Source organism: Erithacus rubecula, assembly GCF_903797595.1.
Source record: "Erithacus rubecula genome assembly, chromosome: 4".
Classification (NCBI taxonomy): domain Eukaryota; kingdom Metazoa; phylum Chordata; class Aves; order Passeriformes; family Muscicapidae; genus Erithacus; species Erithacus rubecula.
Genome location: NC_136686.1, coordinates 65734722 through 65865817, shown reverse-complemented (window position 1 = coordinate 65865817; position 131096 = coordinate 65734722). Strand labels below are relative to the sequence as shown.

Below are 131096 nucleotides of genomic sequence, written 5' to 3'. Positions count from 1 at the left end.
AAACCTTCCTATGTGGCAGTTCATGGGGAGGAAGATGTAAATCAGCAGGGAACACTTCTCAGTCATCACCATCAACACCGGGGAATGATGTCTGGGAGGAGAGATGAGGACTGCGTTGGTGGTCCTTCATTTTCCCCTTCCTCCAGGCTTCATGCTGGCGATGTAACTAGTGACTAATATTTTTTCTTTTCACTTTTAATTTCACGATGAATATGAGCAAGGCGAGTCCTGATGCAAATAGGAGCCGAGGCCCTTCTGCAGGGACCCCAGGGGATGCTCTGGCCACCCCACACTGAGTCACCACAGCCCCCGGGAACCCCCTGCCGGAGCCGGGGGACGGAGGGGTGACAAGGCTGAGCTGCCTACTGAAAAAAAAAAAAATAAATTTAAAAAAAAAAAAAGTCTCCACTTGGTTGGTTTAGTGAGGAGAGGAAAATAGAAGTTAATGCTGCGACCTAGTGGAGAAAAAGCAGACGTGCAGAGTCACGGCAGAGCTGATGCAGGAGAGGGGAAAGCAGAAGTTTGTGGGATTTGTGCCTGGTGGAGGCTGGACCACAGAAAGCTGTGACAGTGCAGCTTATTTATATAGGATTTCACACCTGAGAACATGGTTTGTATCCTGTTCAGGTTTCCAGAAGGTGCTCAGCTTAGCCCTAAGTTACCTAGAGGCTGGAACTAGGTGATCTTTAAGATCCCTTCCATCCCAAACCGTTCTGTGATTCTGTGTTTTTATATTCTCATGAAAAGGCTGTGAACATCCCTGTGGCCCACGTTAAACCCAGCAGAGCACCAACGTGATGCAAACGGGGTGGATAAATCTGCTCCCAGCAGTGCCCACTTGGGCTTGGATCTGTGCTCCCAGCTATTTCATCCAGCCCCAAAAGCAACTGGAATTGGAGAAGAAACTGTTTGCTGGACAACAATGGGGAGAAACAAACATCACTGTTGAGATGAATTGCCTGGTGCCTGCAGCTGTGTAAACCTGAGCTTGGCACAATCTGGGATGAGATCCAGTGCCAGAGCACCTGGTCTCAGGAAGTGGAAAATCCCTAAAACACAGGTTTTGGGTCAATAATCACCCAAATGGGAGACACAAACACCACCATAACTGAGGGCTACAGTGAGTGAATGCCAAACCAGGGCAGGGAGAATGTGGGGAAATGCACAGGAATTCTGTGCCCAGGCTCAGGGTCCGTGCTCAAAAAGGGAAATTGGGAAGGATTTCAAAGGAGAGCTCCAGGAGTGAGGAAAAACTCTCAGAGGGGTGAAGCTGAGCTCAGAGTGTTACCCAAAAGAGGAGGGTGGGTTTCAGCCCAACACCACTGTGTCCTGTGCCAAGGGACTCCAGTCCTTGGTTCCTGTGGTGGGTGGCCTGGAGAGCACCCCGGGACTAAACCCCTCTGCTGAGAGGTTTTGGATGTACAAACCCACAGGAGCTTGTACATCCAGGAGGGTTTGGCACAAGGGAAGGGTCAGGGGAAGCTCCCTGGGACACAGCCTCTGCCTGGCCAGGATCTCCTTTGTGCCAAGGGCATTGCAGAACTGAGACGCCTCCAGGATTAAATAACAGCTGAGCTGGGGGATTTACAGACCCAGAGCTTGGCTTTGGGCTCTGCAGCTGGCATCAAGCTACCCAAATCCCCCCTCTCCATGTCCTTCATTGACTCAAACACAGCAGCTCCTCTGGATCTGGTGGGGACCAGTGGCTAAAGCCACCCTGGACAACTTGTGCTTGTGCTCACCTCAGGTAAATCACAGCTACTGAATTTTATTCCTTCTGAACTGGAAGAATGAAGGGATAGCTTGATCCTGCTGTCCTGTGTGCTCAGCCTGGACCAGGGAATGGGTGGCAACCCTTAACCTGGTGCCCAGAGGCTGGTGGCACCTTACCCTGAAGCCCTGCTCATGCCACTTGTCCTGCCTCCAGATCTGTGCTGTGCAAAACACCCCCCGCACTCCTGCTGACCTCCAGCTTCTGGTTGTCACTCAGACCATTAAAAATAACCAAACATTGCATGGAGGAGGCAGCAGGGGAATTAGATGGAGGAATATAGCCAGGAGTAGCAGCAGGAGGAAAGTGAGGAGGAGGAGGAGGAGAGACTCTGGGGGAGCAGGGAGGAACACAGCAGCTCGAGGCAGCTGTGAGGAGTCCAACAGCTGGGAGCCAAAAATAAACCTCACCAGTGAATCAATTTGCTCTGGGGAATGGGTGAACTGGGGGGAAGCAGCAGCAAGGGGGAGAGGATGGGGCAGCTGATGAACTGATTATGCAGGAAAATCCACAGAGCCATGAATCACCTCCCCAAAAAGCCCCTTTTCCTGAAACAAGGCAGTGATGGAGCAGAAAACAGCAGAGACAGAAACAATTATGAGGCAAAGGGAAGTTTTTCCCCAGTGAATAAACAGAACTGGCTGGCCAGAAGTCAGGGAGTCAATCAGTGAGTGGATAAATCAGAGTGAACAAGGCATGGTGGTGCCAGAGGCACCTGGAGTGATGATTGCCCACCCAGCAGAGGGGCTGCAGGGCTGCCATGGGGACATGGGGGTCCTGGAGATGCTCCTCCAGAGCTGGGTGCCAACCCCCAAGTGATGGGAGGACAAGGAGTCTCAGGCATGGGAAAATGGGCTGGAAATGTTGAGCTGGGCAGAGGAGGGGCTGTTGGACATCCTGGTCCCAAGGACCAGCAGGCAAAGCCCACTAAGCTCCAAAAACACATTTTTGGGACATGGAATGAGGCACTTGGAACAGCATAGACAACAGACATTGGGATCATGCTTTGGGTCACAGAACAACCTTTGAGGGTGTCTAAAATCGAATACAAAGTACATTAAAAGCTCCTCGAGGAGCAGTCTAGCTGTTAAGTAGTGATGAGGAGAGCCTAGAAAAAGTAGACAGAAACAGAAGAAAATGCTTCGTGTACAGAAGCTTTGGAATTTAAAAAAAAAAAAAAAAAAAAAAAAAAAAAAAAAAAAAAAAAATCTCAGGTGAGATATCACACACATTGCATTTTGCAGAAGGCACCAATTTTTTTATCAGGATATGGCTGCTTTTGGCCACCATAGGAGAGACCCTGTGTAGAGCAAAGAACCATGACTTGTAAATGAGTTTTGGGTATTTTATCAGAAAAAAAGGAATTTGGGGCTGCTTTTTTCTGAGCTGAGTGCCCCAGACACTAGACTGGAGTCCTGCTCTGTCCTTGCTCCATCCTCATCCATCCCCTCATCTCTGCTCCTTGAGTCTGTTTTAGGAAAAGGGTGGTGGGCGTGGATGCTGGAAGAGCTTTGGAGCTGGGAAGGGGTCATGCCTCACACCGTGTGCTCTCCAAATCAGCTTTTCCCAATAACCATCCCAAGGGTCTCGAGCATCCCAGCACTGTGCTGGGGCAGGGAATGCCCATGAAGAGGAGCAGGCAGAGGGAGCGGACAGAGAAATGAAGATTATTCCCATGGACACAAGCCAAGCTGTACCCAGCTCGGTGGGCTGGAGGTGCTCCAGCCCCAGGTGGGGTTTGCAGCGGGGGCTGCAGGGGGCGGCAGGCGCTGCTGGTGTGCGGCGCTGCTGTCACCAGAGCGGAGCAGAACCGAGCTGTCCCCGCCGCAGCTGGGACAGGGACAGGGACAGGGACAGGGACAGGGACAGACACACCCAGAGCAGCTCTGAGCTGCAGAAAGCGACTCCCTCGTCCCCTTGGGCTGGGCAGGGCGGCAGCGAGGGGCGGTGGGTGGGAGCGGCAGGGAAAGGAGAGGCTGAAGGGATGCTGAGCTCTTTTTTGGGTGCTGTGTCCCCTCTGCAGTGCCTCTCGCTGCTGGGGAGATGAAAGGGGATTCAGAGACACCCCATAGGGCAGGGTGGGGACTGGGAGCACGGTTGGCTCTGTCGAGGAGGTGGCACTAATCCTGGGGACAGTGGGGACAGCTCCTGGGGCAGGGCATCCCTCTGCCACCACCCTGCTGGGAGCCCTGACCCTGCTGGGATGGGTTGGCAGGAGGGACTGGGGGTCTGGGGGCAAAGGTGGAGGAGGAACGAGGTGGCAGGAAGGGGGCAGGGCCCCAGACTGCCCGTGGAGGGATGGCCATGGGGGGATGAACAGGTAAGGGTGACCCTGGAGGGCTGACCATGAAGGGATGACTATGGAAGGCTGATCATGGGGGTTGAGCATGGAAGGATGACCACAGGGGATGACCATTGAAAGATGATTGTGGGGGATGACCATGGAAGGATGATCCTGGGGGATGACCATAGAAAGATGACCATGGAAGGATGATCCTGGGGGATGACCATGGAAGGATGACCATGGGGTGACCATGGAAGGATGATCATGGGGTGACCATGGAAGGATGATCATGGGGTGACCACGCTGTGTTGGCTGTTCTGATGGTCTGTGGACCCCAGGGAATGTTCAGCACACACTCATGGAAGCCACACCACCCACAGACAAGGCTGATCTCCAAACCAGCTGCTCTGGGACCTAGAGATTTTCTCTTTTATGAAGATGAGCAGCCAAAATAGTCATTTCCCCCTTTGCCCCTGGAGATTTGGAGGATTCCCCTTCTCTCCTTGCATTCTGGGCTTGGCTCCATTTAAACCCTGAGCTCTCCCATGGGGCTGCCTTGGCCTAATCCACCTTCAGCCCATCCACATCTCCAGGGAGAACTTCCCCCAAGCATTTGTCAGCTGCAGATCAGGATAATTTCCTGGAATTTTTGGAAACAAATACATCTGTACATTTCTTCCATTTTCTACTGTTCCTAAGAGATTTTTGACCACAGTTGACCTATTCACCAGCAGCTGCCAGGAGTTTAGTTCAATAACAGCTCTTGATGACAGAGCTCTGCCCATGTCAGTACAAGCCTCAATAATTGTGGTTCTCCCAGTGCAGGACAAGGAGCCTGGGAATGCCAGGACTTGCTGCTTTGGCCAGCAGAGGGCTGTATCTCTCTTCCAACCTCGCACAATTACAGGTTAACTTGCTGTTTCTCCCAGTGCCACTTCTCCTGCAGAGCAATTTCTGGGTATTTTGGTAGCTCAGCTATGCCAGTCATGGAAAACTGCATTGATCCCTTGTCAGGAGAAGGGCAGGAGGATCTGTGTGGTGCCTCTGGGTTTCTGGAGGAAGGCAAAATATCATAAGACAAGCTGACAGTGTCGGCATGGAAGATGAGAAGTTTCTCAGGTAATAGATGAGGGCACTTCCTCTGCACAGCAGCTTTTGTGTAGGACAGGGGGCAGGTGCAGCTATGGATGCAATCTGGAGAATTTCCATGGGGACCCACCAGCAAGTCATTCCTGTGCACCATTCTGTGCTGCCAGGTTAAATACTTCATGTAAAAACCTTAATTCTGCCCTGCTGTGAAATCACAGAGCCATAGAATGGTCTGTGTTGAAAGGACCTTAAAGATCCTCTAGCTCCAGCTCCCCCTGCCATAGGAAGAAACACCTTCCACAAAAACAGGTTGCCAATAAATAACTGTGGTTTGGAGTTTTATACCTCCAGAACTTTCTCTTACAGGTCACTGTCAGAGCTGGTGTTTGCTCTGCTCTTTATTTGCTGCAAATTATGTTCAGTGCTGGATGTTTGTTATTCTTGAGCTAACAGTGGTGATGCCACAGGTGGGAAGAGCTGGAAAACAGCCCAGACATTTTAGCCAAAGGTGATAAATTTGCATCAGAGACAATCTGATCCTTTCTGGTGGAACTTCCAAATGTGTGGCCAAAGTAGAGGTAGGTAAGAGCTCAGCCAAACTTGAGGGTGGGAAGGAATATCCTCAGCAAAGGTGAGGTGAAAGCAGGTTTATGATACATAAAAAATCATTGCAATGAAGAAATAGGTTTGTTTGTCTGCTATGAAGTGCTGGTTTGGAAACAGGAGATAAAATATTAACTGGTATTAGATCTTGAGCTCAACAGCTGAAAATTATTGTCAGCAGGAGTGATTTGGGTCAAGAGGGAGAGATACAGAGACAAAATGGTTCACCTGGAAAGGCCAGAGGCAAAAAAAAAAAAACCAAACAAAAAACAAAGAAAAACAAAAAAAAACCCCCACCAAAAAAAAAAAAAAAAAAAAAAAAATAGAAATAGTGTTATATTTTTTGCATTTTTTTCCTCCTCAGTAGAGGCCACTGAAACTCCTGGGGGGATTATTGTCCACTGGAGCAACAGCAGGCTGGATGGTGGGTGCAAAAAAGGCTGTGAAATTGCAATGACCTGAAGGCACCTGCAAAGCAAAGAACAAGAAGTGCTAACGAATGCCTTGTTTTTATAAGGAAGTTTTTCTCCCCATCAGAGAACTTCCTGCAGCAAAAACAAGTGCAGCTGCTCCTTTTTTTATTTTCCTTCCCCCCCGTCCTTCTTTTTTCTTTTTTTAAATTTAAGTTTCTTTCAGATTTGCTGTTTGAGAAGGAGCTGGTTGAAAGCTGGTTCTGTGGAGCTCCATGAGCTGCCAAACTCCTGGAGACATGGGCCTGGCTAAGTGGCCCCAGTAACGAGCCAAACCAAACACTTGAAGTCTAAATAAAGACCTAGAAAGAGCAAATCAGTGCTTAAGGTTCCTACCAAATCTCAAAGTCTCACACAGTGGAAATCAATGCCATGGAATGCCATGACTGTGGCTACAAGGGTCAGGGAGGGAAATTAAATCTCTGCCTTCACATGTTCAGCTCCACTGTTTTGTTTTGTTGCTGGGACCCCAACCTGCAGCAACAGCTCTGAATTGAAGTGAACTTATTTTAATCCAAGCAGTGAAATGTAAATTACATCAGTTTCGTAGACAGCTGTAAGAGCTGGATTCAGAAATGTTTATTTTTTTTTAATCCTCTGGTCCTTGTCAGATATCTGGGTTCTCCTCCTGTCCTTGTCTCCTGTTACCCAGAGTGGATCAGGAGGACCTTGCAAGCCTAAGATATCATCAGTACATAAAAATATAAAGGTGGGTGTCAAGGGGATGGTGCCAGACTCTTCTCAGTGGTGCCCAGTGACAAGACAAGGAGCAATGGCCATGAACTAAAACAGAAGAAGTTCCTCAACACAAGGAAAAACTTCTTTACAGTGAGGGTGGCACTGGAAAAGGCTGCCCAGGGAGGGTGTGGAGTCTCCCTCTCTAGAGACATTCCAGCCTGGATGTGCTCCTGTGTATCTGCTCTAGGCAGGCAGGGGGGTTGATCTCAAGACCTCCCTTTCATCATTAAAGATTATGTGATTCTGTAAGAAAATGTGAAAATTCAGCCAGGACTGTGCTGATGGACATAGGCAAAGTAGTTCCACTGGGACAGCAAGTCTGCTCCAACATCATTTTCACATGGGGAAAAAAAAATCACATGGAGCAAGAAAAATGAGTGCAGTGGGTCATTTTCCAGGTGCAGAGCTGCAGTTGCTGTTCTTCCTTGCACAAGTGCTGATTTGTGTTGGTAGCTGCAGTTATGGTCCTTTAGATTTAAACGTACACTGTGTAGCCAGACAAAAAACCTATAGACTCTGGATATAGACATGGATGATCATGGACAACCAGCCCCAGACCCTGCCCTGGCCCCAGGACCCCCAGTCACCCCCTGGTACCTCTGGACACCACTCTGGGGTCCAGAGGATGCAGTGCTGAGCACACTCAAGGGTGAGCATCCAGCCAGCCTCTCTTCTCTGCCAGGTCTCATAAAAGGAAGAGGATTTGGAGGGGAGATGTCTCTTTGGGGCTGGCCAGTGGGCCAGCTGGGGGCTGTTGTAGGTGTTGCATGGATTTGCCATTCACTGGCACTGCTGCAGGAGAAACCTGACAGCAGGGAATGATGGCAAACAGCACTCAGCATGCCAAGGGGCTGCAGGGATAATGCTTGCCTGCCAGTGAATCTCCAATCTCCAGGAATTATGGCTTTTATCTGGTCCCACAGGGCTTTATCCACCCCACAGTGCCCACATAAAATTGCTGCTCTCTCCCTTTGGTGGCATCCCCTCAAAGGGACAGGGTCACTCTGAGATTGCTCCCAAGAGGGATTGGGGATTTGGAACAGCCTGGCAAAGCCCCCTCCTGACCTCACCCCACACCAAGCAGGGCTCTGTCTTCTGGGAAGCAGCTGGAAAGAATGCCAGTGAGCTGCTGGAGAACACTTGACTGAGGCATGATCCTGCTCCTGGCCCCTGGCTGCACCCAGCATCTTTTTAAAAAGAAAAGTTCCTGCTCTTTTGAACTCAAGTGTAAGAAATCTGACCTCAACTTCTGCTTTTGACTTTTGCCTGATAAGCATCCCTGCTGGTGACCCCACATGCTGCCAGTCACCAAGTTTCCCTTTCATGACCAAAGCTCCAGAAAGCACAGCAAGGAAACCTCACTCCCCATCCTTGGCCAGTATTTGCTCTGGGCAGTTGAGCTGCCATTGATCATCATCAGGAGTTCAGGTTTCAGAGTCAGAACCCTCCTGAGGTGAGGCAGCAGGGAGAGTGTGTTTGATAAATATTGTCAAAGTCCCCCTCTTCCCCTGTACACAAATAGCAACGTGGTGTCCTCTCAGTTGGTCAGAGGCTCCTCTGTCTTGCTGCTGTGATACCTGGAGGGGGTCAGCTTTGGGAATCAAAGGGGTGTGAGACATTTAGGGGATAGAATTGCAAACCCTTTCTCCTTGTTAGTGAGGGCTCCCACTGTGGAATGGCATTTGGTGCTGCTGCTGGTGCTTTTGAGGACAGTTTCTAGGAGTGTCTGCAGAAAATGGATGGCTGTGATGCTGTTATCATCATCATCATCACCATCATCATCCTTCTCCTCCTCCTCCCTGGGCAACATGGGAGAGGAGCCCTTTACAAGAGCAAGGAAAAGGGGGAAAATGGCAGAGGACAGAGTTAGATTAGGTATTAGGAAAAAATTCTTTACTGTGAAGGTAGTGAGGCACAGGTTGCCCAGAGAAGCTGTGGCTTCCCCATCCCTGGAATGTTCAAGGCCAGGTTGGACAGGGCTTGGAGCAGCTTGGGATAGTGTGAGGTGTCCCTGCCCATGTCAGAGGAGTTGTAACCAGGTGTTCTTTAAGGTCCCTTCCAACCCAAACCATTCTCTGATTCTATTGTTCCTCAAAAAGACATGAGCAGTGTCTCTCTCCTGAAAGAAAACCGCCCTTCCATGCCCCTCACCCTTTCAGGAACAAAAAAAAAAAAAAGAAAACAAAAAAAAAAAAAGAAAAAAAAGTTTTTATTCAACCCCTATCATAGGATAGGTGGGATCAGCAGATGCAATCCCCTTTATTAGGGCAGCTGAGAAAATCCTCCCAGCAGCAGCAGATCAGCCCTACTCACACCAGTAACACACCAGTAACTCTGAGCTACCTCTATAAAGATCATTGAATCATAAATTGGGTTAGAAGACACCTTAAAAATCATCTCATTTCAACCCCCTGCCAGGGGCAGGGACACCTTCCACTATCCCAGGGTGCTCCAAGCCCCATCCAACCTGGCCTTGGACACTTCAGCACAGTCACATCACCACCAGACACCCACAGCTTCAGGCACTGTGACTTCCAGATTAGTTCTGCCATCTCCAATACTGGTTTTGCTCTGCCCTCCAGTGCACCCCAGGCTGGTCTGACCCACAGTACCTCTGTCTCAATACAATCCATTCCATGTCTCAGATCTTTGTTAACCCTCATGGTGGAAGTGCAGTGAGGATGAAGTGGAAAAATCGTATCTTGAAAGCTCTTGTACCATGGTTATGAATTTCAAGGTGGCATTTTCCACCTAGAGTATCTCTCTAACTTGCTTTGATCCTGTTAAATATTAATCCCACTCCCCCATGTACTTGAACTCCTTTCCTGCTTGGAAGAGAATGTGAATTTAACAAGGATATGGTCTCCTCCATCACCTGAGCTACCAATGAAGGATTGAACTTTGGAGAGACTGTGTGGAAACCCAGGTTCTTCCACTGATGTGGACAATTAAAGGCAATACTCTGGGAGCACTTCCCATCATTTCCCACAGGTATTCCTGAGCATTTGTAAGCCTCTGATCTCTCAAATACTGCCACAGGAGACAAGATCCAAAGTCTTTGTAAAAAGAAGCAATATGAAATCATCTGTCTCTCCCTTACCCACAAGGTCTGCTGCCAGCTCACAAGAGAAAATCAGACTGGTCTGAGAAAATTTAGTCTTTACAAACTCTTTTTCTCATGATACTTTACAGGTGCTTGCAGAGAGGTGGCTGCAGCAGTTGTTTTGGAATTCAATGAAACTCCTCCTCCCAGGTTTATAGGTTCCAGGGTCCATCTTTTCCTTCCAGCCCCCTTATTTCTAAAGATAAGCATAACTTCCCCTCTCTCTTGATGTGCAAGCATTTTCTTGCCCCCAAGTTCCTCAAGTCAATTTCTGTCAGCTTTTTTAAAGTATTGCAGAGGAGTCCCTGAGGCAGGAGAGGTGAAGGCATCTCCTGCTCCTGGCTGTTCTCCTCTTTGTAGATGTCTCCATCAATAACCACCCTGTGCACTGAGCAGCACATTCAGAGTTCCTCTTGGTCATATGATGATGGTCAGAGCACCTAAAAAATGATTTTCCATTGCCCCAGATCAGGTGTGAGCTGTGTTTGGCCTTTCTCATTTAGTCCCAGTAAGCTCAACACAAGGAGGTTCATCTCTTTCAAGCTGACCTGGTTTCTAATTTATGCCACCTCCTGAGATGAGGTCAGTGAAGAGCTTGAGATTTATCTGACCTGTAGTGATGCTTCTTTCCTTCACTTCAGAGAACTTTGACCTTGAGATCTTATCATTTATTTTATGTTAGGAACCAGTCAAGGCATTTGTGTGTTCAGCTATAAGCATTTGCAAATCTAAATCTCAAAACTCTTCCAAAATACCTTTAAAAAACAAAAAATGATGGTTCATTCCAGAATTATTGACTAAGGGAAAGAGCAGATTTTAGGACCTAAAATAAAGGGTGAATTTGTGGGTTATTTCCCCTTTGGCCAGACTCATGGAAATAATCTTTTATTGAAAGCTGTCCTGAATCACCAACTGCAGTACAGGAAACAGCTTCAAATTGTGCCTGGGGAGGTTTAGATTGGATATTATCAAAAATTTATTCACTGACAGGGTTGTCAAGTGTTGGAACAGGATGTCCAGGGGAGTGGTGGAGTCACCATTCCTGAAAGGATTTGAAAGATGTGTAAATGGGGCATTTGGGAATGTGGTTTAGTGGTGGCCTTGGTAGTGCTGGTTTGGACTTGGTGATCTTAGAAGTCTTTTCCAATCTGAATAATTTTATAATAATGTTGACCTCCTCCTCCTTGATGTGCTGATGGACAGAATGTTAAATCAACCTTTCAGCAATGTCAGTAACAAACACATTTAGGATTTACAATAGGAATAAAATAATAATCCAGCAATAAGGGCAGCCAATGCAGTTAGGTAATGCAGGTAAAGATGTGCTGCCCAGGCATGTGGTGGAGTCTACAATAAATAATTTTTTATGAGTAGAAGGGGCAGGAGCTGCCAGCATTGGTGTATTCTGGATTGAACTTTTCTGGAGGTTGGTGGTGGACCAAATGCCCTTTCCAGGATAATCTGCTGTGCCATTTGGGACACTCACAAGCTCCCAAGTGTTTCATGTTGGTCATATTGAGGTAGTGAGGCTGAGGCAGAGGATTTAGGAGTTTGCAATGGTCCTTTGGCAAGCACCTGTGAAAGTTGAGGTCAGAGCTCAGGAAACCCTGGCTCCCATCCTGCAGCTGGCAGGGTGTTGTTCACAACAGCAGAGACAAGCCAGAGGAACACCAAGCCTGACATTTCTCATGAAGAATTTTTCCTGTGTTCACAAGTTGAGCGCACACCATCGTGCTTTGCCAGCTAAGCCCTTGCTGGCTGGAGTGGCTCACAACAAAAATAAAGATCTTTTTCTGCTTCAAGGGAAGGATCCCATGCAGCTGCCTCATGGGGCTGATGTCAATCCCCAGCCAAAACCAGGGTGCTGTGGCCTCTGCAGCTGCTGTGCACAGGGAACAGTTGCACCACTTCCCGCCTGCAATCGCCGAGCACCATCCAGCACAGGCAACCTCCTTCCTGTGCCAGAGCACTCTTCTGCTTCTCCTTAAAATAAAAAAAAAAAAAAGCCCAAAAAGCATCCCTGGTTCCAGGGAAGTCTCTTCCCCAGCCTCTTCCCAGTCTCAGCACGGTGCTGAACATGATGGGGCTCTTTTCCCTCTCCGTGTGGCATCTTTGCAGTGCTCTGGGTAGGATGGAGTGAAATGTATGAGTGAAATGTATGTACTAAAAATAGTTGGGGTTTTTTAAAAATAAAACTTGATTGCCTTGTGTTTTACTGCTGGTTTAGGCTCCTGAGAGCCTGGCAGCTTTGGGGTTGGGAAGAAAGGACTTTCATGATGGGGTTTCTTCAAAGAACATAGACAACAAAAAGTCTGAAGTTTTTATACTTTGTGTTTTGCCCTTGAACATCACCAGGCAGAAGGTAGACAAAGAAATTCTCCATACTGGCATATTATTTTTTCTCAAAGCTTATCAATAAAATCATCTAACTTTATTACAAATAATCACAAAATTGAAAGTGAAAAATATTAATTGCAATGTTTGCAACACATTCAAGTTTTCTTCTATAGCAAAGTCAGTCTCTGCCAGACTGACTAATAAAAGATGTGAATTTTTACCTGACCTTAGTAAATATTATTTACTTACCTTTGGGATGGGTTGTTTCTGCAGGTTGATTTGTTTGGATGACTGAGGATAAAAAACATGCAGCCTTTTAAAGATGAGCTGCCTGAATGGATGCTAAATGAAAATACTTTGGGAAATGAAAGAGTAGTTTGAGAGTAAATAATACCTTCAAGTCTGTTCCTCTGTTTTCTGAATGTTTGAGTGATTTCCAAGAGTAAAAAACCAAAGTTCAATACACAATGTAATGCACAGAGAAAGAATCTCAGATAAACAGAAGACTTCATCGTAAAAGCACTCACAGATAATCCCAAATTGCTTCAGGGCACCTGTGATCTTTAGGACAGAAGAGCTCTGTAATGGAATAATCTGGATGAGCAGTTGCCCTAGGTTACAATAAGGAAGGGTGTTTCTTGTTTTAATCCTGCAGAAAAACAATGTTTTGAAAGGTTGATATTAAATAATTTCATGGATTTTAATGGCAAGTTTGTGCCACTAACCCCAACATGCCTTCCAAACAATGCATCCACATGGAATGGATGGAGGGCTGGAACACCTCTGCTCTGGAGACTGTCTGAGAGACTTAGGAGTGTTCAGTCTGGAGAAGAGAAGGCTCCAGGAAGACCTTAGAGCTCCTGCCAGTGCCTAAAGGAGCTCCAAGAGAGCTAGAAAAGGACATTGGACAAGGACCTGGAGGGATAAGACAAGAGGGAATGTGTTCCCACTGCCAGAGGGCAGGCTTAGGTGGGATATTGGGAAGAAATTCTTCCCTGTGAGGGTGGCAGGGCTCTGGCACAGGCAGTCCAGAGAAGCTGTGGATGCCCCTGGAACCCTGGAAGTGTCCAAGGCCAGGTTTGAGGAACCTCATCTTGTCAAAGGTGTCCCTGCCCCATGGCAGAGGTTTGGAATGAGATGATCTTGAAGGTCCCTTTTAATCAAAACCCTTCTGTGATTCTCTGATTATAGTACTCAGGAACAAGTGTGAGAGGGGTATGCAAAGAAAGGGTCATGTTCTCAGCACTGTGTTTCCTGTAGTACAGACTCTCAGTATAGCCTGTTGGGCTGATGATAACAGCTCTGTATTTAGAAGAAACAGTTGTTACCACAAAAAAAAAAAAAAAAAAAACCCCATGAAAGTATCAACCATTGCATTTTGTGCTGATTTCTGTGATTTTGATCTGCAGCTTACTGAAAAACAAGAACCAGAACATAGAAACTGAGTGCTAAACTTTGTACTTTCAATCTTCTTATTGCTCCAGCTTTGCCCACATTTTGACCTGTATTTTGGTATTTTGAATAACTGCACAGTTTTTTCACAATGCCCATGGTTGCATAAAGATTTGCCTTTTGACATTTGAGGTTCGACTTAACTCACACTGACTCCTTCTCCCCACCATTCTCAGAGGTGAAACCTCTGCACCAACTTCTCTAACCAAAAAGGTATTTTTTTTAAGATCATAGAATCATTTAGGTAAAGACCTCTAAGATCATTGAGATCCTTGCATCCATGCTGGATCAGGCTGCTGAAGATTGGCTTCATCTCAATCTTCATGGGGTCTCCAAGGCTTCCCACAGGACAGTTGGATTAAATCCATCTCTTTGCATTCAGTACCTCCACCTCAAGGTTGATGTGCTTCTGGTTTAGGGTTCCCCACACCCAAATTGTGATGGTGGCATTTGCTCTTGCTTTGCTCAGACACAAGAGCCTGTAACAGAACTGGTGAATTTGACTATTTCTACCAAGGCAACCAAGAGTTCCAGTGAGGACAACCACGTGTGGTCTAACCCCAGAGGTTAAACCACCACAAACACCTCAAAAGCCTTCCAAAATTTCATTGTTATGAGATCTGTGCCTCATCAGCCAGTCAGAATTTCAAATTCATCTCCTGTAAACCAGGTTTGCTGAGCTGGTTTCCTCACTTGTGACAGCAGATGCTTTTGCTTTTGTTTCTCAAGAAGGAAACAGCCCCTTCTCAGACTCATAGCTGGGCTCTGGGTACTGCTGCCCAGCACTTCCCTAACCTCATCAGCTGCCTTCTCTGCCCAGAAAACATCCCTCACTGAGAGTTGGGTCCTGGCAGTTGGTCCCTGGTGGAAAGATGGTGTTTTAGGAAAGTGCCTTTGTTGTCCAAGAGCCAGCTGAGGTGAGGTCTGAGCTGGCTACGTGCAGGTTTCTGCTTTTCTCTGTCTGGTTTAGTTTGAGGAAAGTCTTAGCTCATCACTGAAACATTTGCCTATTCTTATGGCTGATTTTCTCATACTGTTCAGAGTTACCCCTGCAAACCCATTCAGTCTCCATGTTCCCTTTCCTCTCTCTCCTACTTGGGAAATGAGATGCTGCCAGTGTACGACACTTTCAGAACCACATCAGTGCAGAATCCCACAAAACAAAGGAAATGCTGAATTTGCTTACCACATTTTGTGACTCATCACATCTCGTTGACCTAGTGCTGGAAATACCCATCTAAAATTTCCACTGATGCTTGTTATGGACAGAGGTATATTTTTACCATAATCTTGTCTCTGGGTCTTTCTGAGTAAAAAGGAGCATTGAACTGGGCATCCATAGCACCCACACTTGGGATTTTTTCACACATCCCATTGGCAATAGTTATGTGCCATGAAATGGTACTTGCAGCAGAAAACCAAGTCACAAAGGAGGCATCACAGGTCCCCTCTGAGGTCACCTGTTTGAAATGGAAGAGGAGTGTTGCAGACTAAGGCTGGATCACAAGGTGAGCCCAGAGAAGGCCTAAGGTGACTTTTGACCTGCTTTGTTGCATGCATGAGCTGGCTCTTAGTCCAGCAGGAGGTCTGACTCAGAGCAAGTCACCTGCACAAAAAACTTTTGACTTCACTTCTCAAGAATCCAAATTTGCATCTAGTCCATGGCCAGTTTAGCATGAGCTCATCTTCAAACCAGGTGATCTCATAGTGCTATCAGCTCTTTTGGGCTTGAGTTAGACCTAAACCACACAGCTAACCCTGCCAGGAAGTAAGAAAAATAACCTCTGTTCCTTACCCTCTGTTGTCTTCTGCAATCATATCAATCATCTTGGTCTGAGAGCACTCAGACTGAATTGCATGAAGTGCATCCTTCTCCCCTGTTCCTTGCTACTGTGTTTATTTGTTTGCTGTGCTCTCAAGAAAACATCCATCCACAAAGGTTTCAAAACTCCCCTGAAATTCTGGCTGGATTGACACATCAAGCCCATGAAAATGAATGAGAAGATGCTGTTTGCTTTGAAGGTCTGTCCAGAAGGAGAGGGCTTTGGAAATGGATGGCTTCTGTATTTTTCTGTTGTGCTTTGGCTAAGCAATGTGATCATGGTTTTAGAAATGTCAACACAAAGTGGGACTCAGCTCATGTAATGTTGGAGGTGTAAGTCAGAGTGTGTCCCTTTATGAATCCTCATGGTCATCAGAGAGGAAGAAATACTTTTATAGTGTAATTCCTTTCATCTACCAGATGTGAGCTGTGCCCTGGAAATGTGGATATTCCTCTTGTATTGACTCTACAGGGAGTTCTGAGAACCAGCCCTTGAACAGGGCAAATCCTGCTTAGCCAAAACCAGAGCTCCTGGGACTACATACATGTCATTTAGATGAGACAGGAGCAAGTTCCTACAGCTGTTTGTTTGTGTTAGTCTGTCCTCAAGGGCCAGTTTCTTGTGAAAGTGTAATGAGGACATGTCCTTAATTAGGCCAGGATTTGAGTCCTACAACACAGCAGCATTATCACATCTTTTCTGGCTGGAGTGACACCTTCAGAGGTGAAGGGAAGATCAGCATTGCCCCTTCACACAGCTGGCCCTGCCTCCCATGCCACATCCAGGGGATGCCAAGCCCAGCAGAGATGACCCTGAGCACAAGGGCTCTTCCTCTGGAGCCTGGTCTGACATATTTCCTCTTGCAATCAACAACCTCATTTGCACATGAAGTCAGCCAGCAGTCAAACTGGAAATCATGTTGACGTAACTGCTAATTACCCTTGGCATAACTAATGTGCAGTAGCAAAGCTTGTATTTATTGAAGAGTAGCAATGGCTAGCAGAGGAACCAAATTGGTCCAGATATATGGGAAAAAATCAGTCTTTCCTTAGGGAAAGAGGAGTAGCTGGGGTCTCATCTAGTTGCTGCCTTTTGTCCAGAGGAGCCTGAACCAAGATTCTGGACGTGTGTCCTCCTCCTGGCCTTCTGAGGTATGTGGTGTGTTTTCTATGACTTTGGGCTATAGAAAGACTTAAAAGGACAACTCTTAGACCAGAGGTTTTGGCCATTTACTGTGTTGACATAATTTTCCAGGCAATATCTGAGTGTGGCCAGCCAGGGTGCGGTGGGGTGGGATGGGGAGAAGATGGCAGATGATCTACCTACCCCAGGATCAAAGAAATGCTGTTTGGCAACATCATTAGAGCCACAGGACTCTAATTCAGCTGTGTTTTCATCCAGCTAAGCCTTGAGTCACGTCTGCAATTCATCATTTGTCATTTCCCAACCACCTGTCCCAGTGCTGCAGAACCTGCCTAGAGGCAATTTTTATCCTGCTGTGCAACCTGCACCTCCCAAGTCTGTGGGTGCTGCCCTTTGTTACAGCACCTGGCTCTGCCACAAAGAGCTCAGCTTTGTTGCTCTTGGCCTTTTGAGTAGCTGTAGGCAGCTGGTGGGCTGCCCTTCAGCCTCCCTTTGGCCAGACTCAACCAGTCTGAATCCCTGTTTTCCAAAGGTAGGTGCTCCATGCCTCAGACCAACTTGGTAGCATATCTGAGAGCAACTTCAAACAGCCAAATTTGGGAGTACACATACATGGTGAAATCCTGGCCCTAACACACAAACACCTTCCAGGAAAAAAAATCAAAGAGGCTTATTAAACTGGTCATATTAATAAGTAAAGATATTTCATCCTCTTAAAAATGTATCTGTAACCACAGCATAGATTAATTTCTATATAGACTAAAATGTCAATGAAATTGATGTGCAGTTATGAGTGTTGTTATAACTTACAGGGAAATATGTTGCTATCACTGCACAGTGGAAAGAAAATTCCACAAATTCAGACTCCAGATTTGCTTTAATACGCTGGGAGTTCCAGTTTATCTGAGGAGCAACTGCAGAGTGTGGGAGACCAGAAGGGAAGGGTAACCCAGGTTCCTGTTAATAGATCCCTTGGGGTGAATTAGAATGAAACAACACTGAATGACCAGTGTTTTTAAGAATATATATGTATATGGGCTTTTTGTTTTAAGTATTTGGGTGCAATGGAAAGGAGGTATGTAGTAATTTTGGTTACTATTATCTTTATTAATATCCATACTATATATATCCATATAAATAATCTCCATATAAATCTCTCCATATTTTTATTTATATATAGATATCAATTAAATATAGATATACATAGATAATGTATATATCCATAAAATTATCCCTTAAGAATATATATATAAAGGAAAAAAAGAAAGAGAAAGAAAGGATAAGAGTAGAAAGACCTCACCACCCATGGATGCAGGGACATGATTTTATTGTTGCTATTTTGATATCTGCTGGTTGAAATGATGGTCATAGTCTTGATCCATCATGTGGGGGGGGGGGAAAGCCCCCAAACAAAAAGTCCAATGAATTAAAATATGCTCAGGCTGTGGCACCTGATCTGGTGGAATCAATATAACCAACGATATCCAAATCCCACACCAACTTTTTCAGCTGAACTGTACTATATTTAAAAAGCCATTGGTTGATCCTTGTGAGGAAAGAATGGATTGAATATATTTATCTCCAAAATTCAAGGTTTGACATGAGCCAGGCTTTGGAGTGTTGTATAGAAAGGCTTGAGGAAAATTGTTTAAAATGGATAATGTACATCTGCTGCCCTTGGGGGGATTTAGTAACATAGTCAATCTTTTATATCTTTACTTTTTCCTTGTACTTTTCTCTGTAAAATTGGTCTTTTTCCTGTGGCTCTGGACAAGGGTTCTACTTTTCACACAGAAAATGTTCCTTGGGGGAGAGCTGCACAGCAAAGGTGCTTTAGGATCACTTCTGGGACACAGAAGTAGAACAGAAGAAGCAGCTGTTGCCCTTTCTGTGAACCTCCAACCTTTGGTCTGATTGGGTCAGTGTTTTACCCATCACTTGAAGCTCATTCTCATTTGTACACCTGGCAGAGGTGAACATATGAATGCCCCATCCCTGGAAGTGTTCAAGGTTGGATTGGACTTTGAGCAACCTGGTCTAGTGGAAGATGTCATTGCTTCCAATCCCAACCATTCCATGATTCTTTCTGTGATTCTTGAACATATTTGGCATGTAAGGTGAGACCTGCATGCATCACCATCCTGGCTGATGTAAAGTGTGCTGGCCTAGAGGTGTCTACACTCCCTCTCTGTTCTGACTCACAGATCCTGCCTGTGGCTGTGGGATCTTTGCTGCCCCAGAAGAGCACAAATCTCCTCAATCCACCTGTCCAAGAAACATTTCTCTTTCTTGCATTTTGTTTTCTCATGTGCATTTGGCTTTTGCTGCTGTGATTTACTTTGCCCTAAAGACCTGCAGCCCTCCATTTATTGAGCTTCTCTTTGGCTATTCACCTATTCACTTCCTTTTTCCATGGGGACTGAAAACTCAGAAGGCTTTGATGACACCTCATCTTTTTTCAGTGGAATCACTACCATTTAGGTTGGAAAAGATGTCCAAGATCATCAAGTCACAGCTTTGATCAATCACCACCTTGTCAACCAGACCATGGCACTCAGTGCACATCCAGTCATTAAAGTAGAAACAGTACTTCCTCTGGTTCAAAATCCCCCTTTTCCACTAATGCAGTCATAGGAGCTGTTTCCATTTCCCTGCATTTGATCAGCTACTTCACAGCTTGCCCTGCTTCAAGCATGAGGTTGGACTGCTGCCTTTAACATCTGATAGGAAGAAAACTGAGGGAGAAATCAGGAGAATATCCACTGGGAGAAGCCAGATCTGAACTTCAAAAGAATTTCCCTTTAAAAGTGCTCTAAATCCTAGGTTTCTCTACCATGATATTGTAAATGTACCAAAAGTACTTCATGTAGGAATCTCTGATGTCCCAACTGTAAAAAGACTGGAGGATCCAACAGAATTTTATGCAAGTTGAAGAAATGGAGGTTTGTCTTATGGAAAAGACCACAGGGGAGTTGGATCACTGGGCAGCAGAGCTCACTGAACATCCAGAAAGTGAACAGCTGAGAGCAACATGTAGGCAGTGCCTCCACTAACTTGAAAGGCAGAGAAGATACACATTTTTATAAAAAACAGTGAAATGCAAAACAACCTAGTTGAGAGGTTCACTACTTCTTATGCTTGTATCTGGTTATAACAACCAACAGATTGTTACAGTATTCCTGGGCTTTTGGAAATGGAGGAAAATGAGTCCAGTTTCATTGTCAATGAATGAGCAGTGGGAATAGACTGCTCCTCTGCCAGCTGTGTCCCACCTGCATGTGCCATGCCCAGCTCTGTCCAAGCTGAGTGTCCCCCTTCATTTCCTTCCAGGGAAGCAAGAGCCCTTCACTGAAATCCTCTCTTGCTGCTGCTGCAGGTGTTGGCGAGCTGCTTCTGCCTGGGGCACAGAGAGATGGGGATATCCTGTGCGAGTTGTGCTCAGATTTTCTACAGGAATATTACCTGAGATAATGCCCTGGAACCACAGTACCCAGGCTGGACCTGTCAGTGCTACAGAAACCACTTTGCCACCCTGTATGACAGAGATTTCCATATTCCACTGTACTCTGCTTACATCTACAAGCCTGGATCTGGCAACAGATCTAATCTGTGGTTTATTGAGCCCCAGGTGAGTGTCTCTCTTTCAGAACATCACTCTCCAGCCACTCAGAGATGAGCTGTAGCATTTAAATTGCCACTTCCACTTCCTACCACCCCACCACTCACATGAAAATGGACACACTGGATGGGAATTTCCTCCTTTAATTTCAAAAACCTGCACCATGTGGTTCCTCTGATGCATCTGAGACTTCAGCAGGAGGATGAGATGAATCATATGCCAAAGGTGACCAGTTTTCTGCCTTGACCTGACAGCAACAGTAAATCCAATTAATTTGCATTACATTACAAAGTCAAATCATTCCCCTCCCTGTGCTTTGCTGTGGTGGGGGACCAAGTAATTGGGAAAAGGCACCCAGGAGAGGCTGAACTTGAGGTACCACCAGTCCTGCTGGCATCTGCTCCCCAATTTGCCCTGAGTTGTTCTGCATCCCTGACAGAGCTCATCTGCTCCCAGGGAAGAGTCAAACAGGCTTTGTGAGGGTATGAGAGAAGTGAGGAGAAACTCAGGAGGGGGTGAGTTGGCCCAGGGACAAAGCCTTGGGGGAAAAGGCACTGGAGATGGGAGGGTCAGCTTAACTGTGGAGGGATTCTGGAGTGATGTTTGAGGCAGTGAAAAGTGAGGAGCATCAGTGTCAGTCCAGTCAGAAGGGTGTGATCTCCATGCATGGGCAGTGACCCCTGAGCACCTTTGGCTCAGGCATGGTCCAGAAGGATCCAGCAGACAGACAGAACTCCAAGCTATGGAGAACTCCCAAATGTCCTTCAGACCTCCAGGAAGACAGGCAAGGCCAATTAAGGAATAGAAGAACAGCAAATTCAGGACCTTTTCCATGGGCAAAGAGGAAGAATTTTTATGAAAATGTGGAAGATCAAAATATCCAGTTTCAGAGGAAGGCTAAATATGCTTCCCTACAGATGAACAACCACCTGTTAGAGTTATGAAAAAAATAATCATTTGCACTTTTTACTCACATGAACATGATCAATTAATCTGCTCTTGCATCACTGCAGTCTCCACATTGGTGAGGCATAAATACTTCTGTCATTTTGTAGAATCATCGAGTGGTTTATGTTGGAAGCAGCTTAAAGATCATCTCAATCCAAACCCCCATTGTGGGCCTGGTCACTTGCCACCAGGCCAGAATGCTCCAAACCCATCACTGGCCTTCTCTTCCTAAACTGTAGGCACAGGACACCTGGAAAATCTTTGATACTGTTAATTTTCTTCAGAGACCTGTTTGGAGAATTTAATTTCCCCATGACTCTTTTGAGATTACAGGCTCCTCTCAGAAGCTGATAATTTCTAATTTCATATCAATGATGCTGCAGAAAATTCTCCCTGGCCCAGATCAGTTCTCAGACACATTGTTAACACTGCTTTATCAGATTCCATTTACATTGAGATCCTTTTGCTTCCTGAGCAAAAATGTTCATTCTTGAACAAACTGCAGCCCTTCCAAGGAAACCTCAGCACCAGGACTGATTTCCTGTCTCATCTCCATGGGTTTGGGCTTAGAGGAGGCAACATCTGGTGTTCCAGGTCTGGGGTACACCTTCAGTACCCACACATAAAATCACAGAACAAGAGAATCACAGTGTGGCATGAGGGGATCCAGGGAGAGCCCTGAGCAGATTTGGGCTGTGGAGACAGAAGGAAAGGGAGGCACATTTGGCAGGGAAAGTGTCTGACCAAAGTTACCTTTCAATCCTAGGAGTGGGAAATGCTCCTTGTCCCATGCATCCAGCCATGCTCCCAGCACAGGATTCAGGCTGGATCACAAAGGTCACAAGTCAAAATGAGAGCAGTCCCATTCTGAGCTGCTTTCTCTATAAAGACTTTGTTTTCATGCAGGAGGGGCATGTCTATGATTTCTCTCTGATTCATCCATTTTCCTACATTCATATGACAAAAAATGTGATTTTGACAATCAGAGATATCTGCTCCAGGGTAATCTGTTTCATTACATGCATCCTCAGTACTGACACTTTTTCCTCTTCTTCCCCTGTCAAGCTGGTCGACAAAAATTATGACAAGTATATGGATACAGAATAATCCATAAAAAAAATATAAGAACACTCCACAGCAAATTGGCCAGAATCAGGCTATCAGACAAGACTATAACAACCTCAGTCTGCACGGTGGTCACTTGTGTCCCAGTGGCCACCAAAGTGGCAACAACAGCACATGGGCTACCTTCACCCTCACCAACACACTGCCCCAGAACAGCACACTCAACAAAGGAGCCTGGAAAGAGTACAAGGACAAAATGATGCCCCAGAAAACCCAGGGCTGTGACACCACCTCTGTCATCATGGGGGCTGTACCTGGAACTCCTACCCCTCCAATGGCAGTGTTAATGTACCCAGCCACATCTGCTCTGCTGCCTGCTGCCAGACCAAGACCAACAGGAAACCTTGGGTGGTCATGGCTGAAAACAACCAGAACCAGCTCCAGAACCTCACACTGGCACAGCTGGAGGCCAGCTTGTCCCAGCTCTATGGGAGGGGAGAGGTTTCTCTGTTCCACAGTGCCTGTCTCTGCTAACAAACCTCATATAATGTCACTTATATAACGTTCCCAGAACATCAGTTCTGTTTTGGGCTAAGGTACTTCTGCAGACACCTCTGCTGTTCCTCAGGGGGCTCCTGACTTGCTCAGCCACCTCTGCACACTGGCTGGGGCTTGAGACCACACTCATCCTCTCCATTGCTCATCTCATGCCCACTGCCACTTCTTTCCAGGCTCTGGAACCACTGCCTGCTTGATCATCTCCATCAGTCCTTCCTCTATTAACTTCCCAGGCTCTTCCCAGGAACTTTACCCCTGGCAGTTCCCAGAAATGCCCAGCCCTCCACAGCAAGCTTGTGAAATACTTGAGGAGCCAGAAAGAGAAAGGAATCAGTTTCATAGAATCACTGAATGACTGAATCCAAGGTTGGAATAGACCTCCAAGGGCACCCTGCCACACCATCCTCCCAGCACTGCCACTGTAAACCTTAAACCACTAAATCCATCTTACCCAGTTCTAAATCCAGATGCCTCTGAAACACCTCCAGGGATGATGACTCCAGCACCTCTCTGGCCAACCTTTTCCATTCCCTGACCCACATGAGAGTTAAAGGTGTTTTTTTCTAATATCTAATATGAATTTCCCCTGTCTCATCCTAAAGCCTTTTCCTCTAGTCCTCTCACTACTGACATGGTAGAAGAGACCAACCTCAACCTCATTACAACCTTGTGTCTGCTCTTCTCAAGACTAAAATCTAATGTTAACATCTACTCTAGCCCTGCCTTCTGTGAGTTTGAAGCTGCTCCCTGTTGTCCTGTCACTCCAAACCCTTCTCAAAAGTTCCTCTCCGTGTGAACCCCTCTCAGGTACTGAAAGGAGCTCTAAGGTCTCCCAGAGCCTTCTCAGCAGCAGCTTTGCATGAATAAGGGCTCTTACAAAACCTTTGTAATCAGGCAAGGGGAAATATGCAGGCTGACCTTCCTAATTGTGTTCTGAGAGGCTGCAAAAGAGCAGACTGTGAATATCAGAGACAGGCCAGTCAGACTATTGCCACAAGAGATGTTCTGCCAGGAACAGAAACACATGTAGGTCCCCCTTTGTGGGGAATAAGGAAATGAACAGATAAGTCACCAGACCCAGTTATTTTCTCCTGACACGTGATGCTGCAAGAACCTGGGAGAAATCCTGAGGAAATTGCAAATAGCAACTGTCACCTCAGTTCAGGCTGGGCGTGAACAAATCTGCTTGAACAATAGTAGAAAACCTTTCTTTTCATTGAAATTCCCTGTTTATCACATCAGGCAGATTTATGACCAAGTACATATTGCACTGGGACTCCTGAGGGATCAGCCAAGTGTTTCTCCAGGGAGAAGAAGGAAGGAACTCTTTGGCTGCCTATTCTGAGACTCTGCTTCAAGGTAAGCTCTTACTCCTTTCTCACTGTTTACTCCAATATTTCAAGTCTTTCCTGAGCTTTGGAATAAATATATATAGAAAAAGCCTGGGCTGGAGTTGCTGAGCTCCAATATCTGCTCTCCAAGAAGTGAGGAGAGTTTATGCATGCCCTGAATTTTGCAGATCTTTAACACTTTTCTGTAAACGAGAGCAAGGACAGAAGGAATGATTTGAGAAAGAATTTCAAGCCAAGTCACCAGGAAAGTTAACATCAAAGTGTTGAATAAGAAGGAGGGGTGAGTTTATCAAGCACCAAAACTCCACCCATGACCTTGCAAGAGGTCTCTGGACAAACAGGTGGCTGAACTCCCGGAAAATCCACTTGAAACCCTGCTTGGGAAATCAAACAACTGTCTACTTGGGGATCATATAAAAACAGCCAATCTGAGACTGCAGCTGAGGCATTTGGGAGTCCTCTGCCACTTTGGGGCTGTGAACAGAGTCCTGTGACGCTCCTTCTCACGGTAGGCTAGTTTCTATGTATCTAATACTAAGTTACATATTAAGTTAGGTTTTTTTTGTTTGTTTGTTTTTTGGGTTTTTTTTAAGTTCGTGGAGGGGGGTCATGCAAAAGGCCTTTTCAGGAACTTATCTGCTTGATTTGGGGCAGCTATGGGCGTATTCTGCAGAGCACTGCAAAACATCCCTGCTTGTTCCTGTTCTCAGTTTCCAGCTTACTGGTCACAGTGTTCCTGATCTGGAGTTGCTAAACAGAAAACAGACCAGATGTCTTGTGTCAGAGCCAAGAGTATATGTAGCTTAACATCCCAATGTCAGCTGAGAGGCAGCAGCCCAAGTGCATCATTTGGGTTGAGGATTGGGTGTGAGTGGAGGAGCTGCGTGTCTGTGTGAAGCTGGATGGGGCCAGAGCCATGCAGCAAGTGCAGCCCTGCTGTTCTTTCCCTGCCCAATGCCCCATGAGATGAAAGCCCAGCTCAGCATTGCAGGGGGCTGAGCAGAGTCCGTGCCCAGCTGCAGGTGTCTGCTCTGCCCAGAGCAGGAGGGAATGTGAATGGCCTGAAATTGAGTTAGGGAAGATTTAAGCTGGATATCAAGAAGAGGTTTTTCACCCAGAGGGTGGCTGAGCCCTGAAATAGGTTCCCCAGGGAAGTGGTCACAGCACCACACCTGCCTGAGTACAAGATGTTTTTGTATAATACTGTCAGGCATGTGCTGGGATTTCTTGGGCTCCTGGGCAGAATCCAGAAGTTGGACTCCATGATCCTGATGGGACCATTCCAACTCAGCATCCTCTGTGATTCTGTGAGATCATGTTTGGAAATAGGGGCTTCCAGGCCCTGTTTCGTAGCAGGATTTTTTCTCCAGTGCCAGTGCAAAAGCTGAGTATACTTGACCAACTGAGGCAGGTTGGAAAAGATGACCTTGTCCCACTGCTATACCTCAGTTCTATGATAATTTTGCTGTGAGAGCTGTTTAGGCATTGAGTGGGTTTGGAATCCCTCAGACTGACTATGTCCCCAGCATTGCCTCCCCTGGGCACCTAAAACCTTTTTCAGATTTCATCCTCTCATGTGAAAAAGGGAGATTTTCTCAAACCTTTAGTGTGTGTTCAGTCTGTCAGTGCCACATGAAAGCCAAAACCCTTATCAGTCTGTTGGTGTCCTGTTGTGGGGACCCTTCACTGAGCATTTCTCTGGGTTGGAGTGTTTGACTGACTTGTTTAGGGTCACACAGTAAGCAGAGAAATCCCTCCTGAGTCTCCACACCTTTATCCACTGCCAGAAACTCCAGCCACCTTGGAGGACTCCCTTTATCTGTTTACAGAATAACACTATTAATAATACTGTGACAGGTCAAGGTTTGAGGCTTGCCAGTGTAAGTATCTGACTGCAAAAAGACATTTAAAGCAAAATTTTAATACAGAGAAACATACTAATAAGATTTAATCCCAACAAAACTGGCTTAGGGTAATCATTCAGCATGCATAAAGTAGGATTCTTACCCAACAGGCATCCCTAAGGGAGAGAAGGTAGGTTCAGCCCATCAACTGATCCCAGAAGTTACAAGGGAGTCTTCCATCATTTCTCTCCATTTTAAATTCCCTTTTATACTATTTCTTTACATTTAGGTAGCATTTGCATATGGTCATACATCTTTCTCAGTGAGGGGTTCTCATGCCATGGAGGTGGATATCTCAATAAAGTACCTGCAGTAACCTTGGGATGGGGATGTGCCTCAGTCCAATGAGAGGAATTTTACCATGACTACTGATGCAGCAGCAGCACATCTTCATTTATCTCCCATGGCTTTTAGCTGTTATTCAGATTATGAGCTTGAAAATGCCAACGAGGTGTCTCCTCTCCAAGAGTTTTTTGACAGAGCCTGGCCATGGTGTCTGCCCTCCACTCCATCTGCATTTAGGCCCACCTTAGATTTAGTCTTCCTTCTGTGTGGGAGCAGACCTCCAGGTGTGCTGACTGTGTTTCATCCAGGGAGGAGCAAGTGTATTTTCTCCTGTAACTTCTTTGTTATCCTGTTATCCTTTTATCCCCAGTCATCTCCCTGCATAACCTCATAGTGCTGGTGATTTTTCCATACCCAGGAGGACAGAAGTTATCCCCTCCTTAGTATCTCATAGTCTCCTCTTCTGCATTTGCCTTGCAGGGGAGCAAGAGCCCTTCACTCAAATCCTCCCACCATGCTGGGGCTGCTGCTGCTGCAGGTGTTGGCGAGCTGCTTCTGCCTGGGACACAGCGAGCTGGTGAAGTCCTTTGAAACTTCATGTCCTCAGTTTTTTTTCCGGGAGATCCCCCCAAATGAAGCCCTGGAGCCGCAGAAACCAGCCTGGATCTGCCAGCGCTACAAGAACCAGTATTACTTTGCCACCCTGTATGACAGGAAGATGCGTATTCCTGTCTACTCTGCTTACATCTACCAGCCTGGACCTGGCAAAAGACCTAAGACATGGCTGGTCGAGCCCCAGGTGAGTGTCTCTCTTGCAGCACATCACCAGTATTAAAGTAGTATTAAAAGCAGTATTAAAATGACCATTTCTACTTGGTCCCATCCCTCTACACACATGCAAATAGACACACTGGATGGGATTCTCCAAGTATAACTTCAAATACTTTCATCACGTGATTTCCCTGATGCATCTGAGACATCAGCAGGAGGATGAGGTAAATCATATGCCAAAGGTGCCCAGTTTTCTGCCTTGACCTGACAGCAACAACAAATCCAATTAATTTGTGTAATATTACAAAGTCAAATCATTCCCCTCCCTGTGCCCTGCTCTGGGTGGGGGACCAAGTGATGGGGAAAAGGCACCCAAGAGAGGCTAATCTCAGACCACCAGTCCTGCTGGCATCTGCTCCCCAATTTGCCCTGAGTTGTTCTGCATCCCTGACAGAGCTCATCTGCTCCCAGGGAAGAGTCAAACAGGCTTTGTGAGTGTGTGAGAGAAGTGAGGAGAAACTCAGAAGAGGGTGAGATAGCCCAGGGACAAAGCCTTGGGGGAAAAGACACTGGAGATGGGAGGGTCAGCTTAACTGTGGAGGGATTCTGGAGTGATGTTTGAGGCAGTGAAAAGTGAGGAGCATCAGTGTCAGTCCAGTCAGAAGGGTGTGATCTCCATGCATGGGCAGTGACCCCTGAGCACCTTTGGCTCAGGCATGGTCCAGAAGGATCCAGCAGACAGACAGAACTCTAAAATTACAGAACTCTACCAGACATCTTTCAGACAAATTTCAGGACTTTAGGAAAACAGGCCAAGGAAATAATGGACACAGAAAGAGGAAATTAATATCATTGCTAAGGACAGAGTGGCAGGATTGATTTAGGTGAAAATGAACCACAGACAAAACCCATATGCAGTGTTCCAAAGGAAAGCTAAATATAATGCATTAAATGTGAAATGAATTTCTGAAATAAATAAAAAATATTTGCACTTGTTCCTCATAGGAACTCAAGCAATTAATCTGACATTGCACCACATCAGGACCAGACAAAAAACAGAATCTTGACACTCAGAGACTTTTGCTCTTGGCAAATCTGTTCTATTATCCCCATCTCCCAATACTAACACCTTTTCCTCTCTTTTCCTATCAAGCTGATTGGCCCAACTTATCCCAAAACTATGGAAAAAGAGTGGACGCTCTTAAATCGATACAATGTCAGCTTAGAGAAACTCAGCCAGAGCCAGGCTATCCTTCAAGACTACAAGAATCTGACGGGTTTGAACCGGGGCCATTTGAACCCCAATGGCCACCACGACGACTACAGCAGCAGGATGGCTACCTTCACCCTCACCAACATAGTGCCCCAGGATGAGAAACTCAACGGCGGCGCCTGGAACAACTACGAGCAGCAAACCATGATCAGGAGGACCCAGGGCTGTGCAACCACCTATGTCGTCGTGGGTACTGTGCCTGGGAACAACTACATTGCCAAGGGGAGGGTTAATAAACCCAGCCACCTCTGGTCAGCTGCCTGCTGCGTGGTGGACAACAACTACATAAAGGCTTGGGCAGTCATTGCTGAGAATGACAAGAACGAGGTCCAGCTCCTCGCGCTGGGGGAGCTGGAGGACACGTTAACTGAGCTCTATGGGAGGGGACAGGTTTCCCTGTTTGACAGTGACTGTCCCCGGGACTAAGCCTCACATCCTGGGTGGAACAGGCTCAGGAGCTTTTGCTACATGTCACAGAATCACAGAATGGTTTGGGTTGGAGGGAATTTCAAAGGCCATCCATGTAGTCTCAGCTCACGTGCCACAGGCAGGGACATCTTTCATTATCCTCGGTGGCTCCAAGCCCTGCCCAACATGGCTTTGAACAGTTCCAGGGATGAAGCAGCCACAACTTCTCTGGACAAGCTGTGACAGGGCCTCACCACCATTACAGGAAAGAATTTCTTCTTTACATCTAATCTAACCCCACCTGCTTTCAGTTTAATGCCATTCCCTCTTGTCCTGGTGCTCCATGTCCTTGTCCAAATTCCCTTACTCTTTTAAAATCCTTTAGACACTGGAAGGGGTCCAAGTTCTGCCAAGAGCCTTCTTTCCTCCAGGCTCTCTCACCCTCAGCTGTCTCACCCTCAATCCAGAGCAGATGTGCTCCAGCTCTTGGAGCATCTTTGTGGCCTGCACTGGACTCCACTCCAGCAGCTTTGTATCCTCATTGTGCTCTGGGCCCCAGGGCTGGAGGCAGCACTGCAGCTGGGCTCTCAGCAGAGCAGAGGGGGACAAATGCACTGTAAAGGACAACAAGACAACCCAAGACTCCCAAAGGCCTCTTCATTTCCAGGAGGGTCTGAGAGAACAGACTTCAGATGATATCTAACTTCCATTAGGAAGTGAGAAACCTGTCTTCAGCAGGGAAATTGATTCATAAAAGGGCACCCACAGCCACATACTTACAGAGTAGTTTAGGGACTAACATAACAATTTTCATGTCAAGTGTGCAATTTACTAATAAAACCATGTAAAATTTTACATGTCTTCTGATTTTTGTTGTTCCTTTTGACCATTAACATTTAGGCATCTTGGGGGGTCCTTTCTGTTGAGAGTGGTTTTGTGGGCAGAACGGCAGAGTCAGGCAAAGGTTAATAGAGAAACCTTCCTGTTGAGTCATGAGCTGCAAAAAGGATCCCCCCTTGCTTGGTAAACTCCTTCTCAGGGAGCTCTCTGGGTTCAGCTGGCTCCAATATTAGCCCCAGATTTTGTCATTTGCTTACATCTAAAGAATTAAATGGATGTAATTGCAACTTTATACAACTTGTCCCACAAGGATTGCAAAACATACTTATTTACATAATTATATATGACTTATGAAGGCAAAATTATGTTAATCAGAATTATTTCATTCACAGTGTGGAAGCTATAACTACTAGTACAGCATTGTGCACTATGAAGCAGTATTGAAGCAGATATATTAAAGCAGTTCTAATAAAACCAGCAAAAACAATTAGAGATTGATGTTACTCACCCATACCAATGACCATGGTCAAATCTCTTTGGCTCAGCCTCAAGAAGCAACCTTGAGAGGTATCTTCACTCCAGGCAGGAATCTACACACCCAGTCTGTCCAGGAAGGTGTGTGTCTGTGCATGCAAGAGCTAAGGAGAGGAAAAGTCAGTCTTCACATCAGCTGTGATGTTCAGACTCCTCCTGGGAAGCAGGGCTTCATCACAACGATTCCTCTGGAAGGAGTGAAAACTCACAAATGCCTCTCCTTCCTCCTCTCTGCCTTAGCTTTTATATCTGAGCTGAAGTGGTATGGTATGGAACATCCCTTTGGCTAATTTGGGGCAGCAGGCCTGGCTATGTCCCTTCCCAGAACCTTGCCCACTCCCATCCCCTTTGGTGGGGGAAAGAATGTCAGAGGGACAGCACTGCTCAGTAGAAGCCAAAACATTGGTCTGTTATCAACACCCATCCAGCTATGAATGCAAAGCACAGCAGTGAAGGGGCTGTGACCTCTACCTCAGTTAGACCCAATAAAGGTATTCACAATTAAGTTTACTTGCTGCACTGCTGGATTCCAGGGTCATGTCTTACATAAACCACAAGTTGTGCACCACTGAAATTTCCAGCAGCCACCAGTAATGTCTCAGAGCCAGGAACATCCATGTAGGACATTGTGGGTCCAAGTGCAATCTGAGGATGCCATAACACCCATACAAATGTCAGCAACAGACACCAGTTATTCTCCTGTCAGTGGAAATGAACAAAGTGGGCCAGGGTTCCAACAGCTCATACAAGATACCCCCATGGCTCCAGTGACGAATCCTGTAACTTTGAGTTCCTCATTCTTGACCCTTCAGGGGTGGGGGCCTGTGCAACAAAGAGTTCAAAGGGTTCTGTGCCTTCAGGCTTATGTGGGATTGCCCCATTTTCCCCTGGGAGGGGTTCACCCTGTGTCATGCAGCACTGTGGAGTTGGGGGACACTCTGGGAGTCTCTGATGCTTTATGGCTCCTTCTAATGATGGGACCACAGTTGGGCCCTGCTTTGTTATGTCAGTTGGGCCCCACCAGAAAGGAGAAATTTGCCCCAGCTCTAAAACAACAGCTACTGCTTGGCCTTCTCCCTCATTCTGGTTAACTTCACTTTGTTTAAGACACCAGTCCCAAGTTAACAGAAACAAAAGAAACTAAATAACTCTTTAAAAAAACCTAGGTCTAACACACTTTCTGGATGGTTCTGGTTGTAACAACCAACTCATCATTCTCTTATTCCTGGACTTTGAAGGAAATGAGTCCAGTTTAGTTTGAATGAATGACTGATCATTGAATCACAGAACATTCTGGGTTGGAAAGGGCCTTAAAAACCAGCTAGTTCCATGTCCTCTCATGGACAGGGACATCTTCCACTATCCCAAGTTGCCCCAAACCCCAGCCAAAGTGACCATGGACATTTCCAGGGATGGGGCAGTTTCAGTTTCTGTGGGCAGCTTGTGCTGGGGCTTCACCACCCCCACAGAATCAAATATCATCCTAATATCCAATCTCTACCTACATCAGTCCAGTTCAAGCCATTCCACCTCATCCTAATGTCTTGGATTTTCCCCAGCCAGCACACACACCCCCCACAGCTGCTCCCTCACTCCCCAGACACCGGGATCAGGGAGAGAACTGCAAGGGTAAAAGATGGAAAACTCGTGGGTGGAGATAAAGACAGTGTGACAGGGAAAGCAACAGCTGTGCACACAAGAAAAGCACATTCAAGGAATTCTTTGCCCATTTACCATGGACAGAAAGGTGTTCAGCCATCTCCAGGAGAGCAGGGCCCCATCCCATCTGTTACCTGGGAGGACAAAACCCACCACTGCAAATGTCGCCTCCTTCTTCCTTCTTCCCCTCACTTGATATACTCAGCATGATGTCACCTGGTCTGGATGATCCCTCAGGTCAGTTCGGGTCACCTGTTCTGGCTCTGTCTCCTCCCATCCTCTCAAGTCCCCCCAACCTCCTGGTCAGCCTGGCAGAACAAAGAGCAGAAAAGGCCTTGGTTCTATAAAAGATCTGCTCAGCAATAACCAAAAATATCTCTGTGTTATCAACTCTGTGTGCAGCAGAACTCCAAAAACACACCCCATACCTGCCACTATGAAGAAAATTAACTCTGAATCCAGCACATCTCCCAACTGCACTCCCTTGTCCACAGTCTGTCTCCAGCTCTCCTGTAGACTCCTAAAGTCCTGGCAGGAGCTCTGAGCTATCCCCAGAGCCTTCTCCTTCCCAGGCTGCTGGCATGAGGCTGTTACAAAGCCATGGCCATCAGGCAAGAGAATATTTGTTGCCTGGCCATAGGAATGATGTCATGTGAGGCTGCACAAGAGCAGCCTGTGAGTGTCTGAGTGTCCTCAGAGACAGGCCAGGCCAGCTCCTGTCACCAGAGATGTTCTGTTGGCAACAGAAACACATGGAGGTGCTGGAGCAGCAGCAGCTGCAGCTGGTGGGATTGATGAAATGGTCAAGGAAGTCACCAGACCCTGTTAACTGATCCTGACATACCATGCTGCAAGTCAGCAAATTTCACAGAAATTCTGAGGAAACTATTACAAACAACTGTCAGCACATTTCAGGGAGCATATGAAGAAAGTTCCCTAAATAAAAATAGAAAACCTCTCTTTTCTGTGGAATTCCCTTTTTATAAGAAAGTGCAAATTCAGGACTGCGTATATATTTAACCGATCCTAATATACCATGCTACAAGTCAGTAAATGCCAGAGAAAGTCTGGGGATATTATTACAAACAACTGTCAACACATTTCAGGCTGGGTATGAACAAACTCTCTCAATAAAAATAGGAAACTTCTCTTTTCTGCAGACTTCCCTGTTTATAAGAAGGGTATAAATTGCATTTTTGTAACTGGATATATATTGTAGTGGTACTGCTGAGGATTCAAACAATCCTTTGTCCAGGGAGAAGACTGAAGGAACACTTCTGCTGCCTCTTCTGAGATTCTGCTTCAAGGTAAGCTCCTGCTCATTCACTCCAACATTCAGAGCATTTCCTGAGCTTTGCAATAAAAATATATCTAGACAAAGCCCAGACTGGAGTTGCTGAGCTCCAAGGAGCAATCAGAGCTTATCCATGCACTGAATTTTACAGCACTTCAGTATCCTCTGTCAATCAGGAGGCCAGGGAGAGAAGGAAGGATTTGAGAAAGAAACTCAAGCCAGCTCACCTGAAAATTGACATCAAACTCTTGAATAAGTAAGAGGGGTGATTTTATTGAGCATCAAAACTCCACCTTTCAAGTGAGCTCTAGAAAAACACATGGCTGAATTCTCAGAAAATTCACCCTAAACCATGTTCAGAAAACCTAACTTCTGTGCCTAGGTGAACATATAAAAACAGCCAGTCTTAGACTGCAGGAGAAGCATTTGAGAGTCCTCTGCTACTTTGGAGCTGTGAGAAGAGTCCTGTGCTGCTCCTTTTTATAGTAGGATTTTTCTATATATCTATTAGTTAGTTATAAGATTAGTTAGATAAATTTGAATCTCATGGAGTGGGTAAACCTAAACAACTTTTCAGACATTTCTCAGCTTGATTTGGGGCAGATAGGGCTGTGCTCTGCAGAGAACTGTAGGAAGTCACCACCTGTGGTTCATGTTCTCAGTTTCCAGCTCATTGGTCACAAATAAACTTTGTGCTTTAGAGGCTGTGGCAGCTTTCTCTCCCAGGAACCCTTTGAACTGCCTGTCCTACCTGCCTTATTCCAAATGCTGCTGATAATAAATCACTGCGCTGAGTGTCTGGCCATGCAAATGGGAGCATCCCTGCTCTGCCAAACCTGTGCTGCCTGTGAAAGGACACAAAGCCCCTTGCTTGGTTGTCAGCATCCCAGGGAGCTTTTCAGCAGTTCTCTCATAAAGGAATGATCTGACTGACTGCTGAAAATCATGTCAGCACTGTGAAAAAAACAATGAGACATCTCGCTGTTCAAGAAATTCCTGCAATGCTGCATTTGACAGTACAGGAAAATCCATCATCCAAGCTGAATATGGGCAGCACCAGGAATCCCCGGCACCCACGGGAAGAGCTGCCCCCCTCAGTGCTTGCATTGCAGCAGCCATTGTGCTGATATGATAGAGGTGTTATCCCCCTGCTTCCTGGTACCATCTGCTTGGGCCCTTCATTTTCCTCTCTCCATGTGTCTGCAAGTTCAGAGTCTGGGGTGGGATAATGTGGAAATGCAAGGTGAGCAGCAGGACAGCCATTGGCCAATGTCAGCTGAGAGGCAGCAGCCCAAGTGCATCATTTGGGTTGAGGATTGGGTGTGAGTGGAGGAGCTGCGTGTCTGTGTGAAGCTGGATGGGGCCAGAGCCATGCAGCAAGTGCAGCACTGCTGTTCTTTCCCTGCCCAATGCCCCATGAGATGAAAGCCCAGCTCAGCATTGCAGGGGGCTGAGCAGAGTCCGTGCCCAGCTGCAGGTGTCTGCTGTGGGGAGGTGCCCAGAGCAGGAGGGAGGTGGGGAAAGGTGACCTTGTGCCAGGGCTGTGCCTCAGTTGCAAGATAACTCTGCTGTGAGAGGTGATTACACTGCTGGTGCCTTTGGCTCCTTCCTCACCCAGGCTGACTTCTCCCATTGCTGCCTCCTACTCTGGGTACCTAAACCCTGGTTTAGGTTTCACCCTTATTGCCCTTGTGAATTTTCCCTATCCAGGAGGACAGAAATTACTCCTTTCCTGGTGTCTCATAATCCTTTCCTCTGCCAGCACTGTCCCCCTGCACAAAGAGCCTCCAGGCCATGCCCAGCTCTGTCCAAGCTGAGTGTCCCTCTGCATTTGCCTTGCAGGGGAGCAAGAGCCCTTCACTGAAATCCTCCCACCATGCTGGGGCTGCTGCTGCTGCTGCTGCAGGTGCTGGCGAGCTGCCCCTGGCTGGGACACAGCGAGGTGGTGACAACCTTTAAAACTGCATGTACTCAGTTTTTCTATGAGAAAACCCCTCCAGGTGATAGCCTGCGTCCAACAAATGCAGCCAGGATCTGCCAGGTCTATGATAACCAGTATCGCTTTGCCACCATGTATGACAAAACGAGGAGAATTCCAGTGTACTCTGCTTACATCTACAAGCCTGGATCTGGAGACAGATTTGACTCATGGTTTGTTGAGCCTCAGGTGAGTGTCTCTCTCTTACAGTCACCCTCCACTCACTCAGACATGAGCTGCACCATTTAAATTACCACTTCCACTTCCTACCACCCCACCACTCACATGAAAATGGACACACTGGATGGGAATTTCCTCCTTTAATTTCAAAAATCTGGACCATGTGGTTCCTCTGATGCATCTGAGACATCAGCAGGAGGATGAGGTGAATCATATGCCAAAGGTGACCAGTTTTCTGCCTTGACCTGACAGCAACAGCAAATCCAATTAATTTGCATTGCATTACAAAGTCAAATCATTCCCCTCCCGGTGCCCTGCTCTGGGTGGGGGACCAAGCGATGGGAAAAGGCACCAGGAGAGGCTGAACTTGAGAGACCAACAGTCCTGCTGGCATCTGCTCCCCAATTTGCCCTGGACTGTTCTGCATCCCTGACAGAGCTCATCTGCTCCCAGGGAAGAGTCAAACAGGCTTTGTGAGGGTATGAGAGAAGTGAGGAGAAACTCAGGAGGGGGTGAGTTGGCCCAGGGACAAAGCCTTGGGGGAAAAGGCACTGGAGATGGGAGGGTCAGCTTAACTGTGGAGGGATTCTGGAGTGATGTTTGAGGCAGTGAAAAGTGAGGAGCATCAGCGTCAGTCCAGTCAGAAGGGTGTGATCTCCATGCATGGGCAGTGACCCCTGAGCACCTTTGGCTCAGGCATGGTCCAGAAGATTCCAGCAGACAGACAGAACTCCAAGCTATGGAGAACTCCCAAATGTCCTTCAGACCTCCAGGAAGACAGGCAAGGTCAATTAAGGAATAGAAGAACAGCAAATTCAAGACCTTTTCAATGGGCAGATTTGGGGGAGAATTTTGGGTGAAAATGTGGAAGATCATAATGTCCACTTCCAGAGGAAGGCGAAATATGCTTCCCTACAGATGAACACAACCTGTTGAAGTTATGAAAAATAGAATCCTTTGCACCTGTTACTCACATGAACATGATCAATTAATCTGCTCTTGCATCACTGCAGTCTCCACATTAGTGAGACATAAAAACTTTTGTCACTTTCTAGAATCATAGAGTAGTTCGTGGTAGAAGGAACCTGAAAGATCATCTCAATCTCAACCCACTGCATGGGCCAGGCCACTTGCCACCAGGCCAGAATGCTCCAAATCCATCACTGGCCTTCTCTTCCCAAATCCTGGAAAATGCTTGATTTTGTTAACTTTCTCCAGAGGCCTTTTTGGAGTACTGCCAAAGTTTTTAAAGGCTCCTCTCAGAGACTGATCATTTGTAATTTATTTTGAGTGATGCTGCAGAAAATGCCCCCTGGTCCAGAACAGCTCTCAGACACACTCTTAGCACTACTGTCACAGTTTCAATTTACACTGAGATCTTTTTGCTTCCTGAGCAAAAATGTTCATCCTTGAACAAACTGCAGCCCTTCCAAGGAAACCTCAGCACCAGGACTGATTTCCTGTCACATCTCCATGGGTTTGGGGTTAGAAGAGGCAACATCTGGTGTTCCAAGACTGTGGTACGTCTGTAGCAACCACACATAAAATCACAGAATCCCAGAATCACAGTGTGGCATGAGGGGATCCAGGGAGAGCCCTGAGCAGATTTGGGCTGTGGAGACAGAAGGAAAGGGAAGCACATTGGGCAGGGAAAGTGTTTGACCAAAGTCACCTTTCAATCCTAGGAGTGGGAAATGCTCCTTGTCCCATGCATCCAGCCATGCTCCCTGCACAGGATTCAGGCTGGATCACAAAGGTCACAAGTCAAAATGAGAGCAGTCCCATTCTGAGCTGCTTTCTCTATAAAGCTTTTGTGTTCATGCAGGAGGGGCATGTCTATGATTCCTCTCTGACTCATCCATTTTCCTGCACTGAGATGACAAAAATGTGATTTTGACAAGCAGAGATGTCTTCTCCAGGGTAATCTGTTTCATTACATGCATCCTCAGTACTGACACCTTTTCTTGTTTTTTCTTCCCCTGTCAAGCTGATCGACAAAAGTTATTACAAGTATATGGATACAGAGCAATCCATCAAAGATACATACAGAATCACTTCAAAGGAAATTGGCAAGAGTCAGGCTATTGACCAAGATTACATTGATGCCCAGGGCCTGGACCGTGGTCACTTGAGTCCCAGTGGCCACCAAAGTGGCAATGACAAGTTGGCTACCTTCACCCTCACCAACATAGTGCCCCAGTACACGACACTCAACCAGGGTGCCTGGAAAGAGTATGAGGACAAAACAATGCCCCAGAAAACCCAGGGCTGTGATATCACCTATGTCATCACAGGTGCTGTACCTGGGAACAACAAGGTCCCCAGTGGGAGGGTTACTATACCCAGCCACATCTGGTCAGCTGCCTGCTGCATGAAGAATAAAAAACCTCTGCGTGCTTGGGGAGCCATTGCTGAGAACGAGAGAAACAAGAACAAAGTGAACATCTTTAATCTGAAGGAGCTGGAGAAAAAGTTGGCCAAGCACTATGGGAAGCCAGAGGTAACTCTGTTCAAAAATTCCTGTTCCCAGCAATAATCCTCACAACCTTGATGGAAAAAGCTCAGCTGATTTTCCCACGTCATAAAATCATAGAATGGGTGGGTTTTGATGAGACCTTAAAGCCTTCAAGATCGTCTCATTTTGACCTGCCTGCCACGGGCAGGGACACCTTCCACTACCCCAGGTTGTTCCAAGCTCTCCCCAGTCTGGCCTGGAACACTTCCAGGGATGGGCACTCAAAACAGCTGAAGGTAACTTTGGCTCACACCACAGCCTGCTCCCAGGAATTGACTTCTTTAGAATATCCCATCTCAGCCTGCCCTCCATCATTGGGAAACCATTCCCTCTTGTGCTCTCACTCCATCCCCTTGTCCAAAGACCCTCTCCAGCCCTCTCACACATCCTGTAGGTACTGCACTGTCTGCAGTCTTCTCCAGGCTGAACATGCCCAGCTCTCTCAGCCTCTCTCCAGAGCATCGTGCTCCAGCCCTCAGAGCACCTTCATGGCCTGCACTGGACTCCACTGCAACAGCTTTGTATCCTCATTGTGCTCTGGGCCCCAGAGCTGGAGGCAGCACTGCAGCTGGGCTCTCAGCAGAGCAGAGCAGAGCAGAGGGGGACAAATGTCCTGTGCAGCTTCTGTGCTGCTTCCTTCTCTGCTGTCCTTCCAGCTCTGTCCCTCAGGGCACCTCCTGCTCTGCCCAAAGGCACAAAGCTGTGGGCAGAGCCTCCAGCTGCTTTGCTTTGCTGCCCATCTCAGGAGAGAGCTCTCAGGGACAACTCCTCTCCTCCTTAGCTGAGAGTCCCTGACAGTGTGCAGCTGACTTGTCCCTCAGCTCCTTAGCAAGGCCAAGGCACCAGGGCACCTCAGGCTGCCCAGACATCTTGTCTGGACATCTCCATGTCTGCACACACACAAAGCCCAACAATGATCCTGGACAACCTGCTCGAACTCATCCTGCTTGAGCCTGGAGTGTGGACGAGAAGATCTCGACAAGTCCCTCCAAACCCCAACAATTCAGTGATTATGTGATCCTGGGACATGCTTTTGTTTGCTTGCTTTTGAAAGTGCAGCTTGAGAGCAGCACCTGTTGTATCAGGCATGTAGGCTTTGGCATCAGATCACCCTTATGGGAAAGTGATTTGGGGAAATGTATTCAGTGGTTGTAAAAGATCATTGTCTGCCACATCTTTAGTGTGCAAGAGCTTACAATAAAAGTTAATTGCTGCAGTGCTGCATTGCAGGGTCATGTATTTTATAAACTACTGCTTCTCACTGAAATTTCTACAATCACCAGTTATTTCACAGTGCCCAGAGCATCCTTGCAGGACATAGGGGTCCAAGTGTAATCTGAGGATGCCATAATACCCACACAAGTGTCAGCATCAGACACCAATTACTTCTTATTTGCAGACATCTCTGCTGTACATCAGGGGGCTCCTGACTTGCTCACTCACCTCTACACACTGGCTGGAGCTTGACGCCACACTCATCCTCACCATTGCTCACTGTCTCCAATTTCCAGGCACTGGAACTTTGGCTGCTTGACCATCTGTCGTGGTTTGACAATGGCCAAACACCAGGCACCCACAAAAGCTGCCCACTCAACCTTCCCTGCCACAGCTGGACACAGGAGGGGAAAAAATAATAATGAAGTGCTCAGGAACTGAGATTCGGACAGCCTCCGAGTGAAAACAGGCTCAACTTACATGTAGAAAGTGAGTTTATTACTAACCAAAGTAGAAGAGGACAGCAAAAAGTAAAATAGCCCTTAAAAAACCCTCTGCTTCCCCCAAACCTTCTCTCTGTTACACCAACAGAATAGTGAGACAGAGTGTGGCAGATTTGGTCCATTCATCACCCAAGGCGATCACCCAATGCTCAGGGAGAGGAGTCCCTCCCATGATGAATCACGGTGTCCCTCCCACAAAAAACAGTTCTCCTTGAAATTCTCCAGCCTGGCTCAACTCTCATGAGCAGCAGTCCAACCAAAACTGCTGCAACGTGGGTACCTCCAAAGGCACAGAGTCCTCCCAAAAGTGCTGTGGCAGGGGTCATTCTTCCGTAGGGTGCAGTCTTCCAAATATAGGCTGTTCCAACCTGGGAGCAGGGGACTCCTCTCTCTGCTACACCTCCTACTGGATCACAGCCTCCTCCAGGCATCCACCTGCAATTGTGTGTGAGCACCAAGCCATGGGCTCTGGGTAGATCTCTGCATTACCGTGGATCCTTGGCCTGCAGGGGCACAGCTGCTTCATCATGTGTTGTAATCCGATACCAGAGGTATAAGGAAGGTCTTACCTGTCCCTCCTGTCCCTATCCTATTGGCAGACAGCCAGAAATCCCCTCCCTGACCCTTTCCTAGAAAAAGCCAAGACCTGAGATGCTCTCCCTCTTTTGCCCTGCCACCACCATGCAATAAAGAAAGGCAAGGAGCCTCTTCTGAACTTCGTGCTTGTCTCACATGCTAGACCCAGCTCCTTCTTATGGATACAATTGGAAGAAGTTACAGTTTGTAGCAGTTGGTGCCAAACGTTTGGGCTTATATTAAGAACCCACAGGTAGCTGGAATCCCAGTTCCAGGATTTTACGCTCATTCGTTCGATCGACTACTTCTGTGCTTGGTAGCTGTGATACAGCCCCAGGCAGGGAGGAGAGAGCCGGTAGCCTTACTTTAGAGCCAAAGTAAGTCGGCTCGAAGATAAACAGCTTTCACAAACCACACGACAGCCAGGTCTGCAGGACAGGTAAAGTCCTTTGTGGGAGGTTTGAACCCCGGGAAGTGCCCCTAGGAGAGGGGAGGGGGTTTCCCCACGCGGGCTGGTGGCGGTGCGCCGGCAGGGCAGGCTGCGATTTCAGCGGGACGGCCCCTCCGCTGTCTCCGCTGAAACCGCAAAAATAAACCAGTTTGGAATGCAGCTGCTCACGGCTCGGGCATTGTGCAGTGACTGGGAAACACCCCGAAAGCAGTGCAAGGCTGCAGGGTTCTCCCAGGCTCGGCACAGCTGGCGGGACGCGGGACACATGACAAAAAACCCCAGTGTTCATTTTCTCCCAGTTTTTTTTTTTTTTTTTTTTTTTTGCATTTCAGGTCAGGAAAGAGTTGTTTGTTTGTGTGGAGTGTGCGTGGAAGTGAGAGGCAGTGTGCAGCCCAATGGGCATTGGGTTAACTGCACATCAAAAGAGTGTGTTTCCTCAAATTCAAGAAATTTTACATGCTGAAAAAATTACAGTTTCTAAAAAACGATTAAAGCATTTTGTCTCTTGGCTGTTTTCTGAAATTCCAGACTGCGAATTACAAAATATAAATTCAGTTTTATTTTGGGATAATGTGGGAAATTTATTAACATCTAAAGCAGAAAAATTTGACTCTAATGATGCTGTGTTTCTTCCAATATTTTTACAAGTACGCAAATGCTTATTAGAAACTGAGAACAAAAGACAGCCACAGACAAATTCTTTAAACTACCCCCCATCCCCTCCAAACTCCCCTGTCCCTGAAAATAATGAAAACTGAGAAATATCTCAGGAAAATACTAAGCTTCCCCCCCCCCCCCCCATATACCCAAGTTCTCAAAATTTTGAATAGCCTGCTACGAAATTCTCTATATACCCGTCTTTTTCCCACAGTTTACCTCAGGAACACTGTAATAAGAGTTTGACAGGAAACTTTCCTTTGTCTCACAGGGGGGACCGCATGGCTCATAGCAGCAGCCATGCTTCGGCTTCTTCATCTCTTAACCCTTTCTTCTCCTCAATCCCCTTCCCTGCCCCCTTCCCTTCCCCCTCTCATAACCCGTTTCTGCTCCCGTGTATCTCTACACCCACAGGTTTGCCTAGTCACTTCTTCCCGGCTCAGGTTACTGCTTCTAATCCTCCTAATGACAGCAAGTGCCAGACAGACAGTGATAGCCCAGGGACTGCAGGCAATGGGGGAGGAAAAAGTTCAGTTAACAGCAGTGACTCTGTCCCTGCAGAGGGAGAAACTGTACTATCTCCCAGGCTGATAGATAAAGACACACCTAGCCCTAAAGCTCAAAACTTGGAAAACTATGTACCTTCAACCGCTCCTGTAGTTTATGTGGGTAGAAAAAATGGCGAGAGAATTTATCAACCATTGTTTTACCAGGATAAAAAGAAAATTTGCAAAGTACAAAGAGAATTTGGCCGCAGGAGTGAAATTTTTAAAGGCATGATGAGAGCAACTTTTACTTCAAATTAATTAGTTCCCCATGAATTGGAAGACCTTTTCAGGTGTCTGCTAACTCCCTCAGAATATGATTTATGGTTTAATATTTGGAAGCATTCTTTAATGATTCTCTTAACAGAACTTCACCAAAGCCCTGACAATTCCAAAGATTCTGAGGGTAATAATATTACACTGGATCATTCATGTGGTGAAGGGAGTTTCCATTGCCCTGAAAAACAAATTCGAGTGTTATCTAAATTTGTTTTAGATAAAATTTGCAATATAGCTGAAAAAGCTTTTAATCAAATACAAACTCTTGAAATAACTGGTAGTTATATTAATGTTAAACAATATGATTCTGAGAATTTTTTGAGGTTCGTGGATTGTCTGCATGCACAGGTGGAAAGACAGGTACATGATCCAGCAACCCAGACAGAATTGATTAAAGAAATGGCACAGTGAAATGCCAATGAAGCGTGTCGCAGAGTTATTCTAAGTCTTCCTCTGTATCCAGAACCAACTTTAGCACAAATCATAGAAGCATGCACCAGTAAAGCAGAACTGTTCAGTGCACCAGAAAGGAATCCAAGGCCAGCACCATCCAAGCCTGCAGCAGCTGAAGAACCACAAGTGAGGAAGCACCCAATGCCACCTGAACAGCTGCAGCACATCACCTGCTTCCAGTGTAAAAAGCAAGGACATTTTGCTAGGGAATGCCCTCTTAACCAGAAACAAAAAATTCAAAGAAACAAAAAAACTGAGTGGAAAGCGCGAGCTTGCTATTAACATACCACGCAAAGATATAAATACTGCGGGCACTACTTTGGCAAAAGCCTCTCTCTTAAAAAAATAGGGGGAGGACAGGATAGAAGGTGTGGGTATACAAAACAAATTAAATGTCAAATGTTCTATTAACCAGGTCCAGCAGCCTTGTGGCCGTGTTAGGCTGGAGACTACCAATGGTTTTCATTTCAGGTCTACTGATTGGACAATTATTACAGTGGACCTGTCAAGCAGCTTATTAGACGTGACTGTATTTCACATGGAAATGGAGAGTGAGTATTTTGTTGTTGGAGACACAGCACACACACCCTTAGAAATTGAAATAGCTCCTATGATTATGAAAGGAAAAATATCCTGCCTCATAATATTAGCACGCTGTTCTCAGCCACCATTCTACCTGGGAGAAAGGCAGATTTTAGCCCAGGCCATTCCCATTCCAGCAGAGGTCACAGCAGATGGAAAATCACCTGAGGCTTACTGGGTAGAAACGGTGAGTGAGGAAAAATTTTCTTTAGCATGTAACCTTACACATAAATCAGATCATCTCCATCTGGAAGGTGTCCTTGATACAGGTGCAGATGTAACAATTATCCCGGAAAGAATATGGCCTTCACACTGAGAACGGCAACCCGTGGCTAGAAAAATTCAGGGTATAGGAGGAATTAAATTGGCAAAAACCTCAAAAAGCATCGTGCAAATTGAGGGGGCAGATGGAAAATTAGCGTCTGTCCATTTGTTATAGCTTACAAGTGTCCCTTATGGGGCAGAGACTCCATGTCACAGTGGGGTATTAAAATGATTATCCCTAAAACTTCTCGGGATTTTTAGAACTGGCCACTGTGGAGCGCCCTACCCAGAAATTAACATGGCTAAGTGACACCCCAATTTGGATAACACAGTGGTCAATGAAAAAGGAAAAGCTTAAGGCGCTTGAGCAGCTTGTAGAGGAACAATTGGCAAAAAAAACACATTGAAGAGACAACAAGCCCGTGGAATTCTCTGGTCTTTGTAATAAAAAAAAAATAGGGAAAGACAAGTGGAGGTTATTACATGACCTCAGAGAAATAAATAAAGTAATTCAAGACATGGGGTCTCCTCAACCTGGGATGCCATCTCCAACAATGTTTCCCCGAGATTGGCAATTGGCTTTAATAGATATTAAAGATTGTTTTTTCCAAATCCCCCTAGACCCTGAAGATGCCTCAAGATTTGCATTCTCAGTTCCCTCGATGAATCGAGAAGCCCCAATGAAGCGCTACCACTGGAAAGTGCTTCCAAAAGGTATGAAGTGCAGTCCTTCCATCTGCCAGTGGTATGTTGCCTCATTACTGTCCCTGGTGCATGCACAGAGAAGGGAAGTGATAATCTTACAGTATTTAGATGATGTTCTTGTGTGTGCTCCCAATAACTTAATACTCCAACACACACTTGACCTAGTGGTTAAAGTTTTAACCTCTGCTGGATTTCAATTGCAGTAAGACAAAGTTCAAAGGATGCCACCTTGGAAGTATCTGGGCTTGGAAATTATTGTGTGGACTATTGTCCCACAGAAATTGGAAATCAATTGTAATCCCCAAACCCTAGAAGATGTCCACTCCCTGTGTGTGTCTTTGAATTGGGTAAGGCCCTGGCTTGGTCTCACAAATGAGGACTTACAACCCCTTTTTAATTTATTAAAGGGGCAGAGGGAGTTGGTTTCTCCAAGGGAACTGACCCCAGAGGCAAAAACTGCAATTGTAAAGGTACAGAAAGCCTTGGCAGAGAGGCAGGCTCACCGCTATCAGCCTGAGTTGCCTTTCAAATTCATTGTTTTGGGGAAACTTCCACACCTGCATGGTCTAATATTCCAGTGGATTGAGGGGCAGAAAGATTCACTCTTAATCATAGAATGGGTCTTCCTCTCCCACCAAAGATCCAAAACCATCACTCAGCCACAGGAGCTGATGGCTCAGCTGATTCAGAAAGTAAGGATGAGACTGCGTAAGCTGGCTGGTTGTGACTTTGCATGCATTCACCTCCCAGTCAAACTTTCTAAGGAGGGAAGGAACTCTCCTGAAAGGTTGACCGAAGAGATGTTTGAGCACTTGCTCCAGAGCAATGCCAGCCTCCAAATATCTCTAGACAGCTACAGTGGACAAATATCAGTCCACGGCCCAGCTCATAAGTTGTTCAATGAGGAATTCCACCTCATTCCTCGTGAAAAGAGGAGTTGGAGACCACTCGAAGCTCTCACAGTGTTCACAGATGCATCAGGGGCCTCTCACAAGTCGGTGATGACTTGGAGAAACCCACAGACTCAGCATTGGGAAGCTGATGTTGAATTTGTGAAGGGTTCGCCCCAAATAGCCGAGCTGGCTGCAGTACTGAGAGCCTTTGAGAAGTTTTCAGAACCATTTAACTTGGTAACTGACTCAGCTTATGTTGCTGGAGTAGTGTCTAGAGCGGAGCAGGCAGTTCTCAAAGATATTGATAAAGAGCATCTCTTCAGGCTGCTCTCAAAACTAATCTATTTGGTTTCACACAGAGAGCATCCCTTCTATGTGATGCATGTAAGGTTACATACAGAGCTGCCAGGAGAAATCGCAGAGGGGATTCCAGTGGCAGACTCCCTTGCAGCCCCAGCTGAGAAAGCACACCTCCCTGACATCTTCCAACAGGCAAAGCTGAGCCACCAGCAATACCACCAGAATGCTCCAGGTTTGGTCCATCAGTTCCAGCTAACACGGAGTCAGGCTCGAGCTATTGTGACCACCTGTCCCAGCTGCCAGCTCCAGGCCATGCCATCACTGGGCATGGGGGTTAATCCCTGAGGCCTTGGCAGCTGTGAAGTGTGGCAAACAGACATTACACACATTCCCAGTTTTGGTCGCCTCAAATATGTCCATGTGAGTATTGACACATATTCAGGTGCAATATATGCTTCCGCTCATGCAGGAGAAAGGGCTGTTCATGCTAAACAACACCTAGTGCAAGCCTTTTCAGTGCTGGGGATCCCTAGGGAAATCAAAACAGATAATAGCCCAGCATACGTATCCAAGGATTTCCTGGAGTTTATCCAGCAGTGGGGAGTGGAACATAAAACTGGCATTCCCCACTCCTCCACAGGCCAAGCTGTGATTGAACGTGCCCACCAGATGCTCAAACAGGTCCTGGTTAGACAGAGCAGTTCCACTGTGTGGATGTCTCCCCAGCAAAAGCTCTGTAAAGCCCTGTTCACTGTCAATTTCTTAAATTGTTAGTTTGAAAATATGAGTCCTCCTGTGGTACGTCACTTTAACAGCAGTAAACAGCTCAAATTGTCTCAGCATCCACCAGTTTTGATTAGGGACCCAGAAACATGGAAAAACCAAAGGTCCCTATGAGCTTGTTACCTGGGGACTTGGTTCTGCGTGCGTATCCACTCCCTCAGGCCCTCGGTGGATTCCCCAAAAGTGGGTGAAACCCTTAGTTCCAAAAAATCCAACTCCAGCAGAAGGAGATGAGAAGCAAGTTGCCATTGTTTCAAAAAGAAGACGCCGCTGGAAAGAAGAGGAAAAATCTTCATAAACAACGACCTTCCGGCAGACAGAGATTTTTAATGTGTTTTAAAATGTTTTGTTTTTCCTTTTAGAGAAAATCTATCCTTCACTCAACCCTGGGAAGAACCCCTTCCAAGTTGTCTTCTTGTTAACACTGAACAGTTTGGCAGCAGCATGGATCGTCCCTCAGCCACGTCAAAACGTTTGGGTGACCCTGGCACAGACGCTCCAACAGGAAAACATATGTCTGTCCACTGCAGCAGCAAAGGATCCTATGTCCACCTGCCTGGTAGGAGTCCATTGAAGGCTGGAGAATATTCAGCCAGCTTTGAAATACAAAAGCCCAATAATAAAAATCCTAGGCAGCAAGCTGCAATGCGTAAAAACCCCATAGAGGAGTTGCTGTCAAAGCTGCTCAAAGCAGCTCAGGAACCCCAAGAATTGGAGTTATTGGGTTCCTACCCAGCACAATACTGCAATCATTTTAATATTGTCCCAAAACCTACTAACACTAATGAGTTCCATCTCATACGACAATTTCATAAAGAATTTATGGCCAAATATTGGTGTAATATTTTAAACCATATTGCAATGGACACTCCAATGTATTCAAGTCCCAAAGTCTCCCTAAGGGATTGTTTTTGATTTGTGGAGACTGGGCATGGGCAGGGATTCCTTCTCGGCTTCTAGGAGGACTATGTACCTTTGGGCGGTTGTCCCTGTTAGCACCCAACAAAACCATAATTAGTGAATGGACTCACAAGAACAAATTGGCTGGAAAAATACAAAAGAGAAGTGCGGACAATTTGGATCCAAAGTGTAATGCTGATATTTTCCATTGGGCCAAATCAAAAAGAATTGCTGTGTCTGTGTTTCTTCCATGGGTTGCAGCAGCCAAAGGTCTAGGTGAATTAGGCCACCTAGAGTGTTGGGTGGTTAAACAGGCAAACTTAACATCAACTGCCATCAGTTCCCTCCTAGAAGATGAGGAAATTGCCAGGCAGGCCACACTCGAAAATCGTGCTGCTATAGATTTTCTTCTGCTATTGCATGGACATGAATGCCAGGAATTTGAAGGACTCTGCCGTATGAATCTGACCTCAAAAGCTCCTAATGTCCACGCTGCCCTCCGAAACACGGACAGATTGATCGGATAAGTGAAGCAAGAAACAGAAGATTGGTTCACTGAACTGTTCAAAGGCTGGGGGTTCTCAGGGTGGTGGACCTCTGTTATGGGCTGATGTTTGGACTGGCTCCTCTCCTTGCTTCCCCCGTGCAGCTGCCGGTCCCTCCCTCGGATGGTTTTATCTAGGCTGGTGTTTTCCGGCTCTCTCTCTCTTGCTGCGCTTCGGTTGTGGGCTGTGTCTTGCTCTCTGCCGTCTGCTCAGCTGTGACCCCCTCCCCTGGCTGCTTTGGCCATTTTTTTTTTTTTCCCCTTTTCCCCCAGCTGTTTTGTCTGTGCCCCTGTGTTGGCTTGTCTCAGGTTTGCTTTAGCTTGTCTTGGGCTTGCTTTGGCCTGCTCCCGGCTGCCCCTCCCCCTCTCTCCCTTCTCCCTGCTCCAGGGTTTTTGGCACCGACTCCGGAGGACAAGGATCTGGACTTCGGGGGCCGCTGCTGGAGGTCGGCTTGGGAGGCTCTGCCGCTCTCCCCGGCGAGGACCGGCTGGGTTCGTCTTATCTGGGTTTGGGTTGGGGAGTGTTTCTTTTGAATTTTTGTTAATAAAAAAGTTTTTTCCATTTTCACCTGAAGAACAATTCTTTCTGAGCTCAGTGAAGGAAGGAATTGTGAGAAAGAAAAGGGGGGGGGGTGGCCCTTTGGAGCTCTTTTTCCCCAAATTTGTCCTAAACTTGGACAACCTCTCTAGTTAAAACAATTTTGTTATTCTTTGTTATTATTTCCCTTGTAATAATGGCATTCGGAATCCTACGTCACTTAGTTTTCAAAGCTATTAATAGTATCATTCCTTCTACCTCTGAAGTCAATCACATAGAAATGAAAAGCATAGAACAATCTAATTCTCCCACCAATTACAAAAGGAGGGCAAAATCATAACCCAAATAAAAAAAAATTTAATATCTTGCCCTTGCTTAATTAAACAGAAAACGGTGAGATGTTGTAATCCGATACCAGAGGTATAAGGTTTTTACCTTTTCCCTACTGTCCCTATCCTATTGGCAGAGAGCCAAATATCCCCTCCCTGACCCTTTCCTAGAAAAAGCCAAGACCTGAGATCCTCTTTTGCCCTGGGACCACCATGAAATAAAGAAAGGCAAGGAGTCTCTTTTGAACCTTGTGTTTATCTCCATGCCAAGCCTAGCTCCTTCTTATGGATATACAGGAAGAAGTTGCAGTTTATAGCAATGTGAGGCTGCACAAGAGCAGCCTGTGAGTGTCTGAGCGTCCTCAGAGACAGGCCAGGCCAGCTCCTGTCACCAGAGATGTTCTGTTGGCAACAGAAACACATGCTGGAGCAGCAGCAGCTGCAGCTGGTGGGATTGATGAAATGGTCAAGGAAGTCACCAGACCCTGTTAACTGATCCTGACATACCATGCTGCAAGTCAGCAAATTTCACAGAAATTCTGAGGAAACTATTAGAAAAAAACTGTCAGCACATTTCAGGGTGGGTATGAAGAAAGTTTCCTAAATAAAAATAGAAAACCTCTCTTTTCTGTGAAATTCCTAGTTTATAACAAAGGGCAAATTCAGGACTGCGTATATATTTAACTGATCCTGATATACCACGCTGCAAGTCAGTAAATGCCAGAGAAAGTCTGGGGATATTATTACAAACACCTGTCAACACATTTCAGGCTGGGTATGAACAAACTCTCTCAATAAAAATAGGAAACTTTTCTGCAGACTTCCTTGTTTATAAGAAGGGTATAAATTGCATTTTTGTAACTGGATATATATTGTAGTGGCACTCCTGAGGATTCAAACAATCCTTTGTCCAGGGAGAAGACTGAAGGAACACTTCTGCTGCCTCTTCTGAGATTCTGCTTCAAGGTAAGCTCCTGCTCATTCACTCCAACATTCAGAGCATTTCCTGAGCTTTGCAATAAAAATATATCTAGACAAAGCCCAGACTGGAGTTGCTGAGCTCCAAGGAGCAATCAGAGCTTATCCATGCACTGAATTTTACAGCACTTCAGTATCCTCTGTCAATCAGGAGGCCAGGGAGAGAAGGAAGGATTTGAGAAAGAAACTCAAGCCAGCTCACCTGAAAATTGACATCAAACTCTTGAATAAGTAAGAGGGGTGATTTTATTGAGCATCAAAACTCCATCTTTCAAGTGTGCTCTAGAAAAACACATGGCTGAATTCTCAGAAAATTCACCCTAAACCATGTTCAGAAAACCTAACTTCTGTGCCTAGGTGAACATATAAAAACAGCCAGTCTTAGACTGCAGGAGAAGCATTTGAGAGTCCTCTGCTACTTTGGAGCTGTGAGAAGAGTCCTGTGCTGCTCCTTTTTATAGTAGGATTTTTCTATATATCTATTAAGTTAGTTATAAGATTAGTTAGATAAATTTGAATCTCATGGAGTGGGTAAACCTAAACAACTTTTCAGACATTTCTCAGCTTGATTTGGGGCAGATAGGGCTGTGCTCTGCAGAGAACTGTAGGAAGTCACCACCTGTGGTTCATGTTCTCAGTTTCCAGCTCATTGGTCACAAATGAACTTTGTGCTTTAGAGGCTGTGGCAGCTTTCTCTCCCAGGAACCCTTTGAACTACCTGTCCTACCTGCCTTATTCCAAATGCTGATGGTAATAAATCACTGCACTGAGTGTCTGGCCATGCAAATGGGAGCATCCCTGCTCTGCCAAACCTGTGCTGCCTGTGAAAGGACAGAAAGCCCCTTGCTTGGTTGTCAGCATCCCAGGGAGCTTTTCAGCAGTTTTCTCATAAATGAATGATCTGACTGACTGCTGAGAATCATGTCAGCACTGTGAAAAAAACAATGAGACATCTCACTGTTCAAGAAATTCCTGTAATGCTGCCTTTGACAGTACAGGAAAATCCATCATCCAAGCTGAATATGGGCAGCAGCAGGAATCCCCAGCACCCACGGGAAGAGCTGCCCCCCTCAGTGCTTGCATTGCAGCAGCCATTGTGCTGATATGATAGAGGTGTTATCCCCGTGCTTGCTGCTACCATCTGCTTGGGCCCTTCATTTTCCTCTCTCCATGTGTCTGCAAGTTCAGAGTCTGGGGTTGGATAAAGTAGAAATGCAAGGTGAGCAGCAGGACAGCCATTGGCCAATGTCAGCTGAGAGGCAGCAGCCCAAGTGCATCATTTGGGTTGAGGATTGGGTGTGAGTGGAGGAGCTGCGTGTCTGTGTGAAGCTGGACGGGGCCAGAGCCATGCAGCAAGTGCAGCACTGCTGTTTCACCCTTATTGCCCTCATGAATTTTCCCTATCCAGGAGGACAGAAATTACTCCTTTCCTGGTGTCTCATAATCCTTTCCTCTGCCAGCACTGCCCCCCTGCACAAAGAGCCTCCAGGCCATGCCCAGCTCTGTCCAAGCTGAGTGTCCCTCTGCATTTGCCTTGCAGGGGAGCAAGAGCCCTTCACTGAAATCCTCCCACCATGCTGGGGCTGCTGCTGCTGCTGCTGCAGGTGTTGGCGAGCTGCCCCTGGCTGGGACACAGCGAGGTGGTGCCAACCTTTAAAACTGCATGTACTCAGTTTTTCTATGAGAAAACCCCTCCTGGTGATAGCCTGCGTCCAACAAATGCAGCCAGGATCTGCCAGGTCTATGATAACCAGTATCGCTTTGCCACCATGTATGACAAAACGAGGAGAATTCCAGTGTACTCTGCTTACATCTACAAGCCTGGATCTGGAGACAGATTTGACTCATGGTTTGTTGAGCCTCAGGTGAGTGTCTTGCTTACAGTCACCCTCCACTCACTCAGACATGAGCTGCACCATTTAAATTACCACTTCCACTTTCTACCACACCATTACTCACATGAAAATGGACACACTGGGATGGGAATTTACTCCTTTAATTTCAAAAATCTGGACCATGTGGTTCCTCTGATGCATCTGAGACATCAGCAGGAGGATGAGATGAATCATATGCCAAAGGTGACCAGTTTTCTGCCTTGACCTGACAGCAACAACAAATCCAATTAATTTGCATTACATTACAAAGTCAAATCATTCCCCTCCCTGTGCCCTGCTCTGGGTGGGGGACCAAGCGATGGGAAAAGGCACCAGGAGAGGCTGAACTTGAGAGACCAACAGTCCTGCTGGCATCTGCTCCCCAATTTGCCCTGGACTGTTCTGCATCCCTGACAGAGCTCATCTGCTCCCAGGGAAGAGTCAAACAGGCTTTGTGAGGGTATGAGAGAAGTGAGGAGAAACTCAGAAGAGGTGAGTTGGCCCAGGGACAAAGCCTTGGGGGAAAAGGCACTGGAGATGGGAGGGTCAGCTTAACTGTGGAGGGATTTGTAGAGTGATGTTTGAGGCAGAGAAAAGTGAGGAGCATCAGTGTCAGTCCAGTCAGAAGGGTGTGATCTCCATGCATGGGCAGTGACCCCTGAGCACCTTTGGCTCAGGCATGGTCCAAAAGATTCCAGCAGACAGACAGAACTCCAAGCTATGGAGAACTCCCAAATGTCCTTCAGACCTCCAGGAAGACAGGCAAGGTCAATTAAGGAATAGAAGAACAGCAAATTCAGGACCTTTCAATGGGCAGATTTGGGGGAGAATTTTGGGTGAAAATGTGGAAGATCATAATGTCCACTTCCAGAGGAAGGCGAAATATGCTTCCCTACAGATGAACAACTGCCTGTTGAAGTTATGAAAAATAGAATCCTTTGCACCTGTTACTCACATGAACATGATCAATTAATCTGCTCTTGCATCACTGCAGTCTTCACATTAGTGAGACATAAAAACTTTTGTCACTTTCTAGAATCATAGAGTAGTTCGTGGTAGAAGGAACCTGAAAGATCATCTCAATCTCAACCCACTGCATGGGCCAGGCCACTTGCCACCAGGCCAGAATGCTCCAAATCCATCACTGGCCTTCTCTTCCCAAATCCTGGAAAATGCTTGATTTTGTTAACTTTCTCCAGAGGCCTTTTTAGAGTACTGCCAAAGTTGTTAAAGGCTCCTCTCAGAGTCGGATCATTTGTAATTTATTTTGAGTGATGCTGCAGAAAATGCCCCCTGGTCCAGAACAGCTCTCAGACACACTCTTAGCACTACTGTCACAGTTTCAATTTACACTGAGATCTTTTTGCTTCCTGAGCAAAAATGTTCATCCTTGAACAAACTGCAGCCCTTCCAAGGAAACCTCAGCACCAGGACTGATTTCCTGTCTCATCTCCCTGGGTTTGGGGTTAGAAGAGGCAACATCTGGTGTTCCAGGACTGTGGTACGTCTGTAGCAACCACACATAAAATCACAGAATCCCAGAATCACAGTGTGGCATGAGGGGATCCAGGGAGAGCCCTGAGCAGATTTGGGCTGTGGAGACAGAAGGAAAGGGAGGCAGATTTGGCAGGGAAGGTGTCTGACCAAAGTCACCTTTCAATCCTAGGAGTGGGAAATGCTCCTTGTCCCATGCATCCAGCCATGCTCCCAGCACAGGCTTCAGGCTGGATCACAAAGGTCACAAGTCAAAATGAGAGCAGTCCCATTCTGAGCTGCTTTCTCTAAAAAGCTTTTGTGTTCATGCAGGAGGGGCATGTCTATGATTCCTCTCTGACTCATCCATTTTCCTGCACTGAGATGACAAAAATGTGATTTTGACAATCAGAGATGTCTTTCTCCAGGGTAATCTGTTTCATTACATGCATCCTCAGTACTGACACCTTTTCTTGTTTTTTCTTCCCCTGTCAAGCTGATCGACAAAAGTTATTACAAGTATATGGATACAGAGCAATCCATCAAAGATACATACAGAATCACTTCAAAGGAAATTGGCAAGAGTCAGGCTATTGACCAAGATTACATTGATGCCCAGGGCCTGGACCGTGGTCACTTGAGTCCCAGTGGCCACCAAAGTGGCAATGACAAGTTGGCTACCTTCACCCTCACCAACATAGTGCCCCAGTACACGACACTCAACCAGGGTGCCTGGAAAGAGTATGAGGACAAAACAATGCCCCAGAAAACCCAGGGCTGTGATATCACCTATGTCATCACAGGTGCTGTACCTGGGAACAACAAGGTCCCCAGTGGGAGGGTTACTATACCCAGCCACATCTGGTCAGCTGCCTGCTGCATGAAGAATAAAAAACCTCTGCGTGCTTGGGGAGCCATTGCTGAGAACGAGAGAAACAAGAACAAGGTGAACATCTTTAACCTGAAGGAGCTGGAGAAAAAGTTGGCCAAGCACTATGAGAAGCCAGAGGTAACTCTGTTCAAAAATTCCTGTTCCCAGCAACAATCCTCACAACCTTGAAGGAAAAAGCTCAGCTGATTTTCCCACATGTCATAAAATCACAGAATGGGTGGGTTTTGATGAGACCTTAAAGCCTTCAAGATCGTCTCATTTTGACCTGCCTGCCACGGGCAGGGACACCTTCCACTACCCCAGGTTGTTCCAAGCCCTCCCCAGCCTGGCCTGGAACACTTCCAGGGATGGGCACTCAAAACAGCTCAAGGTAACTTTGGCTCACACCACAGCCTGCTCCCAGGAATTGACTTCTTTAGAATATCCCATCTCAGCCTGCCCTCCATCAGTGGGAAACCATTCCCTCTTGTGCTCTCACTCCATCCCCTTGTCCAAAGACCCTCTCCAGCCCTCTCACACATCCTGTAGGTACTGCACTGTCTGCAGTCTTCTCCAGGCTGAACATGCCCAGCTCTCTCAGCCTCTCTCCAGAGCATCGTGCTCCAGCCCTCAGAGCACCTTCATGGCCTGCACTGGACTCCACTGCAACAGCTTTGTATCCTCATTGTGCTCTGGGCCCCAGAGCTGGAGGCAGCACTGCAGCTGGGCTCTCAGCAGAGCAGAGCAGAGCAGAGGGGGACAAATGTCCTGTGCAGCTTCTGTGCTGCTTCCTTCTCTGCTGTCCTTCCAGCTCTGTCCCTCAGGGCACCTCCTGCTCTGCCCAAAGGCACAAAGCTGTGGGCAGAGCCTCCAGCTGCTTTGCTTTGCTGCCCATCTCAGGAGAGAGCTCTCAGGGACAACTCCTCTCCTCCTTAGCTGAGAGTCCCTGACAGTGTGCAGCTGACTTGTCCCTCAGCTCCTTAGCAAGGCCAAGGCACCAGGGCACCTCAGGCTGCCCAGACATCTTGTCTGGACATCTCCATGTCTGCACACACACAAAGCCCAACAATGATCCTGGACAACCTGCTCGAACTCATCCTGCTTGAGCTGGATTGTGGACTAGAAGATCTTGATAATTCCCTCCAAAACTCAACAATTCAGTGATTATGTGATCCTGGGACATGCTTTTGTTTGCTTGCATTTGAAAGTGCAACTTGAGAGCTGCACCTGTTGTATCAGACATGCAGGCTTTGGCATCAGATACATAGAAAGCTTTGAGCAGTGACAGCTAATTCATGTGATGCTCTTCTTGGATTGCTTCATTCTCTGCTCTGCTTCTGATTTTTTTTCGGCAGATTTATAGGAAATTGATTAGGAAAATGTATGTAATGGTTGTAAAAGATCAATGTGAACCACATCATTCAGTGTGAAAGAGCTTATAATAAAAGTTATTTGCTGCATTGCAAGTTCATATCTTACATAAACCACAAGTTGCTTCTCACTGAAATTTCAACAACCACCAGTGATATCAGTGCCCAGAGCACCCTTGCAGGACATTGTGGGTCCGAGTGCAATCTGAGGATGCCATAACACCCACACAAGTGTCAGCATCAGACACCAGTTATTCTCCTGTCAGTGGGCAGGGAAAAAGTGGGCCAGGGTTCCAACAGCTCATACAAGATACCCCCATGGCTCCAGGAGCGAGTCCTGTAACTTTGATGTCCTCAGTCTTGACCCTTCAGGGGTGGGGGCCTGTGCAACAAAGAGTTCAAAGGGTTCTGTGCCTTCAGGCTTATGTGGGATTGCCCCATTTTCCCCTGGGAGGGGTTCACCCTGTGTCATGCAGCACTGTGGAGTTGGGGGACACTCTGGGAGTCTCTGATGCTTTATGGCTCCTTCTAATGATGGGACCACAGTTGGGCCCTGCTTTGTTATGTCAGTTGGGCCCCATCAGAAAGGAGGAATTTGCCCCAGCTCTGCCACATCTGCTTCTTCTTGGCCTTATCTCTCATTCTGCCTAAACCCCACTTTGTGTAAGACACTAATCCTAGGCTAAAAAAAAACAAAACTAACCGCATCACTCAAACAGTTTGACTAAAAAAAGCTTTAGTCTAACAGAATTTTCCGCATAGTTCTTGTTGTAACAACCAACTCACTATTCTCTTATTCCTGGGCTTTTAGAAATTGAAGGAAATGAGTCCAGTTTAGTTTGAATGAATGACTGATCATTGAAACACAGAACATTCTGGGTTGGAAAGAGCTTTAAGGACCAGTTAATTACATGTTCTCTCATGGACAGGGACATCTCCCACGGTCCTAGGTTGCTTCAAACCCCAGCCAAAGTGACCATGGACACTTCCAGGGATGGGGCAGTTTCAGTTTCTGTGGGCAGCTAGTGCTGGGGCTTCACCCCCCCCACAGTACCAAATATCATCCTAATATCCAATCTCTACCTAAATTCAGTCCAGTTCAAGCCATTCCACCTTGTCCTAATGTCTTGGATTTTCCCCAGCCAGCACACACACCCCCCACAGCTGCTCCCTCACTCCCCAGACACCGGGATCAGGGAGAGAACTGCAAGGGTAAAAGATGGAAAACTCGTGGGTGGAGATAAAGACAGTGTGACAGGGAAAGCAACAGCTGTGCACACAAGCAAAGCACATTCAAGGAATTCTTTGCCCATTTCCCATGGATAGAAAGGTGTTCAGTCACCTCCAGGAGAGCAGGGCCCCATCCCATCTGACTGTTACCTGGGAGGACAAAACCCACCACTGCAAATGTCGCCTCCTTCTTCCTTCTTCCCCTCACTTGATATACTCAGCATGATGTCACCTGGTCTGGATGATCCCTCAGGTCAGTTCGGGTCACCTGTTCTGGCTCTGTCTCCTCCCATCCTCTCAAGTCCCCCCAACCTCCTGGTCAGCCTGGCAGAACAAAGAGCAGAAAAGGCCTTGGTTCTATAAAAGATCTGCTCAGCAATAACCAAAAATATCTCTGTGTTATCAACTCTGTGTGCAGCAGAACTCCAAAAACACAACCCCATGCCTGCCACTATGAAGAAAATTAACTCTGAATCCAGCACATCTCCCAACTGCACTCCCTTGTCCACAGTCTGTCTCCAGCTCTCCTGTAGACTCCTAAAGTCCTGGCAGGAGCTCTGAGCTATCTATCCCCAGAGCCTTCTCCTTCCCAGGCTGCTGGCATGAGGCTGTTACAAAGCCATGGCCATCAGGCAAGAGAATATTTGTTGCCTGGCCATAGGAATGATGTCATGTGAGGCTGCACAAGAGCAGCCTGTGAGTGTCTGAGTGTCCTCAGAGACAGGCCAGGCCAGCTCCTGTCACCAGAGATGTTCTGTTGGCAACAGAAACACATGGAGGTGCTGGAGCAGCAGCAGCTGCAGCTGGTGGGATTGATGAAATGGTCAAGGAAGTCACCAGACCCTGTTAACTGATCCTGACATACCATGCTGCAAGTCAGCCAATTTCATAGAAATTCTGAGGAAACTATTACAAACAACTGTCAACCTATTTCATGGTGGGCATTAACCAACTCTCCTATAGAAAAAATGAAAACTTCTCTTTTCTGTGGAATTCCCTTTTTATAAGAAGAGTATATATTGCATATGTAGAACTGGGTATATATTGCAGTGGTACTGCTGAGGATTCAAATAATCCTTTCTCCAGGGAGAAGACTGAAGGAACTCTTCAGCTGCCTCTTCTGAGATTCTTCTTCAAGGTAAGTTCCTGTTCCTTCCTCACCATTCACTCCAACATTCAATGCTTTCCCTGAGCTTTATAATAAATGTATATAGACAAAGCCTGGGCTGGAGTTGCTGAGCTCCAAGGAGCAAACAGAGCTTATCCATGCACTGAATTTTGCAGCACTTTAGTAATTTCTGTCAATCAGGAGAGCAGGGAGAGAAGGAATTATTTGGGAAAGAAACTCAAGCCAGCTCATCTGAAAATCGACATCAAACAGTTGAATAAGAAGGAGGGGGGATTTTACTGAGCACCAAAACTCCACGCATGTCCTTCCAAGAAGCCTCTGGAAAAACACAGGTGGCTGAACTCCTGGAAAATTTTATCTACACCCTGCTTGGGAAATCTAACAATTGTCTCTTCCTGGAGACCATATAACCCAAACCAGTCTGAGACTGCAACAGAGACATTTGATAGTCCTCTGCTAATTTAGGGCTGTGAGCAGAATTCTGTGCTGCTCTTGGTCATTGAGGGTTTTTAATCTCTGTATCTATTAAGTTAGATTTTAAGTTAGTTAGATAAATTTTAATCTCCTAAAGGACATCTCTCAGCTTGACTTGGGGCAGACAGGGCTGTGCTCTGCAGAGTACTGCAAGGAGTCACCACCTGTTGTTCATGATCTGAGTTTCCAGTTCGTTGGTCACCATGTTCCTGGTGCAGGGCTTGAAAAGAGAAAAAGGACCAGGTGTCTTGGGTCAGAGCAGGGCTGTTTGTAGCTCTACATGCTGAATGCAATGGAAATGGAGAGAGGAGGGTAGGGAGAAGAATAGGAAAAGAGCAAATGTGCAAGGTGACTTGTGTCAAGCCTTCAGCAGCCCTCAGCTCAGACCCTTCCCAGCCAAAGGTGGGCTTTGTGCTTTACAGGCTGTGGCAGCTTTCTCTCCCAGGAACCCTTTGAACTGCCTGTCCTACCTGCCTTATTCCAAATGCTGATGGTAATAAATCACAGCACTGAGTGTCTGGCCATGCAAATGGGTGCATCCCTACTATGCCAAACCTGTGCTGCCTATGAAAGGACACAAAGCCCCTTGCTTGGTTGCCAGCATCCCAGGGAGCTTTTCAGCAGTTTTCTCATAAAGGAATGATCTTACTGACTGCTGACAATCACCACAGCATTGAGAAAGATAAAATGGGACAGCTGGCTGTCCAATAATTTTTTTTTAATGGTGCATTTGACAGAACAGGAAAATGACTCATGAAAGGGAAGATGAAGGCCACTGCCCTCTGGTACAGCCCCAGGTCTTGTGCTAGTCTTCCCAGAGCAAACCCTTGTTTTCCTGAGAAAATAGACAAAATGGTTTACTCACATCTGGAAGTCCCAGGACTGGAGCTGGCATAAGAGCCTTCTCTAGTTGGTTGAAGGCTTGTGTTGCTTCTGTTGTTCACTGACGATCCCTGCTCCTTTCTGTGGTTAAGGCATACAGGGGTTTAACAAACAATCCATAGTTATAAATCCACAGTCTGCACCACCCTGTCATGCCTAGAAAGGTTCTCAGTTCTTTCACTGTCTGGGGTTTCAGGGTTTGGCATATTGCTTCCTTATGGTCTTTCCCAAGGTCCTTTGTCCAGCACTTACTTCATAGCCCAGGTAAATCACTATTTGTTTCACCACCTGGGCTTTCCTTTGGGATACCCCTGCAGGCCCAAAAAGTTTAGGAAGCTTACTGTCCAATCCATACATGCCTCTTGGGTCCAGGTGGCCATTAAGAGGCCATCCACGTACTGAAGCAGTTGTCCTTCTCCTGCTGGGGGTTCCCAAGACTCCAAATATTCTGCCAGCTGTTCTCCAAATATGGTAGAAGAGTTCTTGAATGTCTTGGGTAGTACATACCATGTGAGTTGAGTTTTACGTCCAGTTTTGTGATTCTCCCATTCAAATGCAAACATTTTCTGGCTGGCTTCATGGAGAGGGAGGCAAAAGAAAGCATCCTTCAAATCTAGAACAGTAAACCAGGTTAGTTCATGTGTTAAACGAGTTAACAAGGTGTAGGGGTTGGCAACCACTGGATATAAATCTGCCGTTATCTTATTAACAGCTCTTAAATCTTGTACCAACTTGTATGATCCGTCAGCCTGTTTCAGGGGCAAAATAGGTGCATTAAAATGAGACAGACACTCTTTTAATAGTTCCATTTGCAAAAAGTTTTCAATGATTGAGCTGATTCCTTCTCTGTCTTCCCTTTTCAAGGGATATTGTTTGACCCTTATTGATTATTTTCCTTCTTTAAGCCAGATCTGTACTGGTAGAGTAATCTTTGCTCTCCCTGGTATATTAGAGGCCCACACCCCAGGGAACACCTGATCTGTTATTTTCTTAATAATTCCTTCTTAATTTTCAAGTTCAATTTTTTTTGTTATTAACATTAAGCTTAACAGTTCCACATATTGTTGATCTTTTACCTCCAAACTAATTTTCCCATCTTTAAATGTTATTTTTGCTTCCAGCTGCTCTAGAAATCCCTGCCCAAGAAAGTGCAGATGGAGCTTTATGCATATACAAAAATCGATGAATTCCCCACTGTTTTCCCAATTTATACTTTAATGGTTTGCAGAAATATGCTTTTTCAGGTTGGCCAGTCGCCCCCTTTACTACAACATGATCATTTCTTATGGGTATCAGGGCCTTGTTTAACACTGAATATGTTGCCCCTGTGTCTACTAAAAATTTCACTTTTTTTTGTTGTTGTTGTTCCCTAGTTTAACTATAACCAGAGTCCTCTAGGGTTGGGCCCTCTGGTCCCCTTCAGTTCTCCTTTACCCAAGCCACCACCCCCTCCCCTTCTCAGGTACCTTTGTTCTGCTTGTCACCCCTTCTGAGTTCTGGACACTGTTTTTTCCAGTGTCCAAATTCCTTGCAAAAGGCACATTGTTTATTTTCCAATCCGGGTGGTCCTTATTCTGGGGGACTTTGCTCACCTTTCCCTTTTACATTTTCCTGTATTATTGCTACTAGTTTCTTTGACCCTGGTTTACACCCATTCCCCATTGCTGAAAACTCTCCAAGCCAGTCCAGCAAAGTCTCTAAGTTTTGATTTAGATGCTGAGCCCTGCATCTTCTGGAGCTTTTGCCTGATGTCACTTGTAGATTGCCCTAAAAACAAGTTTACCAATTGTTGTATTCCCTCATCAGATTCAGGATCTAGGGTGGTGTGTCGGTGCATTGTCTCAACTGGTCTAGAAATTCAGAAGGAGTTTGAGAGGAATTCTGTTTAAAGCATATAGGGCTGACCACTTTATGCTTCCAGGGGCTGCTCTTGCCAGTCCCTTTACTGTCAGTTCCTGATATTTTGTTAGCCACGCTCTTCCCTCTGGCCTATGAGCATTGCAACCCAGGTCCTGTAGGGGAAATACATCCTTAACATCATCCTGTGTTAATCTACAAGTGTCCTCAGCCAGATCTTTAGCCACCTTTAAAAGCCTCTCTGATTCAGTTAATGAATCAAGTAGTATCTGAATGTCAGTCCAATCAGGCCTACGTTGTTTGACCATAAATTTCCTCCTTTTAGCAGCACTTAGTGGGTCAGTCTGATAATTTTTAGCAATATTGTCCTACGAATTTCAATCTCAGGAAGTAAAGCAGACTCTGTCTAACACTATCTCCCCCTCAGAGGTGGCTGTTTATTTTAACGCATGGCCTCTCTCATTTTCCTTCAGGTCCTTGATGCTATAGGACCCTGTGGGGAGAGTTCTTCCTCCTCACTATCACTGGAGAGTGAGGGTGGATACAGATGGGCTGGGTCTTGTGGCTCGGGAATTGGGGGTGGGGAAGACTCCCATATTAATTACTGTTCTCTCAATGAGCATGAAGCAGGGGATGAAGCTGGGGCAAAACCCCAAGTCAATGGCAATTGTAAATCTGTTTCCCCTACCACCCTTCCCCTTCCTTGTCTTTTAGGGGGTGGTTTAAGCAATTCCTCTGTCTCTTCTTCCTGAGTCTCCATACAATATACCTTGTCAGAATGTGTACACCTTTGATTTATTGAGCATGTGCTGCAACACCTCTTGGGTTTTTCCTTATTGGCTTTATTATCTTTCTCGAGAGCCAACACTAAAGGGTCAGAGGGTGGTCTAATTCCACAAGCCCTTTGCCATTCAGGGTGATTTCTAATGGTGAAAAACACATCAGCATAAGTCACTTCATGCCATTTCTGCTCATGCCTAAGGAAAAGCATCAGCTGTACCAAAGTGTTACAGTCCAATGTCCCTGATGGGGCCACTACACCCCCCCCTCAAGTCTATAAAGTTGCCACCGTTGGGTGCACAGCTTAATAAACTCTCTTTTAGTTTCTGTATCCCTATGATCCACCAGCTCTTTCCAATGTGCCAAAACACATCCTAAAGGACTACCTTTAGGAATCTCTTTGCTTTCACTTGCTCCCATGCTGAAAATTCTTTTTCTCCCAAGCCTTTTAACCTTATTCCAGCTCCGGAGCTTCACCTGGTAGGAATTTGGTACAAAGATATTCTGAACACACTTAACCCTAAGGACCTCTACTGGATTCTGTAGGGTTCCTGAAACCCTGTTTTCTAACAGTTCAGATATTCTGCTACTCCTGGGGTCCTCCTGATCAGTTGATATTAAGACCCATATAACTATCTGGGTAACCTTGTGCTCCTTTCTACCACAAAGATTACAAATTCCACTTCTAGGTATCGTCTAACTATACACTTGTCTGACCCACAATTTTTGACAAATTCCACAGTAAAACACAACTCAGGGATTGCACTCACAGCCCTCTCTTGGACAGGGAACGTCCTCTGGCCTTGGTTCCCCCTTCCTGAACCTTCTATTCCTTGACATATAATTTTATCAGCAAAGGAAAGGGGAAGGGATAAAAGCAACCAACAAAATAAAGGGTTAATAGTGGGAATCAATGGACCAAATCATTTAAAATAACTCTAAGGGACTCACATATGACAACCCAACACAATTAAACACTTCACTCACAAAACTTACACAAAATAACAAATTTATTTTCTCCCCCTTTAAATTGCTAATTATAGGTCGCTAGTAAACCAAACCTCTCTCATTAAATATACACAAAGGTATGCCAAAAATCCATCAAACTTTGACCAAGACACAGTTTCTCTGCAGTGGGAGGGTGGTGGTGGGAAGCAGCTCTGGGCTCTCATCTCTGCTTCACCCTTCCACACTTAGAAACTAACCACTCTTATTCAAAGTATCACCCTTTACATCAGCAATTCTAAAGCCTGGCAAACAGCAAACTGTAATTTCTCAGAGTTCTAGAATTCTGCTGCTTACACACACAGTCAAAATACACACACACACAGCCTAGCTCACAAAAATCAAGAATAATGCCAGTGCTTCAAAGCACTCCTGGATTTAAATATCCCTTCCACTATTCAGGTGTAAATCTCAAAATTTTTTGACAACCTTACAAACAAACCCACTTGAGGTTTTTTCACTGTGCACTCAACGTCTCGCAGCATCTTAGCAGTTTGCCTCTCTTACAGGTACCTATCTTTGATTTTTAAACATATATTTTGTCTGTATCTCCAGCAGTTTTAATTCTGCTCCACAGTGTGCCAGTAAGGAAAAGGAGCCCTCTTCCTAGGAAGATCCCAGGTGGGATGAACCCCGCTGGCTCCTTGGCCAGAGAGAGCAGAGTCGCCAACTGATCTACCAAAATAAGAGTAATGGTCTAACACGGATACTCACCTGTGGCAGACAAAAGACTGTAACAATTCCAAGTTAGAAAGTGTGTGTTTATTCAGTGCTGGGCAGCAGTGTGAGGTAATCCTCTAATATGCACAGGTGATCACAGAGTCTATTTATTGATAAAAGCTTCAAACAAATCCATATTCATAATAACAGCCCCTCCCATCTCCCCTTCCTATGCTAATTAGCTGGAATAGCTGTTAAGCATGCATGATTGACCTCTTAAATTAAGTCTGGGGTAGTTTTTGTGGGGAGGGGTCTTAAAAGGAGGAAGTAAGGTGAGTCTTCCTAGACCTAAACTCTCGACCTTTTCTATCAAGGACAAAACAAATGATTTCTGGGGATAGTCCAGTTTTTCAAAGAATGGGTTTCTGGTTGCATTGTCTGGTTCTTTGGGTCCGCTTACTAGTTTTGTCTTTTCCCATTGTAAGCATAGCTGAGCAAACATAAGATGACAATAAAATATTTAAATTTCAGATAACTACCTCAAGCCCGGAATTACTTCTGACTTCTTACAATTAATTATTTTCAGCAAGGTCTATCTATACATTTGCTTTTTAATAAATCCTAATAAACAACTAACTTTTAATCACATTTCTAATTTTTCTAAGAGTAGTGTTTAAGCAGGAGGGAGGTGGGAAAAGGTGACCTTGTGCCAGGGCTGTGCCTTGGTTGCAAGATAACTTTGCTGTGAGAGGTGATTACACTGCTGGTGCCTTTGGCTCCTTCCTCACCCAGGCTGACTTCTCCCACTGCTGCCTCCTCCTCTGAGCACCTAAACCCTGGTTCAGGTTTCACCCTTATTGCCCTCATGATTTTTCCATATCCAGGGAGACAGAAATTACATTTCCTGCTCTCTCATAATCCCTTCCTCTGCCAGCACTGTCCCCCTGCACAAAGAGCCTCCAGGCCATGCCCAGCTCTGTCCAAGCTGAGTGTCCCTCTGCATTTGCCTTGCAGGGGAGCAAGAGCCCTTCACTGAAATCCTCCCACCATGCTGGGGCTGCTGCTGCTGCAGGTGTTGGTGAGCTGCTTCTGCCTGGGACACAGCGAGGTGGTGGCAACCTTTAAAACTAATTGTACTCAGTTTTTCTATGCGAAGACCCCCCCAAGTTTTGACAATCTGCATCTACACAATGCAGCCAGGATCTGCCAGGCCTATGATAACCAGTATCGCTTTGCCACCCTATATAACAAAACAAGGAGAATTCCAGTGTACTCTGCTTACATCTACCAGCATGGAAATGGAGACAGATTTGACTCATGGTTTGTTGAGCCCCAGGTGAGTGTCTCTCTTACAGCACATCACCCTCCACTCACTCAGACATGAGCTGCAACATTTAAATTACCATTTCTCTTTCCTACCACCCCATTACTCACATGCAAACTGACATATTGGATGGGAATTCTTTCCTTTAACTTCAAACACCTGCACCTCATGCTTCTTCTGATGCATCTGAGACATCATCAGGAGGATGAGATGAATCATATGCCAAAGGTGCCCAGTTTTCTGCCTTGACCTGACAGCAACAGTAAATCCAATTAATTTGCATTACATTACAAAGTCAAATGATTCCCCTCCCGGTGCCCTACTGTGGTTGGTGACCAAGTGATGGGGAAAAGGCACCCAAGAAAGGTGAGATCTCCATGCATAGGCAGTGACCCCTGAGCACCTTTGGCTCAGGCTTGCTCCAGAAGGATCCAGCAGACAGACAGAACTCCAAAGCCATAGAACCCTCACCAATGCCCTTCAGACCTCCAGGAAGGCAGGCCAGGCCAATTAAAGAATAGAAAGGAAACATATTCAAAACGTTTCCATGGGCAGATTAGGGGGAGACTTTTGGGTGAAAATGTGGAAGATCATAATGTCCACTTCCAGAGGAAGGCTAAATATGCTTCCCTACAGATGAACAACCACCTGTTGAAGTTATGAATAAAATTAATCATTTCCACTTGTTACGCAAGTGAACATGAGCAATTAATCTGCTCTTGTACCACAGCAGCCTCCACATTAGTGAGGCATAAAAACTTCTGTCATTTCGTAGAATCATCAAATGCTTTGTGTTGGAAGGAACCTTAAAGATCATCTCAATCCAAACCCCCATTGTGGGACAGGCCACTTGCCACCAGGCCAGAATGCTCCAAATCCATCACTGGCCTTCTCTTTTTCCTAGATCCTGGACACAGGATACCTGGAAAATCTTTGATTTTGTTAACTTCCTCCAGAGGCTTTTTTGGAGTACTGCCAAAGTTTCTCCAGGACCCTTTTGGGATTACAGGCTCCTCTCACAAGTTGGTCATTTGAAACTCCTTTTGAATGATGCTGCGGAAAATGCTCCCTGCCCAGATCAGACACATTCTTAGCAATGCTGTACCAACTTTCAATTTACATTGAGACCTTTTTGCTTACAGAGCAAAAATATTCATCCTTGAACAAACTGCAACCCTCTCAGGGAAACATCATCTCCAGGACTGATTTCCTATCATATCTTCCTGGGTATGGGCTTAGAGGAGGCAACCTCTGGCATTCCAGGTCTGGGGTACACCTTCAGTAACCACACATAAAATCACAGAACAACAGAATCACAGTGTGGCATGAGGGGATCCAGGGAGAGCCCTGAGCAGATTTGGGCTGTGGAGACAGAAGGAAAGGGAAGCACATTGGGCAGGGAAAGTGTCTGACCAAAGTCACCTTTCAATCCTAGGAGTGGGAATACTCCTTGTCCCATGCATCCACCCATGCTCGCAGCACAGGATTCAGGCTGGATCACAAAGGTCACAAGTCAAAATGAGAGCAGTCCCATTCTGAGCTGCTTTCGCTATAAACCTTTTGTGTTCATGCAGGAGGAGAAATCATGTCTATGATTTCTCTCTGATTTATCCATTTCCCTACATTCATATGACAAAAAATGTGATTTTGACAATCAGAGATATCTGCTCCAGGGTAATCTGTTTCATTACATGCATCCTCATTACTGACACCTTTTCCTCTTCTTCCCCTGTCAAGCTGATCAACGAAACTTATAGCAGGTATATGGATACAGAGGAGAACATCACAAAGATGTACAGCAGCACTCCACAGGAAATTGGCCAGAATCAGGCTATTGACAAAGACTACAGTGATGCCACGGGCCTGGACCGTGGTCACTTGTGTCCCAGTGGCCACAGAAATGGCAATGCCAACAGGTGGGCTACCTTCACCCTCACCAACATAGTGCCCCAGTACAGCATACTCAACCAGGGTGAGTGGAGAGTGTACGAGGAAAGGAAGATGCCCCAGAAAATCGATGACTGTGATACCACCTATGTCATCACAGGTGCTGTACCTGGGAACAACAAGGTCCCCAGTGGGAGGGTTACTATACCCAGCCACATCTGGTCAGCTGCCTGCTGCCTGAAGAAGGAAAAAGTCATGAGGGCGTGGGGGGCCATTGCTGAGAACGAGAGAAACAAGAACAAGGTGAAGATCCTCAAACTGGGGGAACTAGAGGAAAGGTTGACCAAGCTCTATGAGGGAGCAGTTACTCTGTTCAACAATGCCTGTCCCCGGCAATAAGCTTCACATTCTTGAAGGAAAAGGCCCAGGTGAATTTCCCAGAAGTCACAGAATCACAGAATTGGTGGGTTTTGATGGGACCTTAAAGCCTTCAAGATCATCTCATTTTGACCTGCCTGCCACGGGCAGGGACACCTTCCACTACCCCAGGTTGTTCCAAGCCCTCCCCAGTCTGGCCTGGAACACTTCCAGGGATGGGCACTCAAAACAGCTGAAGGTAACTTTGGCTCACACCACAGCCTGCTCCCAGGAATTGACTTCTTTAGAATATCCCATCTCAGCCTGCCCTCCATCAGTGGGAAACCATTCCCTCTTGTGCTCTCACTCCATCCCCTTGTCCAAAGACCCTCTCCAGCCCTCTCACACATCCTGTAGGTACTGCACTGTCTGCAGTCTTCTCCAGGCTGAACATGCCCAGCTCTCTCAGCCTCTCTCCAGAGCATCGTGCTCCAGCCCTCAGAGCACCTTCATGGCCTGCACTGGACTCCACTGCAACAGCTTTGTATCCTCATTGTGCTCTGGGCCCCAGAGCTGGAGGCAGCACTGCAGCTGGGCTCTCAGCAGAGCAGAGCAGAGCAGAGGAGGACAAATGTCCTGTGCAGCTTCTGTGCTGCTTCCTTCTCTGCTGTCCTTCCAGCTCTGTCCCTCAGGGCACCTCCTGCTCTGCCCAAAGGCACAAAGCTGTGGGCAGAGCCTCCAGCTGCTTTGCTTTGCTGCCCATCTCAGGAGAGAGCTCTCAGGGACAACTCCTCTCCTCCTTAGCTGAGAGTCCCTGACAGTGTGCAGCTGACTTGTCCCTCAGCTCCTTAGCAAGGCCAAGGCACCAGGGCACCTCAGGCTGCCCAGACATCTTGTCTGGACATCTCCATGTCTGCACACACACAAAGCCCAACAATGATCCTGGACAACCTGCTCGAACTCATCCTGCTTGAGCCTGGAGTGTGGACGAGAAGATCTTGATAAGTCCCTCCAAACCCCAACAATTCAGTGATTATGTGATCCTGGGACATGCTTTTGTTTGCTTGCTTTTGAAAGTGCAACTTGAGAGCTGCACCTGTTGTATCAGACATGCAGGCTTTGGCATCAGATACATAGAAAGCTTTGAGCAGTGACAGCTAATTCATGTGATGCTCTTCTTGGATTGCTTCATTCTCTGCTCAGCTTCTGATTTTTTTTCTGCAGATTTATGGAAAATGGATTTGGGGAAATGTATTCAGTGGTTGTAAAAGATCATTGTATGCCACATCATTTAGTTTGTAAGAGCTTTCAATAAAAGTTATTCGCTGCATTGCAGGTTCATGTCTTACATAAACCACAAGTTATTTCTCACTGAAATTTCAACAACCACCAGTGATATCAGTGCCCAGAGCACCCTTGCAGGACATTGTGGGTCCGAGTCCATCTGAGGATGCCATAACACCCACACAAGTGTCAGCATCAGACACAAGTTATTCTCCTGTCAGTGGGCAGGGAAAAAGTGGGCCAGGGTTCCAACAGCTCATACAAGATACCCCCATGGCTCCAGGTGCGAGTCCTGTAACTTTGATGTCCTCAGTCTTGACCCTTCAGGGGTGGGGGCCTGTGCAACAAAGAGTTCAAAGGGTTCTGTGCCTTCAGGCTTATGTGGGATTGCCCCATTTTCCCCTGGGAGGGGTTCACCCTGTGTCATGCAGCACTGTGGAGTTGGGGGTCTTTGACACTTTATGGCATCTTCTAATTGTAATGGGCAAATTCTGTTCCTAAGCAAAGTTCTATAACAGTTAAAGTTGTATATTTCTATTAATGTTCCTAGTTGTCTGTAATTTTAATCGTAAACTGCAATGGATAAATCCTGTTGCTAAAAAAGTTCAATAACACTCAAAGTTATATGTTTCTATAAATGTTCCTAGTCGTCTGTAAAGTTAACTGTCTCGTTGTCTGTATGTTAGCTGCCTGTTGTATCTTCCATTCATTACAATATTCTGTGTTCTGTGTCTTTGGTTGTTTGTCCCTCACCCCATCCCGTTCCCGATTCTGACACTTGCGGCCTTCCCCCGAGGTCCTACAGTAACAAGCACTTGTGGGAGTGTGACCAAAGACTAAAAATGTTACCCCCAACTCAAAAAAGCTGCTGAATAACATCCAGGGCACCCCTCGCCTGTTAGCCATGACTGAACTGACACTGCAATGGTGTGAGCCCAAGGACGAGGCGCCAGCAGCATTGTCCCAGGGAGCCCTGAGGGCGGGAGGCGCAGCTCAGGGCAAAGCTGCACTGCCCCCTGCTCCCTGCTGCCTTGGGGAGCATCAGGGGCTTCCCCTTCCTACAGCTGAATTCTAATAAAGGCCATAAAAACGAGCAGGCCTCCTGGCCCATTTATTTTATAATGATGTGACCACTGCTGGGCCCCATGAAAAAGGAGGAATTTGTCCCAGCTCTAAAATATGTGCTGCTTCTTGGCCTTCTCCGACATTTGGACTAAACCCCACTTTGTTTAAGACATCAGTCCCAGGCTAACAGACACTAAAGGAACCACATCATTCAACCAGTTTGCAAAATAAAATTCAGTCTAACACACTTTTCTGCATAGTTCTGGTTCTAACATCCAACTCATTATTCTCTTTTTCCTATACAATTAGAAATGGAAGGAAATTAATCTAGTTTAGTTTGAATGAATGAAAGATCATTGAATCACAGAATATTTTGGTTCAGAAAGGACATAAATAACCAGCTCGTTCCATTCCCTCTCATGGACAGGGAAACCTTCCACTATCCCAGGTCGCCCCAAACCCCAGCCAAAGTGGCCATGGACACTTCCAGGGATGGGGCAGTTTAAAATTCTTTGGACAGCCTGTGCTGAGGCTTCACCACCCCCAGAGCACCAAACATAATTCTGATATCAAATCTCTACCTGCATTCAGTCCAGTTCAAGCCATTCCACCTTGTCCTAATGTCTTGGATTTTCCCCAGCCAGCACACACACCCCCCACAGCTGCTCCCTCACTCCCCAGACACCGGGATCAGGGAGAGAACTGCAAGGGTAAAAGATGGAAAACTCGTGGGTGGAGATAAAGACAGTGTGACAGGGAAAGCAACAGCTGTGCACACAAGCAAAGCACATTCAAGGAATTCTTTGCCCATTTCCCATGGACAGAAAGGTGTTCAGTCACCTCCAGGAGAGCAGGGCCCCATCCCATCTGACTGTTACCTGGGAGGACAAAACCCACCACTGCAAATGTCGCCTCCTTCCTTCTTCCCCTCACTTGATATACTCAGCATGATGTCACCTGGTCTGGATGATCCCTCAGGTCAGTTCGGGTCACCTGTTCTGGCTCTGTCTCCTCCCATCCTCTCAAGTCCCCCCAGTCTCCTGGTCAGCCTGGCAGAACAAAGAGCAGAAAAGACCTTGGTTCTATAAAAGATCTGCTCAGCAATAACCAAAAATATCTCTGTGTTATCAACTCTGTGTGCAGCAGAACTCCAAAAACACAACCCCATACCTGCCACTATGAAGAAAATTAACTCTGAATCCAGCACATCTCCCAACTGCACTCCCTTGTCCACAGTCTGTCTCCAGCTCTCCTGTAGACTCCTAAAGTCCTGGCAGGAGCTCTGAGCTATCCCCAGAGCCTTCTCCTTCCCAGGCTGCTGGCATGAGGCTGTTACAAAGCCATGGCCATCAGGCAAGAGAATATTTGTTGCCTGGCCATAGGAATGATGTCATGTGAGGCTGCACAAGAGCAGCCTGTGAGTGTCTGAGTGTCCTCAGAGACAGGCCAGGCCAGCTCCTGTCACCAGAGATGTTCTGGTGGCAACAGAAACACATGGAGGTGCTGGAGCAGCAGCAGCTGCAGCTGGTGGGATTGATGAAATGGTCAAGGAAGTCACCAGACCCTGTTAACTGATCCTGACATACCATGCTGCAAGTCAGCAAATCTTGGGAGAAATTCTGAGGAAACTATTAGGAACAACTGTCAGCACATTTCAGGGTGGGTATTAACCATCTCCCCTAAATAAAAAACGAAAACTTCTCTTTTCTGTGGAATTCCCTTTTTATAACAAGGGTATAAATTGCACATTTATGACTGTGTATATATTGCAGTGGCACTGCTGAGGAATCAAACAGTCCTTTCTCCAGGGAGAAGACTGAGGGAAATCTTCAGCTGCCTCTTCTGAGACTCTGCTTCAAGGTAAGCTCCTGCTCCTTCCTCACCATTCACACCAACATTCAATGTTCAGTGCTTTCCCTGAGCTTTGCAATAAACATACATAGACAAAGCCTGGGTTGGAGATGCTGAGCTCCAAGGAACAATCAGAGCATATCCACGCACTGAATTTTGCAGCATTTATTATTCTCTGTCAATCAGGAGGGCAAGGAGAGTAGGGAAGATTTGGGAAAGGAACTCAAGCCAGCCACCTGAAAATGAACATCAAACTATTGAATTAGACAGGGGGGTGAGTTTTTTGAGCACCCATTTGAGAGTCCTCTGCCAATGTGTGGCTGCGAGAAGAATTCTCTGCTGCTCTTTGTCATTGTAGGTTTTTATCTATCAATCTATTAAGATAAATTTTCATTTAGTTAGAGAAATTTTGATCTCATGGAGTAGGTAACCCTAAAGGATGTATCAGGCAGTTCTCAGCTTGACTTGGGGCAGACAGGGCTGTGTTCTGCAGAGTACTGCAAGGAGTCACCACCTGTTGTTCATGATCTGAGTTTCCAGTTCGTTGGTCACCATGTTCCTGGTGCAGGGCTTGAAAAGAGAAAAAGGACCAGGTGTCTTGGGTCAGAGCAGGGCTGTTTGTAGCTCTACGTGCTGAATGCAATGGAAATGGAGAGAGGAGGGTAGGGAGAAGAATAGGAAAAGAGCAAATGTGCAAGGTGACTTGTGTCAAGCCTTCAGCAGCCCTCAGCTCAGACCCTTCCCAGCCAAAGGTGGGCTTTGTGCTTTACAGGCTGTGGCAGCTTTCTCTCCCAGGAACCCTTTGAACTGCCTGTCCTACCTGCCTTATTCCAAATGCTGATGGTAATAAATCACTGCTCTGAGTGTCTGGCCATGCAAATGGGTGCATCCCTACTATGCCAAACCTGTGCTGCCTATGAAAGGACACAAAGCCCCTTGCTTGGTTGCCAGCATCCCAGGGAGCTTTTCAGCAGTTTTCTCATAAAGGAATGATCTTGCTGACTGCTGACAATCACCACAGCACTGAAAAGATAAAATGGGACAGCTGGCTGTCCAAGAAATTCCTTCAATGGTGGTAAAAAAAAAAAAAAGTGCATTTGACAGTACAGGAAAATCCATCATCCAAGCTGAATATGGGCAGCAGCAGGAATCCCCAGCACCCACGGGAAGAGCTGCCCCCCTCAGTGCTTTCATTGCAGCAGCCATTGTGCTGATATGATAGAGGTGTTATCCCCGTGCTTGCTGCTACCATCTGCTTGGGCCCTTCATTTTCCTCTCTCCATGTGTCTGCAAGTTCAGAGTCTGGGGTGGGATAAAGTGGAAATGCAAGGTGAGCAGCAGGACAGCCATTGGCCAATGTCAGCTGAGAGGCAGCAACCCAAGTGCATCATTTGGGTTGAGGATTGGGTGTGAGTGGAGGAGCTGCGTGTCTGTGTGAAGCTGGATGGGGCCAGAGCCATGCAGCAAGTGCAGCACTGCTGTTCTTTCCCTGCCCAATGCCCCATGAGATGAAAGCCCAGCTCAGCATTGCAGGGGGCTGAGCAGAGTCCGTGCCCAGCTGCAGGTGTCTGCTGTGGGGAGGTGCCCAGAGCAGGAGGGAGGTGGGAAAAGGTGACCTTGTGCCAGGGCTGTGCCTCAGTTGCAAGATAACTCTGCTGTGAGAGGTGATTACACTCCTGGTGCCTTTGGCTCCTTCCTCACCCAGACTGACTTCTCCCACTGCTGCCTCCTCCTCTGGGTACCTATACCCTGGTTTAGGTTTCACCCTTATTTGCCTCATGATTTTCCCCTGCCCACTAGGAGAGAAATTACTTATTTCCTGCTCTCTCATAATCCCCTCCTCTGCCAGCACTGTCCCCCTGCACAAAGAGCCTCCAGGCCATGCCCAGCTCTGTCCAAGCTGAGTGTCCCTCTGCATTTGCCTTGCAGGGGAGCAAGAGCCCTTCACTGAAATCCTCCCACCATGCTGGGGCTGCTGCTGCTGCAGGTGTTGGTGAGCTGCTTCTGCCTGGGACACAGCGAGCTGGTGACAACCTTTGAAAAAGCATGTACTCAGTTTTTCTATGAGAAGACCATCCCAAGTGATACCCTGCGTCCAACCAATGCAGCCAGGATCTGCCAGCGCTTAAGTAACAAGTATCACTTTGCCACACTGTACGACAAAACACGGAGAATTCCAGTGTACTCTGCTTACATCTACGAGCCTGGACATGCATACAGATCTAACTCATGGTTTGTTGAGCCCCAGGTGAGTGTCTCTCTTACAGCACATCACCCTCCACTCACTCAGACATGAACAACAGTATTTAAATTACAACTTCTATTACCTACCACCCCTCTACTAACATGCAAATGGACACATTGGATGGAAATTTCTCCTTAAACTTCAAACACCTGTACCTCATGCTTCTTCTGATGCATCTGAGACATCAGCAGGAGGATGAGATGGATCATATGCCAAAGGTGCCCAGTTTTCTGCCTTGACCTGACAGCAACAGTAAATCCAATTAATTTGCATTACATTACAAAGTCAAATGATTCCCCTCCCTGTGCCCTGCTCTGGGTGGGGGACCAAGTAATTGGGAAAAGACACCCAGGAGACGCTGAACTTGAGGTACCACCAGTCCTGCTGGCATCTGCTCCCCACTTTGCCCTGAGTTGTTCTGCATCCCTGACAGAGCTCATCTGCTCCCGGGGAAGAATCAAACAGGCTTTGTGAGGGTATGAGAGAAGTGAGGAGAAACTCAGGAGGGGGTGAGTTGGCCCAGGGACAAAGCCTTGGGGGAAAAGGCACTGGAGATGGGAGGGTCAGCTTAACTGTGGAGGGATTCTGGAGTGATGTTTGAGGCAGTGAAAAGTGAGGAGCATCAGTGTCAGTCCAGTCAGAAGGGTGCGATCTCCATGCATGGGCAGTGACCCCTGAGCACCTTTGGCTCAGGCATGGTCCAGAGGGATCCAGCAGACAGACAGAACTCCAAGCTATGGAGAACTCCCAAATGTCCTTCAGACCTCCAGGAAGACAGGCAAGGTCAATTAAGGAATAGAAGAACAGCAAATTCAGGACCTTTTCAAAGGGCAGATTAGGGGAAGCATTTTGGGTGAAAATGTGGAAGATCATAATGTCCACTTCCAGATGAAGTCGAAATATGCTTCCCTACAGATGAACAACTGCCTGTTGAAGTTATGAAAAAAATAATCATTTGCACCTGTTACTCACATGAACATGATCAATTAATCTGCTCTTGCATCACTGTAGTCTCCACATTAGCGAGACACAAAAACTTTTGTCACTTTCTAGAATCATAGAGTGTTTTGTCTTAGATGGAACCTTAAAGATCATCTCAATTCCAACCCACTGCATGGGCCAGGCCACTTGCCACCAGGTCAGAATGCTCCAAAACCATCACTGGCCTTCTCTTCCTAAACTGTATACTTACGACACCTAGAAAATCTTTGATTTTGTTAACTTTCTCCAGAGGCCTTTTTGGAGTAATGCCAAAGTTTCTCCAGGACTATTTTTAGACTAAAGGCTCCTCTCAGAGGCTGATCATTTGTAACTTCTTTTGAGTGATACTGCAGAAAATGCTCCCCGGCCCAGATCAGATCTCAGACCCATTCTTAGCTCTGCTTTATGAGAGTCCATTTACATTGAGATCTTTTTGCTTCCTGAGCAAAACTGTGGATCCTTGAACAAACTGCAGCCCTCACAGCAAAACCTCATCTCCTGAACTGATTTTCTGTCACATCTCTCTGGGCATGGGCTTAGGGGAGGCAACATCTGGTGTTCCAAGACTGTGGTACGTCTGTAGCAACCACACATAAAATCACAGAATCCCAGAATCACAGTGTGGCATGAGGGGATCCAGGGAGAGCCCTGAGAAGATTTGGGCTGTGGAGACAGAAGGAAAGGGAAGCACATTTGGCAGGGAAGGTGTCTGACCAAAGTCACCTTTCAATCCTAGGAGTGGGAAATGCTCCTTGTCCCATGCATCCAGCCATGCTCCCAGCACAGGATTCAGGCTGGATCACAAAGGTCACAAGTCAAAATGAGAGCAGTCCCATTCTGAGCTGCTTTCTCTATAAAGCTTTTGTGTTCATGCAGGAGGGGCATGTCTATGATTTCTCTCTGATTTATCCATTTTCCTACATTCATATGACAATAAATGGGGTTTTGACAATCAGAGATGTCTGCTCCAGGGTAATCTGTTTCATTACATGCATCCTCAGTACTGACACTTTTTCCTCTTCTTCCCCTGTCAAGCTGGTCGACAAAAATTATGACAAGGAAATGGCTAACCAGACAACCATCCACTCAGGGAATATCGGCCAGAATCAGGCTATTGACCAAGACTACAGAGATGCCCTGATGCCCGTGGACCGTGGTCACTTGTGTCCCAGTGGCCACCTAAAAGAACAGATCAGCACGTCGGCTACCTTCACCCTCACCAACATAGTGCCCCAGTACAGCACACTCAACCAGGGTGAGTGGAGAGTGTACGAGGAGAAAATGGCCGAGAAAACCAAGGGCTGTACTAAAACCTATGTCATCACAGGTGCTGTACCTGGGAACAGCAACATCACCAATGGCAGGGTTAATATTCCCAGCCACATCTGGTCAGCTGCCTGCTGCCTGAAGGGCAACACGCCCATTAAGGCTTGGGGGGCCATTGCTAAGAATGAGATAAACAGTAACCAGGTGACAAACCTCAACCTGGGGAGGCTGGAGGCAAAATTGTCTCAGCTCTATAAGGGGAAAGATGTTACTCTGTTCAACAATGCCTGTCCCCGGCAAAAAGTCTCACATCCTTGATGGGAAAGGCTCAGGAGATTTCCCACATGTCACAGAATCACAGAATCACAGAATGGGTTGGTTTTGATGGGACCTTAAAGCCTTCAAGATCATCTCATTTTGACCTGCCTGCCACGGGCAGGGACACCTTCCACTACCCCAGGTTGTTCCAAGCCCTCCCCAGCCTGGCCTTGAACACCTCTAGAGATGGGGTAGTCAAAACAGCTGAAGGTAACTTTGGCTCACACCACAGCCTGCTCCCAGGAATTGACTTCTTTAGAATATCCCATCTCAGCCTGCCCTCCATCATTGGGAAACCATTCCCTCTTGTGCTCTCACTCCATCCCCTTGTCCAAAGACCCTCTCCAGCCCTCTCACACATCCTGTAGGTACTGCACTGTCTGCAGTCTTCTCCAGGCTGAACATGCCCAGCTCTCTCAGCCTCTCTCCAGAGCATCGTGCTCCAGCCCTCAGAGCACCTTCATGGCCTGCACTGGACTCCACTGCAACAGCTTTGTATCCTCATTGTGCTCTGGGCCCCAGAGCTGGAGGCAGCACTGCAGCTGGGCTCTCAGCAGAGCAGAGCAGAGCAGAGCAGAGGGGGACAAATGTCCTGTGCAGCTTCTGTGCTGCTTCCTTCTCTGCTGTCCTTCCAGCTCTGTCCCTCAGGGCACCTCCTGCTCTGCCCAAAGGCACAAAGCTGTGGGCAGAGCCTCCAGCTGCTTTGCTTTGCTGCCCATCTCAGGAGAGAGCTCTCAGGGACAACTCCTCTCCTCCTTAGCTGAGAGTCCCTGACAGTGTGCAGCTGACTTGTCCCTCAGCTCCTTAGCAAGGCCAAGGCACCAGGGCACCTCAGGCTGCCCAGACATCTTGTCTGGACATCTCCATGTCTGCACACACACAAAGCCCAACAATGATCCTGGACAACCTGCTCGAACTCATCCTGCTTGAGCCTGGAGTGTGGACGAGAAGATCTCGACAAGTCCCTCCAAAACCCAACAATTCAGTGATTATGTGATCCTGGGACATGCTTTTGTTTGCTTGCTTTTGAAAGTGCACCTTGAGAGCAGCACCTGTTGTATCAGACATGCAGGCTTTGGCATCAGATACATAGAAAGCTTTGAGCAGCCCATGGTATATTCCTGTGATGCTCTCTTTGGATACATTCCTGGTCTGCTCTAAAGCTTCTGAAGGTTTTCTGCAGGTTCATGGGAAATGGATTTGGGGAAATGTATTCATTAGTTGTAAAAGATCAATGTGTGCCACATCATTTAGTGTGCAAGAGCTTACAATAAACTGTATTTGCTGCAATGCTGGGTTGCAGAGTCGTATCTTATATAAACCTCAAGTTGCTTCTCACTGATATTCCTACAACTACCAGTGTTGTCTCAGTGCCCAGAGCACCCTTGCAGGACATTGTGGGTCCAAGTGCAATCTGAGGATGCCATAACACCCACACAAGTGTCAGCATCAGACACCAGTTATTCTTCTGTGAATCAGTATGAACAAAGTGGGAAATGATGATCACACATGGGGATCATTCCTGAGTCTCACAGGTGGTCCCATTGGATGTTTCCTGTCTTAACTTAAATGCTAATATAGGAAATGGGAAGAAATGACTACTTTCACCAATCTAAGTGCTTTATCTTGCTGGGAGCTATTAGTAGAGGGTGAAGTTATATTTATCAAAACCCAAATATTTATTCTGACATGTTATTCTCATATTCAAAGTCAGATTGAGAAATTACATCAATATTAGATATTTGCTTAATCATCTTAGCTTCTGTATAAAAAGGCCATAGCTGTTATCAAAGCTGATTTCAGAGGAACTACTTATCTGTTGTGTATCTGGAGGGTCCATGAAGTTATGCTCCACGTATACAAGAACCACCAAACTTATTCAAACCAATTACACAATAGGAGAGTTTCCCTATTGTTTTGTTTGTTTGTTCTTGCTGCTGCTCTTGATTATTGTCTGTGTTCTCTTCCAATAGGATTTATAAATTCAGATTTCACACAGAGACTGAGCAAATATTTGAGCTCCAACAGCCAACAACAAAAGTCAAACATATGAAGTCGTTTTGCACTTTCAAATATATCCTTCCCTGGTGAATGGCATTCCATTTAAGAACAGCTCGCAAAATTATCCAGATGATTATTTGTGTCTGTGTAAACATCAGATCCATTCTAAGGAATACTCAAAGGCCACAACATGAGCTGCTTCTGAAAATCCAGATCACATTCATGTTTATACTGAAAGCAGCAACAATTTAAGCAAAGACCAAATTTACTTAACATTACTTTTAAGGAACTGCCAATTTCTGATTCATTGTAAACTCAGAGTCTCAAAATGCTTCATGATCTAAAGTACATTCCAAGGAGGCAGGTTCATTTATTGAAGAGAACTAAGTGGGAAAATACACTCCAGATCAGCCTGATCTGTCTCAGGTGCAATCACTGCTCTGGTCCTGCTGGCCACTCTGCTGCTGTTACAAGCCAGGATGTCATTGGCCTTCTTGATCACAGCTGGCCCAGGACTCCCTGGTCCTGGGACACTTTCCAGTCACTGTGCCCCAGCCTGTAGCACTGCCTGGGGTTATTATGGCTGAAATGTAAGACCTAGCACTTGGTATTGGTGAACCTCACTCCATTGGCCTCCCACCATTGACTCAGATCCTTCTGTAGACCATTCCTACCTTCCAGTAGAGCAACATTCTCAGCATACTTGACAGTATCCATGAACTTACTGAGGGTTCTCATCATATGTAGTACATACAAGTCCTATTCCAACAGGAATAAAAAAAAAAAAAGCCATGGAAAATCTAAAAATCAAGGCTGTAGAGTGAGAATAATTCAACAGGAATACTAAGCAGTAAAGCAATGACACATACACTCTGTCTTGAAACAGAAAACTGGACCAAAACCTCCTCATGTCTTCCAAATTATAAGAAAGGGATCCATTCCATTTGGCTTTTGTCATATGCCAGGTATGCTTCTGTAGTTATCTGGTCAATCTGGACATGTTAAAGTCAATGCAGAGAAACAGGTCATGACCCTGAGTCATTTGACCTATATATATATGAATAACTACATATCTGTGTGTGTATAAATTAATACATAGTCACATACATATATTACATAATAACAATATATATTATTATATATAATATATATCCTTTATTATAGATATCTTGGTAATAAGGTGAGATGAACTGCTCTCTAAAGGGACTTGTTCCTCCTCACTGCTTGTCTCAGGCAGAGACATTTGCATTCAGCCAGGTGAAACCCATCTTACCCAGTTGAGTGTGGTTTAAAAGAGGCAAAATAATATCCAGACCTTGCAAATTCCCAATAATACAAGAACATGTCAAGTATTATGGGTGCTTGAGCCTGTCCTCAGATGCCTTTGTACTGGGCTCTCTCACACTCTGCAGCTACAAAAGGAGCTGTCAAATTAATCAGCTGCCATGATCTGCAGCATCCTTGTCTGAGCTGGAGGAATGATTTAGGAACTGTCATGGAAAGCACTAATCCAAAATAACTGGGAGGAGGGGAGTGATGAGGAATGCATGTATATAGTGAATCATAAGGGAATCCAGTCAGATTTTCAGCTGCAGTGCAGGGGGTGAAGGGGTTTAATTTCCAAGGGGAACAATTTGAGGAGAAAAGTGTTCCTGCACTTGACCCACCTGGGTGGGGAAGAGGCAGGGGGACATCAGGTATCCAACAAAAACTGCTCTGTTTGAGGGGAGGGTGGTGTGTGGGCTGAAATGACACTGGTACCCTTTAATATGCTTGGGAGGATGGTCCATATGTACTCCTGGTGGCTTGGGAGGGGCTGCAGTCATACTGGAAATACATGTGCTGCATGGTGGGAGGAGGAGAAGTGGGTTTGGGAAGCAGTTTCAGGCAGGGCACTTTCCCCATCTGTCAGTGATGGGGTGCAGTCCTCCTACCAGCACTCTGTAGGTGGAAAGTCATGCTGTGTCCAAAAGACTTAAGCTGTAACACCTTCTGCCTCCTTCACACGTTGGATTTGAGTGTCCAGGCTTCCTCCTCTTTTCCCACTGCTGGTCTTAGGGTCACTAGAACAATCTGATTTCTTCTGTGGCAAGTCATTAACTTCACAAGTTTGCATCTGAATGCCACAATTCTGTGAGAAGCCTTCCCTCCAAAAGGAAAAAGACTCTATTACAGGTGAGAAAAAACATATTTTCTACAGCTTCTTCTATATTTACTATGAGAAACAACAGATTTTTTTTTTTTTTTGCAGAAAACACCATTTAGGATCTCAGTTACTCTTTCATTTGTCAGTTACTATTTTATCTGGCATTGGCTATTTCACTTTTGTTCCACCACAGAGCCAGTACAATGTGGATCATTCTTGGCACTTTTTCACATAGCATATTTTCAGAAATCCTACAAAGGCCCAAGCAATCTGCACCATGGTTGATTATCTTCACTAAAACATGTTTCAAAGCATTGTTTACACTTTATATGGCTTTATGCATCCATGAATTAACAAAAGTCTACTTCTGATGTGATTTCATGAGGTCCTGTCTTCTCACTTGTCAAGAAAAATCCCCATTCAGCTAAGAACTATCAGTAATTAGTAAGGAACATGAAGAGAAACAAGGACAAGGATTAGCAAAGGGAGAGGAGAACTCCCAAATGTTAAATAGGGACATCTTGGCTTAACTAGGATGGGGAATCTGTGAACAGGAACAGCCTTGGTGCATCTCAGTGTAGTAACAGAAACAAGGAGGAGGGCAGACTGAAATAAATCTGAAATACAAAGTTGACATGACACTACTCTGAAATCAGGGGGATGAAGGAAATAGAATTACGTGGTTGTGGTGGCAGATGCTTCCAGAGACTTCCTACAGTTTGGTCAGAGAGAAAAAGACTGATTGCATAATCTATCTGAAACAATGTATTTGTATAATTAATCCTAATTTTCCCACAGAATTAATCTCCCACCCATTATTTGAACTGCCATTCTCAGTTCCACAATGGCTGGGACAAAGACTGTTTTTTAGAATTATAGAATCACAAAAGGATTTGGATTGGAAGGGATTTTAAAGCCCATCTCCTTCCATCCCCCTGCCAAGGGCAGGAACAGCTTCCACTAGACCAGTTTGCTCCAAGCCCCATCCAACCTGGCCTTGGACACTTCCAGGGATGAGGAGTCCATAACCTCTCTGGGCAACTTGTTCTGAGACTTTTTGCTTACAAAAGCTCTGGTTCCTCCTTTTCTTATGCCAGTATCTAACAGCTGAATCAGACAATCCCAAAATCCTGGGTCATATTTAACACCAAAGATGTCCAGAAATCTAAGCAGTGCAATAGGGAGAGGCTGATCCAGTTGATAACTCTTCCACCTCTAGGGATTTTTTTGGTTAGATTTCGAATTTTCCTCATTCTGTCTAACTTACCTTATTGTCTGCTTGGTGAGTCACACAAAGGCAATGGGAATGATAAGCAGAACAAACCAGATAGCTGTAAAACCTGAAAATCAATATGGTTAGCACCTGAAGTTATCTTAATTAGTGCATTTACTCCAGCTGGGAGAAAAAGGCAAGATCAGGGATTGGGTTTCATCTTGCCCTTCTGCCCAGAGGCAGGGATTTTTCCACATTGTCCCATTGTTCCCAGGCCCCGACCAGTGGGAACTTGGGCAACTAGAGACTGACCACAGTCAAATAACCAGGGACTACTGATGTTGTGGTCTCTGGAGTGGTTTGCAAAACTCCTCCTTCCCTTCTTTCACCTCACTCCATTTTTCCTTCTCACTATAACATGCACTACAGTTTTCGACAGACTCCAGCTGGAATCAAAAGCCCTTGTGCAAAGTCTTGAGCATATGCACAGTAAAACACAATTTCTGTTTCACCAGCTAATGGCTGAGTGGAAGATGGAGAAGGGGGAGAAGAAAATCTCTTCAGACTGATCTAAATGCAGTGGTTTAGCTGTGAAGAAATGTTCTATTTACCCATCTTTTTTTATGCCTTTGAAAATGTGAAAAAACCCTCAGCATTTAAATATTTGCCTTTTTTAATGCTTTTTTCCAGTTAAAGTAATTTGCTGAATTCACAAAAGGTCTAAGAGAAGAATCTGAAAATGGCTCCATTTAAAAAAGAGACTTTTGGTTGGTCTGTTTTCTTTTACATCCCGTACAAATCTTTGAAAATTTCTTTATAAAAGCTTAAGAGCTTAAACAATTTGTTTATACTGTCTTTACTAACTTCTCACACAATACATGGATATAGATTTGTCTTGCAGCATATTTAGTAGCTCTTCTAATAGAAATGGATTTCTCTGGAATAGGACAACACACTGAAAGACCAATTAAGTGCTCTTTGTGATTAAATATTTAATAAAATGGCATACCTGTCACTGGCAGTGTCCCTGCTGAGGAAGGGAAAGAGGGCAGAAGAGTCAAACCTATGAAGAGAGAGAAATTCTTGATTTTTGTATCAATTTGCTCTTCTGATGAAGAGCACCAGAGCAGTGATGAGGAAAGAGTCAGGCAAAGAGCCAGCTCATTCCAGCACCAAAGCAGTGCCAAGGGTAGAGTCTGACAGCTCACCCTCTACACAGGACACTTTAAAATTGCCATGTTTGCTTCTTGGCCATCAGTAGAACTTTGCAGCCTGCATATCAACATACCCACTGATCTGGTACCTGCTAATGGTGGGCATGAAGTGAACTGGAATGGGATCCATCTAAAATCTTTACTTCGTATGAGATTGGAAGGATGACTTTCAAGGTGCCAAGATAGTACTTGGAAAAACCAGGACATATTTTTGCCCATAAATGTAAGCTACACCTTCCCTGGTGGCAAGAAATTAATTTAATTTATCTCTTATCCTGAAAAGGAAGCTCTGAGCTTGGCCCAATATGAGATATGAACAGATTTTTAACAAGAAGTCCTGTAATAGTGGTTTCTTGATAAATTTCTTTGTGCTAGTGCTGAAGGAGAACTGAGAAAGTTCCAGCCTCATTGCAGACATCACATCATAGCAAATACAAAGGCAATACTTTAGAGGAATAAATATTTGGTGCTCTATTTGCAAGAACCTGACCTTGCTGAGGTTTGAGAGCATTTTGCAGGCAACTGGAAGTATAGTTTGGTTGAAATAAAGGCCAAGGGGGCTTCTTTTGTTCCATGTTTTTCACAAACCCAATTTCAAAAATTTTAAATATTTGTAATTTTTAAATATATGCAATTTCAATGGGTCTAATATTAGTCCTATTAATTAATCAATAGTCCTATTATTTTCTAGGACTGGTTTGTTGATGGGTTATATCCATCACAGGAAGAAGTTCTTCTGTTCTGATAACACCAAGTAAAATTTTCAATGTTGTCATGATGGAAAAGGAAAGACCAGACAGTAAGTGATGGCTTCTGTACTAGGAACACTCTGAACCAGGCACCACAGGGAAATAGATCTATGAAACAGGGGAATAAGTCCTGGGCTGTTGCTGAAACAGTGTGTGCAGTGGTCTGGTATGGTCATAAGGGCTGGAATGACAAAATAGCCTGGATTTCTCACTGACAGCCATTCCTTTTAAAGCTATAAAAGCCACAGCAAACATTCACAAAGCAGAAATCTGTACATTTTCCTGGAAATGTGTGGAGTTTCTCCTGTGAGTAGGGACACCTATTTCATAGTTACTTCCCAAGGGATTAAGTAAAGGAAACTGTCTATGTACATTACCATCATTTCAGTAGTAAGCTACTGTTTCTTTTGTTGGCTTTAATACAGGTATTTTGATACAATTCACTGTTTTATGTTGTGCAATAATCTGATAGTAGTTATTTTAATTTATACTATGTAGTGAGTAATTCTGATGAAGATCTTTTGTCTGTTCCCTCCTGTTATTTGTCTTAATAAACAATTCCATTTTATATAAATCTGATTTGCCATCAATAGAAATTGCAGGACAGAGCGATTCCTTAAACTTAAACTGTTGACAAAATCTGAGGCTAAGGAATGATTTGCCATCATTTAAACCCCTTTCTGTGGAGGTGTTCAAATACACAGGGAGTTCTTTCTTCCCCTCAGTGGCAGGGCTTCTTTAGTACTTTTTTGAAGCTCCCACTCTCCCCACAACAGCTGGAGGCTCTGAATCCCAGATGAGCAGGTCAGGACATTGTTGTGGTGTAATCACAACCATCTTACCTGGCTCAATGGTCCGTGGTGGCCACTGGTTGCTGTCATTGGTGCATCTCATATCAAGGGGGGTCCAGATGATTTTGCCCTTCACCTCCTTGCATGTCCTGCTGCCAAAGGTGGGGGGTCTCTTATCATAACCTGTCTGGCACTTGAAATATAAGACTTGTCCCACATAATGCCGTTGGGGCAGACTTAGGGAGGCATGTGGAACAGTCTTGGGAGGACCACAGAAACCTGTGGGAGCACAAGGCAGCACATGGTTAAAGCAGACAGATTTTGCATACTGTTCCTGTTATTGAAAATCTTGTGTTCTTAGAAAATATAGACAAGCAGGATATACAAAGCCTTTCTAATTCTTGGTTAGGATATAAAATACTCATTTACTTACACTATATCACTTATTCAGCCAAGATATTACACAAATCGTTTCTTTCCCTCTGACTGCAAAATAATTAAAGATTACTCAGTTCTTCCATGGAAATCAGCAGGAGAAGCATTACAGTATTGAGTGAGCTCTTATTTACCTTTTTGTTTGGACTCTGAAATGGCTTCTTGCTTCTGGGGTTCAGGGCTCCTTGACTCTCTTTCTGGTTTCTGTGTAAGTTCAAACTCCATCATGGGAGTCATTGATAACAAATTTTTCTTATCTGTGGAGAAGTTACATTTGTTGAGTTACAGCAGGACAAATATCAGAACGAAGTGCCAGAGCACCCAAGCTTTTAGAGGTTGGATAGAAATGTTTCAAGTTCTAACTTAGAAAAATAAGCACAAAAGATCTTTTGTTAATGCCCAAATTTGTTTTATACCAAGTAATACATTGGAGAAACACCTCACTGTATAGAAAAACACTCAACACTCACTCACCAACACATTTAAATTCTTCGTATTTCCAAACAGCACCCTGCTGTTCACTCATACACCGAATTCCTGGGTATGTACCCTGTTTTCTGTCATAGCCAGGGTCACACTTATAGTACAGTTTGGTCAGTGGTGGATACATTTCAGCAGTAACATCAGCAAATTCAGGTGTTGTAAGATGTGGGCATTCACCTGCAAATAGAAAGCCTGAGAATCAGGACAGTCTGGCATTTCACTTTATGCATCAAGGATTTCCCCATTCTCAATACCAGACATGTCCAGCAGATGGACAACATGAAACACTATCAACATTTTCTTAATGAAGCTGTACACAATAATTTTGGAGAGCAGTTACTCACACCAGAGTGTGCAGCCTCAGTCTGTGGACTGAGGCACAACAGGCAAAAGTAAGCTATTAAAAGTTGCAATCATCTATAAGCAAATATTGGGAATGGGCATAAACTCTCAGTTCTGTCTGAGGACACTAAAGACCAGCTTACTGTGAAATAAGTTTGCAAACCTAAATATAACATGTCCCAAAACAAGGACATGAAGTGTTGTGTCATCAGCAAATCATATCTAAATATACCTCTCAATCAGTTGGAATGAATTCAGTTAGATCATTTCAGTGCACTTGAAAAGCCTGCTCAGGCTGAGCTGGGGACCCAGAGGTTGATAAAGGCACTACTTAATGATTATTTAAGGCCTAAAGGCTGAGAAATTAAAGGATAAAATAGTCTGTTTGCAGCAGGGCTGGCACTCTGGATCTTTGGGTGCATGATCCATGACCCTTTATGCTTGTGCACAAGAGTAGCAGCTATCAGGAGTGAAATTTCTTAGTTATTGTATCCTTGCATTTTCTTCAGCCATAATTAATGCACCCTTAGCAACCAGCAGGAATTACTAAAAGGCCCTCGAGTCCCTGATAACTGTTCATCATTTGGTGTCTGGCCTTGACTCCCAAAGTGACTTCTCCTTGAAAGACCAAGAGCAACTCAACCTGTGACTTCCAGCCACAACCCTGCAAAGTCCTTTTCTTTCATTTTCTCACTTTGTTAATTTTTGCCCTTTTTACTTTACCTTGTTTTGCTGTTTAGTAAAAGTCACAAAGTTTGAAGAAGGCAACAAAAAAAAGTATGTGAGCAGTTTAACAGCTAATCTACATAAGGGTTGTTTTAATCCTCTTGTACCTTTGAGTTATCAAAGGATTTGCCTTGTAAACTACATCAGACTGTGGCTTTGAGAGAAACGACTGCACCCGAAATAGTTAACCACATGGTTTACCACAGACTGTCAGGGTGATTAAAATTAAAGAGTTATCAGATCAGCAACAAGTTGAGATCATGTACTCTCACTTTCCCTGAAAGCTAAAAGCTTGTTTCCCTCAAGACTTCAAAAGCCTCTTTGAAGCAGACTGCAGATCTGAATCTCAGCACAAGGCACTTAAACCTACAACTCATTAGTCTCTTCTTAAGAAAACCCACAACATTTAACATACTCATCATAAAGGGCAAACATGCTTTTAATTGATGATCAAATGTTGGGTTCTTCTGAACTTGCACTCATCAGACAGGGATTGTGCAGAAATGGTGACATAGTGAACATCCACACTGGAGCTGGATTGCACACAACCTCCTTGGATCCAGCCTTTTAATTTCATCTACATTGCTCAAATTCTTGTCTTCTAACATCTAAATAACTGCAGTATCTTCTCTGACCTTTACAAACAAATTCCTTTCTCTGATTCAGAAAGACTTTTGGAAGATGAATTTCCAAGGTCTTCTTGTGACCTTCTGCCTGCTTGCCTATGACTTTTAACTGCTTCATTGTCCCACAAAATATTTTGCTCCCCTTTTCAAGAACCTTTTCCTTAGCAATCATCATAATCTTTTAAAACACTGACTTCTTCCACACTAGAGCTCATCACCAATGTGTTTGATATCATCAGCTTTTGGGTTTATTGTTGTACCACTCCTCACACTGGGAGGAGCAATGAATTAATACAGCTATTGCAAAATATCCTTTGCAATGACTGCTGTGAATTGTCTCAAAGTATCTTATATACCTTCAGAAGTGCTTCACTTTATGTGGTTTTTAGTCCTCTTTCTAGAAAAAGTAGGCTCTCAGCATGTAACCTCTGCACCCTCCTGCCAGGCAGTTGTAGGAGTGAAAAGGTCCTCTCTGAGCCTCCTTTTCTCCAGGCTGAGCTTCTCCAGATCCCTCAGCCTGTCCTCATCAGCCTTGTGCTCCAAACCCTTCCCCAGCTCCACTGCTCTTCTCTGGACCTGTTCCAGCATCTCCATGTCTTTCTTCAGTTTCATGGCACTTCCTGGCATATAGTATGGGAAGATTGCAGAGAGGATGCAGACCTGGTGAAGTCTGGATCATACTGACCTCTGGAGTGAATCATGCCTAAAAAACTTCATTTCATCTTTGTGCCCAAGGAAACTGCATGGTTTGCCCCTCAAAAAATCGACATCCTTGCTGTGTGAGTGGTAAATAGCCAAAGGGCTGGAAGAATCCAGGGAATAAGGAATGCAGGGTAGATTTTTTCCTTCACTAGATATCTCACCTTTTACATTTTTAGGGAAGATTAGCTTTGTTTTTTGAGGTTTTTTTGCCATTTTGCACCTTGTTGGTAATTAGCAAATCAACTTGTTTGAGCTGGCATGATATGAAAATATCAATCTTTTAAAAGGCCAGCACATCTGGGCATAGCCTGCCTCACAGTCTGTGGTGATCTGGTTTTGCACAGCCCAGCTTTCCCTGGATTCTACATCCCTCCACAGCTGCTCCAGGGTTGCACTCCTGCTTTTACTGGGTTGAAATACTGTCCTCATATTACCTTGAGGTGTCTTGATATTTTGTTTGACTCCTTATTTTCCCTCTGCACATATTCCAATTTTATGTCCCCATGACAAGGTGCTGTGTGCTACTATTTCCTTCTCTTGCTATCCTGACATCCACTGTTCTTTCTTTCCTTAATTCACAAAATTCATCAGCCTCTACCAGCTATTGTCATTTCCCACACCCCAAAAGTGCCCTGAGACTCCATTTCTCTGCACTTAGAGATAGCAAATGGGCCAAACAAAGAGGTTGGTGTAATTCTGTTCATGGATATTTAGCTCTTCTGTCAGTTGCAGAATTATAAGAACATTTAGGTCTCCTAAGGCAGATGGGAATCTCTGTTTTTCCCTATATTCATGGATTTTTGGTGCTTACAGCATTTGTAGAAATTCTGGAGGTGGTTTCAATTATTCTGATGGAGTGGATGGTGACAAACCCTTGGAATTAGAAGGAGACTTGTATATTAAGACAATAGACAACCATGAAACATTAAAATTAAAAAGTAGATAATGGTTCTGCTGGAGTGCTCCCTAAATTAGGTTTGAAAACTTTTTTGAGACCTGCAAGCCTTGTCATCTGAGCCAGCAGATAGGTGTGAGCTGGGGTGTCTGATGCCATTTGAGATGTCTCAGGGCATCTGGGATTTCCATATGACCTGTCAGATATCATACAGGAGATACTGGAAGGGAAGAAACCCAGCACCTAAATCAGCATCAGTTCTTTCAGGTTTCTTCCCTCACGTTTCCCACTTAAGTATGTTACTCACCCAACCACAAAACTGCTCTTGGTGGGTGTGCTGCCAGTACCAGGCTTCATAAAACCCTCCTGCCTGTTTCTCTTCCATGTCTGAGCTGGCAGAGCACTGATAGATGAGGCTTTAAAACAACACTTTTAGTCCATGAGAAGAGAGTGGGGAAAATTTCTAACAGGTATTTTTAGTGCTAGGTAAAACACAGACAGTGAGTCATGCCACAATAACCTAAAGTCAGAACTTCCTCTGTCACGTGGTTGTATGTCACCAGCACTGACATTATTCTGATGTCGAGTTAAAGCAGCAAGGTGCAAAAATAGGATGATTTTCCCCTTACTAAAAAGGCAGTAGGATGGGATTGGTAGGAAACTGGATGTTCTGAAGTTTTGGGCAGAAGCAGTGGAAGAAACCAGACACTGCACACACTGCCCAGTTCAGAGATGAAGAGCACCTCTCCCCAGAGACACCAACAAATCAAACCAGGCCAAAAGGAAGATATTTCCCCAGCTGTGCCTGAAAAGCTAAACCAGCCCTGGGGATTTATGTGAAACTGGGCTCTCTAAATGGTACAGTCTCATGAAGATGAAACTGATACAGGCAAGGCGAAGGAATTGATACCAACAACAGGACTGAAACGGTAATGAACTTTTTCTAACTTCAAAATTTACTCCCAAAGGACCCTTTAACAAGCAAGTCTCGGCTCTGCAGGATTCTTTCCCCCACTAATGTCATTTAATGCTTCTGTGAATTTGTAAGATGGGAATAGATCACAGATGTGGGGTTGGGGTACAGACCCCAACTTTATTGTAATTTGCCTGTGAGATTATAATTGGCTGTACCTTAGAATATAGAGAGATTATCTTAAAAATAATTTGAGTAGTAGTCTGTAGAGTCTGTAGTGTAAGTGACAGAAATACAGTGCAGATAAAATAATCAAGCACAAGTTTTAATGCAAACAGCAATGGAGGAGAGACCAGCCTTAGGGGGTTGGAGGTGGGTTTGAATATTCCCAGCAGAAGAGAAAAAGAATGTCCCGTTCTAAGGATCTGACAGTTCAATCCCTGCTGTGTTTGCTGTACCCGGTGTCTCTGTTTGAAAAACAATGCAAAATAAAGTGGAATATGAACTGTCAGGACCATAGAAACCTGCAGACACCTAATTTATCTTCTTCAAAACAAAGCTTTAAGGTGCTTCTTTCCTTTTATCAGCTATAGTGGTCGAAGAATGTTCTTACATGGTTGCATTGATAATCAGAGTGGTTTACCTTCTAACAGGCAGGTTGGGCTGGGGACTTGGACTCAAAATGTGGAATCAAAAGAGGGAATGGTAGGAAAGAGGAAGAGAAAGGAAAACTAGCTTGGGCACAGTGTGCTGCATAGAAAGCGCACAAAGTAAAGAATGGGGAACATTGTTTTTGTTTCTGTGTGTTTGTAACATCCTTAGTTCCGTGCTAAAGCCACAGAGCTCAGACTCTCTAAATGCAACCACAGTGCATGGTTTTGTAACAGATACAGAGCCACGTTTTCAAAACAGCATAGGTGAAAGCCTTGTTTTGGTGTGTGGCATTTTTGCTTAAATAGACAACCACGGTAACACACACCTTTGATATTTTCATCTAAAAGGAAACAAAAAGTCTCTTTTTAAACAGCATCAGAGATACAGATTCTTTCCTTTGTCTGGAACTTTCTCAGCCTTGCCTTTTGTAGAGCTGAATAGCCAGTAAAGAATATCCTCTCTGAAAATAATTGAATGATCTGACAAGTGTGTGTCCCAGTCTCGGGAAAGTGAAAAAACAAGATCTAGTGGGGAAATTTTTTATTTCAAATATGCTCTAAGGACTCATATCCCTGACTAAGAGACTTAGTATGGTCATGGAGCTTTGCCCTGGAGATCTCAAGAGTGAGATGGAAATTTTTTTGCACCTGGAAATGATTTTTCTGATGTCATGCATTAAGTATTTTTCACATAGGGAGGGTTATATGTTCTTTATGTGAGGACTCATACTTTACAAATCAAGAACATCAAGAAAAAGCATCAGATGACAGAGTGCTGCTCCCCTGGCAGGGCTGAAGAACAGGAAGTGATGAAAGTCATGCAAGGACCTTTGCAAATGTGGGTTTTGGGGAAGCATTGAAGGAGACAGAGCAGACTCAGTGAGCCAAGCTGTTCCAAAATTCAGGACCAAGATCAGGGAATGGAATCCGTGGGTAGAAAATATCCAGAAGCTGGGCTTTGAACATAGCATCAATGAAACAGGGAAAACAGGGCAGACAAAGCTGAACATTGATGAGGTAGAGAGGTCAAAATAACAACACTTTGAAGGCAACAGTGAGCAAAGTCAGAAGCTTTTTAGAAGAAAATATGAAGCTTTCTAGAAGTAGATAAAGAGTGGATTTTTTCTGCAATAAAAGGAAAAGGGACATAATATCTTTGATGAGGTGGGAGAACAATTTCACCAGCTGAAGAAGCAGGTACTGCAGGATCTGTGTGCAATACCTGCTTTTCCTCAGTAGGATCACACTTTTAAAACATTTTTTAAACATTTTTTTAATTGTAGTTGTATATTGAGCCCTTTGTTGGTGAAGGCCACTGTAGCTGAAAGGTTTGTAAAGGTATTTGCTCTCTAGCTGAAACCTTACAACAATCACTTGTCTGTGTTTGACAACTTTAATGTATTCTACATTGCATTTCAAATCCATGGGAGCCAGCACTAATATGCAAGTATAATAGGAAAGAAATTCCTCTCATTTACATTACTGAGATCTGGTACCCATCTTGGGTGAATGAAATTCACTTGAATGAGTTTCTTTATTTTGTAAGTCGTAATCCTTTCCAGGTTTAAGTTGCAAATCTGTTCAGTGTATCCCTGTATGATGAATGCAAGATGAAAGGGTTGTAGGAGCACAGACCAGCTTTTACCTTGTGTTTGACCCTCACTTCAGACTTTACCCATGCCTGCATCCTCTAGGCACTGCTGCTGTGCAGAATAAAGGAGATAAATGTGATGCTCTTCACAGGAAAACCAGCATTTCTCTTCTTCTTAGCACTAAGGTATAGTTTAGTTTCTATTAAATGAATGATCATCCCATGCCTTGACTTCTCCAGTCCCCCAGGACTTTGCCCTCTCAAAATACCTTGAGAACTATCAGTGAAACTGTTCTGTATAACAAATGCTTTTTATCTCCTTTTCCCTCTAATTATATTTGTTCTTGATAGTGCATTTTGACAAACACTATGTAGGGCTGGACCTATTTACAAAAATGAACTTGCAGTGCTGGGACACGTTGAAAATACTGAGGCAAAATAATAAAAAGAAAGCACTGTATGTGCTGAGGCCTGGTTGATTTTTGACCAGTTTGACCCAGCCCCTTTCCCTTTGCTTTGCTTATGTCTGTTCCCAGGTCTCCTTGTTGACCTCCTAAGGCACTAAAACCAACAGGTCTTACAGCTACAACACCTTAAGTGTCTCCATAATTAAAAACCCCTAAACTGGTAAAAGGTGGTGTTTCTACCTTAGCATATTATTTGCAGGGAGAAATTACAAATATATATATAAATATTATGTTTAAACATTGGGAGATACATTGAAAATAAGTACAGAAAACTGAGGAAAGAAGAGCTTAGTGATACAGTGGAGAATGCAAAGCTGTGCATTTATTAATTCAGTGGTGAATAAAATTACATCAAATAGCATAAAATGCAACTGCTCTGACACCCCTCATTTTTTTTCCAAAAAACCAGAAAGGTTTCTGATAAACGAGAACTGCCAGCAAGAAATTTCACATGTTCCAGGCAGAGTAATACAGAAACTGTGATCTGGGGGAACCTGACTCATCCCAGAACTGATCCCACTGACATATCTCTGGCTGAGCATCTCACAGTGCTGCTCCTGCATGCAGCACCAAAGGGCTCTGGCACCTCATCTGGCAGTGAAACTCCCCATGAAAGAGAAGGTGCAGCACTTATTGACAAAATGAGAATAAAATCACCCAGGGCTTCAACACTGGTGAAGGTTCTTCCTGCATTAATGAGTTCAGTCATTAGCAACACACTCTTCCCTTGAGGTGGCCAGCCCCCAGGAAAATTCCCAGCCCTGCTAAAGATGATCCATCAGCAGTCACGTCACCAGCATATCTGAGAGCCTGCCTTGGGCTGTGTCTGTTCGTACCTCTCAGCCTGGAAATCATCATCAGACACAGAAGGAAGTATCCCATTTATCTCTGAGAATGGAAGATTTTTTCCCTGCCTTTGAACAAAGCAGTTTAAATTTAAATACACTAATGTATCGCCAGACCATTTCTCAATGCACACACTTGTCAAGATAAATAGCCAAATCTAAGCAGTGTCACCATTTATAAATGTGTAAAATTATGCTGAATTGGATTAGCTGTCTCAATTCACAGTTCATAGGCACTGCTGATAGAGAGGCATAGCTGAAAAAGTATTTCATATCTATAGTACCCTTAGCAAATTTGGATGATACATTTTAACTAACAGCATTACTATCAATTTTACCTACAAAGGTACTGACTGGCATTTCAGTGTCTATTTTTGTTTCCTAAAGTTACAAGAAAATGGAAAAAGGAAATTCAAAGGGCTCCCTCAGGCTGCTTTGATCTGCCCACTGTTCAAATGATGGGTTGGAGGATACATACGTTAGTCAGACAAAAAATATTTTCTAAAGCTCTGGATTTTCTGCAGTTGACAGTCTGTGGGCACAGAACCCATTTCTGTCATTTCCTTAGAATAATAAATTCCTTAAGCTCCTTAACATCGTTCCTTTGCTGAAAGAAGTCAGGATATTGTGAATACTGAAGACCTTCCAATAGCCACCAAAAAACCCAAATCATATTTTCCCTCTCCAGAAGGAAAAAGAGTATTTTACCTGACTTCTTGCCCTCGATGAATCCAAACAGGAGCCACACCAAAAGCCACTTGAGCTCCATGGGACTTGTCCACATCTTTTCTCCACTCCTTTGAGGATGGTGAAGTTTCTCAGAAGTGATGAGCTGTTGCCAACCAAGCCAAGGAGCTGATTACTGCCTGATGAGGCTGCCTGGGAGCATCACCCACGTGTGCAGGGAGGATTTTGGTCAGCAAATCATCGTTTTGCTGGCTCCACGGGAAAGAACAAAGGCTGCTTTCTGTTCAGGCATTAGTCTGTTATCCAGGAAACCAAGCTCGATGCTCGGTGTGGCGAAACGTGCCATCGTGTGTAGGAAGTGGTTTGACACATCAGAGCTCCTGGCTCCAGAGCTCTTTCACATTTCACAACAGCTGGTCAGTAGAAACAAGGACACTTTAAAAGATTTGTTCAGGCACTCAGCCCCAAATCTGTGGCTGGAAGTGTATCAGAGAGTATGTATTCCACATGGTTGTGGAAGAGATGTCTGATATGTGACAATGGATCTCAGGCAACCTCTGTGGGTTCTACCTGCTAAAAAAAGTTCCTATGGCTTTTTAGAGATCTTCTGTTAGTGATGATCAAGTCACACTGCATTTGGTTTTGATGGAAACATGTGTGAAGTTTTTCTGAATCACAGCTGAGCTTCTGAAGGATGGACAGCTTGATTAAAAAAAAAAAAAACAAACAAACAAGAAACAAAAAACATGAAGGTGAAACTGGAAGGTTTGGAAAAGCTTTCTCTTGCTCCTAAGGGTGTGATATGCTTCAGTGAAATTCTTCCAAATGCCAGTGGATAACTGGAAATTATGAAGGAAGTTTCACACTTTACATAGTTTTTCTTCTGCCACTTCCACAGAAATTATTTCCTGTTAGTAACTAGAGAATTAATTGGGGTAGACTATAGAAAAAAAGAGATTTAAACTATCTGTGGTATTCTATCATGATTATTACATGCTGGGCACTTATTTCTCCTTTATAAATCCTCAAGTAATTAATTATTCTTATCAGGAAAGCTAAGGAATAGAGGAGATACATTTTTAACTGCTGCTATGGCTGCATTCATCCATCTGCCACTTTTCTCCTGATAAAGCTCCTTTTGCTCTTTCCATGAGAGATTTTGTGCAGCTTTGTAATACAGGTGACAAATCCTCCTGCAGGGTTTGCCAGCTGCAAGGCTTTGCCAGGAGATTACTTCTCAAATCCAAATGCAACAGGGCATGGAGAACAAGTAACATTTCTGAAGCAACTGCTGTGAGTAAAATGCTCTGCTCACCCCAGGGCTGCTTCATGCTCCACAGGTATTTACTGCCTTTGCTTTAGTACCAAATCATCTTCCATATTTAACAGTGTAATAGGAAAAGCTCATGCCAAATCCCTCTGAAGGACTTAGAGTTTCACTCCTGAAAAATCTGTCTGAAAGTCTTAGACCCAAATCTTTCACCTTTTTCCAAAATGCCTGGAGATATGTAACTGCCTGAATCCTGCAGTCATCTGGGTTGGTAAAACATATTTATTATGTTGCTTGGAAAGAAATCCCAAACTTTTTATCCCTTCCTTACTAAATATGGGGTCTGTTCTTTTGAGGTGAAGGGATTTACTTGCCAACATCTGCTTCAATTTCTTGCTTGGTCTAACTATTTAATTCCACAGCTATTTTAATGATGGACAAAAGGATGGGGGATGTTTTCTGCAGTCCTCCAGCTCAATCTTTCATGCAGCCATCTGTTTTCAGGTAGTGAACCTCAGCACAGGTGAATAACAGCCACTAAGATGTTATCATAAAAGGTGAGATTTTATCCAGGAATGAATGGAAAGTATAGTCAGTTGTACTGGAAGGAACGGTGACTTCAGGTGGCTCATTGATACAAACACATACATGAGAAAGACCTCTAAGCCAGACTTTTTTTAAAGGACAGAAAAAACGGTTATGGCTTGTGAGAGGAATTAGCCAGAACAGCTTTGGGTCAATTTGCTGCATGATTCTATGAAAAAACAGTGCAGATTCTCCAAGGAACAGACCCAAAGCAGAGCGAGGTAGAGAAGGAAAGACTGAGAACAGAGAGACTCAACAAGGGGGAAGGTACCCAGACACAGATAAAAACTGGGGTTTATGAAAAATCAAACATAACTAGCATATAATTTAGATTATTAACATAAGATGCTAGCAACAGAATTAGATGTGGCTAATTCTAAGAAAGGGATGTGCAATGAAAACACAATGGGTATCTGGGAAGTGGTGGAGGAAAAAAAAAGAAAAAAGGCATCTTGATAATTAAGGAAGATGTAAGAGGAAAAGAAGGTGCTGGTATATCTGTTGCTCCTTGACTTTTTCTTCATTCATCAGCAGAGTTTTGCTGCTCAGATAAGTCCTCTGTTTCAGCAGAGACCTGGGAGGAAAAGACCCTGTCACGTAGCTCAGGCCACCACAGAAAAGATTATCAAGATTATTTTTATTTAATGTCACAAGACCACAAGTACAGAAATGGAGTTGCCAGGGAGTAAACCACAAACACAGCTAGAGCCTTTTTAGGTTTAGGTTTAACAAGGGCCTTTGTAACCCTGTAAGTGCTTTTAAAACTTTGCACAAACTCATTTGGTCTGGAGGAGTGTCTTTTCCTTAAACTGATCTCTCAGCCAGCTTGAAGAAAACTTGGATTAGCTTTCTGATAAGATCACAACACTATGATCTTATTGCAGCATTTCCCAGTTCAAGGCAGTGGTAAACATCCATGTAACTCACTGAAACAAGCAAACTTTGTGTTTTATTTAACTTTTCTGATGTGAATTACTCTTACACAAGTCCTCTGTCCAAGGGAATAACATTTCATATAGACCCTCCCAGGGAGGGTGTGGGAGTGGCTCTAGCAGCTACCTAAACTCTTGTTAATCAGCATGTTGCTTATGCATCCTTAAAAATTAATCCAACCTAATTATCTATAAAGATGAGACAGGTTTGAATCACTTTTTATTTCCCATAAAAGTGAGATGGAGCTGACACAAGGCACACAAATTTCACACCTTAAACAGAGCATCTTTACCAGGTGCACAGGGTACAACTCAAGAGAGAGTTGTATGGTCAGTATAATTGTCAGAGTTCCCCCTTGAGTCAGTGAAGAGTCAATAAGGGCATCTAGAGAGTGATTCACCTCCTCTTCTGAACATCTACATCCACCAGATGAGTCACTCTTATCTTCTCTCCCTCTCTCCCTTCCGTCTGCACAGAACTTTTAGGTATCGCCAACTGGATGAGACAAATCCATCCTGAAAATCCATACTGAGTTTGAAAATAGAAATTAAATTGATTGTTTAGTGACTGAGAACAGTCTTTTCTGCCACACACGCTGGGTATGGGTCATCATGGTTCATGTTAACTATTCCATTCTTTGATGCTGAGTTGTGAGATAAATATGTGAGGAACATGAAAAACTCTTGGATATGTTTTGTTTCCACGGAGTGAGAATTGCCACAATGTTCTTAGCACACCAATTACCAGACTGGGTTTCTCAATACTTCCCCATGCAAATACAGCTGAATTGTACAGCTAACTTCCTTCCTATTCTTATTGCAATCATCATTCCCTTGGCCTGAGAAAAAAAAAAAAATTGAGGAACTGATAAATTAAGTGTATTATTGCATGGTCATATTTGCTCCTTCTTTTTATTTTATTACCAGGAAGTTATAGTGAATTAAGTATATTTAATTCTGTGAAGTGCACAAGTTCTAACACAGCCTCTACAGCGAGCTCCTTAACCAAGGCACCATTTCTTTGCTTGATTTCAGTGACAATTTTTTATATTATCTGTAATGTTATGGAAATATAACCTAGATAAATTATGAGGTGGGTATGAAATTTATTGGAAAATCCCTGAAATGACAGTGCCCTTAAAATGGTTCAAAACTGTGTCAAACAGAAGAGCATATTGAGAGGCACTGATTAACTGCCAGAAGAGAAGGATGCACTGAAAGGTGGTGAGTCTTTGGCTATTCAGTATTTCCAGCAGCTCCCTGGATGATGAAGTCCAGTTGACAATGTCACACATGAAAAACTTAAATCTAATTCTGATCTGTACAGCACATGAAAGAAATCCCTTGTTTTGTGCTGTGACAGTGAGGCCATGGGTAGGATGTTGCCCCTGCTAGTGGGCACTGAACACTGAGAAAAGCATGGAGCAGCAATGGGAATGAAAAAACGGCCTAGAAAACCCCTTCCAAAAGAAAGGACCAAACAACTTGAAGCTGTCTGAGGAATGATGATGGAGAAGGGGACAAGGTAAGAGCCTTAGCAGTGGTAGTGATGGAGCTCATCCAGACATGGACTAGATGAGCCCTCAAATCTCCTTCCAGCACTTGAGTCTAGGGATTATCTAAATAGGGCACATCCCCTTTATTAGAGACACCTAAAATCAAGAGAGATGAATGTGAGCAGGTTTTAATGTTCAGTTTGGCACATCCCACTATTCCCATCCCACCTTTGGCCCTTAAATTCCAAGTGAACTTCCCATGGTTGAAGATCACCATTAGAAATCTTTCTGCTGCATGTCAGCACCTTTCTGCATCTTCTTTACCCTCACAGGCTGGGTATGCCTCTGTTTAGCTCAGTGCCTTCCTTTATCTCAGTGAAAGCACAGTTAATCTTGTCTGTGTGAATTTTGTTGAGTCAGCTCTGAATTTACCACCTCATAGGAAGCTGATGTTGATGTTCCAAGAACTGGGGCTAAATTCTCTGCCACAGAAACTAAAAGCAAGCTGGTGCATTTCAGGTCTTAGACCCTAATATAGTGCCTTACCCTGGGAGTGAAAAAAAAAAACCTGAACTGGATGGATTTTGAGGACTACTTATAGAAATGCAAAAAATTAGAACTTCTAAATGCAAATAGTAGTGGGAACTATTTAGAGAAGTTCTTCAGCTCGAGTAATTTGGAACATTTCTAGATCTAACCACTAACCAAGAAAAGTTCACATTCAAGTGTGAAAATTGGTATGGTACTCAGGAAACAGGTAGAGAGTGAGGAAATTAAAAGCTGTGTAGAAAGCTCAGGGTGCATTTTGCTTCAGCCAGGCCAAAGATACAGAAAATAATAGGAGCTTTTCCTTCTTGAGCAGGAATTATTAAAGCTGACCCTTTTATTCAGTGCAGAGTAAGAGTTCATGCCTTGTTTCTTTGCTTCTCATGAGGCTCAGGACTTTGTCCAAATCTTTGTGATTAATCCCAAATTCTCTTCTTACAGAATCAAGTGCAATCTTTCCAATTGTTGCCAGAGTAACTCAGGGTGAGATATGTTACAGAAGTCAGATGTGATGACTTGGGACAGAATTTCAAAACCATTATTTCCTGTGGTTGCTGTGGATTTTCCCAGTAGGGCATTTTTTTTAATGCACATTCAGTGGTTCTCAAATATTGCAGCAACACCAGTATTTCAGTAGTTGTAGATGAGGCAAAAATGGGACAACTAAGCATCAATGAGGGAGCACTGATTTTCAGCAAAGCCAAACATTTGAGGACAGAAAATTATGGGTGAGATATTAAATAAATAGCTCACTGGTGGGTACCCTTTCTATTGGGTCAGTTGTCCATGGCCTGTTTTGGTGCAGTTAACCTGAAACCATTTCCATTGACTGAGCACTATTTGTGCAGTGGAGAAAGGTGGGGTTGGGATGGGATCTTTGGATTATCAAATCATACAATTACAGAGTCACAGAATGGTTTGGGTTGGAAGGGGCCTTAAAGATCATCCAGTTTCAACCCCCCTGTTGTGGGTAGTGTCACCTTCCACTATGCTAGGTTGCTCCAAGCCCTGTCCAACCAGGCCTTGAGTACTTCCAGGGATGATGAGTCAACAGTTTCTCTGGGAAACCTGTTCCAGTGCCTCACCACCTGCACAAGAAACTCTTCCTAATATCTAATCCAACTCTACTTTCCTTTGGCTTAAGGCCATTTCCCCTTGTCCTATTGCTCCATGCCCATGTGAGAAGTTCCTCTCAAGCCCTTCTTTGAGCCTCCTTTAGATACTGGAATGCTGCTCTAAGGTCTCCCTGACCATGAGATGATTGAAGTGCAAAGCTCTGAGTAGCTTGACAGGCCTGTGGAGGATTCCAGGGCACTTTGTGTCTTTCTCCTGAGGGAGCTCAACTGCTCAGACAAGATGAGAAAAGAATTTTGGATCAACATAGTGGTTTTCACATTTTCTCAGTTAATGCTGATGTTGATGTAGACACAGACTTTTGAGTTAGTCACCCATCTGTTGTCATGGTGAAAGAAGCAGCAGCAGCTCAGATGACCTATTTCTGATGTCTGCATTGGGGTGAAATGAGCTTCACTGTGAAGTGGCTGCTTCTCTGCACTGGCTGTGAACACTCAAATGCTGCAGATGTCACATTTGGTTTGAGGATACTCACCAAACCTCCCACCTGGCATTCAACTGCCATGAACAAACTCTGCTACAATTAGCACCAAACATTGCCCTGCACTGCCCTGGTGTCCATAACAGATTCCCAGTGCTTAGAGACCTTGGCAAAAACAACCTCCCTGCCACAAGGTTTAATCTCTTTAATCAGATGAGCTAGAAATTTGTCAGTTGTCCTGGATCCAGACCCTGTCACCTACCTCACCATCTCTCTGACTCTTGTGCACAGGTTATAAATGGTGGAGCACAACAGGTTTGGGGCTGAATTCTGGACAGCTTCACTCTTGAAAGGAAATGCAATTAAATGTGAAAGTGATGGACTGCAGCTGGCAAATCTGCAGCATGGAAAGGTCCAAGATGTTCACACGAGTCTGAACACTGTTCACATGAGTTCTGTTCAGGGTCTCTGATGGTCAATGCCTCTCTACTGTTGGTTGGGAGGAAAAGGAAAGAGGAAGGTGACATAGGATCAAGCTGACCAAAGCATGCTAATGAAATGCAGAAGTAATTTCCATAAAGCAGTTCATATTTCATGCCCTGGAGCCGCTCTTCCAAGAAAAGAGCAGCTATTTATCAGGCTGTTCAACGTAAGTACTCTGACCCTGAGGAAGTTCTCCTCTGACCCTAAGGAACTAAACTGCCCACATTTTACAGCCAGGCCTTATTTCATCACCTGCATCCATCCAAATGAGGGAACTGCCTGGTGCTTGGTTTTGGAGAATGCAGAGGAATCATTCATGTGGGGCAAACGGCCTCAAACTTTCTCCCAAAGATGAGGACAAAGCTCATTGTAACTTAAGGACATTCAGTGCTGAGAAGGGGTCCTCACCCCAAAATGCTGAGCTCAGACAGTGAGTGCAATTGGTTTTGAATCTGATTGTATTTACCAACTCCATAAAATGTGCAAATTTTGCTAGAGGTCACCTTCATCCAGCAGAATTCCATCATGTGTGGGATGGTCTTGTGTTTTCAAAGAGTACATGACACTGCCAGCAGGAAATCAGGTAAATAAACAACATGTGGGATCTTTTATACCTGTTTTGGATGTACACTCATCCTCTTCTCAAGTGATCCTCTCATTATCACAGTTCATCCCTTCTGCAATCCTGTCTATTTTGATCACTGCATGGTGATAACCAAGGACAACCCTGTACAGTCCTCTGAAGAAAGCACTAAACAATCTAATAATTTTAGGCTCTATCCTAAGGTGGACAGTTCCAACTCCTAAATTTCTTTATTTCTAGTTCCCAGAGATCAACATTGCCTCATCTTGAGACTTGCAACTTACTTTTATAATATAGGGAATCATTAAATAAGTCTCTGAAAGTGAGAATATTTGGGGTAAAGAATTTCACATGTCCCCATGTCACACAGAGGCTGATGTCACTTGTGTTGAAGGGATAAAGAGAGGACAATTTCCAGGACTGATTTACTTCCTACCAGCCAGACTGCCCCTTGCTCAGATGCCCTCATGACCATCTTCATTATATCTGTCACCTGCATGATACAAAGAGTAGCACTCAAAAAAACATCTCATTAGCCGTTTTCATGGTGAGCAAGTGGAAAACCTGAAATATGTGATGTGACTAATAAAAGCCAGACACTGAGCCTCCTCAATTTGGAGTGTTTTTGTCAGGTCATTTAAAGTTAAAGTGGAAAGTACTCCAGATGTTCTGCCTGATATGTGCACTTAGACTATAAAAGAATAGATGAAAGTTAATATGAAAAAATTAAATCATAATAGAATTACAGTATCTACCTGCTTGGCTGTTCAGTATTCACCAAGATGATTACATCTGTGTCATCTCTCTTTAGTGGGATCAAGAAAATTCAAAAATTAAATATTTGCACAAAGACTGTAACTGCATCCATCTTAATGCAAGGGGTTTGCATCCTGGTTGCTGTGGCATCTCAAATGTCCATGCACAGCCAAACCTCAGCTTCTCACACTCCCCAAAAAGTGACATTGTCTGAGCAGAGCTGCTGGCACTCACTGATTGTGACAGGCATTGCTGTGAGCTCCCCATGGTGTCACAGCCTGGCTCTGCCCTTGGAATGCTCCTTTCTGGCAACATCCAGCTCCAGTGTGAAGCTTTGAAATGAGAAATCATAACCAACAAATGGGAATTTCTCATACATGGAAAACCAGAGGAGTTAAGAGAGGGAGAGCTTCATGAGAAGGACCTGCTGCCAAAGGCAACAAGCCTCAGAAGGAGCCCCGAGGAGACAGCCAAGAGCACCTTATTTGCTAGTCTAATTTTGGCTCCTCCACAAACTCCAAATGTGGATTGGGGAAATCATTTCCTTGCCTTTCCTCTTGCCCAACACCTGTAAACTCTTGATTATAAGAAATTTTTGATATAAACCTTCATGCTAACTGCAGAGATGTCTCTATGTTTTCCTGCTTGATGCCACCGCAGTCTTCGAATTAAGACAGGACTCTGTCTTAGAATCACAGAATGATTTGGGTTGGAAGGGACCTTAAAGATCATCTTGTTCCACTCTCTGCCATGGGGATACCTTCCACTATCCCAGCTTGCTCCAAGCCCTGTCCAACTTGGCCTTCAACATTTCCAGGGATGGGGCAGCCACAGTTTCTCTGGGCAACCTGTGCCAGGGCTCACTACACACAGAGTAATGAATTTCCTCCTGATATCCAATCTAACCCTGTCCTCTGTCAGTTTAAAGAATCCCCTCTTGTCTCTCCATGTTCTCATACAAAGTCCCTTTCCAGCTCTCTTGGAGACTGCTTTGGTACTGGAAAATGTCTGAAGTTCTCCCCAGACCCTTCTCTTCTCTGGGCTGAAGGATTATTGAAAACATCTCCTCCTAATTCTGAATAACTAGAAAACAACAGAGCAGAAGTTTAGTCAAAATGTTTCTACCTTACATTTAAAAAGAAAGAGAGAAAAGCTTCATTGTTTTTGCTTCAGGAAGCTCTCTGTGCCAACAGAGAAGAAAGTCCCTTTCTAAAATAACAAGAAATTCATTAGCACTGCTTGTACTTTTTAAGGTCACCATTACAGATATTTTTGATAACACATCCTTTTACGCACATGTGGTCGGGTCTGATGGTGAAGATAATGCTGTTTACCTGAAGAGTAGGTTTGAGGTGGGGGTTTTTTTATGCCTTCCTTGTTTTCCAGGAACAAAGAGATGGACAATGGCTCAATGCCATTGCTCATTTATAGCTAAGGCATTGGAATGAGCGGAGAAGGAAAAACAAGGCACATGGTGAACATCGTCAGGGTGGAAAAGATGAAAGCTCAGTGTTCAATCTCTGTCATTTGCCTTCCATGATATAATCATCTGATCCATGGTGGGATCAGATCATCAGGGACTTTAGAGGACTCTATCTCTGACTATGTTGCTTTTTAAAATTTTTTTTAAGAAATACAAGAGTTGACAGGCTGGGCTACATTACCTGTCAGGCATTTTTCAATAATCAGGATAGTATTTCTGAAGGAAGAGGCAAGAAATCCTGCCCAGAAAAATGCAGAATAATCAGCCTTTGTTCCTAATCTTGTTTTAACTTCCAGTCATTACTTGTTTTGCAACATATACAAGTTTTTCTGTCTTGAATGAGATATACATTCAGAATAAACACACGGCTCTGTTTCTTACTCAAATAGCATCTTGTGAATCGTAGAGTTATCAAAAACTGTATGGCAAACAATTATCTATTTTCATAAAATTAAACTATGACAAAAAATAAGTCCTAGGATATAAAGTAGAATATGGAAAGTGTCCCAGTAAATTAGGAAAGTGCAGTTCTAAGGATTATGCTCCAGAGATGATTGACCACCAGGCCATAGCCCATGCTTGAAAACATATTTGGCACCTTAGTTTTAGAAAGCTAAAACTGGATGAGATTAATTATATTATAATTGTGTAAGACAACATCCCTGAGTTTATATATCCATATATATGGTCCTCTTGTGAGATGGAAAGTGTAACTTCTAAACAGCTTGAAAAAGCTGCTTGGGGCTTAAGGAAGCTCAAAATCCTAAATCAGAGTCATATCCCTTAGACCAGACTGGTTGGGGATGAGGATGTTCCAGTTTTCCTGTCTCTGTTGGCATCATACACCCCTGTGGCAGAAGCAATTTGGAAGAGTTGGCATGTTGGTAGTCCTAAAGGACTACCCTAAACAGCATTTCTTCATTCAACAGATTCTGAACATCTTAGTTTCCAGACTTCATCTGGAATATCAATGCCACTGGACATACTTCAGGGCCCAGGATACTGCACATGATCCACATGGAAAGAAATCTACACTAAAAGACTGATGAGACCATGTCCCAGCACAAAATTCTGCATGGTAAATAAGGTGAATTTCTGTCTAAAAGCTGGAGATCTCTAATGGAGGAGGAGAACTCCTTTTGATGTTTTCTCAGTGGTGAGAGCACTTGGAGAGTAAGTCCAGAGCAAGTCTGGATGCTAAACCTTCTCCTTCATCTCTTTGGAGAAGTACAGCAAGTAACAAAGCCATAGAAATAATCACAGACTCATCAAAGAGTTCAGATTGGAAACAAGGCTGGTAACGAGATCCCACCTGGATTTATCCACCTGGGGCTTGCAAACCTCCAAGGATGGAGACTTCACAACTCTGGGCAACCTGTTACTACCCATGAGCATCCCCATGCTCATCAATGTGCCTTTAATGCCACATAGTTCTGTTTATGTCATGAATGTCGTGACAGCCACCGTGACAGGATGTTAGAGAATTCTCTTTGAACTTCAAGTTCTTGGACTCAGCTGTTTTGGGCTGAAAACAGTGGCTCATGAGAACTTGCTATAAATCTTGAGCAAGCAGAAGGGTAACTTCACCTGTCTGTGATTCATCAGAGCAAAGGCATTTCCAGGGCAATGTTGCTCTGCTCAGTATCAACCCACAGTTCTTAGAATTTAATCTCATATCCAGAATTTTATTTCAGTCCAAAAAGGCTACCAGTAAATTAGGATAGAGCTTTCATTCAGATGTTTGTAAAGTTCATTTTCTTCTCTACTTCCACTCGCCCTCCCTGTTTGCCTTGGCTTCCAGTATCTCTCTGTTTTTAGATTTGAAACTGGTGACCAATGCAAGAGAAGTTTAACTCCCCCCATCCTCCTCATTTTCATAAAATCACAGAATCTGAACATTTTAAGCTGGAAGAGACAAAGGGATGACTGAGTCCAACTCCCAGCCAAGGTTCTTAATCCAGATCTGTGTAGGTCCATTTCAATTCAGGATCTTCTAGAATTCCAAAAAGACAAACCTCCTGAAATCCCTCCAGTTTCTCAGGGATTTTCAGCATGTAAGAAACCTGCACTTTTGGCACAGAGATCCACTGGGTGGCTAACACAGGGGAGTTCTGAATCATTTCTTATCCAAATCCTCTCTAGCAGCACAACCCTTTTTTTTCCCCCAGAGATGGCAGATATCCCATCTGTACTGAATCTAGTCATGTGTAATATTTTCACTGTTACATTTTTGATGTTCTCTCACTTCTTCAAACAAGATTGAGACAGTGGTGGTAGGACAAAATGGTCATTTCCTCATTTATAGCATTTTTTTTTGTCATGGCCGACCAAACAAAAACATTCCCTGTGCAGTGTCAAAAGCAATGGAGTTTTCTTCAGTTGTTATCAAAAATATTGAAGTATGTGTGTTGGAAACTTCATCTGTGATGAAATGTTTCTGTTCTGAGACATTTCTTACTCATTTTAGTTATGGAACTCAGCCAAAGTATGAAACTAGGTGAAAATGTGAAGCAAGTAAAAAATAGGGGAAAAACCCCCACATTTTTTGGGGGGTTTAGGTTATTCTAAATATGGCAATATGCACTGTTTCCTTAACTGCTTTCACAGTCATATTTTCAGCTATTCCCTTAGCAGAAGAAAGAATATTTCAAATGCCTTTCCAACCATTTTCAATTCCTTCAGGTTGCTACTCCTTGAAGTTGGGTTTCTTTTTTTCTTTTAAGGCAGCAAACCTAAGCTGATCTTCCCAAGCCAGGACAAGTTTTCCACTGGGACTTTCCTCTTCATATTTCATTTTTGCCCTGTGTGCAAAGCTGAAGATCATCAGGAGGATAACAGCTAGCATTTTCTAGGGGGGAAAAAAGAAAAAATCAAATCCAGAAAGGTTTGGAGGTTCTGCCAGGGTGACCACAAAATGTGGTATGTAGCAGGGTTGGTTCTCTGCTTGGTATCTCCACTATTGGCTGGAAACAACCATTTAATGGGATTTAACTGCCTTTTGAGCATCCCTCACGTTTTGCTTTAATGTCACATGTTGATCCCCACCATTTCCCACTGTGTGAGTGGGAGCTGCTCTGTTGTCCTGATCCTCAGAGGTTCTGAAGGATGCATTCTCACAGCCACCCCAAAAAACTCCAGCTAGGCTGCCATGCACTGCCCTCTAATGCCATTCTAGCATATTAGCAGCCCTCAACCTCAGAGGAGATCTGTAATATAAAACAAATCATCCACATCCAACAAAAACTGCAATCAATGCTTTAGGGAAATGAGACAAAAATGAGACATTTTTAGGCTGCTTTTTCCCCTTCCCCCAGCAGTGCTTTAGAGATCACCATCAGGGAGAAAAATGAGAACTCCCTATTTACCTTTTTCTAGAGCACTTTGGATGTTTGTTGCTTCCAGGGTCCCCTTCAGCTGCCTCTCTTCACCCAGCACATCTGGTTGGTTTTAGGTTAAGTTATTAGGTTTATATTAGGGTTTTTTAATATCACTGCTGCTTCTTGGAGAGGATGAGATACCCAGGAATGCAGGTGGCCACTCAAACGTGCATCTGCGTGCTGGATTTATGAGGATACTTTCTCCTTTTTTAAGATTTTAATGCTTCCCAGCAGCCTGTTTGCTTTCCTGCTTCCTTCCTTCACTAAGCAGGCATTTCTGGAAAATTATCCACAATGAATGCAGCATCTCTTTCCTTAATGGAAGCAGCTGATTTAGAGCTGCTGCTGTGTGTGTTTTGTTAGTGCTATTTTCTCTTGTGTGCATTGCTTTGCATTCATTAACACTGGGTCCCATCTGCCATCTCATCACCCAGCCAGTGCCACACCATCTTTCTGCAACTTCTTGCTTCCAGCTTTTGGCTGATTACTCTGAAAAAATTGGATTTGCAGCTGATTTTACCACCTTGGCTGTTCACCTTTTCCAGGTGTCCTGTTGGTACAATGAGGGGTTCCAATCAAGGCTGGTGGCTCTTCTCACAGTGGGAAAATCAGTTTATTCACAGCTTTTTGGACCTCCCTGTGGTTAATCCCATCTCTCCTCTCCTCTCCTCTCCTCTCCTCTCCTCTCCTCTCCTCTCCTCTCCTCTCCTCTCCTCTCCTCTCCTCTCCTCTCCTCTCCTCTCCTCTCCTCTCCTCTCCTCTCCTCTCCTCTCCTCTCCTCTCCTCTCCTCTCCTCTCCTCTCCTCTCCTCTCCTCTCCTCTCCTCTCCTCTCCTCTCCTCTCCTCTCCTCTCCTCTCCTCTCCTCTCCTCTCCTCTCCTCTCCTCTCCTCTCCTCTCCTCTCCTCTCCTCTCCTCTCCTCTCCCCCAGCTGCATCAAACTCATCTCAAAATTATGAGAAAATTGTGAAGCTGGGAGAAAAGAGCTGTAAGAAAATGTAAAGACAGAGCCACATGAGATTAGAAAGGCAGGTACAGAGGTGACACAGCAGTTGTGTCTGGGATTCAAGAGAAAAAGCACCAACATGGAAAGGTTTAAAATACAAATGGAAAAGATAAAAATAGCTGGAAAATCAGATTTCAACACCTGTGAGGGTCTGTAAGAGGCACAGAGCTGGCCAGTGCTCCCCCACCTCTGCAGATGTAGCTGAAAAGGAGACTTCAGCCACAACTCACCCACCTTCAAGATGTGTAGTGCTGGGGATGACCTCACATATTTCTCCTCCATTTCCAGTCTGTCTGGGACCTTAGCAGCAGGGTGAAGTTTCTTTATCTGCCTGCAGCCTCCCTGAATTTAATGAAGAGGATTTGCTTGGCTCCTTTGCTCCTAAATGGGTGTGTACAAATACATTGTGGCTATTATTACAAACAGTGATGGATCATTTTTGATCCATGTCTAATGCATTTTCCAAACTTAACCAGGCTTCTCTCCCTGTGAATTATCTGATTCATGGCTTTAAATGGATAGTTATTTACAGGTCTGATAACTCAACCTTTATCCTCCCTGCTATGACTTGTCCTGAGGAGGAACTGAAATCTCCTGTTGTTCTTGTGTTTTCCACCTTTGCAGATTCTAATCACAGGCTGTCATGCTGTGATATTGCTCTGCGACGTTTCAATCCACAGGGATTTTTCTCAGTACCTTTTGATACAATTAATTATTTGATTCTTTCCTTTAACATAAGATACATAGTTCTTTTCTCAGTGGGAGTGTTGTAAAAGTAGTGCCTTGCTGATTTTGTTTTCTTCCACAAGTTTATAGATACGTGAATGGTATCAATTCTTCCTTTAAAAATTGCAGGCACTGCTAAAGCAAGAAATCATAGGAAGATGCTTGGAAGATCCTCTATAAATAAAGTGAATATAATTTCTTCTTATATTTAACAAGTTTTCACTGCCATAATGAAAATAGACATATCTGTAAGTGAGTTTAGAAAGGTTGGGTTAATAGAAAGCAGCAGAAGTAGGAGGGGAAGTAGTAGCTTTATTTTATTTATTTTTTCAGCTAACCACGGGGAAATAAACTGCACAGTAGCACAGTCGGAAGCAATGCTGGAGATAAAGGCTTTCTGATTAATACAGAGATAGTGCTTGTAATATTTTGAGGCTGAGCTGCCAGATTTATCTGCTTCAGGGCTGGAGGTTGTGTTTGGCTTTGCAGTCTTACCTGTTCATTTGCATCACCAAATAGTGAAGGGTATAAATACAGCCTTGCCCTCGGTTGCTGTCACTGTCACTACAGAGATCGGTGCCTGTCCCCTGCTCTCGGGAGGATGCTGAGGGCTCCAGTGAGATTCTCCCTCAGCCTCCTCCCGCAGAACATCCTAAGTGCCCTCAGGGCTTCCCCTTCGGACCCTTCCCCATCCCCGCGGCCTCCTTCGGACGCTCTCCGTGGTTCTATGGGGATTCTATGATTAAATAAAAGCTCCGAGCGCAGATTACACTCGACGTGCGCAGTGATAACCCGAAGTAGCCTGGGGTTCTTATTCTGCGGGTAGGAGCTTCTCCGCCACTGCGAGGGCAGCTGAGGCGGCGGCAGCATTGCAACTATCCTTTGCACTCCCTGCAGCCCCTGCCAGCCTCCGGGAGCTGCCGTGCTGCCCTCCCAGTCCCGACTGGTCCGTACTGGGCTGGATGTGAGGAGTGGGAATGGCGGCGGTGCTGTACCGCCCTCAACAATCCCGACCGGTCCGTACTGGGCTGCCTGTGAGGGGCTGCACTGGCAGCAGTGCCGTGCTGCTCTCCAGTCCCGACTGGTCCGTAATGGGCTGGCTGTAAAGGGTGGGAACGGCGGCGATACCGTGCCGCCCTCACAGTCCCGACTGGTCCGTACTGGGCTGGCTGTGACGGGCGGCAATGGTAGCGGCGCTGTCCCGCCCTCACAGTCCCGACTGGTCCGTACTGGGCTGGCTGTGACGGGCGGCAATGGTAGCGGCGCTGTCCCGCCCTCACAGTCCCGACTGCTCCGTACTGCCCTGTGAGGGTCGGACACGCCGGCGGCGCCGCTCCCTCCTCCCGCCGCCGGGGGGCGCTGGCGCGGCGGCGGCACGGGGCGCGTTGCGCAGGCGCAGCCATTCCCGGCGTGCTCAGCGCCGGCTGATGGCGGCGGCGGCGCTGGGGCGGGTGAGTGGCGGCTCCGGGCCCGGCCTGGCTCTGTGGGGAGGCGGCTCCGGGCCCCGCGGGGTGTGGGGAGGCAGAGCAGGGCAGGGCGGGTGTGCCACGCTCAGCGGCTCCTCGGTGGGGTCCTGCCTGTGTGGAAGGTGGGGGGGCCGTCAGGGCCTGTTTCGCCCCCTCTATTCCCAGAGCGACGGAGGTCGCAGCCCACCCTTCCTTTTATCGTGGGGACAGTCCTGTGCCTCTCTCCCTTGGCCCTTCCCTGGGTGACAGCGCCCTCCCTGCCTTTATCCGTGCATCCATCCATGCGTTGTTCAGGGAAGGGCAGCACAGCTGGGGAAGGGTCTGGGGCACAAGTCTGAGGAGGATTGGCTGGGGGGGCTCAGCCTGGAGAAAAGGAGGCTCAGGAGGGACCTTGTGGCTCTGCACAACTCCCTGACAAAAGGGGGCAGCCGAGTGGGGATCGGGCTCTGCTCACAGGTAACAAGCGAAAGGACAATAGACAATGACATCAAGCTGCACCAGGGAAGGTTCAGGCTGGACATTGGGAAGAATTTCTTCTCAGAAAGAGTGGTTAAATGTTGAAACGGAATGCCCAGGGAGTGAAGTCCCCATCCCTGGAGCGTCCAAGGAAAGGCTGGCTGTGGCACTGAGTGCTCTGGTCTGGGTGACAATGTGGGGATCAGTCACAGGTTGGACTCGCTGATCTCAGAGTTCTTTTCTGCCTTGATGGATTCTGTGATTCCCCAGTGTGTCCTGTCTCCCCCTGGATATCATCACTCCTGCTGCCAAAATCCTTCTGCTCCGTGGCAGGTGGGAATTCCCATGCCATCCTGGGGATGTGCCTTTATAACCCCTGCTGTGTTTCATCCCAAAGCCAGATGTTTAATAATCTTCAAAACCTCCTTTTTCTCTTTTTCAGTGAACTTCTTGCTATTGAGCCCTAATTGTTCATATTCCAGTGCAGGATTAAATTAATTCTTGACCAGTTTTCATTGCCTTTCAAACTGTTACATTTGTACAGCTGTGCTCTAGCTATGTGTATTTACCACAGGTAAAAGGTCAGTTTTCTCTGGCTCTAGGAAAAGTGAAATAAGAGGTTGTATACCTGTATATGCAAACTATTAGCAAATAACCTGGAAATAGTTTTGTGGTTTGACCTGGAGGTGTTTTTTTGCTTTTGCCTTTCAGTTTTAAATTGAAGAGAAAATGTCACTTTACGATGACTTGGGGGTTGAGACCAGTGATTCCAAAACAGAAGGCTGGTCCAAGAATTTCAAATTGCTGCAGTCTCAGTTGCAGGTGAAGAAAGCAGCTCTCACACAAGCAAAGGTACAGTCCCTTTGTGGTTTTGCTTTCTGTTTTTCAGACTTCCTTCATGTTCAGTGCATTGTGTTTGTGGCCTCAGAATACTGATTTGGGGTAATCTTGCTGCCATTTGTCAGTAAGTTTGTAGCAAAGAGCCTGGCAAAGCTGAAGGGGAAAAAGGGAAAATGCGTTTTTCTTGATGTCTGTTAGAGGGAGTGTTGCAAAATTAAAACTGAAGAAAGCACTGATATATGTGCTGCAAACCTCTGAGCTTTTAACCAGCAGAGCCAAAAGCTGATCTTCAAATTTAGCTTTAAAGATAATAAGATTCAGCTTTATAAATATTTTTAAAATATAAGTAGAAGTCGCACTGTGATTGATTATTCACATGTTTACATCATTTTATGGCTGTTATTTAAAGGGCTCTTGGTGCTAACCTGCAAATCATTATGTATTAGAAATTTTTACAGTAAGTATTTCCAGAGTAGATGAAAGGGAGGAGTGCAAGCTGATTCTTATTAGACTGTGACAGAGCCATTTTCTCTTTTTATTGCTGCTTCTTTCACCCTTTTTCTTTGAGCAGTATTGATATTTTGGTTCAGGCAGGACACAGGTGCTCTTTGGGCTGTGTAGGTTCTGTAACTAGAACAAGAAGCAGTGGCACTGATGCCAGATACTTAAGTAGCTACAGCATATTTTTTTCACTGGAGTTACTCCTGATTTGTGCTGCTGGAATTTGGGCCAGGATTTAGTTGATAATTGGTGCTGAATGCTGTATTAGTTATATTCTTTGTCCATATAATTGATGTGTAGTGTATCCTTAGCCTAACAGAAGGATAGGATAGGATTAGAAAACTCAACAGTTCATAAGAGATTAAAATATTTTATCTGGTGATAAATGGGAAGAACAGTAGATCTTTGGAATAAATCTGAGGTTCTTAGAAACTAACTCAGGTCAAACTCACTTGAATTGATTGGATGAATTTTTAATGCATGTTTCTCGTCCCAGTCAAAACCTGAGATTATTCACCTACCACTGCAAAGTAGAATCAAGTAAGTTGATCTTTAGAAAACTGCTGTATCATTTTTAGACATTGTATGTTTTGGTGATTTTTGCAGAGTCAGAGAACAAAACAAACCACAGTCCTTGCTCCAGTGATTGACCTGAAAAGAGGCAGCTCCTCTGATGAGAGACAGATTGTGGACACACCCCCTCATGTAGCAGCTGGGCTAAAGGTAAGAGCAGAGCAGCTACAAGTGCAGCTGTTAACAAATGTTGTGGAAGTTGAATGTTTCCTAGTGGTCAAAAAAGTGATTACTTTCTGAGAATGTCTTCCTCTGCTGAGAGTTCTTTAATTAATATTTCAATTTTAGACTTCCATGTGGTACAGCATGGAATTACCACGGTTAATGTGCAGTTATAAAATAGTGTTCTTAGAATCCTGGACAGCTTCAAATTACTTGGCAAGACAGCAATTTGGGCAGCTAAATAGTGACTATAATTGTGATTGCCTCAGTGTTGGAACTGGACCTGTATAACAATCAATGAAAAATAAAAGAAGAGCCACCTAACCTTTTAAATGGATGTTTCATGGTAAGGAATCATGAGAAACTCTCTCCCTGCAGCTTTTTCAAAGAAAAAGTTCTGAAATGGTTCTTTCAGATTAGAGGAGAACAGTCTGTGTGCCTCTGTTGGTATTATATCAATAGCAGCTGATAAAAAGCCTGATGAGATTGTGTGGGAGGACCCTGGCAGATGGTTGCAGCAGCAAGATGCCATAAAGCTTCCAATAATGCATTCATGGGGTTTGACAAATTCCTGTCCATGCTGATTTGCTGCTGCTTTGCATTTTGCAAGGGGAGGGGATGGTTCTTTCTTCATTGGAAAAATTTGATGTAATGAGAGACTAGATTAAATATTAGTTTTAAATAAAGCTAAGTTTCTTCTGGCACCAGCCAGGATATTTCCTGACATTACAGAAATCAGGAATCTGAAGTGTTAAATTTTTACTTTCCAACTGGGTATTGTTTTCAGATCTCAGCTAAAATAAATTATTTCTTTTTCAGGATCCTGTCCCTAGTGGTTTTTCTGCAGGAGATGTGCTGATTCCCCTGGCAGATGAGTATGATCCCATGTTCCCAAATGACTATGAAAAGGTGGTGAAACGTCAGAGAGAGGAGAGGCAGCGGCAGCGGGAGCTGGAGAGGCAAAAGGAGATTGAGGAGAGAGAAAAGTAAGGCTTTTGTTTAAATAACTGACACATTGACTCTTATCTAAAGAATAGACATGTCAGTTTGTTTAATTTTATCTCTGTTTTCATGGAAGTTCTTAGAGGTTTTGTGGATACTGTGTGCTTGTAGAAGCAAGTGCAGTGTTTTACTTAATATGTTCTAATGCTCTTGGTAAAAATCACCTAAGAGTGCAAAAACAATAAGAATTATCAGCTTTGCAGCCTCTTTAGCTGAAAGATCCTTGTCAAAATTATTCTGTATTTACTTTGTTTCACTAATAACAACAATATTTGGGTACTTCATGATTGTTATCAGACTTTGACGTTGCAGGTGTTTCAGAGGATTTGATGTCAGTGCCACCTGACTACAGAGAAACCTTTTCTACTCTCAGTGATGAACCATCTTTTCTGCTTCTAAAAACTACAGACTGATCCTAAATAAAGTTTTAAATGTAGCTGGCACAGCCTCTGAGAGGCATAGTTGCATTTCCTTTTTAAATCCTCTGCAATCAGTAATTTAATTATTGAGTAAGTTAATTATGTGTTTATTAATCTATTGTCTCTGGACTAAAGAAAATACTATTTTATTTTTAATGCCCTTTCCCTGAAATAAGAAATCTCTGTAATCCCATTAAGGAAGTTGAATGCAGATTCAGTATCTGATTATTATAAGCAGTAAAATGTCTGCCAGCCAGGCAGAAGATTACATTTGCTCATTTCAAGTGAAGTGAATCAACCATATTTATCACAGTATGAATCATCTGAAATCTGGAATTGCAGTTCTGCTGCCCTGTTTAGATTGTGGAAATTAATATCTCTAGTCATTAGGTCTTCTCATAAAAGAAACCTCAGTGCCTGAGGCTCTGCCCTGCTGGCATGCAAGACCTCAGGAATCTGGGATGTCATTCCCACAGCTGTAGCATTGACTGCTCTTTGGTTGTATTTGTGTGTTGGGCCAAGAGTCTTTTTACATCTAAACATTAAAGAAAAGAGGTGAAAATTGCACAATAAATTCTGATTTCAAACTGGGGAAACAATCTCAGCCAAACCTGCATCAGATGTGTGCTTTGGGATACAGGCTGTGCATTTGTTCTGATTTCACAGTGTGGAGATTTAGAAAGTGGTTCCACAGAAGAGCTGTTTTTATCATCTTTTAGCACAGTTTTGGTGGCTGTGCTAGGAAAAAGATCTGATTTGTGCACCAGGTGATGCTCTGAACTTTTGAGATAAAGTGCTTTTCCTTTTTGTTGTGTTAAAATGAGTAATTTCTTCATCACATCAGATAACAGCAGAAGTGTAAACAAATCTTGAAGCATTCCTTACTTCACATTAGAATTTTTTTCTGAATCTTATTTTAATTGCCAAGCAAGCTTCTCAACAATTTGATGTTTAAGCATGAGGCTATCTTTTTAGTGGGTAAATGATATTACTCTGTATAGCTTGTGATGGGAAATGTAAAAGGGATTCTGTGCAAAGCAGGGTGATTGATTAAATAATGTCTGTTACCTTGCTCTCTGTTCCATCCAACACCTATTCCACTGTAGTCATTCAGTCCCTCTGGTCTGGTGGTGTGTACAGGATTTCTTCAGGTGCTTCCTCCTTTTCATGCTTTCTTCTTGGCTGACTTGCAAGTGGAAAATGATCTTGGTTTAGATCCACCTTCTGTTTTACCAAAAATGCCCCGTGAGGGTAAAAGCAAAGAACCAAAGTGTTAACTTGCACTTTCATGGGAAACATGTTAAATGCCAGTTGGATGGAGCAGAATAATTCATCCTGCAGGGGTGGGATCACAAATTAAAGCCAAGAGTTGACTGCCATGGTTTCTCATCCTAACTTGCTGTGTCTCCTAGAAGGCGTAAGGACAGACACGAAGCCAGCGGGTTCTCGAGGCGACCAGATCCAGATTCTGATGAAGATGAAGATTATGAAAGGGAGAGAAGGAAAAGAAGTAAGGGAGCTGCTGATGGTTTTGGTGTGGAAAGAGGAGAAAAAGAGGAAGGGGAATTCACAGTCCTATTTTCATTTCTAGGTTTCTCTTTCCTCTCATGAGTACGCTGTTAATTCTGAGCCTTTAGAGTAAATCTGGCATTTTATTATAACATAATACAATGGAAAAGCCTGGTGTTTTTCCCTGGAGGCAGCCAAATTGCTTGTGAAACTACCTCTGTTCAACCTTAGTTTGCAGATACCTGTTGTAAGTTCCTGTATGGTGTAGGTTCCAGGGGAGGGGTGAGACATAACATAAAATCAAGCTCTGAGAATCACTGAGTTTTTCACTATTGCAGCTTTTCATTCCTGCATGTGTTTAATCAGTGCCCTTAGAGCTTGTTAAGTGATGTGGATCAGAAATACATTTTTGCATAAACAAAATTAGTCTTTATTCTCTTTGAGCAACAAAGTTACAGTAAATAACTCAGGTTTGTTGTGATACCCTCCAAATGTGTTGTGTTCCATTTTGCTCATAGGTATGGGAGGAGCTGCCATTGCACCACCCACATCTCTGGTTGAGAAGGACAAAGAACGTGAGTACTCCAAAATCCTCTTCTCTAAACCCAGCAGTGTTAATTTCTTACTCAACTTTTTATTTAGTTAAGTCCTCCAGCTTTTCCCGTTGGAGTCTGTAGCAGCAGGACATGAACAACTTCTTTGTTAGTGGGGAGAAGCTGTGGGGGACCTGTGATGCTGCCCTGCTTCACATCTCTGTTCTGAAGAAATCTTTCTGCATTGCTGGACAAGTGGCTTGGCAAACTGGGTTCTTCCAGCCTACTATCAGATGCTATTTGCTTTTGATATGAAAGAAGTGTCACAGGCAGGTTTCTTTGTCTAGACTAGAAACCTTCACAGTGTGGAGAAAGATTTTTATTTTTTTTTTCCATTGCTCTTTACTTGAGGAGGTACTTAAGTGAATATCTTTTCTGAAGCAATTATGCACTAGAGACAGAACTTTGCAAGTTTTTCAGGGATGCAGTTTAGCTAAAGAGATTTGTGTGCAGTGGTGGTGTGAGGATATCAGTTGTCCACGAGATGGCATCATCCTGCTGTAGGAACAAAACCATTCCCTTTCTGTTTTCATGTCTAACTGTTGTAAATTTTAGGATTTAAAATAATTACCAGTATGTTGTCCACTTAAGAAAATAATAAGAAGAAATCTTGTGCACACAAACTTTTCTTTGGGAGTCCTCATTGTATTTATGAGAAGATTAAAACGTAAAAAATACCTCAAAGCTTAAGTGAGTGATACAGTGAAAGCTTTTGACTTTATGTAAACCTTCAAAACAGAAAGGCATTGTGTAGAGTAATTAATTAAGAGCAATTGATCAGTGTCAAGGAAAAGTAAATATAAGCTGGAAATAGTAGAGATATCCATAAGGGGAGAGCTTTTAAAATGTGATATGGTCCCACAAAGAAACCTTTGCATGGTTTCTTGCTTGATGCCCATATCCAGGCTGGAAGAAAACAAGAAAATACTGGTGTAGCTAAAGTCCCATAGTCCAGTCCATCTGCTGTTTAAATTGGCATTATTTTTCCTCATATTATATCCTCAAACTTCATGTCTGACCTTCTATTTGATAAGATACAAGAGCTGGTGTACAAAAAAATATTCTAAAATTACGTCAGTCTGGTAAAAGTCCATAAATCCGTTAAGAAGTTATATTTTCTAGTGTTCTAGTAGGCTTTTTTTTCATTTTGTTGTTTGACTTGTCAGTGGAAGCTGATTTAATAATCCAGCCAGTATGATTGAGATATCCAGGTCCATTTCCATCCCCAGGAAGAGCTGCAGTTCAGAAATTCCCAGTGAGATGAGTTGCATTCATTCTTTTTAATAGACTGGTTTCTCTTCTCTGCAGATGTGCAGTGTATTTTTATTACAGTCCTTGGGCCTTGAGTTGTGTGCATTGATCCATTTTTGTCAATGCTCTGTTCCTGATGAATGGGAGTTTGTCCTCCAGATAAACTCTTTGTAGTGCAGGTGGTCTCTTAATGTTCCTCTTCTCATTTAATAAGAGGATAATAAATGCATTATAGAGCTGTGGAAATCTACATCCAATGAGGAAAAGCCAGAATAACTCAGATGTTTTCGAGGGAGATAGGTGAGGGAGTGTTAAAACAGTGTGTGCTAAGGAAACATTCTTCTGATTTGGATTTATGTGGAAGACCTTTTCACATTTTGTTAGGATTTTATTGAAAAAAACCCAAATGTCTCTGTTTTTTCCAGCTGTAGCATCATTCCCATATGAGGAGGAGTCAAGACCTCGGGCACCTTCTTCCAAAGCAGCAATTCCTCCTCCAGTGTATGATGAGCCAGAGAGACCTCGTTCCCCCACTGGACCCAGCAACTCCTTCCTTGCCAACATGGGGTAAATAAATGAGTGATTCCTGCATGTTCTGTGGGAAAAGGCATTGAAACCAAGAGCTGAAATAGTTTGTCAGGAGAGAAGAGCACAACCCATTGCATATATGTAGTTAGTCTGAGTTCATAGAGTCCAAATTGGCAGGATACAGGAAAAAAAGTGGATGGGCAGGGTTGGGGGAAGCTGATCTGAGGTGGTTGCATTCAAGGATGTGCTTTTAAGCCACACTCCAGCACAAAGTGTTTATGGCCTGTACAAGCCAAACAATGGAGTGTACTTGAAAACATAAGTGGCATGTTAGTTCTTTTCCAGCTTTGTCTTAAATGTGCTATTTTGATATTTCAAATAATTTCAGCTGTGCTTTGTTCAAACATTCAGAGTGTATTTGCATGAATGTAGCAGCTGTGGCTGCAAATCTGCCCATTTACTCTCCTGCCTCATATGTGATGGTTGTGTTAACTACAGTGGCAACAAAGTGAAGGTGAATCTATAGCTAAAAACAGCTTAGAGACCTCGTTTTTGGGTTTGGTGGGGTTTTATTTAATTGTCCAGAAAAAGATAACCAAGCTTGGTACTGTTGGACCACCTTGTGCATTGTTATTACCTCTAATTCACTTCATTGAAGGAAGGGCTAAAAATCTGACCTAACCTGCCTTACTTTGACCACACAATTGGCTCTTTCTTCTGTGATTTAGTGTTCTAATCTTTCAGCATTACATAGCCAGACTTTTTAGCCTTTTGCTTAGAAAAAAATCATGTAACTGATAGAAACTCCTGTACTCTCTGCCTCTATGTAAGGAGATTTTAGGAGGTAGAATATTTGAGCACTCAGGAGAAATGCAGTGTTAATGTTTTGTGGAAGAAAACATTACAAGCTGATGTTTCTTTTCTTTTTGCAGGGGGACAGTAGCTCACAAAATCATGCAGAAATATGGTTTCAGAGAGGGCCAGGGACTGGGCAAACATGAACAGGGGCTCAGCACAGCACTGTCAGTAGAGAAAACAAGCAAGAGGGGTGGCAAGATCATTGTTGGTGAATCTACAGAGAAAGGTAATTGTGTCCTGCACCAAGTGTGTGAGAAGTGAAGGTCCTGACTTTCTGTTTACCATCTGTCCTTGTTGAAAACACTGGAGTTGGAAAAATGACTCATATTTGTTCTTGTGAAGTTTTTTTTTTTTTGTAAAGGGATCACGTATGCATTTTTGTAGTTCATCCTCCCCTTCCTCCATCAGTTGTCCTCCTTCAGTGTTGCTGAAGCCTCTTCACTTCCAGGGCTGATCCTGCTTTGCTCTGATGACTTTTGTCCTGTCATATCCTGTTGATATTGCTCTCATTTTCCCTGTTCTTGTCTGGTCTTGAGACAACATCCAGGCTTCTGAGCACAAGTGGTGAAAGTCAGAATAATTTTAGCCTTGTAGTTCTTATGATACAATTCTGAACTTTGGAATTATTTCTCTCAAAGAAATAGTACATTGTCAGTGTTACTGCTTAATTCACACCTTTAGAATTGATTTTTCTGCTTTCTGTCATTTCAGGTACATACAAGTTATGAATAACTGTTCCTCACTAATAAGAAATTACATTTTGTGGCTTTTATTCCAGTGTTTAATCAATGATATTCTGATAAAAGTCCCTAATTGAGCTTTAATCTTAAATTCATGATTCACTGTTCTGTCTTCAAACAGAAACAGGCAAGAAGGCAGATTCCAACCCCTTGACTGAGATACTGAAATGCCCAACTAAAGTGGTCTTACTGAGGGTGAGTTGGGAGTATGGGAATGTGTCTTGGTGTTGTAATGTTTAAACCTCTGTTCCTGATACAAAACTGCACAATTCACATGGTTCTGGCCTGCATCCACGTGGTGTTCTGTGTTCTGGAGGAATTCTGTGATTTCCTGGGGTGCAAACTGTAACTTTAAATCAACACTGCTTTAAATTGTGCAGTTCCCTTGTCTTAGGGACAGGGAAATGTCTCCTCCTGTAGCTCTTAAACTTTTAAAGTATTTGTGGTCACAGTTCACAGAGCATCTGTGATTTGTCTACACAATCATTTGCACAGACTTCATCCAGTGAGTTGATTTTATTCTTTGACTTTCAGAACATGGTTGGTGCTGGGGAGGTCGATGAAGACCTTGAAGTTGAAACTAAGGAGGAATGTGAGAAATATGGCAAGGTTGGGAAATGTGTCATCTTTGAGGTAAGAGACAATCTGTCTTTCTTTTTGGCTGCTCTGAAAGTAAACTGGGCACTCATTCCTCACAACTGGAGTGTTACTGCCTAAGAGTGTCATACATAGATCTCTCAGGATCCTTTACTGTGTTGGCACTCTGGATTTTCTGTATCTGTAAGATACAAACATCTAATAATAGCAACTGTGCAAAAATCACTTGAGTATTGTGTTTTTGGAATCTTCTTATTTCGTTCTTTCATTGCCTTTGTGAAGAGCAGCAATTGAAAGCAATGTTCTGGCTACTGTTCTAATTACTTGTGGCTTGGGGTTTTTGTTTTCTTCCAGATCCCTGGTGCCCCTGATGATGAAGCTGTAAGAATATTTTTAGAGTTTGAACGGGTTGAATCTGCCATCAAAGGTAGGATCCTAAATTGTGTCCTGTGAACTTCTGCAGAGAGATTAAACAGTCTCACTGATCATGTTGTTGAGTTAAAGAGATGTTTATTTTCTTGAATTGCTGCTTGCTGATCTGCTCTTCATTTCAATTCCAGCTGTTGTGGATCTGAATGGAAGGTATTTTGGAGGCAGAGTGGTGAAGGCTTGTTTCTACAACCTGGACAAGTTCAGAGTGCTGGATCTGGCAGAACAAGTTTGATTTTAAAAAATCTAGCTCGAGGTGTCATTGTTTTGGCAATCACGTTTTCAGCAGTAGGCTGGGAATAAAGAAGAGAAAAGTAGCTTTCCTAGCAGACTGGAAACAAGCCTCATTGAATGGATTTTACACATTCATTGTGACTTATGTTTTTTTGTAATATAAAGCCCTTTGAAAGTAAGATTCACGTCTGTGTGGTTTTGAATTGCACATTTCTGCTTTCTGCTCTGGGGATCCTGGTGTTTTTGAGCATTCAGATGATTTTGCTCTGTTGAAAACCCACTGCTGAGGAAATGCTTTGTCTGTATTCTGCTTTGTTCTGGTGCTTCATCATGGAATCCCTGTGCTGGATCCACAATAAGTGTGAAGCTTTGGACAAGGACTGTGCTGTGATCTCCTCCCTGATGGTCTTTCCTAGAGTTAGAGCTTTGCTCTCCTGAGTCCTCATCTCTGCACACCAGTGATTTGAGTCATTAGACAGTTGCAGCTGGTTTGTTCTCCTGACTCCAGGACAAAGCTCCCATGCCAGAATGGAGACTGAAATAACAAGGATTGAGTCTGCCTTCACAGATCAAAAGAACATCCATGTCTAATCCAGGGAAATGGAAAGAGGAGGGAATTTAATGGACTTTTAGCAGAAGCTCTGTGCTGTTGAGCAGTCTGTGCTGGGAATTTCCAGGGATAACTGATTTCAGGTCATTAGGTAGGGAGAAGGGAAACTCCTTCCTGTATCTGGCCAGCTGTCAGAATCTCACTTCTCTAACTCACACATAGGCAACTGAATTTGTTTAATTATATCAAACCTGGCATGTGCTCTTTCTGTTTATATTTCTGTATTTGAGGTTAAATACCATTGGGGTTAGGCTTTGTTTTCCTTTTGGGAAGGAGTGCCTGTGGAAGTTTTCAAAGTAGGAGGCCATGGAGGGAAGTTCTCATGAAAATCTGAAGAGTTGACAAACTAAACTACTAGACACTACTACTCTTATTTCTAACTTGATGTGAAATAGTGTGCAGCTCTCTGCTCGTGGTTTTATGTTTTGTTTGGGAACAGTAGGTGACAAAGAGTTGGCAAGAGATGACTCTGCAATGGTGGCAGTTGTCCCTGTGCCCCATGGCACCCAGAATTGTGCAGATACTGAAGTGGCTGTGAGCCCTGAGGGCATTTTAGCTATTTGAAAGCTGATGCTGGATGTCTTCTTCCTGTTACACACATGGACTGGGGGGAGGGGGGACAGACCTGTAGTTCAATGCTGTGAATATCTCCAGTTCTTGCTCTTCTGTTGAGTCTTAGCAGCAGATTTCTATAACAAACCCTTGGATCTTGTGTTTTGCTTATTTTGTCTGCTTGTATTCCACCAAGCTCTGTATAAACATTTGCTTGTAAAACAATTTTTTAAAAAAACTGATATTTTAACTCCTGTGTGTTGGCTTGCTTACTCCACTCATGTGTTGTGCAAGGCAGTCCCTCAGAGTTGAGCACTTCTGCACCACAAGTTGGCACTTTCTCTGTTCCACCTTCACTGCAGCAGAGGTGAGGAACAGGACTGACACCAAAACCACAGGATTTGGGGCAAAAACCAGAATTTAGGTTCTGTTCCTGCCTCTGCTCTTCATTTTCTCTTTGAGCAACACTTGAAGGCCTTTGCTGCTTTGTAGTAAAACAAAGAGATAAGCCTGGTATGAATTAGCATAAGTTTGCTTGTAATACTCAAATAATTTAAGTTGCTGCTGTAGAAAGTTTAACCACTGGTAATAATTTGAGTGTGATCTGAACTTAGCTTGAAATATGACTTGGATTTAAGCAATGTGATTTATTTATGGCTCTTATTTCAACAAATACCTCTTGAGTAACTAGGCTGTAAGAATTCCTGAGGTACAGAGGCTCATTTTTGTGCCTTTAACCAGCTGTTCTGCTTTTCAGCACCAGCTTCTGAGCTTCCAGTCTGATAACTAGGAGGTTTTCTGTTTGCAGAGAATGGCTTTATTGGCAACTTTTGGACCACTTCTTTCTGAGAATCCTTACTGTGGTTGAAGACAGGAGTAAAGTTAATCCATGAAAATGTAGGGGAGAGGGTTTGTTCATTTATTTTGTGTAAGAGATTCATGCTGTAAAATGAGGTGTTTTTCTGTACCATAGGGACACTGAAACAAGCAAACCTGGAGCAGATCTACATCCCCTGAGTTCCATCTGTGTGGTGGGTGCTGTACAAACACATGACAGTGGAGCCAGGTGTGTAAGCAGGTGATGCAAACAAACCTGCACAGGTGTGGAAACCTGCAGAGGTTCAGGCACAGCTCTGGGGTCAGACTTCACTGGTCTCCTTAACAGGAAACATTTTTTTGCAAATGCATCTTCTCTCTGTTAACACTCTCCATGTGTTGGCTCAGGCTTCCTCAGGCATGTTTGTATCTTGCATACCTTTAAAAATTTGGTTCTGATTTTACTTCTCTGCTGGAGAATTGGCCTCCTCTGGAATCTTGTCACTGACTTCTATTTCTAGTAGTTTCTCAAATAACTTTTTATCTAGCACCTCCAACTCTTCCTGCTTACACATCCCTTGTTCTCCTCTGTTTCATCAGTGCCCTTTCTAAAGGCTCAGCAACACTTAATTTGGAGCTCTCTGCAGCTGACAAGTTTTATTTGGTGGTTTGTCTTTACGCCCTGGAAATTGTGCAGCCACCTCATTCTGTCATCTATGTACGTGGTGACTGCTCTGAAGCAATAATATTTTTGTTTCTCTTTCTGTGTGGTGCCCCAAAAGGTTCTGATTTCACAGAAAGTGAAGAGTATGATGGGCTGTTCAGAACATTTACTTTACTGGCAGTGCAGGGTTGGTTATAGTGCTTCAGGTGAAGCACTGGGTGATTTTCAGGTACGAGTTCCTAAATTTAAGCTTTAATTCCTTGGCTTAAGCACCTGTATAAACACTGTGATTTTCTAATATGTTGAATAGCTGCATCTCCTCTTGGGCTAAGTATGAACTGTTCATTGCTTCTGGGAATTCAGATGAGATGCCTGATTGGAGAGATCTGAGTGTCCTGAAGGAAGCTGAGAGGGACGTGTAGGACGTGCCAGCCCAGAGCTGAATGAGGTGCCTGGTGCATTAATATCCCTGAGGTCTTAAGAACAGGGATTTGCAGAATGGCATCACCATTTGCTGCCTTGTTCTCCTCCTAATTCAGAACACTGGCTACTATTTTAATAATGGGGATTTAGTGGTTTGATTGCTTTCCTAATCATTAAAACTTCAAGGTGTTGTTGCTGAGCAGTAGCAGCTATTTCAGAGCCCATTGTTAAGCACATAGGTTATTATTTATTTTCTCACCTGCACTGTTCTGCACTTAACCTATGTTGAATTTCAATTTATCACTTTACCTGCCTGGTGTCAGACTAAAATCTGATGTGAGATGGAGCTTGCAGGGAACATTTTTAATATTACTATTGTCACAATCTTTAGTTTGCTTTGCCACTGAAAGTGAGAGCTGTTGCCCCAAAGAACTTTGTCTGAATAGCCATGGAACGAGGCAGGCCCAAGAAATATCTTGCCCAAGGGCATGCAGAAGGTGTTTTGGAGAGTTGGGATTACAGTTTATTTCCCTGAACTTGCAACTCTGCAAGCAAAACCCACATTCCCAGTGGAGCTGCTTTTTGATGTGGCAACAGAAAATGGTAAAATCTCTTAGCCTTGGGCTTTGGATTCTGAAGCACATTCAGAAGATGTAACTCGTGCTGCAGTCTGTATAAGTGATTGCCTTAGAAGGGGTTTATCTGATACCAGGCTCCTGTGGGAGATTTGAGTGTGTCAGGGTATTTTACCCTTCTGTACCAGAGACAGTATGTGTTGGAACCTCATAGAGTTTTCTTAAATATAGAAAGACAAATATGGAAGGTTTCAAAGAGGATCTTAAACTCTCAAATTCTTGCTCCACAGGCAGAAAGAAGTCTAATGGGGGAGTGAGAACTTTCAGTCCTCACAGCACTTGGTGCAAGAGGCCCTGAGCAAGACTAAGATTCACCCTGTGTTACATTGAATTAAATCCCATGTTGGTGCCTGGGATTGCTCCTCCTTGGCACTTCTTGTTGAGCTCCATGATGTTCCTGCCAGCCTCTTCCCAGCCTGCTCAGGTCCCTCTGGGTGGCAGCAGGACCCTCCGAGGTAGCTGCCACTCCTCCCAGTCTATGTGATCTGCAAATTTGCTTTAATGAAGGTGTTAAAGAGGGCTGGACCCAGCACTGGCCCCTGGAGTTCATCAACAGCCAGACCCTGAGCCACTGATCATTGGGACCAGGCATTCAGACAGCTCTTGGTGTCTGATCCTACAGCTCCAAGAGCTTCTTTGTGAGGAGGATCTTACAGATGACAACATTTGGAAGTCTTGCAGAAGTCCTGGTAGACAGTACCCAGAGCTCTCCTCTGCCAGGCCAGTTTTTTATTGTGGACGGTTAAGCTGGACAAGCATGACTTTCCCTCAGTGAATCCAAGCAGACTGTTGCTGATTTTCTTGTCCTTCATAAAAACAATGTTAGATTATTACTCCCAGAATTGTAGAAATTATTTAAAATTCTCTAAAAATTGAGAGAGACCTGTAACATCCACACAGCTGAGGTCCATGTATGGATGCATCTGGCACTGGTAACATGTTCCTAGCTGGGTGCAAGACTAACCCTATTGCTTTTCCCAGAAAAGCAGGAGCTGCTTGTGACCATGGAGGACTTAGTGCTGCTTACAAGCACTTTCTGTCACAGTAAGTTCAGTACTGTCATGACTGAGTTTTTGGTTGTGGATGCAGAAGGTACTTCTGAAGTCCAGCTGGAGATGAACAACATGCTCCTGGAAGGACATGAGGCCCTTAACTTTATGTTAGATATGTGAACACAGCTGTTTTCTTACCTGAGGTGTAGTTCAGAGGATAAATTCATCTGCTTTACCTTGTTTTGAATCATAAAACCATAGAATGGTTTGGATTATAATGGATCTCAAAGACCATCAACTTCTAAACCCCTGCCATGGGCAGAGACACTTTCCACTGGGCCAGGTTGCTCAAAAATTAACCTTTTCCTCAAAATATTTTAGTGACATTTCCTGCTCCACAGAGGACAACAGGATTTTTTAAGGATGCAAAAACTGGTTATTATATGAGTTGCTTATTACACCAGCCAGAGTTGACAGACCTTAACCCCTGGGTAGTACTGGATGTAATCATAGATACTCATGTAAAGGAGTAGCTGCTCCTCTTTTTTTCTCCTCACTCAAGGTTTTATTGACTATGAAACTTTTTCTAAATGAGTGCTTGGGTTGGTAAGATTGCTTTCCTCTTTCTGCAGGTTAGTGGCTTACAAATGCTGCTTGCCTTGAATGTCCAGTGTGATTTTACCATCTGTTTACTGCAAAAAAAATTGTTGTGCCACTTGAGGTGCAACTCAGCCAGTTAGTGGTACCAGTTACAGGTACAAACACAGCTTTCCATGTCAGTAAGCAAAGTCCTGTTTGAATGGGGGGAAATGGATATTGAAAAGGAAAAGATGCAATGGAAGAACAGGTATGAAAGCAAACAAAACCCAATTTGTAAGTAGAAGGGATAATGTGTGTGTTTTTCTGTAGGTTTCTTCTCATACCCCAATTCTTGATCCCTGCTGAGCTCATGGTTGTGGCTTTATGGCTTTTTCTCTTTTCTTTTTTAGCATCAGGAAATTGGGGAAATTGCAGAGCTTGGGGTTGTTAGTACAGAAATGTGAAAACACAGCCTCATGTCTTGTGTCCAAGCAAATGTCTGGTGTCCAAACAACATTCCCCACCCCAAGCTTTCAGCCCTTAGCTGTGGGAATCAGGGAATAGGACACAAATATCCTGCATCCACCCTGTCTCCCATGCAGGAACATCCCCCTGCCCTGCTTTGGCAACCCCAGCAGTTGCAGCACATGCTTAAAGCCCAAGACACCCTGAGTTCCATGGAAAACAAGATCTTTCCCAGGAAGATGCTTAACCCTTTCCTTCTCTCCTGCTTCTTATTCCTCCTCTGGGAAGAGCATGGGTTGGGGTTTTTTTTCAAAGCAGTTTTAAAGCATCTTGCCCCTTCACAGCCCTTGAGTTGTTTTTCCTCTCCCAGTCTCTCAGGGGTTGATCTCTGGCCTCCATTTGAGAGCTTGCAGCAAGTCAACAGCTCAGGAATCCACATGGTCCTGCCAAGACAAAGGTCTTCCACTCACCTGGGGTTTCTCCACCTTCTGCCTCGGGCACAAAGCTGGGCTAGCACTTTTGGACTTCTCTGCTTTGAACTTGTAAAACTTGTATAGCAACTGTGAACTAAAACTCAAATGATACTCTGGCAAAACACACCAAGCTCCTCTTGGGAGGTTGGGAAGGGAAAACTGGTGGGGTTTTGTGTTTTTCCACTTTGGGAAAGTGCTGGGTTTGTGTGCTTGAAGCGAAGCAGTTACCAGTGGGAGAGATGTGAGCTGGAGCAATTCCCAGTGTCTTGTCTTCCTTCTTTGTAGGAAGGGCTGTTGCACTCAAACAGCAAAATTTAAAGGCCTTTCCAGGGAAATAATCCTGTGGCAATGAAGTGTATTTAAAGTGGAGTTCAGAGATCTGCTTCAAGCACAAATTTCAGAGGAAGATCCATCTCCCTGCACCAGTTACAGCCCTGCCCATCATCCCATATGACACATCACCATTGCACCCAAAGACACTGTCCCAAAATTATCACATTCACCTGCATGGACTCAGCTCTTCTGAGGATGTCAGAAATTTAGGTGTAATAAGGAAATTAAGTTTTGAAAATATCTTCAGCTATCACATACTAGTCATAGTTTCTTCCCTGTTCTTCACTTTAATTTCTACATGATCCTTTAAAAGTGTCCTGCTTTGTTTCAGCCCAGCAGGCTGATTTATTCATGGGCAAAGCCTGATGGTTTTTATTATTTCTGCAGTGTTGGGGAACATAAAAGCCTGGAAACTTGAGGCTGCTATCAGCATTTATGTTAAAAAATGGTGGTGCTGGCATAATAAAATCAATACATACTTTTTTTCCCCTGTTTTAAAAACAGAGGGAGTTAACTGTACGGCAAGAATTTGCCTCAGCAAGCCTGGACTATGTGAAATAGAATTGATTATCTGCCACTCTTGATACATCAGAAGAAGGATGCAGATGTTTCTCCAAATGTGACATTTCCTCTTCAGTGCCTGGTGGGTGTGTGGTAGCAGTTCAAAGCCACAGAAATCAATGGAGAAGTGAAAGTGAATTTCCTGCATGGAAAGAGCAAAATCAAATTTAGAAACCTGCTGGAGCTGGCAGCAGCAGAGAAGCCAGGAAGGTTTGTACCTGACAGCTGCAGTAATTACTGCCTGCAGATCACTCCTGGGAAGTGCTGTCCAGTTCTTTCTCTCCAAAACCCAAAAGCTGAAACTTGTGCAAACCAGGAGAGTGGGATCTGCAAGGGACAAAGAGTACCTGGTCACAAAATTATTTAGGTTAGAAAGGACTCTAAAGATCATCTCATTCCAACACCTGCACTATCCCAGGTTGTTCCAAGCCCTATCCAAGCTGGTCTTGGGCACTTCCAGGGATGGGGTAGCCACAGCTTCTCTGGGCACCCTGTGCCAGGGCATCACCATCCCCCCAGAGAAGAATTTTTTTCCTAATCTCTAGTCTAACTTTGCCCTCTGTCAATCTAAAATCATTCCTCCTTGTCCTAAGTCTTTGACCTGCATCTCTCTAATCCAATCTTGTGTCCACACCTTTATAGAGCACCTAATCCCTGATATGAAGATGCCAGCACTAATACCAGAGTTAACAAAAGTAATCTCTCTAGGTCAGCTACAAGGGGGAGATTGGCTGTAAACTCTCCAAAAGCTCATTGTTCTCAGTCCCTTCTGCATCTTAAGCCCTGATGACCTGGTTGTGCTGCCTGTTCTCCCAGCAGAACCACAAACCTCTCTGCAACCTTCCCCTGCTAAATTTGCAAGGCTGAAGCATCAGGCTGATCAGCAGATGGGGACAGCTCACTGTGAGAAAGGGTAGCAGTGTCTGGGTGCTGGAATGTGGGAAGATCAGCAAAAAAAACCAACCTGGGCATGGGCTGAAAGAAGAAGTGAGATGGTCAGTGCCTGGTCACTGAAATGTGACCTTGAAGATTGGCTTAGGTGTGACTGCAGCAGCTCAGCCAGAGAACAGCTGAGCAGTGGGAAAAGGGGTCAGATGCTGATAGGGAAAGCAGGACCTTCAGGCAATGTGTAACCCAGGGGAGGAGGAGGAGAGCCTGCCTGAGCACTCAGACTTCTTACAAAAGGACAAAACAGACCTTTGCAAGCTGGATCAATCATGTAAGCAAGTCCCCTGGTGTACCCAGCACCAGCAATTCCCAGCACCCTCATCTTCCTTGGGTTTGTGCCATGCAAGTCATTCCAAACTTCATAAATATTTCAAAGGAGCTGTTTGCATTCTGATTTGCTTGTAGAGTACCAGCCTTGCAGTGAAGGAGATCCCCATGACTGCTTCTCAGGCTGAAAGCATTCCTGTCTCACACTGCTCCCACCCCTAATCTCTCTGCCTGGAAAGGGAGAACAGTTCAATGCTGATTCCCTGGCTGGGAATGTGCAGGGCAGCTCATTTCATCCCCGTGCCCCCTGATGCAAAGCCTTGTGCACACAAATGGATTCAGTGCAAGGTGGGGAAGGCAAATTAAATCTCCATCCTGGATAAAGAGATTTTCTGGGCTTAGGGATGAAGTTGAGGGAAAAAATCCTTCTCTGGGAGGGTGATGAGGCCCTGGCACAGGTTGCCCAGAGAAGCTGTGGCTGCCCCATCCCTGGAAGTGTCCAAGGTCAGGTTAGATTGGGGTTGGAGCAAACTGGGATAGTTGGAGGTGTCCCTGCCCATGGCAGGGGATTTGGAACTGGATTGTCTCTAAGATCCTTTCCAACCCAAACTTTTCCATGTTGGTATGAAATATGGGTTTTAAACCTGTGAGACAGGTAAAAGGGTCCTTTGCTGGGTCAGTTCTAACTAGACAACCCACTGACATATTAGTCATTAAATTATGCTTTTGTTTCCTTTGGAGACCCCTTCCTACAGGACACAGCTGGGAAAGCTGATAGCAACCATTGAGTCTCCAGGTGCCTCTCCCACAGAAACCAGGGCTTGGGAAGATCTCAGGAAGATCTCAGGAAGCTTTCTGGACCATCCCTCAGCCTGGGGCACAATCACTGCTGGCTGAAACCCTTCCCAACAGGTTTTCTCAACATGAAAACTTCAAGTGATGCTGAGCCACTGCCACCCTCTCTGGTTGTGCAGCCATTTGTGCTCTGCCAGGAGGAGAGATGCTCTGATTTCACTGTCCTAGACCAGAGTTTGCTTAGTTTCATCTAAATCTTGTTTTGAGACCAGCTTGATTCTTAGTAATTTTTTAAGTTGTTACTATTTTTACTTTTAAGTCATTCTTTCTAGATGCCAGACATAATTGCTGTTGAACTGTGAGTAAGGGGTGAAGATCCTCATACACCAGAAATCCCCAGACCATGTTTGAAGCCTTCTCTGCTTATTTAAACTGCCTGACACCACTGAGTTGCCTCAGGTGTTTTCTGTGGGTGAAACCAAATAATATCTGATATGGGGAATGATGCTGTGACTCCTGTGATGGCCTTGGCTTGGAAGCAGGTTTCTGGAATTTTCTGGAAAATGGAAAGCAGATGTATGGACACCAAGAATGGTCCCATCTGAGATCTTTCTAGGTCAATGCACAGAACAACTGGAGCAAATCCCAGTGACAGAAGCATTTTAATGGGGACCTGAACCATCATCCTCTAATGCAGGTCCTGGTCACAACTATGAAACCTTGGGATGCTCCTACTGGGAAATTTTTGGAGCTGAAGTCCAGGCAACATCAATGTTGGAAAAAAAAACCATCTAAGGAGTTAAACCACTTCCAAGCTGAGCAGGATGATATGGACAACAAACTTGGACATGAGCATCCAAACATGGATCTTCATGGATAGGACAGTCATTTTGAGTCTAACCCTGAGTATATTGCATTAAGTTTCTTTTGCTAAGCCCTGGAGTCATGTGCTGGAAATATCCTTGTGGACATGAATTGCTAATCTACATTTATCCTGGGAAATAAAACTGTAAAAATCTGGTTTTGTAGAGATTTGAAAGCTCATCACTGCAAGGAATTCACTCATTTGCCAGAGCAGAGGGTTGGGTAGAGTTGAGGAGGACCAGAAGAATTCCTGGGTCCTTCTACCCTGGCTTTGGGTATGGCTGAGGTGTCCTTCCCTTCCACCTGGGTGCTGGGACACATGGAGAGAAGGAGGACTCTCCTTTACTTTCTGGGCTCTCTGGAAACAGCACATGGATGTCCAACCCACCTGCCTTCAATTTTCCCAGCCCACGGGCCTTTAAACATCCTGGGAAATTCCATTTTTGGGTGATTTTCCCCCCAAGGAAATGGTTGCCTGTTCAGTTTGCTTGGGCAGACTCCCAGCCTGTCCTGCTGTGTTTTCCAGGGGCAAGGCATAAACCAGCTGCTGTAACTTCTTCCAGTCACTGGAAGAAGCCCAGCAGCCCATACCATCAAAATCTTGAGCACTTTTGTTCCTCACATGGTGCTGGGGCTCAGGAACATCTCCTCATCCAGCAGCCAACACTCCCAGAGCAGGACAGAGGCAGCAAAGCCACTGATGTCCCTGTCCCTGCCATTCCTCTTGGAGCCACAGCTCTCATAACAGCCTGGGGGTGGGGTTTTTTGGATTTTTGTGGTTTTTTTGGAGTGCTCCTTACCCACTGGCCTAAACAGGTTTCTCCAGTGGGGTTAAGGCAAATCTGGAAGATTTTGCCCTGGGGGGGATGAAGAACACTCACCTGGAGCACTGAGGTGGTCTGGATGGGGCTGGAGCCCACAGGAGATGGATGGGGAGGCTTTAGAGCACCCCAGGGATGGTTTGAGGAAAGTCTTGTTGACTCCAGGAGGGAGAAAGAGTTTTGCAGGGAGC

General features: G+C 44.7%; 7 protein-coding genes across 13 annotated transcripts; 6 read left to right on the top strand and 1 right to left on the bottom strand.

The window, feature by feature from the left end:
• Positions 1 to 24252: 24252 nt before the first annotated feature.
• Positions 24253 to 29749, top strand: LOC306801204 (endonuclease domain-containing 1 protein-like). The gene is made up of 3 exons (XM_079304015.1): positions 24253 to 24362; positions 27025 to 27343; positions 28469 to 29749. Exons 2-3 carry the CDS (start codon positions 27059 to 27061, stop codon positions 29012 to 29014), a joined length of 831 nt encoding a protein of 276 aa, XP_079160141.1. The 5' UTR covers positions 24253 to 24362; positions 27025 to 27058; the 3' UTR covers positions 29015 to 29749.
• Positions 29750 to 33006: 3257 nt separating this feature from the next.
• On the top strand, positions 33007 to 76964 carry LOC306801202 (endonuclease domain-containing 1 protein-like). Of its 3 annotated transcripts, none has more exons than XM_079304010.1 (4): positions 33007 to 33140; positions 70826 to 70873; positions 72794 to 73112; positions 75126 to 76964. In XM_079304010.1, exons 3-4 carry the CDS (start codon positions 72828 to 72830, stop codon positions 75672 to 75674), a joined length of 834 nt encoding a protein of 277 aa, XP_079160136.1. In that variant the 5' UTR covers positions 33007 to 33140; positions 70826 to 70873; positions 72794 to 72827; the 3' UTR covers positions 75675 to 76964. The 3 variants fall into 3 exon arrangements, with proteins under 3 accessions (XP_079160136.1, XP_079160137.1, XP_079160135.1); XM_079304011.1 differs by lacking the exon at positions 33007 to 33140 and adding an exon at positions 49164 to 49288; XM_079304009.1 differs by lacking the exon at positions 33007 to 33140 and adding an exon at positions 56917 to 57246 and having other exon boundaries at positions 70786 to 70873.
• Positions 33190 to 38040, top strand: LOC306801200 (endonuclease domain-containing 1 protein-like). Its single transcript, XM_079304007.1, has 3 exons — positions 33190 to 33336; positions 35166 to 35490; positions 37469 to 38040. The coding sequence occupies exons 2-3, from the start codon at positions 35200 to 35202 to the stop codon at positions 38015 to 38017; spliced, it is 840 nt and encodes a 279-aa protein (XP_079160133.1). The 5' UTR covers positions 33190 to 33336; positions 35166 to 35199; the 3' UTR covers positions 38018 to 38040.
• Positions 49392 to 54826, top strand: LOC306801199 (endonuclease domain-containing 1 protein-like). Of its 2 annotated transcripts, none has more exons than XM_079304005.1 (3): positions 49392 to 49479; positions 51032 to 51356; positions 53335 to 54826. In XM_079304005.1, the coding sequence occupies exons 2-3, from the start codon at positions 51066 to 51068 to the stop codon at positions 53896 to 53898; spliced, it is 855 nt and encodes a 284-aa protein (XP_079160131.1). In that variant the 5' UTR covers positions 49392 to 49479; positions 51032 to 51065; the 3' UTR covers positions 53899 to 54826. The 2 variants fall into 2 exon arrangements, with proteins under 2 accessions (XP_079160131.1, XP_079160132.1); XM_079304006.1 differs by lacking the exon at positions 49392 to 49479 and adding an exon at positions 49925 to 49951.
• Positions 57324 to 67994, top strand: LOC306801201 (endonuclease domain-containing 1 protein-like). The gene is made up of 3 exons (XM_079304008.1): positions 57324 to 57447; positions 64111 to 64432; positions 66158 to 67994. The coding sequence occupies exons 2-3, from the start codon at positions 64145 to 64147 to the stop codon at positions 66704 to 66706; spliced, it is 837 nt and encodes a 278-aa protein (XP_079160134.1). The 5' UTR covers positions 57324 to 57447; positions 64111 to 64144; the 3' UTR covers positions 66707 to 67994.
• Positions 76965 to 79695: 2731 nt separating the features above from the next.
• On the bottom strand, positions 79696 to 93282 carry IL2RA (interleukin 2 receptor subunit alpha). 3 transcript variants are annotated; one of them, XM_079304003.1, is made up of 7 exons: positions 93175 to 93282; positions 84698 to 84883; positions 84358 to 84480; positions 83840 to 84067; positions 82044 to 82097; positions 81089 to 81161; positions 79696 to 79822 (listed from the first exon to the last, which is right to left on the bottom strand). In XM_079304003.1, exons 1-6 carry the CDS (start codon positions 93248 to 93250, stop codon positions 81109 to 81111), a joined length of 720 nt encoding a protein of 239 aa, XP_079160129.1. In that variant the 5' UTR covers positions 93251 to 93282; the 3' UTR covers positions 79696 to 79822; positions 81089 to 81108. The 3 variants fall into 3 exon arrangements, with proteins under 3 accessions (XP_079160129.1, XP_079160130.1, XP_079160128.1); XM_079304004.1 differs by having other exon boundaries at positions 79696 to 79817; XM_079304002.1 differs by having other exon boundaries at positions 79706 to 79841.
• A 15997-nt stretch (positions 93283 to 109279) lies between these two features.
• Positions 109280 to 121526, top strand: RBM17 (RNA binding motif protein 17). Of its 2 annotated transcripts, none has more exons than XM_079304195.1 (12): positions 109280 to 109400; positions 110583 to 110723; positions 111819 to 111935; positions 112767 to 112933; positions 114784 to 114878; positions 115396 to 115452; positions 117147 to 117288; positions 118182 to 118333; positions 118969 to 119042; positions 119382 to 119480; positions 119799 to 119871; positions 120005 to 121526. In XM_079304195.1, the coding sequence occupies exons 2-12, from the start codon at positions 110601 to 110603 to the stop codon at positions 120106 to 120108; spliced, it is 1203 nt and encodes a 400-aa protein (XP_079160321.1). In that variant the 5' UTR covers positions 109280 to 109400; positions 110583 to 110600; the 3' UTR covers positions 120109 to 121526. The 2 variants fall into 2 exon arrangements, with proteins under 2 accessions (XP_079160321.1, XP_079160320.1); XM_079304194.1 differs by having other exon boundaries at positions 114781 to 114878.
• The last annotated feature ends 9570 nt before the right edge of the window (positions 121527 to 131096 follow it).

Coding starts and splice junctions, on each gene's coding strand:
- LOC306801199 (XM_079304005.1), top strand. CDS start 51,066: ATGCTGGGGCTGCTGCTGCTGCTGCTGCAGGTGTTGGCGAGCTGCCCC. Junction 51,357..53,334: donor CATGGTTTGTTGAGCCTCAG/GTGAGTGTCTTG, acceptor TCCCCTGTCAAG/CTGATCGACAAAAGTTATTA.
- IL2RA (XM_079304003.1), bottom strand. CDS start 93,250: ATGTGGACAAGTCCCATGGAGCTCAAGTGGCTTTTGGTGTGGCTCCTG. Junction 84,884..93,174: donor CATCGAGGGCAAGAAGTCAG/GTAAAATACTCT, acceptor TTCTATTTGCAG/GTGAATGCCCACATCTTACA. Junction 84,068..84,357: donor TTCAGAGTCCAAACAAAAAG/GTAAATAAGAGC, acceptor GTGCTCCCACAG/GTTTCTGTGGTCCTCCCAAG.
- RBM17 (XM_079304194.1), top strand. CDS start 110,601: ATGTCACTTTACGATGACTTGGGGGTTGAGACCAGTGATTCCAAAACA. Junction 119,043..119,381: donor CTAAAGTGGTCTTACTGAGG/GTGAGTTGGGAG, acceptor TTTGACTTTCAG/AACATGGTTGGTGCTGGGGA. Junction 119,481..119,798: donor GGAAATGTGTCATCTTTGAG/GTAAGAGACAAT, acceptor GTTTTCTTCCAG/ATCCCTGGTGCCCCTGATGA.
- LOC306801202 (XM_079304010.1), top strand. CDS start 72,828: ATGCTGGGGCTGCTGCTGCTGCAGGTGTTGGTGAGCTGCTTCTGCCTG. Junction 73,113..75,125: donor CATGGTTTGTTGAGCCCCAG/GTGAGTGTCTCT, acceptor TCCCCTGTCAAG/CTGGTCGACAAAAATTATGA.
- LOC306801201 (XM_079304008.1), top strand. CDS start 64,145: ATGCTGGGGCTGCTGCTGCTGCAGGTGTTGGTGAGCTGCTTCTGCCTG. Junction 64,433..66,157: donor CATGGTTTGTTGAGCCCCAG/GTGAGTGTCTCT, acceptor TCCCCTGTCAAG/CTGATCAACGAAACTTATAG.
- LOC306801204 (XM_079304015.1), top strand. CDS start 27,059: ATGCTGGGGCTGCTGCTGCTGCAGGTGTTGGCGAGCTGCTTCTGCCTG. Junction 27,344..28,468: donor CATGGCTGGTCGAGCCCCAG/GTGAGTGTCTCT, acceptor TTTCCTATCAAG/CTGATTGGCCCAACTTATCC.
- LOC306801200 (XM_079304007.1), top strand. CDS start 35,200: ATGCTGGGGCTGCTGCTGCTGCTGCTGCAGGTGCTGGCGAGCTGCCCC. Junction 35,491..37,468: donor CATGGTTTGTTGAGCCTCAG/GTGAGTGTCTCT, acceptor TCCCCTGTCAAG/CTGATCGACAAAAGTTATTA.